Source organism: Eumetopias jubatus, unplaced genomic scaffold (genome assembly GCF_037043125.1).
Source record: "Eumetopias jubatus isolate StellerSeaLion01/CBP00866 unplaced genomic scaffold, mEumJub1_p1.0 scaffold_7, whole genome shotgun sequence".
Classification (NCBI taxonomy): domain Eukaryota; kingdom Metazoa; phylum Chordata; class Mammalia; order Carnivora; family Otariidae; genus Eumetopias; species Eumetopias jubatus.
The window spans coordinates 5,506,967-5,647,279 of record NW_028274813.1 but is presented as its reverse complement, the minus strand read 5'-3'; the positions used below and the strand labels follow the sequence as shown (position 1 = coordinate 5,647,279).

The 140,313-nt window shown below is 56.7% G+C and overlaps 3 protein-coding genes across 4 annotated transcripts in view; 2 read left to right on the top strand and 1 right to left on the bottom strand.

The window, feature by feature from the left end:
- CCDC85C (coiled-coil domain containing 85C) overlaps positions 1-54,164 on the bottom strand; it is a 70,646-nt gene extending 16,482 nt beyond the window's left edge. For both annotated transcript variants that reach the window (XM_088025003.1, XM_028101803.2), the window contains exon 1: positions 53,357-54,164. In XM_088025003.1, the coding sequence (XP_087881129.1) occupies positions 53,357-54,164 (808 nt within the window). The remainder of the gene's footprint in view (positions 1-53,356) is intronic.
- Positions 54,165-81,876: 27,712 nt separating this feature from the next.
- On the top strand, positions 81,877-107,453 carry HHIPL1 (HHIP like 1). The gene is made up of 9 exons (XM_028101961.2): positions 81,877-82,146; positions 88,379-89,025; positions 91,705-91,848; positions 94,030-94,358; positions 94,724-94,850; positions 97,981-98,126; positions 101,064-101,145; positions 104,543-104,625; positions 106,918-107,453. Exons 1-9 carry the CDS (start codon positions 81,877-81,879, stop codon positions 107,451-107,453), a joined length of 2,364 nt encoding a protein of 787 aa, XP_027957762.1.
- Positions 107,454-114,170: 6,717 nt separating this feature from the next.
- On the top strand, positions 114,171-139,825 carry CYP46A1 (cytochrome P450 family 46 subfamily A member 1). Its single transcript, XM_028101112.1, has 15 exons — positions 114,171-114,292; positions 120,879-120,959; positions 121,472-121,553; positions 127,297-127,370; positions 128,285-128,371; positions 129,082-129,220; positions 129,968-130,078; positions 130,918-131,068; positions 131,279-131,341; positions 132,149-132,221; positions 134,702-134,786; positions 135,404-135,514; positions 138,624-138,712; positions 139,394-139,460; positions 139,658-139,825. Exons 1-15 carry the CDS (start codon positions 114,171-114,173, stop codon positions 139,823-139,825), a joined length of 1,503 nt encoding a protein of 500 aa, XP_027956913.1.
- Positions 139,826-140,313: the final 488 nt, after the last annotated feature.

The following is a 140,313-nucleotide window of genomic DNA, read 5'->3' as shown; positions in this document are numbered from 1 at the left end:
ACAGGGAAACTGAGTCTCCTGAGCATACCAAGTCAGCATCCAGGGTTCCTCTGCTCCCCCCTGCCTAACACACAGGAACTTCTAAAACAATTCACAGCTGGTGAGGTGGGGGGAGGGGGTACATAATGCAGGTGAGACACCATCATTCTGGAAGGACTCTACTGACGAGAGCAGCCGGGAGCTGGGTACTGGGCCAAGCCAGTAACACACTCCCCAGCCATGCAGCCCCAGTTTCGGAATGCAGCAGGGTTTCTGAAATCCACCCCCCCTCACCACACTGACCTGTTTTACAATCACATCAGAAAGGCAGGCAAAATTCCACCACCCGGACTCCCAGAGCCCTGGTCCTGCCTCCCCAGCAGGCTAGAGATCAGCTGGGCCAGCAGAGGGGAAAAGCAAGGACTAAGTCACTGCAGGCCAGGCTGGGATGAGGGAGACTACCGAGGTGGGAGCCAAGGGCAACAGAGCAGAGGGGCCAGGAGACGATGTGGACCACAGGGCAGGGAAGGCAAGGGGACCAAACCATCTTGGCAGGTGCAGTCGTGCAGGTGGGCAGTCAGGTCCCAACTGGATGCACGGGGCACCTCCCTGCCTGGTCTGCAGCCACCCAGTAAGGGACAGGCTAGCGCCTCTCGTCCACATGAGCACCTCGCCAGAGTTCACATGGCCCAGACACCGGCCTACATGCCATCCACTGGGCCAGTCACTGCTCCCCCTACTGCACCCACCTGCCCCCGACAGGACAGAGTCTCCACTGGTTACACCACCAGCCTTTTAGTTCAGAAGTCACCACACCTCTGACCAAAGCCACCTCTCGAAACTGCAGCCTTGGGAGACGGACCCCACAGGACTTTTAACACACCGGGGCGGGCTAAAGGGGATTGGGTGCTGTCAGAGAACAAGCTGGACCATCATGGACCGGTGGGAAGATGAAGATCTGCCCACCCCAGCACACAGCTGGCATAGCCCATGAGCCCGGCCCCCTGCGGACACGGATGTGGTGCCCCTCCCCCACTGGTGCTCAGCGGGAGGCCCCCTCCCCAGAATGCCCTGCCCTCCCTCCCCTGGGGCTCGGCCTGGGCCTGCCCATTGGCAAGGCCATTCTCTGAGGCTACCCCAGCTTTCACACACAGGTGCCCCTCTGCCCCCTGAGCTGCCCGCCGTGGGGTGCTTTGTTCTCCAAGCACAGGGGAAGGACCCTCAGAGCTCCACCCACCCAGCCCTGGACCAGGCCCAGGAGCATCAGCCCAGCCCGTGGCGGGAATGGGGGGCGGCCAGGCCCACCCACTAGCTGTTGGGGAATTACACAACCAGCTCCTCCTGCCCGAGACAGCAGCAGTCAGCTCTCAGGAATGCCGGCCTTCTGGAGAGGGAGAAGGGCCACTCCCCGCCAGGCCTGCCGCCCTCAGCCTTGGGGATGGCACTGGTAACTACCAGGCAGCTGGGGGGGGGGCTCCTGCTGCTCCCCACGCCACCTCACCGAGCCCCCAGCTCTGCAGAGCTCCCTTTGACAGCCAGGAAATCAAGGTTCTGAGACGTGAAGGGGCTTGTTCGCGGCACAACTCAGGGCAGCAGCGACGGGGGGGCTGGACCCCAGGAGGGTGACCCCAAGGGCCTCCCCACTGGGACCCCGCGTGCGTGCCCGGCGCTGGGCAGATCCCACCTGCCCAGGCAGGGGACCCTGGCCAGCCCGGTGGCCGCAGCTGTACAAAGGCCTTCCTCACACCCTTCTTCAGCCGGTGGTCACTAGAGCCCATGCCCTGTGCCTGCCCCCTGCCCTCCTGCCTCAGTTCATTCTCAACCAGCCGGGACTGACAGACACTCCCCACATCCCTTCCCACATCACTCCCATGCCAACAGGACTGATGGCTCAGGATGTGCCAGGCCCCTCTGGGCATTGGGACGGAGCTGGGGTGCAGCCTGGGTTCCCCACCTCTCTGGGGCCTCATGCTGTCAGCAGGAAGGGTTCCCCGGAACACCGACTGGGAAACAGTGGGCAAAAACTACAAAGATCCTTCCAGCTCTCTCATCCTCACACGTTAAGACGAGGAGACCCAAATAACTAGCGGACCCCTGCGTGGTCTGACCCTGGGTGGGGTCAGTGGAGGGCGGGGGAGACCCGCCACCCACCTGGGGAGGGTCCAGTAGGCAACCTCCCCACTTTCCAGATGAGGAGGCCGAGAGGACCAGTGTCCCCCACCTGCTGGTGGGTGAGCTGGGCCCCGCCAGACCCTCTCCCCACCATCCCGCTCCCCCTGCGGGTCAGTGCTCAGGACCCCAAGTGCCTGGTTGCTCTGAGCAGAGCTGACAGCGCCATGCGGTTGAAAGAAGCTGGCACGGGTCCCAGAAAGAAGACATGGCTCCTGTGCAAGCCTCTCTCTCCGGGACGCTCGACTGCCCAGTCCTCGGCTCCACGACAAGCCGCCCCCACCGCCACTCACCGCAGCCCCCACCGTGGGCCCGCGCTGCCAGGCACAGCCCCGAACTCAGGAGAGGACCTCTCACCTATGCACAGCCAGGCCATCAGCTCACTCACTGTCAGAGGAAGGGGGGCCCCTGCCCCCACACCCAGTTTCCCGGTATGGGGACAGTTCTAGCTCCCTCTGCCAATTTCTCTGGGGTCAACCGGGAGCTCCCGGCGTTTCCTTTCTTGGTCAGACTGCAGTCAGAGTCGTGGAGCAGGATGGAGTCAGCAGATGTGCCCGCCAGCCTCAGCGTCCTCGGCCCCAGCGGGGTCTGCCACACTCCCTAGGACGGCAGAGAGGAGAACAGAGTGGGGCCAGGGCCAGGGCCAGAGGCAATGCTATGGGCGACAAATGACCCAACAGCAGCCCACCTGCCCACCCACTGCCGTCAGGACCAGACCTCAGGGCCCACGGGCCGGCTGTCCTCCCTCAGAGGCCACGCGTGGACACCGGCCAAGGTGCTGTCCTCGCTTAACCCGCCAGTTTCCGTTTGCCCCAAACTCCAAGCAGCTACAGAGAACAAAGTCCACTTCACACCACCAGGCTTCGGTGGACTTTTCTTTCTAATCTCCAAACAAGAGAGGAGGCCTTGAAATATTTTAAATCACCCGGTACTTCCAATGGAATCTATCCTAAAGAATGAATTCTAATTATAAAGATGGTGTAGCAGCGGCGGCCAGAAATGGAAATAACTATTTGTCCAGGAGAAGCAGAGGGGTATACCCTGTCATTCAAAGGATGTTTAGGAAGGGTTTCTCTTCTCGACAATAAGGAAAAACCTTCACACGCCAGTGGAAAGCACCGGACACAAAATGAGAAGTAGAACTGCTCTCAACGTTTAAAAATATCTGTGTTGAAGTGAATTCCAGAAGGAGGCACGTGGAAATGTTGATGGTGGCGCTGTTCACATGAGAGAACAAGGGAGTTTTTATTCATTCACACCCCTTCTTGCTAATTTTCAAATAATCTACTTCCAAAATAGGGAAAAAAAATCTTTCGTTTATTTAAAAAAAAAAAAAAAGGAGAAAGGATTAAATTATTGCACTGGCACAGTGCCGAGCCACCCACTGACACCACAGAAGCAGAAGGGTGGCCCATCAGAGTTCTCCCAGCTCTGGTGCGGGGGCCTTTCCCGAGGCCTGGGGCCAGCCTGAGTCTGCCCATTCCAGTGGATCTGAAGAGGATTTGAGGCTGCCCCCCGCATGTCCTAGAGAAGCCTCCTCTTCTTCTGCTACATTCAACTCCCCAGACCAGGCTCTGCGCCCGCCAGGAGCCCAGGAGCCAGACATCATGTCGCCCGTGGGTCAGAGCAGGTGTCCTGCGGCAGGGCAGGGTGGCTGCAAGATGGGCCTTCTCGGGCAGGGGTGGGAGGCCCCGGAGGGCTTGGCTCCCTGGGAGGATGATCCTTCCCAGCAGCCTTGGGCAACTCGTGATCCCGCTGGGCGCCTCTGAGCCCCAGCCTCTCGGAGATGAGCGTGTAATTAAATTAATCCCAGGGTTTGCAGTGGTGAGGAACGGGGCCCCAAGGGAGGTATGCGTCATTTCCCGGCTTGGCTGCTTGCAGGGAAAATGAAGGAGGTGACTACAGAAGGGACCCCAGGATGGGCTGGCCAATGTGTCCCCTCAGACCTTCCCCAGCACCCCCCCCCCGGACCTATCCTGGAGGATTCACAATCCAGTTTCCATCTGGGGGGGGAGGGGGTGGCGGCAAGGGGTCAGGGCCTGCAACATTCTTGCTTCCGAGAGCCAGAACGTCAGCCCTAGCTTCGGCCTCCTTGAGGATCCTGTGTTCCCCAGGGATGGGGGAGGGCTCTCCAGCCCGCGGATGGAGAGACTCAACGGAGCCCGCGGGTCTGCAAGCTCCCCTCACGGGTGCAGACCATCAGTCTACCCTCCCTTCTCAGAGGCTGAGTCTGGGGCTGGGTCACATCTCCCCCAGCCTGACAGCCTCCCCAGGTAGGCAGTGTGGCCTCAGCCTCCCTGTTAGTCCAAGCGGTAAGAACATGGGAGCCACAGGAGGTCACATCCAATCAGCCCTGGAAACCCTCCTCACCAACTCTGCACTAGGCAAAAGGAGAAGCCTTTTCGCTCAGGAACAGCCTGAAGACCTAACAGGAACGCATCCTGCTGGCGGGTCAGTTCTCTATCCTACAAGCTCCCACCAGCAGCAGGTACTCCGCCTGAAACACAGCACCCACACCCCACACAGAACACCCCAACAAGGGACTGCCAAAGACACAGAAGGCAGAGCATCCCAGGTGCAAAGAGCAAGTGTTGCTCAGAATGTCCCTCAGCAGCAACGGCCGGCCACACCAGGGGCTCGCGTGTTAGTCGGGGTGAGGCAGGGGACTGAAGGGCAATGCACGGCGTAGGGGGGTGACCCTGGGAAGCCCAGGTAGGGGAGCGGGAGGTGAGGTGGGGAACAGAAGGCGCGGGCGAAAGCAATTTCAGTCTGCTGGGGGACTCCGGGGGTCTCGGAGTTACCCCTACCTGCCCCAGGGCTCACGAGGGGGGCTGCTTGTGGGGGGACAGAGGTGCTAAAGCCCCAGCACTGCCCCGCTGGAGAGTGCACAGGAAGGGCTCCCAGGCAGAGAGGCAGGTACCGGCAGGTGACGCGGGCAGTGGACACAGAAGCAGGAAGTGCCACAGGGATCTGGGCAGAGCTCCAGTCGTTGTCTGTCACCGCTTAGGAGAAAGTACGACCCCCTCCCCCCAGAGGAAGAAGTGGGGGCTGGAAGGCGGGGGTTGCATTATGACGCACAGTGACACATTGGGCCTGACCCACCGGCTGCGTCCCCTTCCAAGCCTCCAGCCTCCTCCCGCTGAGCGGGGCTGCCCACAAGGTCTTGGGGACGGGCAGCTTTGTGGCAGGTCATTAGCAGGAGACCCAGCAGCACCCCGCCTAGGGCCTCCTCTGTGGGGGTGGCTGACATTTCCACACTGCCACTCCAGTGATTCAATTCTCTCCTCCTTCCACTTCATTAAGAGGGGTCGGCGCCAGGGCCGGTGGCTCCATCGGGGCAGAAGGGCCTCATCAAACAGAAGCTCCCTCATCATTCCAGGCTTCCATCTCTGCCCCCAGCGGATGGACGTGGCTCCTGAGGGCATCTGCTTCCCCATAAGCTGGTTTCACCGCTTCTCTCTCCAGAGGCGTTGCCTTCCCTCTGGCTCAGTGGCTCAGTGCAGCCCTGGGCTCTAGAAAGCAGCAAAGACCACACTTCTTGCGGGACCCGGTCCTGCTAGCCCATGCTCAGTCCCCAAGTGGCTTCTGTCCCCCCACCCTGCCCACAAGCCAGGCTCAGCAGGTCTTGGAGCCGCCCGCTCAGCTGCCCTCACCCCTGACACAGGGCACTTTGGGGTGTCCCTCGACAAGGCCCCAGACACCGATCCAGTAGAAGCTGGAAATGGTCCGTCTCCTTAAAGGACTTGGAGCATGTTCTAACCCCAGGCCCACCTACACCCTGGACCCTGGGCCTCTGCTGGGCATCCTGTGCTGGATAGAAGCCCCTGGAATGCTGAAGGCTCCTGACATAGGTGAGGAGGCACGAGAAGCTGCTTCCGACCCCAGTGCAGTGCACTCACTCTGCCCCTCCCGGGGACTCCGCTAGGAGGGTGGCAGAAAGCCTGGCCTATAGAGGAGGGGAAGGATGCTCGGCAGAGTGAATGGGTCCGCCCAAGCTCACAGAGCCAGGCACCAGCAGGACCAGCAGCCACACCTGCTTGTCCAAGGGCATGGCCCCCCTCTGTTAGGGTCCCTCCGCCTAATGAAGGAGCTGCAGGAATAACAGCAGTTGCTGAAGGGGAAAGAGTGAAGAAGTACAGCCTGGGGGAGGGGGCAGAGGGCAAGGATGTGCTGACAGGGAGAAATCAAGGGCTCCTTCCTGCAGGAGGTGGCATCTGAGCTGAGCCTTGAAGAGCAAGCAGGACTCTGACAGGCCTATCAGTGCAGTGGGAATGGAAGGCAAGTCTGAGCAGGGTACAGCGTGAGCAAAGCCACGGAGGTGGGACGGTGGCAGGCAGGCTCAGGAGCATCCGAGCCGATCCCCACTAGCGTCTGCTTCCTGGCACACACTGCGGCTCCGGGAGGTGCGGGCTAAATGTGAGACACGTATTATTTATGGATGAGGACGAGAGGGCTGAGGGAGGCATATCAGGGGAACATCAGGTTCCCGTGAGGACACCTCCCAGGGGTGGCCACACTGAGCCAGGGAGGCTGGGAGGGCTGGGCACCTTGGCCCCTGCTGCCCCCTCCTCTGCTCGGCCTCCCACCTGAGCCTGTAGAGGGGCCCGGGCCAAGGCAGCCAGCCACAAGCTCAGCAAACGACTTCCAAGCCCTGGATGTAGGACAGAGTTCTCACGTCCACGCAGGGCACTGAGAAGGGAACCTGTTCTCCCACTGGCCACACAAATTTTACCGAGCATCTGCTAGGTGCCAGTAGGCATCTAGCAAAACCCCAGCCGTCACCCCCTGTAATCCTCACACCAAGCTGATGAGGGAGGCCCTGTTATTACTATCTCTGCTGAGTGAAGAGGAGCCTGAGCCTCAGAGAGGTTAAGTATCAAGCCCCATGTCATACAGTGAAAACACTCGCCCAGCAGCCTCTGGGCCAAGAGGCTGGCACCCGGCCACTCCCCTGATTCCACCTCCAAACCAAGGCAGGCGGGATCACGGAAACCTTAAATCCCGCCCCACCAACTCAAGAGATGAAATGGAATGGCCAAACAGGAGCCCCACCCTCTCCATCCACAGAAGAAAGAAAACTGGCACTGAGAAAACCAAACAGTTGCATTAATGAAAACCGGTATCTCTCCATGCTGGCCACTCAGCCTCTCCTGAGACCCATGGCCATCCCCTGGCTACCTATCTGCACCTTTGTGTGCTTCATGCAAAGCTCCGGGGATCCCAGTGGATCAGCACCCAGGGCCTCGGGGGTGCCTGGCATTTTAATTCCAGGGAAAACCACAAGGCCCCCCTACACTGAATCTCAGGGGGGCTGTGTCCAACTTAGCTGACTGAGAACGGGCCCAGTTTGGATCTGCCTGGTAGCCTCTGGTGTTCTCAGCCCAAACACTCAACCTCACTTCTCCGTCTGGCGCTTGAGAAACCTGGCAATTCCAACTGAAACTGTGCCATTGTTTCCAGCCAGAGGAGAAGAGGGGAAAAAGAATCTCCTTCCTGTTAATTTCATGCCCAGAAACAAACGGGGCACTTTCACAGTCTCCTCCCCCAGCAACCCAGATTTCACTCTGAATGATTGGAAATTACGGGTAGAGGCAAAGAACGGAAGTCTACCAGCCTGCCTGGCAGGGTCACTTAGCCACACCGAGGTCAAGTCACACCTGGCCCAGTGGCTCTCAGCATGGCTCCATCTATACTCCCTGGGGACTTTTTAACATCTGATCTCTTCCCCCATGAGACCAACAGTATTAGACTCCAGGGGAGGTGCCTGAATGTCCATATGCATTTTAGACGCCCTCCGGGAGACTCTAACACACACACACGCAAGGCTGGGAACACCATATTTACTGAGCCCCAAAATCTATGCACCAAGCCCCTCGGTAGCAAGAAGGGGAGACATAAACTAGTTTCAGGAAGGAGGGATTTTGTTTTTATCATTCGATGTCAAGCAGATGTCTACTGAGTGCCAGGCCCTGGTGTGATGGGGCCAACTGTCCTTCAGAGGAGGCAGGAACAGTGGGGAGGCATTGGTGGGGGCAGGACACCAGGGGACTCCAGCCACATGCAGAGGCGGCAATGTGTGGTCAGTGGGGCCAGCTCAGGAAACTGGGAAAATCTAGGTGTGGCAGGGTCATCAGACCCAGGGGACCCCTGTTCCCAGACACGGGGGAGCCGGAGGTGAGGCGGGAGTTCTGGTCTCGGCAAGCACTTCACCCTATACATGAGAAGCAACGGTGGGGCTCCAAGGCTCCAAGGAGCAAGAGAAGGTGCGGGGCTCCAGGCGGTTACCTCGGGTAGCAGCGTCACGTCTGGTCAGTGCTTCACTGATTCAGTGAAAACAAGAATTATCACGAGCCACGTGGTGGGATTGCAGGATGGTGGGAGTCCAGAGAGCTCCACGTGGAATGGACTCCATGGAAAGACACCAAAGCCACGTGGGGGGGGGGGGGAGAAGGGGGCAGACGGGAACCAGAGAAGCTTGCACACCTGCCATGTGGCCCACGTCGGGGAGAGACGGAGTGTTTCATGAGCAGATCTGCAGCAACTGCCTGGCCACTCTCTAGAACAAAATTTGATCCCAACCTCACACCACACATGGAAAGCAGTTCCAACAGGGTCAGAAGGGTTCTACGTGAAAGAACAAATTTAAAATTGGGGCCTTTCTGACACATGCTACAACATGTAGAATGAACCTTAACAACCTGACGCTACAGGAAAGAAGCCGATCGCAAAAGACCACATACTGTAGAACTCCATGTACATGAAATGTCCAGAAAAGACAAATGCACAGAAACAGAGGGTCGATCGGTGGTGCCAGGGGCCAAGGGGAAGGAGGATTGGGTAATGACAATGATCAGGCACAGCCTCTTTCTGGGGTGATGATAATGCTCTGGAATTAGTTTGTTTTTTTTTTTAAAGATTTTATTTACTTATTTGAGAGAGAGAATGAGATAGAGAGAGAGAGAGCGTGAGATCCAAGAGGGTCAGAGGGAGAAGCAGACTCCCCGCTGAGCAGGGAGCCCGATGCAGGACTCGATCCTGGGACTCCAGGATCATGACCTGAGCCGAAGGCAGTCGCTTAACCAACTGAGCCACCCAGGCGCCGGCTCTGGAATTAGTTTTGATGGCTGTGCAACTCTGTGAATAGACCCAACAACGCAGAGTTGTACACTGTCCTATATGCACATATAAAGCATGTGAATTTTGTCTCAGTGCAGCAGTTATTAAAAAGAACAACTTCTGCTTCCAGATAAAGAGGCTTTCTCAGTCAAGACACAAAAAGAACATACCATCAAGGGAAAGGCTGTCAAGGCTGTGTGAGCATTACAGCCCCGCCCGACAGTGGACGGCGGATCCGTGGGCACCGTTAGGAGAACGGCTGCCGTCCGGGAAGGGCTGTGCGCAAGTCCGGCCCACAGCGGACAGAGGGTCGCACGGAATGCACACTGAACTCCTACAAATCAATAAGGAAATACGTGAGGATGTGGAGCCAAGGCTCCACGGAGGTGAGTCACAGGCGGAAATCTGCCAGAGGATGCCTGACTGTGGGCGTCACCAGGGAAATGCAAATGAAGACAAGAAGACAGCAGAGTGTCACATGGGAACTTGGCGATGGCGAGCGCTGAAGAACCCAGGGACGCGGGGTGCCCACTGACGCAGCAGATCGGAGCGCAGCCTGGCGTGGCTCCCTGCTCTAGAAGATGCACGCGCCCCGGAGGAAGCCCAGCACAGGCGCGGGAGGAGACGATGCAAGAGCGCATCCCCAGCACCCGCTACAGCTGCTGCGGAACAACTGGAAACCCCCTAAATGTCTTCCTGGAAAACAGGATAAACTGGTTTCAACCAACAACAAAACAGTAGAGGCAGAAACAAAAGAGCTAGAGGTATGAATGAGGACAGGTCTCAAAAACACAGGGGGCAAGTAGCTGAGGGACACATGTAGAGAGGACATCGTTCCTGCAAAGTCTCATCATCACACATCCTTCATGGATCTGTGACCGACAAGAGAAGTAAAAAGCTCTGCAGGAGAATGATGGGCCCTGAATTCCAGGCTGAGCGTCTCTCGGGGTTGGGGGGTGGGCGGAGAGGACACACACGGGCACCTCGTCTCCACCCGTAACACTTTATTTCTTGAAAAGAAAAGGCTCTGGAACTAACATGCATTCTTGCTGACAATCTGACAAAGGTAGGCAGTGGAATAAACAGCTGTCTCATTATTGTCCAAGCTTGTTGTTTTTTATAGAATGCCTAACAAAAAAAAAATAATGCTTTTTAAGTAAAAGGAAAAAAGTCAGGGCGCCACAACAGACCCTCCAGGAAAGACACTGCAAACCCCTGATGTCAGCACACCCCCTCCCTGGCTCCCGGTGACCAGGCTGCTTCCGGAAGACCCCCACACACCCCTGGCCACGGGCTCCTTGAGTGCCACCCTCACCCCTTGGGAGCAGTCCAACCTCGGCAGGTCAGGAGCCCACAGGGAGGGGAGAGGTCCACAGGATGGAGAGGCTGACAGGCGGAAGTCGCCCTCCTGCACACAGTTAGGGGACAAGAGCAGGCCCCTTTGCCCCACCTGCTCTGTGGCCTTGGATAAGCCCCTTCCTTTTAGGCCCCTGAGAAATGGGGGCGAGAGTCCCAAATGACCCAGGGGGCTCTCAGGGCAGGACGGGGGCGACACGACTCAGAACCCCTGCAAGACAGCGTCCCTGCAATTAGGTGGGGCAGTGAGGACCCACCCAGTTAGAAATGACACACACTTGGCATGGGGACAGCAAGCCGCATTTCCCATTGCACATAAAACCCCAGCAGGATGAAGACTGACCAAAGGATCACCCGCTTAAAGGTGCCACCACTCCCCCCACCAAGTCCTGGGGAGGTAGGTGGTGCTCCTCCAGCAGCTGGAGGGCCCCACCCCTTCCAAGCCTTTTTGCTTGTCGCAAAGGGAAAGAACTAGGCCAGCCGTGTGCACATGGCCGCCGCCGCCCAGGGTCCTGCAGGGAGAGGCAGAGTGGTGTGCGGGAGGACAGGGGTCAAGGGTCCCAGCCCCGGCAGCACCGCCCACGTGGCCTCGACTTCCCCATGTGACGTCACAGGGGACTCGTTGGGGATGAAGATCGAAGCCTGGGCTAGTGACATGTACTCAGCAGACGACCGTCCCCCCCTCCCCAAAGGTGCCCACACCTGAACCCCGGTCCCGGAGCCTGGGAGGGCGTTCCCCGCTGCAGTCACAGGGCGGTATGACCACGCAGAGAGGGAAAGCTGGCTGTTGGCTCGGAAGATGGGGAAGGGGCCGCTAGCGAGCAGTGCCTCCTGGAGAAGGCAGGAGAGCAGAGCCTCCCCTCAGGCGCCCGGGGAAGAGCGTAGCCCACTGACGCCTGGACTTAGCACTGCTCACCTCGGGAACCGAAGACAAGACGCCAATGTGCGGCAGCCACAGGAACCAAGAGGCAGGCCGTGACCTTAGCTGACCCGCCTAGGCCCGCAGAGCCTGCGTGTCACTTAAAGATGGGATAAAAACCGAGCTTGGGAGGCTGCCGTGAGGTCTGACCGAGGCAGCAGGTCCGAAAGCTCCTGGCACAGGGCTGGGCGTTCAGTGGGCGCTCAGCAAAACCAGCCCGTCGGCTCCACTGCCCACACGCGGACGGCACGACCTTGACGGGAAGGAGTGGCGAGCCGGGGCTTCCAGGCCGCCAGGATGGCCTGCAGGGCAGGCCACGCCCACCTCGCTCACCCAGGCCCGCAACACCTGCCTCGCTGTCAGATCCAGCGAAGGCTGGCTATCACCACAGACCTTGGGAAGTGGAGCATGAATCCGACTGAGTCACGGCACACTGGTAGGGTATTCGAAGCAAACACGGAGTCCCCTTTGGTTGTAAAGCCAACTGTCCTGCGGGCCAGGCACTTGGTTACCCCTGGCCACTGAGGACGGGCCGGGGCAGGGACCCTCAGTGGAAGAGTGACCTCCCCTGGCAGAGCCGGAGTCAAAGGTCAGGAGAGGAGGGGGCTCAGTTGGGCCTCTGCGTGTTCACAGCTGTGTGACCTCGCACTAGGGAATCAACGTCTCTGAGCCTCTGCATCGCCATCTGTAAAGGAAGGAGCGATGCCCCCTCACGGGCTGCCAGGAGGATTCCGGAATACCCAGGCCATGCCACGGCAGCTCAGGAATTTGGAGGGCAGTTGACAATTCTCACCAGCCCCCCACAGCCTTTCTAATCACAAGCTTGGAGTTCGAATCCCCTCCTAACACTTGAGCAAGGGACTTCCCCTGGGGTCTGGGCATCACCATCTCAGACGGAGGCCTCATTCTCAGAGCTATCCTTTGGAGGAAGCCCACACTGGGCGCCCCTCCAGGTGGCACCTGGCAACTCTGTGACTGCGTGCTGAGCACCTGTAGGCAGACCCCACCTCCCCCGCCATCTGGGACCACGGAGCAGTCTTGTTCCCGTTGCTCCATGAACCTGTCCCTACTGTCTTCCTGCCTGAACGCCCCAGCAGTGCCCTCGCCAGTGTTGCTCCTCCTGCACCCCTCTGCTGAAGGAGTGCTGGTTGGCCCCACACAAAAGCTCTCCCATGGCGCCTCTGGCGGAGACCGAGCTGCTGGAGAGACCCCCAGCCCCCGCCAGCCTCGGCAGCCCAGAACCCAGGCCGAGTCCAGTTACAGGGCACCGAGCACACCCCTTAGCCGTTGCTGCAGGGGTGCGGCACTCACCAAGCCTCCTGATGCCCGGGGAAAGTTAGCAACCTTCACACCCTTGCACCTTGCTGTTGATCCTCGAAGCCCCCCGCCTTGAGACACAGCAGGAATCGTTAGCCCTTTCCACAGGGTCAAACACCCACGTGGGGCTGGGAGACGTGACCGGGGAAGCTGGTCACTGTAAGAAGGCCTCCCGGACACCCAGGCACCTGCCGTCAGGGACGCACTCGGAGCACCGAGGGCCTGAGCTCCAGTTCTGGCTGTGTCACCTCTTGCCCCTGCCTTCTCTGGGACTGGAACACTACTCTGTACAACAAGGAAGTTGAAAGCCTCCAAGGGTCCTTCCGGCACAGGTAGGCATGGGTGGGCGTGGTGGGCGTGGTGGGCGTGGGCCACTGCTGCATGCACATGCCCACGCAGCTGTGTTTCTTGAAGGAAGATAGGAACGAGAACAGACCCGAAGGTCAGGAGACTTGGTGCCAGGGTGAGCTCAGCGTTTGGTTACTAACTAGAATAAACAAACAGGCCTCCGTCTTGCAGAGAAAACCCCACCCCCCCAGCCTCCCTCCCCCCAGCTGGTGAAGAGCCATGAGGAAGGGAGGGAGCGGGGTGAGGTGGGGCACTAAGGAATGTGTCATCACTCCCACGGGTGACAGGTGACTGCCAGCCACCAGGGACTGCCCCACAGCCAACTCCAGGTCTCAGGAGAACAGCACAAGGCCTGGAGGGGGACCCCGAGGGGAGCTCGAAGGGGGGTCAGGACAAAGAGGGCTTCAAGCTCAGCCTGTCCAACCTCCCCTTCTGACATCGGGGTGAACCAGGGACCCCAGAGTATCTGCCCCAACCCGTGGCCTGGCCAGGACGAGAGTGGGCGCCCCGGGCCCCACACTGACCCTATGAGGACACGTCAAATTCCAACTCCCTCTCCTCTCTGGCCTGCAGCCAGCAGTCTGTCCCAGGCAAGGTGACCATGACGATCCTAATGAGAGCTGGGGACTACAACCACGTTGGATAAAATAAGAATCCCTGTGTCCACACTGATAAAAACGACATGCACACACGCCCGCCGTGGAGCGGGGGGGAGGCCCTCCTGGCAGAACGCCAACTGCTAAGTGTGGAAGGAAGAGGGAGCCAGAAGTTCCCACTTCGCAGGCCAGAGTGACAACCAGCAGATGCCAGCCCGGCACACGAGGGTTCAGCGAGGACCGGGACACCGCCGCCTCAACGTGCCCCCACGGGTTATCTATTAGCCACAAAGATCTACTGCTCTCGCCTCACAGTGGGGAGGGGGGGTCCTTCCGGAAACCTCAGAACCCAACAGATCCAAGTCTGCTGGGACCAGCCAGGTGCCTCCAGACCAGACGTGTGACCCCTCGGCGTCCCCACCCGTGGTCCCTGCCCCAAACGCACACACCGACTCCAATCCTGAGGCAACGTGAGACAGAGCCAAACACCTGGCAGGTCCCCACTCCTCAAAAACTCTGATGAAATGTCACAGGACGGCTCTGCAGGAAAGAGGCTGAAGAGGGCGAGCAGTGTGTGGCCGGGACCGGGGCCAGATCGGCAGAGCTCCGCGTCCAGACAAGCAGGTCGGCACTCCACCTGCTCGCACTGACCCCCAGGGCGGTCCCCACGTGAGTGAGCCCAAGTGTTCGGTTCAGGAAAAACAGCAGACACGAAGAAGCGAACGCACCCGGCAAGAACGATAAAGGAATGAGGCGGCCCCGGGAAACCAACGCACCTTCTCTTGGAGATGTTTTCAAGACGGGAAAGGGCTGAGCAAAGGCCAGTCCCACTGTATCACCGCCAACACGGCCATCCCAAGCACCATGCAGCACATCCCCCAGAGTGACTTCCACGGAAGTAACTCGGAGCCCCAGCCACAGCCCCACACCAGCTGCACCTGTGCCCGCCGAAACCAGCGCCGGGGACACGAGGCTGCCCGTACCATCAGGAGACCGTCTGTGTTTGTCCCGCAACAGGCGAAGGGTACGTAACTTCTGGTTGGCCCACCCGAAGGGATGTTTTATCAACACTAACAAGGTTTGCGAAGACCAAGAGAGGAAAGCATCTGATGCAGCACTGAGCGAGAAAAGCCAGATTCCACATTAAACCCGTGGCGAGACAACCAGCAGCCCAAACACTCATGCAACGGCGGAGAAAACCAACAGCTCAACCAGAAAGGAAAAGTCTTCAGAGCAGGATCTGGGGGACTGGGTTAGACGTGTGTTTTTGTTTTCTTGCTACTTTTCCAAATCCTCCTGTCTCTAACAAATGCATGTCCCTCTCAGAAGTAAATGCCTCAGCCCTCCTGTGCACACAGCATGGAGCTTCTCTTCTCCCCTTGCAGGAGCCGCTCAAGCCAGCTGCCTCCTCCATACCGGGGATGGGGCCCCAGGAGCTCTGGGTGAAGAGCTGCCTCTCTGTGGATGCAGCTGAACGCTGCCCTCCTGTCCTGGCGAGCAGACCGGCGCACGTGGGTAGCCGGCACACACGGTCCTCACCCCTGCCCACGCGTGCAGTGTGGGAAGGATCTTAGTTCAAACTTGTGGCAGCTGGGGTCAGGCCCGGGGCTGGGCTGAGAGATCCTAGGACGGCCCGTGAACCCACTGAGTCTCAGCTTTCCCATCTGTGAAACAGTGATGATCACACACACACACACACACACACACACACGGCAGGATCGCTGTAAGGAACTACGGCCTCATTTGGCAATTCCAGGGTCTTCCATCACACCAGCTGCCAGAAAGGCCCTCAGCACTCCTAATTCTGACCCCCAGGGACATCCAGGGAGTCCTGCCCAAGCCCCTTCCACATGGACATTTAAACCCATCAGAAGAGGGTACAGGGAAAAGCATTCTCAGAAGGGCCCTAGAGGAAGCTCTGTGATTCACAGCATGTCCTGCCCCGCCACCCGGCCCCATGGCCTGGAGAAAGAAAGGGCCATGCTGGTCACACACCCCACAAGGGCACAGTTTGGTTAATCAGTAGCCACGGCCCGGCTCTGCCACAATGCTGGAGCCTATGGGAACCTGAGAAATCCCTTCTACAGAAAGAAACCAAGGTCCAGAGAGGAGCTGAGCCTCCCTGTGAGTCACAGCCAGGATGAGAAATCAAGCCCCAACCCAGGGGGATTCTAGCTGCACTGAGCAGGCCAAACAGCTATCCCCAGCCCCAGGGCCAAAGAGCTTACAAGGGAGACAGCCATGCTCTGGCAGAGCTACCCCCCGGCTTAGCCAGGACCACATCCTACTGCAGCCACAGACCAGAGCCCTCCGTCCAGCTAGGACAACTCACAAGCATGCAGCATCAGCTGACACGCCCCGGGACAGTACCATGTAGGAGCATCAGCAACGTCTCGGGGCTAGGCCAGCTGAGTGCTGGCCTGCCGCCCCTCGCCATGTGGCCCCAGCCTGGACAGTGGGCTGGGCCGGGTGACCTCTGGTACAGTTCTCCGCTCGTGGCGAGATCCTCCCACTACAAGGCCCAAGCAGCCTGGCCAAGGTAGGGCTGCCTACACCTGCGCTGGGCACCAGGACACAGCCTGGAGCTTTCCCCAAGAACAGGCTGCCTTCGAGAAGGGGGCTCTGCTGCTCTTTTCAACGGAGCCTATGAGCCACTGCCCACCAAGTCCCCCTCTTGGTGCTAAAGTTCTGTTCCATCCATGCAACAAATGATGAGGATGACCTCCGCCACGACGCCAAGGTGGAAGCCAGAAATGGGCAGCTACTTCCCGGCCAGAAGAGCCTCTGAAAGGGCAGATGTGAAAAGACCCACCCCAGACCTAAAGTTGAGGCAGGGAGACCCATGTTTCCTGACCCACAGAGGCCGTAGGGAGACTAACAGGCACCTCATCCCTCCCCGGGACAAGCCAGTGGCCTCAGTGTGGCTCGGCCCGTGGCCAGTGGCTCAGGGGGTGGCCGGGGCCCTCCCATTACAAAAATCAGGGCAGGACTAAGCTTCGCTATCTACCCTGGACACGGGGGCTGGGCACCTCGGCTGCTACCCAATGAGCCGTCACCACAAGCAGGCAGATCCCACGCTCCTCGGTTGGTAGAGAAGGAAATAGTCCCCATGAGCGTGGGGTCCCGTCTGCCTGCCCAGCCGCTCCAGTCAAGAGGATCCTGACCCTCAGGCCTCCCCACCTCAGCTTCAGGGGCTCCAGAGGCAGCCCCGCTATGGTGTCCTCAGTGGGTCACTTGGAGATGTGGCCCATATTCACTGCATAGAAGCTAGCGGTAACATGTTTGATAGGCGTAGCTCCCAGGGTCCCCTCTCTGGTGACCAGAAGCACAAGGCCTGAGGGAGCTGAGGGAGCTCCCGGAGGGGGAGCCAGGGAGAGGCTCGCGTGAGGGGGCGGGGTCCCCCGTGGTCACAGACCCATAGCCCTGAGAGTGCCCCAACCTCTGCCCTGCCCCCTCTCACCACACTAAGACCACCCAGGGGCTTCTGGGGGCCCACCCCCCGCCAATTGCTCACCCCCAAACCCTGCCTGGGCCCGAGCCCACCGAACCACGGGAGAGAAGCTCAGGCAGTACAGGTGCTTCTCCTGGACTCAGAGGGGAGAGAAGAGAAGGCTTAGTACACACTTCCTGGCACTGGACATCCTCCTAGATCCTCAGGGCAATCCATGGGGGCCCAGCCCCCACCGCCCACCTCTACCTCCAGCCTCTCAGCTTCGGAGATCACACAGATGGGGCAGAGGGGAACAGGCGGCAAGCAGCAAGTCCACAGGAAGCCACAGTGGGAGGCGGCCCTGGCCGAGTCAGCCCTATACCCCAACCTCCCTCCCGGGCCTGCAGATGCCTCCCTTCCTCCCACGGGAAGCAGGACCCAAGCCTGCAACTCTATGGGGAGCGGCGCTCACCAGGCAGCATCAGGAGGCTGTGTCTGCCCAGAGTCCGTCCCCAGGAGCCCCGGGGGCCCACAGTAAACAGGAACGCCCGAGGGTAACTATCTCTCGGCTGCCACTAATGTGTTAGGCAAAATGAGGCCTCTGCGTGTCTGGATCTGAGCACTGGGACAGCATGAGCTTGGGCAAGTTACTCTGGCAACCGATCCACACTGGCATGACTCCATTTACCCAGCCTGGAAAGACACTTGCTGGGGGAAAAATGCGCTGGGGGCCAGCCGGGGCACCCTAGAAAGGCAGGGTCAGAGGGAGGAGCCTGGGGACCCACAGCTATCTCACGGGTGGGCAGACCCAGGCAGAGATGCTCATGGCTGCCTCCTCCCTGTGGGGCCTGGCATCACAGACTCCCAAGACAAGGGCCTGTCCCAGGAGCTCACAGCAGCAAGGCCGGCGGGGGGGGGGGGGGGTAGGACCAGGTTGAGGCCCCCACAGGCAGGGGTGGCCCCCACAGAGAGAAGCAGCACACAGCCTCCAAAGCCCGGGGAGGGGGCCGTCACGTGCCACGTCCCTCCACACGGCACAGCATGGCCGTGGCTGGGCACGACAAAGGCGAGAAGCTGCCTCAGACACTCCCGGGGGGCTTCGGAAGGCACAGCCGAGGCCTGGGAGGCGGGAGGTGCGTGTCCGGTCACGCAGGCACAGCTCGGGGAACGGCAGCCCAGGGCTGCAAGCTCACCGTTGGGGCTCTCGGCTGAGCGGGGGGCGTGAGGGGATGACGCAGAGTCAGCCCAGCCTGGAGAAGCCACAAGCTCCCGGCCCCGGGCCTAGCCCAGGTTGGGGCCTAGGAAGCATCAGCAGTAAGGAGGATGGGGGAGGCACGGGTGGGGGATCCCAGCCTCGCCTCGTGACTTTGGCACCTGAAGGTCCCTGAGTTACCACTTTCTCGGCTATGAAAGAAATACCTCTCCGCTGCAGGGCTGGTGAGATTCCGTGAAATGTGAAGAGCCTAGTACCGGGCCTGAGCCCCAGCAATCTGTGCGTCCCCCTCCTTCCTCCCTCCACTTCCCGGGGCCCCCGGCGTGCTCACCTCGGTGCAGAGCCACCAACTGGGTCTCCAGCATTCTTCAACTGCATCCTTCCCCAGAAATGCCCAACCAGCCCAGGGTCAGCCCCACAGGGTGACGACACACTGTGCCACGGTCCACATCGTCTGAGGAAGGCCACCCTTCCTCCAAACAAAAGGACAGTCTGGACCAGAAGATAAGGACATTTTCCCGCAGGCTGGTCCACGCAGCCCTGAGGTGGCAGCAGATGTCCAGAGGCACAGGCGTGCTGGCTGGCTGGGGGCAAGACTGCCCCCACCCCCAGGCCTCAGGTCCTGCTCCCCATTTTATCTCTGCTGCCCATGACCCCCATGACCTTGTCCCACCATGGCACCCCTCCTGGTCACTCGGGCCTCAAGGGCAGTGGGGGACCAGGGTCATCACTCTGCCCCCACAGAGTTGGAGTCCCCATGCCTCTCAATCAGCGAAGGAGAGCTGACGTGCCCCGGGTACCTAGCACCCAGTGGGACAGGCGCGGTTACCTCTTCACGCAGGTGCTGAGACTGTGCCCGGCCACAGCCACACGGCACCAGGACTGAGGTTTGAATCAGGGCTGCCCCCCACACAGGAGACCACGTCCAAAGCCCAACCAGTGTCCGCCTGCCTTGCAGGTGGAAGGAAGGTTTCTTCAGGATGGGGCACTGCCTGCCCTGGGTTATGTGTGTGTCACAAGAGCTGTCCTGGAAAGCAGCAACCCCCTCCACATCTCACACTCACGTAGGCACACATGCACACACCTCTCACACATTCATTCACACCCACGTGCACACATGTATGTGGACACGCCTGAATACATACACACACACGCTCACACCCGTGCACGTATACACACTCAGGGATGCACACACACACGAGCACATACATATGAGCAACTCACACCCACGTGTGCATGCACACGGCTATGCACAATCACACTCCTGCACACCATGTACGCACATCGCGGTTATGCATGTGCACAGGTATGCACAACCATACACACACCCACATGTGCACATACACACAGGTGTGCACACACGTGCACTCAACACCCACATATGCACATACACACAGGTGTGCACACTCTCATGCAGTCATGCCCTGTCTCTCTCTGGGGTCTCGACACGAGGGAAAACACTACCGAGCTGGGAGCAGTCAAGGGGTCATTTATTTTAATTATTAAAACAGCAGCTACTATAATGCCACTTAATTACCTAGTACATAAAACTGCCTCCACATCTTAGCAGAGCAGTAAATCAGCTCAGAACCAGAGCTGTTTTAAGCATTCTCGCTGAAGATTCAGGGGGGCACAGAGTCATCTGTCACCCCCCCCCCCAGGAAGCAATAACCCAGATCTCGGCTCCGCAGCGGGGGCCTCGGCTGGCTCCCGCGGCCGGCCGGTGTGTGCAGGGAGGCTGGCGTCCTCCCCGCTGCGGCTCGTCCGCTCCGGCCCCTGCCCCGCCGCACTCCCTCCTTTGTGCGGTCCACAATAGCCCCGCCAGATGGCGCGGCGTGGCGAGCGGCCTCTTCAAGCCAATCGCTCATCCTGTCGGGACCCAGCAGGGCTGCGGGCAGGACACCCGGGCACGGGCCCAAGCCACGGCCCACACCGGGCCCAAGCCGCAGCCCACACCGCATACGCCCTGCCCTGACCGCCTCCCGGGCCCCCGCCCACAGGCACTGGTGGCTTAGGGCACAGCTGGGCCATCGACGTCCCGCAGGTAGGTGCACCCCCACCAGGGGAGCGGGCAGGAGCACCAGGTGATTCAGCGGTCCCTCTGGCCCTGTGCGACACCAGGATGAAGTGGGAGGGCAAGAGAGCAGGCGGGGACGTGCCAGGCACCGTTCTCCCCCAGTGTTCGCAGAAGGCACGGTGCCGAGCTTGCCAACAGGCAGACATAAATCACTCCCTCCCGTGGGCTGCCCAGCCTCCAGGGGCCAGCATCCCCCTCGCACATCTCCGCGGTTAAGGGGTCCTGTGAAGGGCACACGAGACAGCAGGTGGGCTGTGCAGCTCCTGGGCATGAGCCAGACCAGGCTGGGAGAGCCCCCTGCACCCCCCGACGATGTCCCCTGGAGCACTTGGTGGGTGGCGGGCACCGGCTCTCGCCAGGGACCCCGGGGCTGTCTCTAGACTTGTTGCAGTGTGTGGCCGGTGCACGAGCCATTTGCACACATACCAGTTCACCTGTAGGATAAATTCCCAGCAGCAGGAGTGCTGGGCCAAAGGGGACAAGCCTTTGCAATTTTCTAAAAATTACTGAATTCACACTCCCATTAGCGTGAATGAGAACATCCGTCTCCCATTAGCATGTAATGAGAAAAGTTTTCTGTGTTGTTCTTTGTTCTTTGTAGAGAAGGCCCTAGCCAGTTGGAGGTCTTTGAGCTCTGCATGCTGCCTCTCAATGCCCTCTGGTCCTTTAACCCAGGAAATGCCTCTTATCTGTCCCTTGTTCTCCCACCACTCACAGTGTGGCTGGGGTGGCTGGACAGGGGAAGTGGGACCGGCTGCCACCCGAACATACCCACCTCCCTGGGCCCACCCTGTGGCTGGGGCAGGTGCATCCCAGGGTCAGGCTCAGCAGGAAAGAATCAGTGCTCCTCTGAGGCCCCCTCCTCCACGGAGCCTTCCAGGATTGCCTGGAGAGGCTGTGTGCTCTCCTACCTGCCCTCTGCAATGCCCTAAGCTTTTTTTGATTCTTACCTCCTCCCGTAATGTTTTCCCACCCCAAATCAGCCTCCTCCCCAACTTGAGTTCCCTGAGGGCAGGGACTCTTCTGAGGCATGTTGCATTCCCCAGGTCTGGCGTGGTGCCTGGCATGGGTCCCGAGGGTGGGAAGTGCCTGGTTAAGACCGTTAGGAAGCTAAAGCGGGGGCTGGTTGCTGGCTCACCCAGGCCCATGTCACGACACCAGGAACAATGTCCAGCCTGTTAAGTCCCCCCGGGGACTGTCCAAACTAAATCATCCTTACAGAAAGATGGGCATCCAGCCAATCTGAGACCTTCTGGACAGATTGGGCTGGCTTAGGGGAAACCAGTGGGGAGTGGGGGAGGGGGGCAGATGCAGGAGAAAACAGTCAGTGAGGAACGTGCACTCGTCCACGGAATGCTCTGGAACTGCCAGGAATCTGGGTGGCAGCGGCAGCCACTGGGGACAACCAGTCCCTTTAAAAAAGGGGAAACAGACCCACCCCGGGCGGCCTCCGGCCTCTGAACATGCAGTCAAGTGGCTGTGCTTGGGCTTAGTCACAGGCCACTGATCACACTGTCCCCCAGCTGACTTTGCCAATGAGAGCCAGCTCAAACTAAAGTGCAGCCACTTGGGGACCCTATTCCCGGGTCCCTGGTCCCCTCACGCTCCATGAACCACCGCCACCTGGCCCTCTTCCTACAGCCCAGCCACTCAGGCTGAGATGCTGCGTGCTGTCTGGTGGGAAGGAACTAGCTCCCCAGGGTCACCGTGCAGGAAGGTGGCAGTTGCAGGACCAGACCAGGTCCCCGAGACACAGAGCATGCGGGTACATCACCGAGCTGACTCGTGACGCAGCTCACAAGGGGCCTCCCTGCATTGCACAGCCCCCACAGCGCAGGGAAGTCAAGGTACAGGGCAGGTCTGGGCCGGCAGTGAGAAGGGATGTCATGGAGGGGACTGGGGGGTCCTGAGACGAGCATGCACCCCCCGCCACTTTCCCTGCGCCTCACTTGGGAATGAAATGCCATGGCTCCGCCCTTGGCAGCTCACTGTCACAGGGACCAGGAGTGTGTGCCCGCTGACAAAATGAAAGCCCAGCTGGAATGTTCTATGGCTCTTTAAAGTGTGAAGATTTACAGACAGAAGGCTCATTTACCCCCACCACGAAGCTTGAGCCTTACAACAACTCCACTGACGGGCTTCTATTACCTTCTCCCCTCTTCCAGATGAAGAAACTGATGTTCAGAGAGAGTCCATGACTCACCAAGTTTACTCCACAAATGAGAGCACCAGCATATGTGCCCAGATTGTCTGCCTAGAGGCCCAGAGCAGCAACACGCCCCGTCGAGAGTACCACCCGGCCTGGTACAGACACCTGCCTGCCAACTGGGGTGAACACCACCATAAAACGGGGGACAGGGCCACCTGAGCACCACAAGCCCACACGGCGCAGCAGAGCATGGCTTCAGGACACCCCTCTGTCCTCACTGCACACCCGTGAGTTAAAAACAGGGGTGGTCACAAGCAAACCCCGGACACCGGCTACCGGGCCAGGGTCCCTGCCACTTGGGGACAGAGCAGCCCAGCGGGTTATGGGACTATGGGCAGCCCAGGGTTTCCTCCTGGAAACTGAGGGTGAAAAGGCAGCTGAGTCCTGCTATCGGGCTGAGCCGGGGCTCCCTCTGTATTCCCCAGACCTTCTGGTGAGTGGGCAGCGACTGCTTTCAAATATCAGCTGAGAAGGGCCGCGCCAGGCACCAAGGGCCTCCAGGAGCCTCGGGAAGAAGCGTAAGCAACCATCCCTCCCCACACCAGCCACCCAGCGAGATGGCCTCCATGCTCATTCGTGTGCCTTGACATGCTGGCCCCTTCCTCGTGGTGGCCCTCTCCTTCACTGCCACCGTAGCCCAGGACGCAGGCTCTAAGATGACCTCCCAGGTCATGGAGCACTGGTGTGCCGGGAAGCTCTGACCCCGGGTGGGGCAGGGGGTGGGTACTGGGGGCACCCTCCCTGGCACACAATGCCCCGCACTGAGCTGAGAGCAGAAACGTGCAGAAGGGATTTCAATCCCTCCATAAAAGTCAGACAACCCAGGACCCCTACGAGGGATGATCCAAAACCCGAGTAACACTAACCTGGGACAAATGCAAGTTCTAGCATAACTGAAGGCCTCAAATTCAGACTGGTAGCACACTCCACACTCACAGAACAAGGGCACCGTGTGGCCCGGGGCTCAGGGGGCCATGGGAGAGGGTCGTGCGTGCGCAGGCCCAGGCTGTAGCAGGCACTGGGGACATGGGAGCCCGCCCGCCCGCTAGCCCGCCCCTGATGATTAATAACCCATTGTCTGGCTCTTCCATTAACAGAGGACTCTACTCTGGGCATTCCAACTCAAGTAGAAAAGAGACAAGAACAGCCACAAACTTAAACAAGCATCCGACAGGCCAGGGGGGGGCAGGGCAGGGTGAACCCCAAAGTAAAGGCAGAAGGATGCATAAGGGGCACGCTTGGCAGTCCCACCGCAGGGCAAGGGAAGGCAGTTGGACTCGGCCAAGGAAGACTGGTAGAGACAGCTCCAACAGCAGACAGGCAGCTCTGTCCAGGGACACAGAAGAGCAAGACAGGAGGCTGCAAACACTCTCCCAGCTGGGCATCTGTGCGGCATGCAGCTTTAAAAGGAAACTGGTCTTTCCTGAGCACCAAGCTTGCCCACACCCATCACCACTACCAAAGTCCACACGACACTACTAGGTGCCAAGCACTCTGCCAACCAACTATCTCAGACCTCTGAGGTATGCACTCTTGGTGCCCCATTTCACAGATGTGAAAACTGAGGCTCTGGACAGTGGTGCAACCTGCTCACATCACCCAGAATGGTAGCTGGCAGAGCCCTCCTTCTTACAGCAGAAGGGACCCCTGGCCCGGGACACGAAGACACAAGCTCATTTAGGATGGGGGCAGGTAGCCTCAAGGTCTTGAGTCTGTGACCCCTCACTCCCACACCAGCCACCCAGCCAGATGGCCTCCATGCATGAGCCTGGGACTAAGTCTGTGCAGAACCACTGGACCACATCGGGGCACTGAGCTGCCTCCGGAGGAGGGCCAGCCCGGGCCCAGGGAGCCGAAGCCCTAGCACCTAGTCCTGCTTCTGCCACTTGGGTGCCTTTAGCCATTTCCTGCTGGGAAAGGAGGGCCGGTCTCATGTACCTGGGAATGTCCACAGCTGTTCAACTGAGCAGCTGCAGGAAGGGCCCATGACCTTGCTGAGTGACCCGGGTCTCTGGCCCCAAGGCAGGGGACTGCTGGCCAGGTGTGCACACGTCCAAGGGGCCGCACCCGGGCCTGCTAAACCTCCTCCGAGCTCCACCAACCTCCTCTGCACCTCCTGGCACTAGAGCCTCTGCCTGAGGCATCTCAAGGCACATCCCTCCTCCCCAGCTTCCTTGTGGGGTGGGGGAAAGTCCCAGGGGCATCCTCCATGAACCCCTGGACACATGCAAACATTCGGAAGGCAGCGCCCTGCTGATGGGCTGGCAGGCGCACCAACAAGGACCTGAGGACACTGTCCGGGAGACAAGTGGCCGCTGGACCCTGTGCCAACACCAAGGGGGGACAGAGCAGCGGAAGAGGGCGCAGGGCAGGGCCCTCTGGGAGGATGAAACTGGGCCTTCCTGGGGCCGGGGACAGGGCAGGCCAGGCCACACACCCCACAAATGGGAAGGATTACTGTGTGGTGCGTTATTAGTGGTTTGGCCAAAATCCAGACACAGGCTCCAAGAAAAGGGCAGATAAAACATGACTTGAGTCAGGCTGTCAACAACAGGGAGGATTACCCCGTCATCGACAGAACTGGAAATTATGTAGGGGTGGGGGAGGGTTCCTGTCGGGCTTCTGCAGAGTTCCCGCCCTTGCTCCAGCCTGAACGTGGTCCTAGAAGGCAGGCAGGATCCTGGGGAGGCCGGTGCCTGGCACAGAAGCAGGAACACGGGCCTCAGAAACACAGGTGGGCTGACCGAGGGGATCGGGGCGGGGGGGCTCCCAGGGATTCCACGAGGGGGCGGCTGCAGAGAGGCGGTCACAGGGAGGCAGGGCGCAGATACAGGTCAGATCCCAATGCTCGGCCTGGCCGTCCGGACCCTGTCCCCAAACCCAGCCACGCAATCAAGCCCCGTGCAAGCCCATGCCTCAGCCATGAAGGAAGACCCAAATTCTAACTGGGAGGACCCTATGCAAGGAGGCTGAAACCGGGAACCTGGGAATCACACAACACAGGGTTCTGGTTTCTGGAGTGCTCCCGTCCTTGAGCAAACGGGCCGCCCAGCCGGCAGGGAGGCGCCGAGCAGAACCAGGAGGTCTTCCAAAATGGCACACGTGTCCCAGGGCACCGCACACCCGCTACTGCCCAGTGCCTGCGAGCGATGACAGGCTGGCCCCCGGTGCTGGCACAAACCTGCAGCCGTGAAGACCAACACTGCCTATCCAGAGGGGCTCCAAGAAAATAAGAGACAGGGACCCAGCCATCCAAGGCCAGAAAGCCAGGACACGCCAGAGCCCATGCCTGAACACAGACACAACCGGCCTCACATCGGGATCCCGCAGCATCCCGGGCAGCCTCCTTAGAGCCTGAGACATCCGTCCATTCTCCATACCTCCGAGGCGGCACGCGGAGAGTGCCGAGCATGGTGTCTGCACACAGAAGATGGGTCGACCGTTGCCATTAAGGTCACTGTCCCAGGGCAGGCAGGGCTCCGAACCCACAAGCAGACTCGGTTAGGACATCTGTTAATGCTGGAGCCAGTGAGAGCAATCCTGAGCTAATGGCTGGCCTCAACAAGGTGAATAGGATGTGGGGCCAGAGATGGCTCCAAAGGGGAAATTTCTGATGTAAAGCTGGAAATGTGCCTTCCTGAGACCCGGTCACCCCTGCAGTGACATCCACGTACAGACATCATGGCCGTACTCCTTACACACCTGAGTATCTTACACACTTCATCCCATCCAGCCTAACTACAACCCTGCCATAAGGAAGGTTCTAGCATCCCCCCACTTAATGCATGAGGAAAGAGGCACAGAGAGGTTAACCCGCAAGCCCAACGCCACACAGCAACCAACACTGGAGCCTGCTGAGAACCTTGGGCCCCTGGACAGAGTTTCCTCCCACCAGGATCAAGAATAGTGAGAAAAGTGGGGGCTTCTGCGTGCCTGGCCCCTTCCTGCACACAGACCCTGTGATATTGGTCTCCTACCGATTCCACTTCATAGATAAGGAACCACAGCAGGAACTAGATCGGCCCAGGCAGAGCCCAGGGCAGCAGGGGTTGGGGGCTGGGGGTGGTCATACCAGCCTGAAGCTTCTCAGGGGATGACTCGCCAGGAGGGGAGGGTCAGAGGACTGCATTGGGCTATAACCTACCGAGCCAGTCAGGAGACACACAATGCATTCCAGGACCTGAGGATACAGCCTGCAGGCCCCCGGGGAACAAGGAGTGCTCCCAGGGCCAGAGGCACCTTATCTTAATCCCAGGCACCAAGCGAGCAGGCGCGGGAAACACAGACCTTATGGGTGTATGCAGCTTTGGAGGAGCAGGAAGACCCAGGCCCTGAATACAACTGGAGGGACAAAAGCCAAAAACAAGAGGAGGGCCGGACCCAGAGGCCCAGCTGGGTGGGCACACGCCCCTAGGCTAGGATGGCAAGCCGTCTGGGTGGTCCCAGAAGGACAAACGGGGCCTCCTCCCCTCCCATCTCCCAGACTCCAAGCAGCAAGGCCCGCCTGCAAGGTTCCCACCAGCACCCTGCCTACTATCCACCCAACCGGCTGTCCCCACCCGTGCCCTGGCGGCCCCACCTGCCCGACCTGCCCCCCTGGAGACCCACTCCACCAAGATGGAGGAAGGAGGGATGAAGACAAAGGAAGCCCAGGCACGGAGGCCACCAGAGATGTGGCCCCAGGGAGGGGGCTCGGGGACACCGAAGACCAGCCTTTCCAGAACTACTATGTCAGAATCCGACCTGCCCCACCCCACGGACATCTCACGAGGTCTGCGGCCAGGGGCTACTATGGCAACCGGTCACAGCAGCAGCAACAAAACCCCAAACCCCATAATAATCACGGCTACTAATTTATAATAAACACCCCAGCTCCAACTGCTGGGATGACCAAGTGCCTTTGCCACACACGTGGCGCCAGATGTGTACAAGAAAGCAGCACCCTCGGCCCATCGGGGCCGCGGCAGCTGAGAGCCGCAGAGACCAAGGCAGCGGTCGGGGCAGGGAAGTCCGAAGGGGAGCAGGCGGGGGCCTCCACCTCCGGGCGGGTCGGGCCCCCTCCCGGCTGTTAGAATACCCTGCAGCCCCTCGAATTCTTTTCCTCCCTGCTGCCGCACTTGCGGCAAGATTGATGATGCCAGGAACTCCTTGGAGAGAAAAGGTGAACGGGAAATTGAATCAGAGCTCAGGGTAATTTGTGGCCTGTCTGGGGCCCGACGGATGTAAGTATCTCAGGCTGGTGGAGGCCTGGTTCCAAGCCCCATGACTGTGTTTGTGAGCACAGCTCCACCAGGCTGATTAGAACAACAGATCCCACCCACCCCCTCGGTCCTACCTTTTGGACGCGGGGCGCATCACACCTGCCCAGCCTCCTGCCCCTTTATCTTGGCCCGGAGCCACAAGAAGAGGGGTTGAGGGGGACAGGGGGAAGGGGCGCGGGCAACAGAACTAGAAACTGCTTGGCCTGAGCATCCTACCCTCACAAGGGTGTCTCCAGGAGCAAGAGGTCCAGAGCCTCCCCACACAGTGTCCTAGAGCCCTAACCCTAACCCAGCCCTGGAAGTCTCTGGAAGTCAGCAGCATGGGGTCAGATTCCCCACATCCCGTCCTCAGCCCACTCGCTCATGGTCGCAGGGTGGTAGGTCCCACAGGCGTCGGAGGACGGGCTCCTGTGATGCCTGGCCCCACCGTGGGCAGCCTGCACGAGCCCCGGGACCGTCTGTGAATGGCCGCACCGCAGCCTGCCCTGGGCATGCCTCCGGTCCCGGGGGACAGCTGCACCTCCTTCGAAAATGAGGTTTTTTTCCAAGAAATAACATGAAAGTCCAAAGGCCGGAACGTGGGGGTGTTCACGCCACCACGGCCATCTCCTCCCCGCAGCTTGTCAGAAGGGCTGACGGCTGTGCCTTCGCCACCAGGATACCACAGGGCCTCCAATCAGGCCCCGCACGCCCCACACCACGCCCATGCTCCACTGGGAAACCAGAGAGCCCCGAAAAGTGTAAACGGGGTGGTGTCCCCTCCGCCCAGCTCCGGATAGGATCCTAACTCCAACAGCTCCATCCACTCCATCCCTCGGTCACCAGAGTCCAGCCAGGATGGCTTTCAGCCGGCTCATCCCTCCCCCGCTTCCAGACACTTCCACGGACGCGTCCCCACCAGCACTCACCAGTGTCCGAAGCCGTCCCTCCGCTGATTCAGTGCTAGTTCATCCATCTCCCCAGCAAGACCACTGTCTGTCTCACTCCTGGAAGGATCCCAGGCGCGTGGAGTGGAAATGGGCCCACCCCGACCAGGCTCCTGGACCTCTGAGCCACGCTGTCCCTGTGTGTGGGATGGGACGATGGTGACCTCAGAGCCAGGACGTCATGGTGACCAGAGGAGACACGACATGGAAAGGCCAAGGATGCAGCCTGGTGCCGAAGGGGACAAGTAAAGCCGCCACCATTTCCGGGGGCGCCCAGCGCCCAGACCGCGCCGGCCACCACCCACACACCACTTCAGGTCTCTGGGAGCCCCCAGCGTCGCCGTCCCGGCCCTGCTGCTGCCGCCGTCCAACACGTCCCCAGTGCCGTCCAGCAGCCAGAGCGACCACCAGAGGTGCAGAGACAAGGGCAGAGGACAGGACACCCTGGGGGCTCCCTGCAGGGTAAGGAGGCGAGGGAGGCCAAGACTCCCTAAAGAGAAGAAGCGCACAGGATCGGGCCTCTGCCTGGCTTGTGGGCTGGCGTCCCGATGGTCTGAATGTGTGTGTTTCCACGAAATTCATGTTGAAATCCCGACCCGCAGAGGTGATGGGCCTCTGCGAGGTGCTCAGGCCAGAAGGGTGGAGCCCCATGTGTGGGATCGCACTCTTATAAAAGAGGATCCAGAATGCTCCCAGCCCCGTCCACCGTGTGGACGCCTCGGGAAGGCGCCGGCGAGGCACCGGGAAGCGGGTCCTCGTTGGAAGTCAACCATGCTGGAGCCTTGATCTTGGGACTCCCGGCCTCCAGAGCCGTGAGCAGTACATTTCTGTTCCTCATAAGCCTGCCGGTCTCTGCTGTTTTGTCACCATAGCCCAAACAGACTAGGAAGGGGGTGCTGCCTCCAAGACCCCACCTTAGGGAAGTTTGTTTTCAGTGCCAGTGAAGGTCACTGAAGTCCCCCACAAAGAAGCGCAGGACCCTCAGCTGTCACAGATGACAGCACTGAATCCTAACCACTAGACCACCAGGGAGCGTCAGCTGTCGACGACATGCCAGCACCAGCCGAGGCCACCGCCTCAAGGTCAGCCGCCCCGCCCCAGAGCCAGGCCCGTTTCCCCACAGAGGACAGGGCTACGCAGGGCCTGGCTGGCAGCAGGTGGCCAGGGATGAGGCCGCGTGGCCTGGCTGCTCGGGGCGGGGACCAATGGCAGCCTCCCGGGGGAGCTCGGTTCTTACACTCACCGCTCCCCGAATGCACCCCTCACCACAGCCCCACCCAAGACCCTCAGCAGCCCCTGGGCCTCCCCCACAGAAGGGTACGGGGGGAGACAGGTGCGCCCGGCCGGGCCCACTGCACCTGTTGGTGACTGAGCAGGACCCCCTGTGTCTCTGAGCCTCAGACTTCTGGAAATGCGAATGCCTGCCTCGGACCTGACCTGCATAATATCCCAGGCTGCCACAAGCTCTCTGCAGCGGCTATGCACTGAGGGGCTGCCCCAGGGTGTCGCCCAGATCCTGCCTCGCTGGAATTAGGCTCCTCACTCATCCTGGTATCTGAAGGACAGAGGGGGATGGTCACACGCAGGAGTCGTCACATGGAACCCCAGATCCTGACCGGACAACCTCACTGAAAAAGGGCACCCCTGGCTGCCGGCTTTGTGCGAGGGTTAAATTCTCAGTGAAACCCTGCTCTGTCTTCCCGGCCCAGCCGCGCTCTCTGACTTCCCACCACACTGCGGCCACCGCAGAAGACTAGGGGGCCCTGCTCCCGGGCGGCTTGATGAAGTGAATGCGCTCCGGGGATTTCTCTGTGTACTCGGCCATAGAAACAGGCAGCTCTCGGTGGGAATCCTGCCTGGACCGGGGAGGCAGAGATGCTGGCTGGGCAGCATCCCACCCCCGGCTCGTTTTCTCCCCACCAGGACCTGACGCACGCCTGGCATGCTCTCCCTGCCCATCCCCCCCCCCCCGGCCCAGGCCAAGACACAGAGAACCCTGCAAAGCTCAATCCAGACCCAGGGCAGTGGGGAGACGAAGCTGAAGGAGCCCCGGGGGACTCACTTGTAGAGCATGAGGGAGGTGAGCAGGGAATACATGGAGATGAGAGCCAGGAAAGGAGGCAGCCGGTGTGCCAAGCTCAGGGTGGGGGGCCTCCGTGACATGAAGTGATCTGGTTACTCCTCATGCAAGCCCCAAGGACTGTATCAGCTGACAGGCAGGGCTCAGTCGGCCTGCTGGCCCTACCGCTCCCGGCTCTGTGACCTGGGCTCGTTCCTAAGCCCGTTCCCACTCCCACTTCTGCAAAGCAGGGCCAACGGAGGGCCTGCGGCAGGGGAATCCGGAGGGTAACAGGATCACAGGTCAGGTCCTCCCCCAGGGACGGGCCATGGGAGCCGTTCAGTCGGGCACTGGCCACCCTGTAGGTCACCCCATTTTTACCCCTGGAGCCCCCTGAGAAGTGGGTGCCTGCCAAGGGCACTTAGCAAATGGCTTCATCTAACAACAGGGAGGAAAGGCTTCCTGGAGGGTGGGGCCTGCAGACAGAGGGTGGCCCTTCAGATCTCACCCGGAATGGGGCCAGGTCCCAGCCTCTGCAGGGACGGTCAATGCCTCCTCCTTCCTGTTTAACTGGCACCACCCCAGGATCCCGCCTGTTCTGCCCAAGTTCCCTGACTCAGGAGCTGTAGGGTGGGGCCCGCTTCCTGACCCACGGCCAGCACTCAGGGATTAGGATGCTCAGCGGGCATGAGTCGGCCAAGCCTGTGCCAGGGGAGTGGCAAAGACCTCAGGAGACACGGAGGCCCCGTGACTCAGGAGCACAGATCCTGGGCCCCTCTCTGCTATCAGGGCCCCACTGTTCAGCACGCCAGGCCCCAGCCACTCCTTTCCGTCATGGGAGTGCCCACCGTGCAGGGCCCGACTCAGAAGAGCTCAAAGCACTGCAAACATGCATGCTGGCAATATTAGAGGAAATCACTCACAAACGTTTGTACGGCAGGCTTTCTTCCCCTTAAATTGGACAACAAAGCAGCAGAACCCACCTGCTTCCCCACTGAGCACATCTGAAACCCAGGGACAGCAGCCCCAAGACAGAAAACATGGTCCCAGGGTCACTGCAAGTCAGGTGAGCCAGCCAGACAGCACATGGCATCCCTTCCTGCTCTGAGCAGGACCAAACTGGCCCAGGAGAAGGAGCCCCCAGGAGGCTCACCCCACCTCTGCCTGGTAACGCTCGGTCCCTGAGACAGGATGGTGCCATCCACACACATGCCACGAACCTCCCCTGGGGGACCTGCCTCTCCGGCCCGACAGCCTCACCCCCAAGAACCTGTGGGATCCAGGACTATTAAAAGGAAGCCAAGTCCACATCTACATGGGATGCTAAGACAGGTGGGGTGCAAAGGTTACCGAGCTTCCCATTTACCCCAGAGCCTCCTATTCACCCCACACCTATTCCCACCCATTCCGATGAGGTTCTGATGAGGGCTGCTCGGAAATCACCAAACATTTATTTGCATGGCCTCTACCTGGGGCCTCAGGGGTGGGGACCCTGTCAGTCACTCTGCAGGAAATCAGGGCTCAGAGAGGGTAGGCCACATGCCCAAGGTAACACAGCAAGTCAGCAACTCTTTCCATGCCCCTTCCCCACCCCACCACCCCAGATGCCTTCATCAGAGCACCTACCCACACCCACGGACGTGCTCTCCCACCCCACCTGGGCCACCTGGGCGCACAGGGGGCACCAAGGACCAGACACCCCAGGGACTTCGCTCCCCAGTCAGCCCTGCGGCTGGAGGCCTCACGTGTCAGAGGAAGACATTGGCCGGCTGCACCTGCACCCAGCTGGGCCGGATCCCACCTCCCCAGGAACAACACTCCCAGCCTGTCTTCTACGTGGTTTCAAGTCTGCATCTTGCCGGTCACTCCTGCGCAGGGCACTCAATAAACACAATACACAACAGCATCACCACCATTTGTGAACCTACTGGGTGCAGGTGTGCATCCCCGATCTGCACAGCACAGCCTGAGCGTCCCTCAGCCCACGTGACTGCTGAGCAGACTGAGGCTAGCCGCTGAGACTATCGTCCCAGAGAGTGGGCGGCAGGAGCAGAAGTCCCCCTGGCCTCCCCCACGCACCCCCAAGGGCACCTCCTCCTCCACTGGCCAAGGGGTCCAGACTTGTGCCCCAGGGACACTGTGGCAAGGATGCTGCCCACCACAGTGGGGACCCACACCCTCCGTGTCTCCATCTTGTGGGCCCGGCACCCCCTGGGCACCATCTCACAGGGGAAACACACATGCTGGAACCCAGGAGCACCTCAAGGCTCCCTAGGCATGACCTGAGCAGCTCCCTCCATGCTCTGTGCCTCAGTTTCCTCACCTGCAATGAGGCTTTGTAAGCACAAGGGAGGAAGGGGCTGCATGTTTTTGGTGCCGCTCCCAACACCTGCCTGGGCACTGGGCAGGGGGTCGCCCTCCACGCACTTGGTGGGAACTCTGGACAGGGGGGTGCCGTGAACACCACATGTCACCTAGAACCTTCCATGGGTGCTGTCATACTGCCCAGCGGGGAAAGAGCTTAGGGAAGTCAGCTCTGCTCTGGGGAGGAGCTGAGGGAAGCAGTGTTAATATGAAAAGAAATGAAATTGTCCTCTCTCCCAATTACACGTGCTAAATGCCATGCTGCACCAGCAGCCCAGCGGTGGTGAGCCGGCCACTGAAGGGCGAAGCAAAAATAGAAGCCAGAGGGGGGGAGGCTTCTGAGCCAGGGAATGTGGCCAAAGGGAGTGGGCACAGGCTGCAGAGACACCCACACACACACTCATGCGGACATACACGTTACACACTCATGCAGACATGCTCTCACATGCAGACCTGCATGCACACTCCTGTGGACACACTCACTCATACACACTAATACACTCACTCACGTAGATGCGCTCTCACACTCGTGCAGACGCACACACACTCATGCATTCACACTTACGTAAACACACACTCACATAGTCTCTCTCTCTCTCTCTCTCTCTCTCTCTCACACACACACACACACACACACACACACACACACACACACCTTGCCCCACCCCTTGCCTTCCCCAAACCAACCTCCTGGGCTCCCCTCCAACCCAGGGACCCGTTCCTCGTTCCTGCCCCATGCCGGGCACTGGGCACAGGGCAGGCCAGAGAGAAGCTGGGGCCTTGTTCTCAGGGACCCTGGTCAAAGGGAACACTGAGAGAGGACACGCACCCCTCGCCTCGGCTTCCTGGGTCATTGTTGGCAGTTCCATTCATCTGAGAAGCTGGCGGCTGACTCCACGGTTGAGGAGAACCGGGGCTTGGGACAGGCAGGGGAGCCCCCAACCCCAGGCTCCTGCCAGCTCACACCACAGGACCCACAGGGCACTCATGAAGTCTTCCCGACGCCTAGGGGCAGCAAGCCACCCCCTGTATCTTCTGAGCCTTCCCAGAACCTAGCCCCAACAGCCCAGGCAAGAAACACAGGATGGTGTCGGCCCAAAAGGCAAGGATGTGGGTTTGGGATCACTGAGGGGCCGTGAGTACAGGGCAGCCGGGGAGAGGCTCACACACCAGCCTCTACCTGCCATCACCTCTCCTGATGTCACCATCTTCATCTGACTGATGAAGGCACAGAGGGCCGTCAGGCTGTCTGCCCCAAAGTGGCCTGAGGCCTGACCCCCCTGTGCACCTGGGGCGAGTCACTGGGGTGGGGTGGGCCCGCCCCTCATCTCTCATCCTCACATTCCGGGGGCCACCACTGGACAGCCACACTTCCAGGAACTCCGCCATCCAGGTGGCCAGAGCCCCTGGGTCGGGAAGCAGCAGGCCCGGCCTGCTGGGTCCCCAGGGAAGTGAATGGCCACCAGGTGCCGGACCGGCACTGACCCAGGAATCCATGGCAGGGGCCTGTGTTGAAACAGTCACAGCCCAGACAGAGTGAAAGACATCTCAGAGATCCATACTGAGCAGGGAGGGTGAAGGCAAGAGGGGCCGTTTGGACACTGGGGGAGGGGAAATGTGGACGGCGAGATGGCATTTCAGCCAGAGCTGGAAAACAAGCAGGATTTTCCAGGGGAGGCGAGAGCAGCCAGGAAGGGGGAAGGAACTGGAGGTCGGGAAGAAGAGAGCCAGGGCCAGGCCAAGCCCAGGGTATGGAAATGCCTGGACGGTATTCAGGGACCGCTACCGGCCTGGGGTCCCAGAAGCTTCAGGAAGAGACAGGAGAGGGTGTGGAAAATGAGTCCGGGTCAGAGGCCAGAGCGCCTCCCAGGAGCCTGAACTCGATGCCGAGCAGAGGGTCCCTGCAGGGTTGGGGGCAGGGCAGGGGCTATGTTTCAAGAAGAACATTCCAGAAGGGCAGAGTGAGGGCTGGACGGGACAATCCTGGAGGTAGGGAGGCCAGCTGGGAGGCTGGCTCCAGGAACCTGGAGCAAAGGGTGGGCATGGGAGGGTGAAGCGCCAGCACCAAGAGGGACAGAGAGAGGCAAGTCAGCCCAACAACCAGGAGACCCAGAGTCACACTGCACAGGTCCACATACACCACCATTCTCAGCAGAGTGAAGATCTGGGCAAGGTGGGGTGCACCGAGCCCTGTGAGCAGGCCGCCCATTATGCCACGCCAAGCAGGTCTGGACCCCGCCTGCAAAGGACACAGCCCCAGAAGTTACATGCCAAGCCCCATGTCAAAGGAGGGTGCTGCCAGGCAGGACGGGGCATGGCACCTCGAGCCCGGGGTCTGGCCTCAATCTGGTCTTCCCCTCCTTCAGAGCACGTTCGTGGCCACACCACTGGTGGGCAGAAATCCAACGACCTGCCCAGTGGGTCTGCCTGCCCTGGCCCAGGGCATCCACTGACCCTGCCCAGACGGCCCCAACAATTGTGCCTTTTGTTTCGTGGTCCCCATTGTGTCCAATTCTCTCGCCTGCCTGCACCAGAGCCAAAGGAGGATTTCCAGAGGGATTTCTCAATGGGCTTGCAGAGAAACATCCTGTCGGCGGGACCTGCTGTTCACGGCCTGGCCCTGAAAGGCCACAAAGGGGTGGGGTTAACGACCCCTTGGAAATGGCCCCAGATTGGAGTCACTGGTCTAAACCAAGCAATCTCTGGGCTGTGTGGTGCTACAAGGAGCAGGTCAGAGAAGAGGCGGCTCAGTCTCCAAGTCTTAAAATCTGTGGTGTTGTTACTCCGTCTCGGCAAGTCACTGCACTTGGCAGACAAACCATCATTTGCTTCTCTCCACAGGCTGTGAAGGACATCTGAGTGCGCCCGGCTTCCCCAGGGGAAACTGAGGCTCGCAGAGGTGATGGGTCTTACCCAAGATCACGGGGTCGGTGCGGGCAGAGCCGTGCGCTAACCGCTTCCTCCACCCTACCCCACCCCACTGCCACACTCTGCGCCACACTCTGTGTGACCTGATTCAGTCTGTCACAGACGCATGCCCTTGCGTTCACACAGGTTCAGCTGTCCCAGGCGATGCCCCTCCAGGAGGGCGACCAGGGGGCTACTGGGGGAGGCTTGTGTGCCTCCAAAGCCGTCCCCTCCTCACATGGAAGGCTGTGCCAGACCTGCCCCTAGGACCGCCGTGTCAGGACCGGCTATCATGACCAAAGAAGCCAAGATGCAGCACGGCCCCCCTTGCGACACTCCCCCGCTGGGGAGGTTTGTGCACGCGATGGAAGAAGCAAGCAAAGACGTGTTCAAAGAACACTCAATGATGCAATAAGATATTCTCAACATCTCATGAAAAAAAGGTGAGATTACCAACTGCAGGGATGTTATGTGGCGAACTGTTTTTTAAAAAAGTGTGTCTTGGGGGCACCTGGGTGGTTCAGTTGGTGAAGTGTCTGCCTTGGGCTCAGGTCATGACCCCAGGGTCCTGGGCTCAAGCCCTGCAGTGGGCTCCCAGCTCAGGGGAGTCCGCTTCTCTCTCTCCCTCTGCCCCTCCCCCTACTTATTCTCTCTCTCTCTCTCAAATAAATCTTTAAAAAAAATAAAAAATAAAAAGCGTGTCTTGGATCAGATGCTAAAAAGAAGAAGGACATTAGGTAAAAGCTAAGGAAAGCTGAATGAAACGTGGATTCCCACTAATACTAATGTATCGCTATCAGTTCATTCATTGCAACAAAGGTGCAAAGCTCTGCAGGAAGTTCCCAGTGGGGAGACGGCGCGTGCAGGCATTATGGAACTCCATCTATCTTCTCAATGATTCTGTAAATCTAAAAATAGTTCCAAAGAGCAAAGTTTATTTTTAAAAGAGCAAGACAACTCATGTGATAAAAATCTTATACAACTCTATACACTCTACACGCAGGGAAAACTCAGTGCCATCGAAGATCTGTGTCCGGTCATCGTGTTGTACCGATGCCCCGGTCCTGGTTCGATCACACACTAAGATGTCACCACCGGGGAATGCGGGGTGAAAGGTACATGGGAGCCCTCTCTACAACTCTGCAACTTCTTGAGAGGCTGTAATGATTTCAAAACAAAAAGTTAAAGAAAGATGTGTATAGAGCTCCCTTTGGACCCAGCGTTTCCTGATCTAGGAACAGAGCAAAATGCTAACATCAGTTCTCTCCAGAGGAGAGGATCACAGACGATTTTTAAATTTCCATTTTCAGACTCCCAGTGTCTTCCGAGCTCTCCACAATGAGCAATGGGGAGAAGGGATACTCTGCCTCTCCACCGGTGATAAATCACGGGGTGGGGGCAGGAGGGCTGGAGCCTGCAGGGTGGAAGGACCAGGTGAGCGAGCCGCGGCAGGAGGCACCCCCCCACGCGCCCCCAGCCGGACAGATGTTGGTCCGCAGAGATGCCTGGAGCCTGCGAGCAACCTCGTCCTCCCTCCCACCCCCAGTGGGGTTCCCACGTCAGCAGACATTCTGGCCTTGCGGAGCCCCTGTCAGGGGATCCCCGGACCAGTCAGCAGCGCTGTGCATCTCAGATCAAACCGAAGGCACAGACAACACCTAGGATGCGTGACGCGCCAGGAGAAATCTGTCATGTGGCAAGAGGAAATCCTGCGCAGCTCTGGAGCCAAGAAATTCCACAGTGAGTGCTCGCCGGTACTCAACTTCCAAGTCCACGCAACTGCCCCCCTGCCCACGGAGAGGAGAAAAGTGGCACCAGAAACGACGATGTCCCCAATCATCTCCTTAATACGCACATTTCAACAGCCCGTCCTCCGGGGGAAAGTGAGGAAACAGCAATTACTGATTCTCTCCCCACTGGCCATAGCTACGCGGTTCGCAGAGGCCGCCTGCGGGCTGGGGGTCCAAGGTGACTATTTTTCTAAGTTCTCTATAATAAATGGGTCGTAGTTTGGGAAGAAGGAAAGTTATGGCCGGGAAAATGCCACTGCCGCACCAAGAGGCAGTACGGGCTCGTGGTGGGGAATGGGTCCAATCCCAGCTCTGCCCCTTTCTGCACTGGACCCCAGGCTGCTTCAGCCCGCTGCGCCTCAGTTTCCTCTTTTGGTCACATGGAGAAACCTTAGTGCCCTGGCTCCGTGGGGATTAAGCGAGTGAATGTGTGGAAGGCAAAGAGTCCCTGTTACCTGCTGCAGCTGTGTCTGCAGGCCTCGGGGGCCATTCTCGACTGCCCGTGGACACAACAGACGGGTCACCCCACCCAACAGAAGCGGGGAGCTGAGGCACGGGGGTTTGCCTTGTCTAGGATCGTGGCGGTCGACCCACGACCAGAGCTCAGGTGTGAGGACCCTTCCTCGGGACCCACTCAGGAGCTGGCCAGGTTACCAGACCATCACCTCACCTGGGACCCGCTGGTGAGTGAGACTTGGCCAAGCACAGCAAGATGTGGACCTGAGGCCTGCTGGAGGCCTCCTACAACCGGCGGGACCAGAAGGATATGATCTAGGAACGGGAGTAAAGGGCACTGGGTCATGTCATTGCCCAACTATGGTGGGTCACTCCCTTCCAAGACCTTCTTCCCCCTCATCCTCTACAAATCATGACCAAAAATAGCTTCAGTGCATGATGTTCATGGTCAGAACTAGGTCCCATTCAAGGCCTCCGATGGAGACTGTGTTTGTTTCCTTATGTGTTAGAAAAACAAACTGGATTTATTCTGACCCTGTGAGGTGGCCCTTAGGGGTCCCTAACCTAAGGGTCCGCTTCACAGGTGACAAAGGAGATCTAGCCAGGGGGGGGAGGGGGGAGGAGAGGAAGGAGAGGAGGGCCCATCCCCTCCGAGTGCCTCAACAAAGCACACTGCCACTCACCACTGCTTTGAGGGTCTCCCCAGCCAAACTGGACCAGTTGTGGGCCTGGCGTGGCGGGGAGCCACTGGCCGGAGTGCACCTTGCTTGGTGGGAGCTGGTCTTGGCCGAGCAAGTGCACCCGTACCAGAACTACCCCTCCGTGTGGCCTGAGGATCTCCCTGCCCATCCCCATTCCCTGCCATTGCGGTGGGCTGATCCCACCTCCCCCGAAAGCTCATTCCCAGGTGCAGAAGGACATGGCAGCAGGCGGTGACTCCAGCCTGGAGCCCCACACCTTAGGCTGACTCGGAAATGTCTGCCACACAAATAAGCAAAGCCCCATCTCACTCGTGGCGAGCCTCAGCTTCCTCATCTGCAGGGAGAACCCAGCAAGCCCAGTCCAGCACCCTTTCCATCTCCCCTCGGCCCTCCCCGCTCCCCTGGCCACCCTTCACCTGAAGCCTCCCTGCACACCCTGAGACCACCCAGGCTTCCTAGCTGCATACGCTCATGGGGACCCTCCTTCCTGCTTCTTCCAGCTTACAATCAGCAAACCACCAAGGGGCAAATGGAGATGAGGCTGGGGAGACAGGCATCTCAGATGGATACAGGACTCCTTCCTCCCCGCAGAGCCAGCCCGCCCACCCCGCCAGTGCCCAGGATACAGAAAACACCAGCCAGCATGGGAGTAAATTAGCACCTTTCAAAGTCAAACATCCTTGGCTGGGTCAGTCCGGCGCCCAAATCACCTCCTCCTCACTCCTGGGCCTCCCTTGGATGCTCCCAAGCCTGCCATTTTCATTAAGGCAAACAAGACACCAATGCATGTATATTTAGCCAGAGAAAAGGGAGCCTGCAGGACTATTCAAAAGTCACCAGAGGCCTGGTCTGTAGGAGTAGGGAGGAGGGATCAAGGTTACAATTGAAAAGAAGAAAATTAGAAGACTTTCCCATTTTTATTCTGCTCCTGCCGGCAATGGCAATGACTGCTGTACCCGGCAGCCTTGGGGACAGGGCATGTGAGACCTATGGGGGATGCGCTGGGAAAGAGAAGCCTTGGTGGGTGGGCTGGGGGGAGGGTGGCAAATGATCCCTCCCTCCTGGCTGCCGCCTCCTGATTCTGGGTCAGATCATTCCCCCACCCGGCCAAGCACTTGCATGGTGAGGGCCCGAGGTTAGAAACTGGGCCACTCTGGGGCCTGAAAGCTCCAGAGCAGCAGGTGTTTGCGGGGAGCAGAAAGGAAAAAAAAAAAAAAAAAACACACACAACCCAAGTGATACTGGTTTGGCCTCATGGGAAGGGGCCAGGCTGGGAGCAGCCTCATGGACGAGGCTGATGACAGGGGACGGCCCAGGCATCTAGAACGTGAAGTTCTAGACTCCAGAGTCTCTGAGTCGCCAAGGACCCAGTCCAACGGCCTCATCTCACAGATGGGCAAACTGAGGCTCTGGGAAAATGGCGTAGGAATCAAGGCAGAAAGGAAACAAGGAGAGAAGAGTCCAGGAAGCAAAGGTTTACACAAAGACATCAGCACAACCCTCAAACCCTCACAGAAACACAAACCACTTCGGAGAAGGGGCGCAAAAGTGGTGGGCCCTCTAAAGACGGACGGTGGCCAGGGGTGGGGACAGAGCTCGTTGTCCAAACCTGCCAGATGACAGGCACCGGCCAAGACTGTCGGTGTCCAGGATGCCCGGTGAGCTGAAGGAAGAAGACCTGTGTCCCTCACCCTCTGCCTCAGTGTCCTGAGGGGTTTCCTGACCATGAGCAGGTGAGGAGGAAAGGCTTCCGGGAGGAACCCCACCAACCCTCCTACTGTGGCTACTGGTCTTTCCTGGGCCATGGAGCACTCGGAAGCCCCGATGAAAGCTAGTGGGTGATGCATGAGTCCACAGTCATCTCAGGGGCCCAGGGGTTTCCTGAACCCTGTCACGGAAGCTGGTGAATGCACCGCTGACAGATCAGCACAGAAGGGAGGGCAAAGCGGACCCTGAAGGCAGCGGGGACTGTTGAGGGGCAAGAAGAGGCACCGAGCTGGCCCAGGCATCTCCCTAACATAAAACCCCAGGCCAGGCCGTTCCAGTGCCCCCGTCTGTGCCCAAGAGGTGGAGGACAGGAAGGCAGAGCGGGGGGAGGGGGGGGCTGGCTACTCCGCTCTCTGCCCTCCCTCATGCTCAAGACTTCGGGTTGCCCCCAAAACAAGGGGTCTTTTCATCAGCATTTCCCACGGAATGTCAGCACCACACGCTTGGGAGTGGATCACGTTGCCCACAGCCAGGCTGGCAGTCACAGGAACAAGGTCTTAACTCCGCAGAAGGGGATTAAAGACTCTGCAGGGGGAAAGGCAGGATGAAAGCAGCGCCAGGCTCAGACCACCCTCCGGGTGGGGACCTGGGTGGCAGGAGGGCAGGGAGCATCCCCAGGGCATCCTGACCACACTCGGGGAGCTGCCCTCTGCCCCTGGTCAGCAGGAGGAATTCTGAGCATGGGCGGCAGAGGCAGGCTCACGGGGATCGCCCTTGGGGTGAGGGAAGGAAGCAGCAGGAGGAGAATGCCCCCCAACCCAGGCTGTAGGGGGGACCTCCAGGGCATGACATCAAGGATCCTCCACCCACCATAACTCCCACCACCATCAACACTGTCTGCATTACCAGAATAAGACAGTTTAATAGGGGCTCTCCTCAGACCCTCCCGGCGCCCAAGGTCATCAAAGCCAGAACGTTACCCCTCTTCCCAGGCTCCCACAGGAGACGAGGGAGAAAGCTCCATCTCACTGTGATCTCACCGATATACCCCTGACCACCCCCCCGCCACACACACACACCAGCGGCCTCAGTGGCTAGGGCACAAGGAGGCACAGCGAGCCATGGGGCCACATGCGCAGAGCCCCAGGTGTGGCATCTCCCTGCCAGGCACTGGCTGCAGGGACGGCCCACGGCTGGGCACAGGAAGCTCAGGTAAACCTAAGAGGCCCTGGTGGTGAGGCTGCCCACTACCTGCCACAGTCACAGCCGTGGGAATCGACAGCTCGAAAGGCAGGGGGGGAGGGGCGCCTGGGGGGCTCAGTGGGTTGAGCGCCTGACTCTCGATTTCGGCTCAGCTCATGATCTCAGGGTCATGGGATCAAGCCCCACGTTGGGCTCCAGGCTCGGCAGGGAGCCTGCATGAAGTTCTCTCTCTCCCTCTGCCCCTCCACCTGCTCACACTCTCTAAATAAATAAATAAAACCTTAAAAAAAAAAAAAAAAAAAAAGGCAGGAGGGGAGCCATGCTCAAATTTGGTCATAACCGGGCCAGGGCAGGCGTGCAGCCTCTCCAGAACGCTCCCCACTTGGAGCAGAGGGAGAGAAGGGAGCGTGGCTGGCCTGTGTCCATTCCCCTGCCCTGCCCATCCCACTCTACTGTTTTAAAAGCCATTTTCTTTGTTTTCTGATTCTGCAGGCCTCCTGGCCTCCTTTGGAGAATAAGGAGCTGGTGGCTAGGCTCTGCAGGGGAGGCCTCGAGAGCCTCCCGAAGGCGTGTGGCCTCTCTGGGCTTGGGTTTCCCGCGCATACATGTGGACCCCCCCCCCCGACAACAAGGCCACCAGCAGAGAAGCGGCACCTGTGGCTGCAGGGCGACCACCAAGAGCCTGGCTCGAGGCTTCCGAGTGGACAAGAGCAATAGTCACACATCCCATGACTGCCCACCTCCAGGGGTTGACCCAAGCCTCAAAGGAGGCATGAGATGCTGGTGGTGGTGGGAGGGAGGAAATATCAGGCCTAAGGGCCTGCTGTGTGCCTGAGGCCCACAGAAGGGGACCACAGGAACCCGACCCCATGCTCAGGCATCAGAGCTTCCTTCCGGGGGCAGGTGAACGTTCCACCACCCAGCAAGGAGTTATCTGAATCAGCACTGCCCCAAGGACTCTCTGGAATGACAGAAATATTCCGCTCGTGCACTGTCAACAGGTGCAAAGCACTTGCAAGGGGCTTAGTGTGACTCAGAAACTGAAACTTTGTGTTACTTGATCTTAAATAAATGGAATTGAAGCAGCTACTCGTGGCTCGTGGACGGCTCAAGCCGGGAAACCTCGACGCAGAGTGGCCTCCAGTGAGGCAGAGGGTATGGACACACAGGTGAGAGAGGAAGGGACCCAAATTCAAAGAACAGAGTTGACAGGATGGTGACTGGGAGGCCACTGGAAGCCTGGGCTCAAGGTCAGCAGCAACAAGGGAGAGAGACTGGGGGCTCAGCACAAGGCTGGAGGGGGGGCCAGAGAGCCAGAAGCTCCTATCGGAGAAAGACAGAAGTAACCAGCACGCACGCCGCCCTGTTCTAGAAGACAAGCCCAGAGTGAGCCCCAGCCACCACCCAGAGGTCAGGACAAGAGGCCACTGGGCCTTTCCCAGGCCAGGCCTGCCCAGCAGCAAGAAGCAACGGGTGGGAAGGAGGCGGGCTGGCCTGGGGATGGGGGCAGGAGAGCAGAAGGGAGAGGATTTTGTTTACTGCTCTGGACGAGGAAACATGAGCCTGTTTGCAGGGGAAGGAGCACAAGAGGAAGGAGACAATGGTGCAGGGAGGTCCCACAGGAGGGCTTGGGGAAGGAGGGAGTGGGGCCCGCCAGAACAGAAGGCGCTGAGAGAGGGAGAAACTCGCTGCTTCATTCTCGGTCCAGGTGTAAAAGTGGGGCGTGTGCATTCCAGAAAACATGGAAAACAGAGAAAGGAGAAAGGGCAGGCCACCAGCTCGGAGGGACAGCGGGCAGCAGGGAAATGGAGCCTTCTGAGAGCCCGGAACCCACCACAAAGGGCCACTCCCAGAGCCGGCTCCTCACACAGAGGAGCCGGTGCCGCGCTCGCTCGGCTCAGGGACAGGCGGGCACATTCAGGGCCCGCACACAATCGCGCCCTTGTTGGGGGGCGGGGGGCGGGTGCTCCGGGAGCCTCTGATTCCAAGACAAGAGCATGCCTCCTTACTGCCTTACCAGCCGGGAGACGGGAGACGGAAAGACTGATTTGGGGAGACAAAGAGACGCTTCCCCTGACAGTGGATGGGCTATTTTTGGAAATGGGTCGGCTCTTCTCAGTAGCTGCCGTCTCGGTGCCACCGGCCTTGCCTGCATCTGTCCCCTCGAATGCAGCCTGAAAAGGCTCCCACCCCGTCTGGGGCGGGCCAGCACCCCGCCAAGGGGGTGGGGAAGATAGCGCCTGGCAGTCTGACAGCGGCCAGGGTGTGGAGGTGGGGAGCAAGCTGGGGGACGGGGGGGGGGGGGGGGGGGTGTCCAGGGCTGGGCTCAAGCCCTACTTTCCACGCCTGCCAGGCAGCCCCCCTGGGCGCCCATGCAGCAGAGGTGAGCAAGGGGAAACACAAACAGGCCCCTTTCTCTCTTACTGCTCACAGGAGCTGACACCAGCCTCAGCCTCCCCCCACCCCACTGGCCGGGCTCTGCGATGCCCCAGATGCCCCAGACGCCCCAGCGTGGGGCGGCGTCCGCCTCCCGCCCACCTGCTGACGGGTCAGCTTAAGCTTGGGCGGCCACAGCAGGCTCGGTGGCTTTTCTCCTTTTTCTCCCGAGCTTCCCACCGAGGCTCCGGCTGCCCAGCAGAACCCCTGGGGAGCTTCTAAAACCACCGAAGCCTCCAGAACCAATTGGGCCCGTCCCCGGGGGCCCATCCAGGCACTGGCATTGTTTAAAGTTCCCCGAGTGATACCTAATATGCAGCCATGGTTAGGAACCACTGGTAAAAGCAAGTGTGTACTTTGCAGTAATTGTTAAGGGAAACAGGCAAGGGGAAATAGGCAAGCCCCCACCCTCAGTGGGGAGGTTTGATTTCCTTTTTCTAAAGGAACTGCAGGCCATTTGGCACCAAATGGAGCAAATGGGGAAAAGGGCAGGGGGACGGGTCAGGTGGCCAAAGTGGGTTGACCACTGTCAGGTTTAAAGCGACAAGAGGGAGCACATCGGGCAGTGCCTCCCACCTCCCCGTTCCCCTCCCCGATCTTCACCGAGCACCTACTGCACGCCAGGAAGACCGCCCTGAGAAGTTTATGAACCAGGCAGAGACGGGACTGCACATAGAGGAACCCCAAGTCCAAGACCGGCGGCTTTGTCCCGGGCAGACCCCACACCAGGGCACCGGAACCCCACATACTCTCCAAGTGCCAAACCCGTTACCGAGTCCCATAAGAGCAGATCAAATGGCAGAGCTAGGTAATTCCATCAGCCCCTCGGGAGGACAGGCTGGACAGGCAGGAGCCTCAGCCTGCGCTGGACAGGTCACCTCCATCACCCCAGAAGCTCAACTGGGAGACCTGCCCCAAGCTGAGGACCAACCACCGGGCAAGACACAAAACCACAAATGTGACCGATGACCGAAGAGAAGCAGGAGGGGAGGGCGGGAGGCTCTTTCCTTGTGGCTCTGTGCATCGCAGGAACTCTGAGTCAAGGGGTCACAGAAAGCTAGGGTCTCTGGGAGCCTCGGCACAGGCCCCCCAAACCGCCCATCTTATGGACGAGAACATGAGGGCCTGGAGAGAGGAAGGCACTTGCACACGGTAGGGTTCAGGAGTGGGCTGAAGCCACTGGTTCTGCCTGTGTTGTCCAAAGCACAGAACATCGCCGGGCCCCCAAAACCCAGATGTGGGGAGCACATCAGGTGACGAGGCCAGTGTCAGGGCCAGCAGATAACCCCGGCGGCCCTGGGAGTAAACGAGGGTCTGTTTCCCTTCTTTCTGGCGTCCCCATCAAACAGAGGCCTTTGTCCTTTGCCATTTGTTATTTCCTGCATTCAAAGATGAGCATCTTCCCTTCAGTTACAATGTGGGGTGCCGCTCAGACTCCATGCGTGCACTTACTGTAGGGTCTTCCCCTCCCAGCAGGAGCTGTTGTTAAGTACACAGGGCATCTGTGGCTGATGGTATCTCAGGGTGGAGGAAATGCCGTGCCTGGGAAAGCCGGAAACCCCTGAGCAAACTGCCCAGAGTCCTAAGGCACTGGCGAGAGCTGGAAGGGAAGGGGGCCCGCCCCCAGGCTCAGCCACACGGGAACTGGAGCCCTCCCTGGCCACCCAGCCGGGGGCCCTCAGTCCATCATCTATCTCTGAGCTTGCGTGCCCGGGGCCCTGGTCCTCTTGACTCACAGCCTCGGTACAGAGGGGCAGGTTCCAGAAAAGTCTTTTGACAGGCACCAAACGTGCCTGGCATGGTGCTACGAGCTTCCTGGCTCCCACAGCAGGGAAAAGTCCTGCTGGGCCCCACTGGGACCCCAGCTTTGCTGGGGAAAAGGCTCAGAGCGGTGAGGCAAGTCACACTAGGTCGTGGGGGTGGGGGTGGGGGTGAGGGTGGGGCCAAGAGCTCCAGTCCCCGAGACCCTGGAACCTTCCTGGCCACACACGCCCAGGTGGACCTCTTGACCTGGTGTGATTATTTGTCATGCCCCTTTCACTCCTGTAACCGCCCTGCTTTGGCTTTCAACCTCTTCGGGGTGCTCGGAGCTCAGCTAGGAGGGGGTGGCTAAAACCAGGAGCTGAGATGAGCCTCAGAGGTGCAGCAGGTTGGTACAAGCAGAACTGACCCGGGAGGAGGCCAGGCACGGCAGAAAGAACAGCTGGAGCCCAGGCACATCTGGTTCAGGGGGGAATGAAGGGCCGGGGGTTGGGTCATGGACAGGCTGGGGCAGGTGGGATCTGTGAAGCCCCTCCCACTGCACCTGCACCCTGCCCCCCAAGCCCCTGGGTTGGGCTTTTTCCTCAGGCTGTAGGCAGTTCCAGCTGTGACCTTTTTCTGATGGGCTTTCCCTAGGGGATCCAGAGTTCTCTGTTAGTGGTCCACCTTCAAACCTTTACATAGCAACATCCCCTCCCTTTCCTCTGCTCCCCACTTGATGAATATACCTCTGTTTAAACATCACACACCGGGTGAGCCCAAGGACACTTAGAGGCGAATCAATAAAGCTCCTGAGCTTTCTGCCCTGCTCCCCGGAGAGCTGGAGACCATTACAGTGACTCGTTCAAGAGCAGGCATCCACCACCGGGTGGCCCAGCTCCAAATCTGCCCAAGAACCCTGCGGGGGCAGGGGACAGTAGCAGGGCAATGTGTGACAGTGACAAGCTCTGGGTGCTTGCTAGGATTCCTGACTTTTCAGGATCAAAGGAGCAGCTCGTCCCTTTACAGGCAAGCTTGCTCCTGTCACCAAACCTCTGGGGACGCCACCTAGGTCGCCTCATCATCCTGCTCCAGGGAGATGGCACTGCCTACTAGCTCAGAAATCCCAGAGTCACCCCTGCACGGATCCGGGGCACCCAGATTGTAGGCGGGGACAGAAAGTGGCAGCAGGACCGGGGCACCCAGGTTGTAGGCAGGGACAGAGAGTGGCAGCAGGATCGGGAATGAAGCCGTGGCCAGAGAGCACAAGCCCCCAACAGCGGACAGCCTGACCCCTGCGCTCAGAAGTGAGGAGGAGGCCAAGAGGGGCTGGGGGCATGGCTTTGGAGCCACCCCGCCGGGTCTGAGAACCTGCAGAGATGGTTCTCTCCTGTGACCACAATCACCATGGCCACCTGGGAACTCCAAGCTTCCTCCCCTGCTGCCCCCAGCCCAGCCTACACCCCGACAGCCACGGACAAACGCTTCTGAATGGCCACTCCCCAAGCCGGGCCACATGAATCACTGTGTGCATGGCACCCACAACTCAGACTGAGTAACCGCTCGATAAACGTGTGCTGATGCGGTCCTTCCGGCTTGAAGGGCCAGCTCCCAACAATCCGGCAACGCCCTGTCGCCTCCTGACTCGCCCTGTCCTCGGCTCACCCAACCACCTTCCCAGCACTGTCTGGGGTGTCCCACCGCTGTGGGTGCAGGAAAGCCCATCCCCAGCTCCCTGGGCTGCTGCTGGCCTCCAGAGGCGACACAGTCCTTCTGGACCCCTCTTCTGGGTGGCCCCCTGAAGGAAAGTCTCTGCCACTCCGGGGCTCCACCCCCAGGGGCTGGACACAACCCCCCTGGGCTGACAGCCTCGCAGCAGTTCCCTGGCCCCAAGGCTTTTCTCCTCTGGGCTCCACATTCCAGTTCTTTCTGTTCACAGGAGGAGGCGTCCAGGCCCAGGGCCCACCCCAGCTCCCGGCACAGACCCTGGGCTCTCAGCAACCGCGGTCAGACCCACTTGCAGACCTGCTTCTGCCTTATTCCTGTTGAAATGCTGTCTCCCTTCTCTGCTCAGCTAGACAAGGGCTCACTTGGCTCTGACACAGGGCAGGCACAAGGCTGTCCTCGCAAACATGTGACAGGGGATCCCCCATCCCCACCAGGAGGCGGCAAATCTGCAGGGGGTCCAGGTGACAGTGGAGGGTCACCGAGCCTACCCCTGGAGGCCCAGATCTAGGACTGGGGTGTTGTTATCCCCAGGACAGGTGCAGAAACTGAGGTTTATAGGTTTAGTAAGCTGCCCACTCACACAGCAGGTGCAAGGTCAGGCTTCACCCAAGGCTCCTTATTCCTAAGCATACCCAGCACCGAGTTATTCCTGCTGGGAGGAGCATTGCCGTGTGGGAGACAGTCCCTGCTTCCCTCCCTCAACCCACGGGCTGGTAGTAGTCTCCCACTTTGCAGAGGAGAAAACAGAGGCCCACAAAGGTTCTGGAACTCACCGAAGGTCCCAGGCTTCCAATTCTCTGTGCTCATATCATCGACAAGCATGGGGTGGAAAATCCCCACGGGTGGAAAACACAGATTATGAGCAGCAGAGGATTTCCTTGCTAATCGTGCTGCTCTGGGGACAAGGTTATAAACCAAGTCGTGCCCTGGGAGCTCAGAGGCCAGGCCATGGTGAGGGGTTGGGTGGGGTCACCACGGCAGAGGGAAGCCGGCCTGGGGCAGGAGTGAGGGAATGAAAATACAAGAAGGAAGGACGCCCTGCCCTGAGCCCACGTTCCCCATTTTATGGATGGGCCATGCTGGCTCGTGCAGGAACACAGGAGCTCAGAAATGAAGCACAGGTCTGGCTTCCCCAGAAGAAATGCCATCCCTTTGCTACACAGGTCCAGCCTCTGGAGCTCCCCCGAGCCCCAACTGTCCCCATGTCCATCTGCAGGTCACCGGGGCCCTGCCAAGGACCAAGGTCTGGGAGGCCTTCCATTGCTGGTGGGGCCTCCCATGGGAATCTCTCTGAGCCCGACAGAGCCAGACTATCTGGGCCCAGAGGGGCAAGCAGGCAGAGTGGCAGGCCCAGACTCTGACACAGGAGACCCAACACTGAGCCCAGGTCCCCACGGGACCCAGAGCAAGTCACTGCTCTCTCCAAGCCTCAGTTTCCCCATCTACAATATGGGACCATTTGGGAGCTCTGACCATAATGGAGTGGGGACTGGGAGGCTCTGTATGGTAAACTGTGAAGTGCTGGGGATTGCCCTGGTCCTCCCCAGGCTTACCTGCCAGTGAGTCCCTCTGGCCTGTCTTCCCTCTGTGCAAGGCCCTGGGGGCCCAACACCCGGGGCCCCGGATGGAAGGTCAGGGTCAGGTTGGGGAGGGAGGGGGAAAGGCTTATCTAAACCACCCCATTGTCTTCACTGACCTTTGCTCCCAGGCCTGGCTGGGTTTAGGAAAAGCCGCCTTATTAGTGATCCTGCCCAGGAGGCGCTGAGCTGGGAGGCCCCTAATAAAAGACCTATTCAGGGCCAGCATGCCGACTCACGCCGTCTTTTTTTAAAGGTCCAGACCACCCTCACTCCACATCCATCCTTTAAACCAACAAACACACAAGCAGGAGAACAAAACCATCTTATTTTGAGAAGCTCAAATTTTTAATCCAAACTTTTAAAAAGTAAACAGGGCCTGTACAAAGGCTTGCTGGAGGTCCTGGTTTCTCTGGGTTAGCTAAGAGGGAACGGGCCGCGGTGATGGGGGAGGACAGGATGCAAACACAGGGACTTGGGGGGAGGGGGAGTGAGAGGTGGGGGAGGGGAAGGAGAGACCTTGTTGAAAATGCTTTTGTTTGAAAACCGTCAGTTCAAGGGGGCAAACCTGACTTTCTAGAGTTTGGGGTTCGCCTGCCCGCTGCAGTACAGCAAAGAGCATTCTAGCCCGGACTTCGGTCAGCACAACCCAGAGCTCGATCAAAAACAACCCGGAGGGAAAAAGGTCATTTGCATATGCATTCTCGGCGGCCAGGCCCAGCCCAGCCCAGGACAGCCTGGAATACAGATGGGCCACCTCCCACCAAAGCCGCAGGGGCCTTCCCCGGGCACCCCGCGGGGCTGCAGGCCCACCCCAGCCGCTTACAAGAGAACTACAGGGCCACAGGCCCCCAGCTCGTCAGCAGGTGCTGTGGTCGCAAACATTGAGGCGAGCTGTCTAAACAGCAGAGTTTTGAAGACAACACCAAAGTCTGTCTGGCAAGCCCCCAAAGGGGTCCCTCTTGCTTTTTCACGAGGAGCCTGGGAAGAAACAAGCATGACAAGGATTCTGACAACTATTGAGACTTACTGTGCGCAGACCCTGACCGCCCTCAGCCTCAGCGGCTGAAGGGGGCATTCTGGGTTTTGCCCCACTTTGCAGAAGAGCAGAGGGAGGCGCAGAGAAGTAACTTGCCCCCGGAGAAAAGGAGGAGGCAGATTCCACCGCAAGACGGTGAGACCCCGCCGGGTGACAGGGTTATCAAGCATCTGCTCAGTGGTCACCGATAAGGAAGTGACATTTCCCAGAATGGGCGAACGAGAGCAAACCTGGGTCAGGAATCAAGAATAGAGAGTCACCGGTGCTGTCTGCTGACTAAGAGTACTGGACAGTGACAGAGGCCAGAGATGCAAGCCAGCCGTCAGCCGGAGCCATGAAGGAACGCCCCAATTCCCAGCAGTCCCACCCGGGGGAACCCCCACCCCCAACCCCACAGCCTCACCTCGGCAGCCCCACCCAGGCAAGGGAGCGGAGACACCGCCAGTCTCCACGGCTTTCCCAGGCGAGGCTCAGAACCTCCCTCAGCCTCCACTTGCTTATCTGAAAATAGGGATACTACTACCTCCAGGGTTCCTGGAAGGACGAACCGAGACCAAATACAGAGGGCAGAAGCCCAGCATCTAACCCCACTTTCTCCCCCACCCCACCACTGGGACTGAAGTGCATTATCTTTCCTACCACCAGCTCCCTCCTCCCTCCACTCAAAACTAGCCAAAAGTCATTTTTAAGAGAAGGGCCTTGCCCTGCTTCTGGCCATCCTATTCACATTGCTGGGAGAATAGTTCAAGGCTGCACATGACTTTAAGAGACAAGGCTAAACCCCAAGCTGCCTGTAACTGAAATTGGTGATAGCAGTGCTCATTTGTATTTCACCCAACACAGAGCTTGGCCACCACCAGACCGGTGGCAGGCCTGTTCCAAGTGAGCACGGGACTTGGGGGGTTGGGGGGTGGGCACGGACTCTGCGGGGAAACTGTACACCTCAAGTCCCAGCCACCCCCTGGTCCCCTGCCCTGACATCATCCACTGCTGCGGCTGATACACTGAGCCAGACAGAGGCCGCGTCTCCTTGTCCAAAGCATGACAGAACTTCCCTGCAAATATGCTACGACGCTGGGCACTCCAGTCCTGTGCCGACAACCGCTCTCGGCAAGTGTCACTGATGACGCAGCCGAAAACCAGCAACATTTCCCAGCCACAGGACTGCAGCAATCCCTCCTCGCACTTGGGAGAAACTGAGGCCCAGAAGTCGGGCCCCTCCCGAGGCCCCCAAGAAGGCAAGGCCAGAGAGGCTGGGACTGGGACTTCCTGACTCCCCAGCCCCGGAAACCCCCACAAATGAAAGCCCCTAACTCTGAGCTGCTCCCCTTGGCCTCCAGCAGCCTGTGGTGAGAGGTGGGGGGTGAATACAGAGTTACAATGGGAAACCCGAGTGGTAGTGGTAGATTGCTAATCAGTAACAAAATATCCCTCTCAACCCAGTCCTGCTCTGAACTCAGAGGATGGGAAGGTAAATACAGGAAAAATTGTGATGGGTGAGCACACCACCTGCGTGGGTCCTGTTCCCATCCCAACACCCCGCAGAGGCCACTCGGCCACCAAACCAGAGAGAGTGCGCGTCCCTCCTCTGCTCAGGCGTCACTCTGGGGAAGAACAGTCATTTAAAGCCTAGACACATTTTCTCTGAACCAGGAAAGCCTTTAAAGAGAACCAGAAAGGGCTGTTTAATCTCCACCTTCAGGCAAATAGTTCAGGCAGCAGCAACTACCACCAGAACTGGGAGCCAAGCCACCAAAAATGTGGAAGAACAGGGAGGCAGGGAGAGGCACGAGTGGCCGAGAGCCACGGATCAGGGCGCTGGGAATGGCGGACCCAAGTGGGGGGCCCACAGGTCACATGGGCGTGGAAGACAGTAGCCCAGCTTTCCGAGGCCAAAGGTCCTCCACCCACACCCAGGCCACCTACCACCGGCGCACTTCCTGTAAGGCGACCAGCAGTTTACAAATCCCTTGCGAGACTTTATCTCTGCCCCAAATCCACAAGGCAGGGATCATAAACTCCATTCTACAGATTAAAGAAACTGAGGCAGGCAGAGGCGAAAAGCCAGGATCCATTCCAAGCACATATCCCTCTGGAAAGTCTTAGAGCCTCGGTTGAGAAAGGTCCATCCACCCTGAGAAGTTCAGGACTGACAGCAAACCAGAAAGGCTCTTCGCCCGGGGTCTTCTGGCCCAGGGGCCTGGGAGTCTCAAGGGCTACCTGCGCTCCCTCTGAGCCCGCAGGCAGCCCCGAGAAGCCCAGGTGGAATTCCAGCCCCAGCCCCCCACACACGTGGACGCTACTCAGGTTTGGGGTTGCCTGTTGCTCCAAATAAGGGGAAATTCACCTGTACTCAAAGGGCCTTTCTTTTCCCCCTTCCACGCATCCCCCCCCCCCCCAAGAACTTCTCTCTCCTGGACAAGGCATTTCCAGGTTGGGATGTACCCAGCCGGCCTTGCAGTGCCCTACACGAATACTGGTAATTCCGCAGGAGAGAAACTTTTTTGGGGTCCAGTGGGTCCCCGGCCCGGCTGCGGATTCGCATCTGGGCAGGATCACGCCTCCATCACTTGACCAGAAACACATAACCCAAACGCCACTGCGGGTAGGTACGGGATCCCCCAGCCCTGAGTCTGGATACCAGCTGGAGGAGGGGTCTGGAGTGGCGGCCGCCCCCGGCGGGAAGAGGCCGTGGGCCTGAGACCCGCGCTGCCCGACCGGTGCCGTCCTTACCGTGCAGGCCGTTGGGGATGCTTCGGTGGTGCGGTGGCGCGGACAAGTCGTCCAGGGACCGGCGCGTGGCCACTGCCTTGCCGTCGGGGGCCTTGTGCGGCCCGGGGGGCAGCAGGGGGGGCGGGACGTGGTGGTGGTGGTCCGGGCTGCCTCCGCTACCCGCGCTCGACGTGCTGCTGCCGTCGCCCACGTCGCGGGCCCCAGCGCCCGCCGCGCCGCCGGCCAGCGGCCCGCTCAGGCTAGCCTGGCTGTCGATGGAGCTGCGGGAGCCCGCGCCGCCGCCGCCGCCGCCGCCGCCGCCACTGCCGCCGCCCGCGCCGCCCCCACCCCCCGCCAGCGCCGCGCGCTCCTCGTCCAGCATCAGCACCAGCTCCTTGAGCTCCAGGTTCTCGCGCAGCAGGGCCTCCTGGCGCGCCTCGAGCTCGCGCAATTTCTGCTGCGAGCGGGCCACCTCGTGCCACACGGCGCCGGCCGCGTGGCGCCCGAAGCGCTGCCACTCGCGCGCCAGCTTGCGCCCCTTCTGCCGGTCGTCGTCGAGGAAGCAGCAGAGCTCGCGTAGCTCCTGGTTGTCGTCCTGCAGCCGCTGGTTCACGTCCTTGAGGCCGCGGATCTCCAGCAGGTGCTGCTGCAGCCGCCGGTTCACGTCGCGCATCAGGCCGCCGTGCTCCAGCATGAGGCCCACCTTCTCGCCCTCTGCGCGCCGCAGCCGCCGCGCCAGCTCCTCCTTGCTCCAGCGCAGCAGCTCCTCGTCCGGCACCTGGCTCAGCTCCTCCGACGCCGCCGCCGCCGCCGCCGGGGGCTTCGCCATGGCGGGGCCGTCACCGCGGCATCGCCCGCGCCCTCGCCCGGCCGGCGCTCCCCGCGCCGGGGCGGCGCTGGGCCGGTCCGCTCACGGGCAGGGGGCGGCCGGGGGCGCGTGCGGGCCGCCCCGCGCCGCCTCGCGCGCCCTCACGCCGCGTCCGCCCGGGGCTGCCGGTGAACCGCGGGTCTCGGGGCTCGGCGAGCTGGGACCGCTCCTGCGTCGGCGTCCGCCGTGCCGGGCGCTCTCGGGTTCGGGCGAAGCAGGCGGAGGCCCGCCCCCGGCCCAGCTCCCGGAGCCCCGGCCGCCCCGCCCACTCCGGGCGGGGAGGGGGCGGGGCGCCTCGGCCGGCTCCGCCTTCGGGGGGAGCGAGGGGACGGGCAGAGGCGCGGCCGGCCCTCGACGTCCCCCAGCGCCGTGCGCCCGCCCGCCCGGCGCCCTGCCAGAGGCGCATTTGAGCCGCGGTCCCGCCCTCCCGCCCATCCGATTGGGCCTCTCTGGGGGTGTGTGGGAGGGGCGGGGCGCACGCGGGGGACGCCGAGGAGATGGTACAGTCCAGCCACCCGGCTTCCAACCCCCCTCCCGGCGGTTCAAGTTTCTGCGCCCGGAGGACGCGGCCTTGGCCAATCCCTGGGCTACAGGGCGCTTTTAAAATGCAGGTACGGCTGCGGGGAGGGGGACGGTGGGAAAGGTAGGGCAGGGCTTTCCTTAAAGGAGACGCGCGGAAATGGACGCCGAGCCCCCTCCCAGGCCTGCGTCCCCCGCTCCCCCTCCCCCGCCCCAAATAAACAAATACCCGCGAGCGGGAGGACAGCTCTGCTTCTCCCTCCCGGGGGCACCAGAGTCCGGCGTAGTCTGAGATAAGACGAACAATGGGACTCTGACTCGGGGGTCGCTCTCCCCGGAGGCAGGGCGGCTCTTTGTCCCCTTCCTTGCCCCCGACTCCTCCGCCCCATCTCCACTCCCGTCCCCTGCGGGAGCTTGCGGAGGGGCGGCGTTTCCAACTCCAGCCCAGGGCTGTGGCTCCTGCGCCCCGGAGGACCAGGGCCTCGCCAGCCGTGTCTCTGAGCACGGTCTGTACCCTCTCCCCTGCCCCAAGGTGGGGCGAGGGCACCGGGAACTTGCCCCCCGCCCGGAGCCGCGCTCAGAGCACTGCTCCCCTGCCCACCCGACCGCTAGTCCCTGGGCTTCGAGGGAGAGTCAGGGGTTCCTGAGGTGGAGACCACTGGAGGGGATGGAGGAAGGTCTCCCACGGGGGCCTAAACGCCAGGGTCGGGGGTCGCTGAGCCGGCCACAGAACCCCCGCCCCATCGGCAGCCTCGTCGGGCACCCGGGGTGTGGTTCCCCCAGCCTGTGAGTCCGTCTCGTTATCCTCGCTTCCCCAAAGCGTGTTCACGGCGCGCCTGCGGCTAGCTGGTCCGAGGGGGGCGTCCCTCCCCCGAGACCCGCAATAAGATAAAACCCGCGCGCCCGACTGTGAGCCGCCACGGCCTGGAGCGCGCGCCCGCGCAGTAGCTGATGTCCCCATTTCCAGTTGCTCAACCATTCGTTGGACAGCTGCGCACCCAGCATCTTCTCTAGCTAGCTAGTCCTGTTCCAGACCCCCGGGGGATTTCGCGGGGCAGGACAGCAGAGGTCACTGCCCTCTGGGGCGACGTTGCCGTTGTGGGGAGGAGGAGAGAGCGGATGATAAACACTCGATAACCACGAGGCTGTAGTAAGTGCTGTGCAGGGGATTAAGACAGGCTGCTGTCACAGAAAGTGATAAGCAGTTACTTTAGATCCCGTGGTCAAGGAGGACCTCTCAGGAGGTGCATCTAAGCTGAGACCTGAGCAGAAAGGACAAAGATGAGGGGGGAAGGGCATTGCAGGTGGAGGGAACTAGCTAGTGCAGAGGCCCTAGGGTTGGCCTGTTAGCCGCCTATTCAAAGAAGGCCAGTGGGGCTGGGAATGGGCCAGGGAAGGGGTGAGAGATGAGGTCAGAGGGGCCGGATCCTGCATGATTCTAAGGCAGCTGGGAAAGCAGTAGGGGGGTTAACACCAAGCAACCTGACCTGATTTGCCTTTTAAGAGGCTCACTCTAGCCTGCCTGCAGAGGGATGGGGGAGGTGCATAGAGAGGTCCAGATTCAGCACCTCATTCCGCACCCATTTGCCCCTCTCCCCAGGTAGACGTTCAGGAGGGGGTGGTAGGGAGAGGATGAGTGGAGGAACAGAGCTTTGAGGGTGAAGTCCCAGAGGAGCTCAGGGTTCCCAGGACTTGGCCCAGGTGAGCCACTGTTCTCCATGGGCCCCGCCCAGCCCAGATGAATCCGGGTTTGGAGAGGGTTTCGGCTCACACCTGGGAAGCCGCAAGCCTGTCTTACCCCAGGAAGCCAGATTAAACAGCTCCCTGAAGGCTGTGCACAGAGCTGCTTCTGGGAGAGGTGCTAAGAGGATGGGTAGACTAGGGAAGTGGTGGGGGTGGGTAACGCTGCATTCGTGGGGACTCCCTTCCCATTTGTGCGTGGCCCCAGACGGTTCCTGTGCCTGCCTCTCAGTCCTGTGTCTCTCCGGGGCCGGCAGCTTCAGCTGAACTTTCCAAGAGAAAAATGAAGCCTGCATCTACATAGGGTTTGTTTGCAGCGTCTACAGACTGTAGGACCAAGAGTCCCCCAGCCAGGACCCACGTAAGCGTCCCTAACATCCCCCCCTGGTGCAGCAAAGGCAGACCACTAGAGATGATTCTACCAGGTGACCTGACGGAGACTCTCTGCTCGCCGCACCGCAACGTGGCTGCACAGGCTTGTGCACAATGAAATAGGACGGCAGGAGGTTGAAAGGGTCCTGAAGCAAGAGGGACTGGCTAAACCAAAGCTCCCCCCCTAAGGGCCGATGTCCCTCAGGGTCCAGCAAAAGGTGCCAAGATCCCTAGAACATTCTCAGTCCAACAGACCTTGTACCCCAAGCCATGAGCTCAGAAATGTCATGTGTCTTGGTTTCCAGCTCCCCAGTCATGACAAGCTCAGCTTTGTCATGAAAACAATAAAACCGAATCATGGCTCTTTAGCACAGTGACTCTCTAGATGTCCAGGAAAAGTAGTCAGGGGTCTTTTCAATAATACAGATACACTCCCAACTCTCCAATTTTTTTTTTTTCCCTTCAGAATCTCCCAGTTTGTGTCCATTTAAAAGCACACAAATGTTTTTAAGGGCCAGGTGGAGTGAGAGCCAGTATACGGACACATAATAGACAAACTATTTCAAAACACAGGGTCTGTGACCCTGGGAACTGATAATAAGACCACACTGGTGGTAAGCAGCCTGTCTCCCCACTGAGAAGGGAGTACAGAGCCCAGGGCAGATACCATTTGATGTTTGCAGGGTGAATGCACGACCCTTCAGCACATGACCAATTGAATCTGAGCCCCTCATTTTGAAGATGAGGCAGCTGAGCCCCAGGAGGGAAATGACTTGCCCAAGGTCACTTTCGTTCATTGGTTTACTGAACACACAAACATAATTAGGTAAGTATATATACATAAAAGCATGTATACGCATAATCATATGCACAAGCATATCTATAAAACACATGTAGATGCATTGTGGTGAGTACCCCAAAGAGATGAGTAGAATATATCATCAAGGGAGCATCCTGAAGCTCTGGGCTGGGCTTCCTGGAGGGACGTGATGTCTGAGTTGAATCTTTTTTGTTTTTAAGTAATCTCTACTCCCAACATGGGGCTCAAACTCACGATCCCAAGACCAAGAGTCGAATGCTGTACTGACTGAGCCAGCCGGGCGCCCCCTGAGTTGAATCTTGAAGAGTGAGTAGGAGTTTGTCAGATTCTGGAGGAGGAAGGAGGGCTTTGGGATAGTCCAAATGGAGGGAACCACACAAGCCAAGACCCCAAAGGTAGGTGACAGTGATCTGGGTGGGGGGTGTCGGAGTGAGGTGAGGCAATAGAGTGGGGGTGCGGAGGGCTCTGTGAGCTGCAGGGACAAGCATGTGTGGCCTCTCCCTGGGGCCAGTAGTTAACAGCAATACTAACCACCACCACCACCTACTGCTTACCCAGCACCCAGTATGAGCCGGGGACTCCAGGCCGGCCCTCATGTGATCATAACAACCCGATAAGACGGTCATTAGTCTTTCTAGGATCCTACGTTGATTCTCTTGGCTTGCTTGTTTGTCTCCACAAAGCTCAGGTGACCATGGGAACTTATGGGTGATGTTCAGAAGCGTGTGGACATGAAAGGACTCTGGTACAGACAGCCAGGGGAAGGTTGCCCAATGGCTGAATGTGTCTGCAGGCCAGCACAGTGATGGTGGCTGACCGGGACTGGGGCCGGATTCTGGGGTTTCTTCTCTGCCCACCCTGGGGGACCCTGTAAGAGGGGAGTCACCATGTAGGGCTGAAAGGCCTCCATGCCTAAGAAATCAGGGCCCATGGAAAAGCGGCCATAATTGTTTTTTTATGAAAAGATTATATATTTATTTGAGAGAGAGCATGGGGAGGGGAGGGGCAGCGGGAGAGGGAGAAGCAGACTTCTGGCAGATTGAGCCCCTTTGGTTCCTAGGGTGGAAGGCCCCATTAGGGACCAATTGGGAGATGTCTGCATCTGCACCACTCACTCCCTTCCCAGCTAGAGCCACTGAATTTCCCTCCTCCCCCTTCAGCTGCTGACATCCCCTCATTCCATTGCCCTGAGGAGCAAGGTAGGAAGGAGGCTCAACCACAAGGGAAACTGAGTCAGGGAGCTCTTTGCAGGACTACCTCTTACCTTATCACACTTAAAAACATTATTCTTGGGGCACCTGGGTGGCGCAGTCAGTTAAGGGGCTGCCTTTGGCTCAGGACATAGTCCCGGAGTCCCAGGATTGAGCCCTGCATCAGACTCCTTACTCAGCAGGGAGCCTGCTTCTCCCTCTTCCTCTGCACCCCTGCTCATGCTCTCTCTCTCTCTCTCTCTCTCTCAAATAAATAAATAAAATGTTTAAAAAACACACATTATTCTTATTAGGAACTATTTTAGGGGCACCTCACTGGCTCAGTCGGTTTGAGCTCCATGTTGGGTGTAGAGATTACTTAAAAATAAAATCTTGAAAAAAATAAATGAGAATTTTTAAAAATAAAATCTTAAAAATAAAGTTAAAAAAAGGAACTGTTTTATATTACAACAAACAGGGACACAGCAGGTGCCTGGCAGGCACTGCCCAGCGTAGGAAGTCACTGCCACTTTTGAAGGCCCCTGGGGCTCCTTTTGGTCACATGCCCCAGCCCACCTGATCCCATGATTCTGAATATTGCATTAATTATTCCATCAGCATACTATATTTCCCCCTTATAATAGACCGCTTGATGTTCATGCTCTTGAACCTTATTTAAACTGTATTGTGCTTCCTGTGTTCTTTGGCAACATGCTTCTCCCTCATTATTTCCCTGATACACAGAAGCTATAGTTCGCTCACTTGCTTGGCTGTGTAGCAAGGTTGACATCTTGGACTTTATGTCTTTGGCGTGGGGACAGAGAAGGACTGTCTTGTGCATCGTAGGATGTTTACCAGCATCCCTGGCCTCTATCCATTGGAGGGAAGTAGCACCCCCACCCCTAGTTGCAAGAGTTGAAATTATCTCCAGACCTTGCCAAATGGCTCCCAGGGGCAAGATCACCCCCAGTTGAGAATCTCTTCTAATATCCATTGCATGTATATGTCACTTTTACTTTCCTCTTGAAGGACATTGGTTTCTCATGTTTTGCAGTAAACAGCAATGTCACCATAGACATTCTGGTACAGTCCTGATGTACATGAGCCTGAACTTTGAATCTAGACCAAGACACAGAGTGGCTGGGTCATAGGGCTCACATGGCTTCGGGTCGACTGGATGAGGCCAAACCGCTTCCCAAAGAGGTGGTGCTAACTCACAATCCAGCCAGCAGGGTATAGAATGCTGTCACTCTGGTGGGTGAACCTCCATGTGCTTTCCACACCCACTCTGCCTCCCTCAGGCTGTCAGAGCACAAGAGAAGCCCAGGCCAAATTTCATACTGGAGGTGCCCACTCTATTAGGAAACAAAACAAACAAAAAACAGAAGCGGAAACAGTGGAGCAGGTTTAAACACTTGTAACTTGAAATGTTTATATTTATGGAACTGAAGCAGGTACAATGCAACACTGTGGGATAATTAGAGGACTTACTGCTGGTGATAAGTTCCAGGTTCCAGACACTGTGTCTCTGAGCCTGGCTGTGTATCCCTATCACCTCCGTTCTGAGAAAGGTGAAATGTCCCCACCTGTGCTGGGTGGTTTCTGCCTGCCTCTCCCAACTCCCCAGCTGTACGTTCCTTGAGGACAAACCTGGCTCTTCTCTGAGACCCTCAGGGCATGGCCCCGTTGGTGGTGTCTGGGTGTCTGCAGGCGCGCCATCTGTGTCAGAGACCTCTGGGCCACACCTGCCCGGCCCCCGCATCCCCCCAAGTGCCCTGCATGCCAGGCATGGGTGCTGCCTTCACCCCGGGTCTACAAGCAGCAATGCTCCCCGCTGCAAAGATCAAAGACCAATCTTCTCCGGTGCCTGAATATTTCATGGGCTGAGTATGGAATAAAAATCGGCAAAGACCTTAATTGTCAATGCGGCTTCTGTCCTGCAGGCCCAGCCTCCCAGCCCCCTCCAGGTTGCCTCCCGCTCTGATACAATCCCAGCAATAACAGTAATTTCCCCCACCCCCAGCTCCAGTTGAGCCCACCGCTGGGCAGAAAGAAGATGGGACAGAAGTCATTCTAACAACCATGCCGTTGGGACCACCATTTTGATCACCGCTCTTATCAGGGCCCTCTCAGCATAGAGCCTGGGAACTCAGTGAGTGTTCGTCGAGTGAGTGAATGATGACGGGGGGGGGGGGGGGGGCGGGGGGGGGAAGCTGGGTTAAGTAGAAAAACCCAGACTCAGAGTCTGGTCTCTGGTCTGATACTTGCTGGCAGGTAGCCCTGGGCAAGTCACACCCCTCTCTGAGCCTCTGGATCTCACCTGGAGATGGAATCATTTCAAATGCACAAGAAGAGGCCGGCTGGAACCCTAAGGCACACCGTGAGGCAGATGGGATGCTGCTTTGCTGGGGAAGTTGCTGACAGGCCTGGGAATACCCCAGAGTCCACATGGAATGAGCATCTTGAGACTCTGAAAAACTAACAGAAGAGCTGCTCCCTCTCTCAAGAAAGGCTCAGCCCGGCTCAGACCCAACACCGGACACAGCTTTGCAGTGAAGAATTGCCATCTTAGCCCATCCTGCGTGTCCAGAGCCCCTGCAAGCAAGTCAGGGTCCTAATGAGGCAGCTGGTCAGGTTCTGTAAACAAGGCCAGTGGGTCAGCCCAGTGGTTCTTGGTCCTGGGTACTTGTTACATAAAAACTGGTAAAATGCAGATGCTCAGACCCTACCTCACACGAGTTCAATCAGAATATCTGGAAGGTAAGCCTGGTGGGCAGGGCTGTGAAGCACTGGGTTAGATCAAGGTCTTGTTCATTGGCATCAAGCTGCACCAGAAGAAGACATCCCCGTTTCTGGGGGGAGGGGCATACCCTCCCCAAGTATCTGGATTTAGAGATAGTTCTCTAAGATTATCCAAATTCCCCCACATAATCCTCAAATGTGCTGCCTATGATAGGAAAGGGGGCTAGGGATCCTGGAGTCTGTGGTGTTCACTTAACACCCCTACTCTTTGTCCCATATCTAAGGGGAGAAAATGGAGGGAAGGAAAGTGTTAAAGATATAATAGCAAACAGTTATCTGGAACTGCCGGATAGAAAAGCCCAGCATAGAATTGGGGGTAAAAAAATGGCCATACTGGACAATCCTTGTGAAATTTCAGAACACCAAGATTGAGGAGATCCTAAGAGCATCCAGAAAGAGAGAGAGAGAGAGGAGGCCACACACAGAAGATAGGATGCATAATAACACTGACATTCTCAAGGCAACTCCAGGAGCTAGAAGACCATGGAGCAATGCCTTCAGTGTTCAGAAGGGAAATACTCCAGTACCTAAGCCATCAAGTGTGGGGGTAGGATAAGAAATTTTCAGATTAAAAAAGAAAAGAAAAGGGGTGCCTGGGTGGCTCAGTTGGTTAGGTGTATGCCTTCGGCGCAGGTCACGATCCCAGGTCCTGGGATTGAGCCCCATGTCAGGTTCCCAGCTCAGCGGGGAGTGTGCTTCTCCCTCTCCCTCTGCCTTGCTCATGCTCTCTCTCTCGCTCACTCACTCTCAAATAAATAAAATCTTTAAAAAAGAGAAAAGACAAAATTTCCCAGACAACCTTTCTCTAAAATTAGGACTGAAACCAAGAAATAAGAAGACTCGAAGACATGAAATGCAGGAAACAGGTAATCCCCAAAGCAATGGTGCAGGAGAAGTCGGAGGGTGAGGGTGTGGGAGCCAGGAGCAATCAATGCAGAGTGGGACAGGGAGAGAGGACTCCAGGAGGAGCTGGCCAAGCCAGGGAGCACAACTCATGGGTTCCCCCCCAGGAGCTTGGCTTTCTTACAAGGAATATTAGAGCTCTGCCAGAGTTTGGCGGTTGTATTAGTGATAAGCACAAAAGCAAACCAAGCAAGTCAAACAAGGAGGCAATTATTAATCCCCAGGGAAACCCAAAAGTCCAACAAGGAAGGAAATTTAGTCATAGGACATATGGTGGCTCCATTGGCCATAATGTTTATACACATGGTATATTACAAAGACAATATTGGCTAATCAAAAACTGTGATATCGCTGTCCTGGGAGGACAGGGGAGGGGACGGCAAGTGCCTACATTGTCTAAACCCTCCTGGTCCGTAAGAGAAAGGCTGCGCTAACACCTATACCGGAGAGCCAGCGAAGGGCAAGGTGTGTTGTTTGCAAATATGCAGATAAGTCACGGAAGAATCTAGTTGCCTCCGGAAAGCACAAATCAGGGGTGGAGACAGGAGGCAGGGGACTAGGTTATCTCAGTTTTTTCCTTTAAAGCCTTATAATTTTATTTGATTTTTGAAACTCTGTGCGTATGTTTTTAAATTAATAAAATATTTAAAAAGCCCAGCATCGGACTTCTCATTAGAAACTCTGAAAGCTAGAAGACCCCGGAGCAATCAGTTGCCTTAAAAGTCTGACGGAAAAGGATTTTCTGCCTGGATTCTATGCCCATGGAGAGAATCAGCCAAGTATGAGACTGGAATATAAACTTTTTTGGAAATGCAAGGTCGCAAAAAAATAATAAATAAATAAATAAATAAATAACTGCTGTGCATCTCCCAAGAAGCTTTTGTAGCACATGCCCTCATAAGGCCATGAGAACAGAACCTGGAACAGGACAGCCTCCCCAGGAGTGGGGGGGGGGGGGGGGCTTCCCAAGTCTGGCTGGGCTCCAGCCTCCAGCTCTCAGAGGCCCCAGAGCAGAGAAAGGAGCCCTCAGCCTGGATGGGCCCCTGGTGAAGACCAGATAAAATAGCCACATGCCTGAGCTTTTGACACGACTGTCTCTAGGAGCAGGGTGAATCAGCTGGAAAAATTAAATACCTTGCAAGGTTTTGTTTTTGTTTTTTGTTTTTTTAATGCATTAACTCCAGGGCACACACAAACAAAACTATAAGAAAAGGAACTGTCCGGCGCCTGGTGGCTCAGTTGGTTAAGCGACTGCCTTCGGCTCAAGTCATGATCCTGGGGTCCCGGGATCGAGTCCTGAATTGGGCTCCCTGCTTGGCGGGGAGTCTGCTTCTCCCTCTGACCTTCCCCCCCTCTCATGTACTCTCTCTCTCCCTATCTCATTCTCTCTCTCAAATAAATAAATAAAATCTTAAAAAAAAAGAAAGAAAGAAAGAAAAGGAACTGTCATTGACCACTAGGTGACTTTTCCTGGAGTAATATTTACTAATCCTAATAAAACCCTTGACCTGCAGTTAAGGAAGAAGTGGATAGAGCCCTCCGGGGGATTCGAGGGAGGGGAGGAGAATGGAATGGCTGAAGAGAGCTAAGCCTCATTTGTCCTGACCAGAAGGCGACAGAAACGTCTAGAATTGAAAAATCAAGAAGCAGCAACGGAAACGTCTTACTGAGAAACGTCAGGCCAAAACCAGAAGGAACAAGTCCGCGTGGAAACTGTTGTTCCTGGGAGAAAGAAAGGAGAGGAAGGGGGAGCGCCTAGGTCACTCGGTTGATCTTCGCACTCTTGGCTTCAACTCAGGTCTTGATCTCAGGGTTGTGGAATCCAGCCCCCAGGGGTTGGGCTCCATGCTGGGGGTAGAGCTCTCTGAGGATTCTCTCTCCCTCTCCCTCCACTCCTCCCCCTGCTCATGCTCTCTCTCTCTCAAATAAATAAATACATAAATAAATCTTTTTTTAAAAAGATTTTATTTATTCATTTGACACAGAGAGACACAGCGAGAGAGGGAAAACAAGCAGGTGGAGTGGGAGACGGAGAAGCAGGCTTCCTGCGGAACAGAGAGCCTGACTCGACTCGGGGCTCAATCCCAGGACCCTGGGATCAAGACCTGAGCCGAAGGCAGACGCTTAACGACTGAGCCACCCAGGCGCCCCAATAAATAAATAAATCTTAAAAAAAAAAGGAACCTTAAAAAAAAAAAAGAAAGAAAGGGGAGGAAGGGCTAGGGAGACGTTTCATTTCCTTTTGAACATTTTGGTGTTATCCAATTTATTTTTTAACCTAAGTGCATGCATTATTTTGTTTACAAAATAAAGATTCTCTAAATAATCATAAAAATGTGCCTCCAGACAGTGGCACGTGAACCAAGGGCGGGGAGAGGCAGGAGCGCTCCCGGATGGGAGGCCCCAGACCTGACCCTCCTCAGCGGCCCCCCAGGCCACAGGGCCTCACCTGCTGGAGGGCCCCTGCCCAGCCCCACGTGACCCAGGCTCTGTCCAGTCACAAAGCATTCTCTGGGCCGTTTTCTCCTCCTGTTAGGCAGGCAGGAGTCATCATGCCCATTTGACCCACAGAAGCTGAGGTTCAGGCGTGTATTTGGGGGTCCATAGTAGGTCGACCTCCCATGGCAGGTGCACCCTCCTATGGAGGCAGTGCAGAACCTGCCCAAGAGCCAGGGAGAGGCGGCACACAAGGAATTTCAGAGGCGGAATCACCTCTCCTGGTCCAGGGGTTCTCAGCCAGAGGGAGAGTCATAGAGACCCCTAAAGAAACATTCCCACAGCTCCGGGGCATTGGATGTCCTCAGACCAGGCTGTGTGGCCCGGATGGAGTGTGCAGATGTGAATTCCTTGGCAGTCATAGGACAGGGAGAGAGGTAGACGGGGCCCCAGGAGTGGGAGAGGGAGACACAGGCTGTGTGAGGGGTGACAGAAGCTCACAAAGCCGAGCCCCCACGGGGGCCATCACTAACCCTGTCACCACCCCAGGGGCAGGCCGTGGAGCTAGGCCCATGTCACAGAGGCAACCACCACGGCTCACAGGACTGGGGGTTTTCATACTACCTGGTGATAAGAACCATGTGGGACGCTTGTCAGCCAGATTCCTTTTCTGGAGATTCTGACGCACCACCTCTGGGTGAATCCTGGGATGGGTCTCTTTAAGGAGTGCCGGGGTGGGGGGTGGGGGAGGGGTGGGGGTGGGGGAGGGGCGGGGCGGGGCTTCAGGAATCACAGGGGGGCTGACTCAGGGCCTCCAAGAACCCCTGCCCCGCTCACCCTATTTCATAACCCTGTGATATTTAGCCAGCTGAGGCGCTTGGCGGCTCCCCCACCACTGGACACGGGGTTATTTCCGGGGCTGGACCATTATAAATAACTCCTGTGTGGGACATGTTTGTGCACAGCGTGGTTTTCCTGTTGGATTGTTTCCCTGGGATAAGTTCCCAGAAGTGGGATTCCTGAGTGGGAAGCATGGCCGTTTTCCCGCTCCTAAGCCCCAAAGCTAACCTAGGCCGGCCCCAGGATGGGGATCCGGCCTTTCAATGGTTCCAAGGAGGGGCCGCCAGCGAGTGCCACCTGGCACTTCCAGAGGAGAACGACAGATCTGACGCTCTCCTGGAAGAGTTCATTACCCCTCCGCGCCCGAGGTCATGGCCCTCAGAGCGGGAGGGCCCAGGTGACTCGGTGTTTCTGGGGCAGCCCAGGCCACTCCAGCAGCCGGGGTGGTTCTCCCTGTGGAGGTCACAGGAAGGGAAGAAAGGGTGCCTCGCTCCCTGGGGAAGCAGGTCTGTCAGCAGCGCTGAGAAAGGCCAGAAAGGAGGTCTGGAGATGGTCACCACTGGGGAGAGGGGTCCCCAGAGTCTCCGCTCTCCTGAGGGAGCAGCAGATGAAGGTGGGGTAGGGTGAGCTGTGGAACAGTCCTGGGGTGGGGGGGGCACTAGCCTCCTGGCTCCCCACAGGAGGGCTGGGGTTCCAGCCTTTGCAAGCTCTGGGCAATTGCCCCAGCACAGAGGGTCACTCCTCCCTGCAGAAAACCAGTGAGCCAGGCCTCTGGGCAGGGCCTGCGGTGGGGGTCACTCCTCCAGGGCCCATCTATGGAAGACTGGCCCTTCTACTGGGAGCACCCTCTAACGGGACCAGGGGAGTCAGCCCTGTGAGGTCAGCCTCTCAGTGTCCAGGGGTCACTCTGTGCTTCCCCCACAAGATTGTGAATGCTTAAAGGCAGGACCCGTGTCTGCTGTGTTGTAGACTCAAGGTAGTGAGCTCTCCGTCTCTGGAGGTAAAACAACTAAGGCAGCGTGAACATGTCTCAGAGGCAGGGAGGACTTGCTGGCTGGGCGGGGAGTTCTGTGGGCTGAGTGCCCACCCTATGCCACCATTTGGCGAATACTTATGCCCACCTTACTGCTGAGCAAACAGACACAGGAGCTAAAAAGGCCTGGAGACCTAAAGATAGCTGACTCTTCATGAATCATCAACTATTTATTGAGTGCCTGCTGTGTGCCAGGCCTCCTGAATCTCCCCTTGACCGGTCTGCCTAGCCACCATCCACAGCTCATCACAGGCAAAAGTGGCTGCCCTCTGTCCACTCCCACAGGAAGGGAGTTACGCCCCGCTGCCGCACCCCGAAGCTGCTGCTCGCCTGGCTGAGGCGCTGCCTGGTCTCTGGGCAGCTCGAATGAACGACTTCCTGGCTGGGACTGGGGGCTTGTATGTGGGCGAGGCCAGCCCCGGCTATGGTGAGCAGCAGGAGCGCCTCACCAGCACTGCTGGGCTGAGCCCCTGCTGGTGCCACAGTGCTGGCCGCCTCCTCGCAGGACTCTCCCAAGGCCGGGACACCCAGTGGTGCAGAGCACTGGGTGCCACTGACCACAGAGCTTATTCAAAGAGATTTTATTTATTTATTTGAGAGAGACAGCGAGAGAATGAGCAAGAGAACACAAGCAGGGGGAGCGGCAGAGGGAGACAGAGAATCAGACTCCCAGCTGAGCAGGGAGCCTGACGTGGGGCTCCATCCCAGGATCCTGGGATCAAGACCCGAGCCAAAGGCAGACACTGAACCGACTGAGCCAACCAGGTGCCCCGTGACTGCAGAATTTTTAAAGAAGACCTTCGGTGCACAGGGCCAGGAAACATCCCAGCCTTGGGAGATGCACTTTTTAAAGACAACTGGGGACAGAAAGAAGTCTGGCCAAGAACTTGTCAGTCTGTGCAATTGACCTTTTGCACCCAAATGCAGGTTATTCTGGTTTTCCCTATTCAGCTCCATTGTGTCGGTTTCAGTCCCTTGTTCCATCTGCTGAGGTTCCTGGAAATGCCATGTTTTCACGAGCTGTGGCCATTGGCACATCCGCACAGCAAGCCTCCCACAGCCCCATCCAGATGCTTGATTGAAACAGGCAGGGCCGAAGCCTGAGACCTTCGGCCCACCCTTAGAGACTCTCTTATTTCAGCTTGCACTGATTTACAAAGTATCATCTCTGGGCTGTTCTGTCCAGGGAGTCGACCTCCTCCTAACTGCCCCGCTCTCCAGCCCACATTTTCCACTCTGCCAAAAGGACAACCTAAAGAGCTTGTTCCCCAGATACACTATTGTCTGTCTCACCTCCACACCTTCGCCCACAGTGCTCGCTTTGTCCGGGACCTCCTGTCCCTCTCCCTCACCTGGCTGACTCCCACACCAGGACAAAGCTTTGTCAAGTTCTTCTCCATGGCCCCCTGGCAGCCCATCAGGCTCGTGCAGGCCCCCAGGCTCTCCGATTGTGGTACTGCAGTGCCGTGCGGGCGCCATCTGCCTACCTGCCCTGCCCCTCTCTACACCCTGGGATCCCGGGGTCTCCTGAGTCCACCCAGGCCCCTACAGAGACGGCACTGTGCTCGGGGTGGGGGACCAGCCAGGCTTGGGCAAATCACCCTTGGTTTCTTTATTTGTCACAGGATCCTCGCCACGTGAAGGCTTGTGGGAAGGACCCCCGACCACGTGTATGAAGTGCTCAGCACACAACCTCAATGTCAACTGGCCGAATGAATGGCTGAGAGTGGCTGGAGTAGAGGAGGAGGCAGAGAGACAGACCAATGTCCTCTGGGAACCTCCAGGAGGGCGCAATGATTCTGACAGGGGGCTAGGAGGGCTTCGCTGTCGGGGAGAATTGTGGCTAAGCCTGAAAAGGGGCTACCCTGTTCTATAGGCCGCGGAGTTGGGGAAGAAGATCCAAGGAAGAGATCCTTGGGGGTGTGGTGTTTCCTACAGACCCACCAGGCTGGCTTTTATCATTTAATGGTGCGCGCGTGCGTGTGTGTGTGTGTGTGTGTGTGTGTGTGTGTGTCTGATTTCAGAGGGATATAAGGGTGTTGGAGCACCTTACTGCCTTTCTTTGAGTGTCTGTTTCCCTTTAAGCCTCGCTCTGAGAACCGTAATCCCTTAAGGTCGGAGTGAAGAGAAGTCCTCCATTAGCTCAAAATTGTGACATGAGCTCAGCCCAGGAGAATTTGGGTGATTTGGGGGAAGTGGTGCTTCTGAGATTGAGGGGAGGAGGGGCAGAGGACCCCACATGCCTCCCTGGGCCTGCCGCTCTTGGGATCTGAGGAGCAGGGAGCGCTTTTCCCAGCTGCCGCCTGGCCAGACACACTGCCCCAAATCCCACCAGCACTCCCGCCCCTTCTTAGGACAGGCACTTCTGTGAAAATGTAAATATTTTGTCTGGGAGTGGGAGCACTTTGCTCGACCACTGAGGGAAAGAAAGATGGAAACTGATTCATCGTGTGCCCACTGCAGGAGTGGGCACACCACATCGTGGTCGGATCCACGGGGCAACCTGGTGAGGGCGGTTACCCACCCCTGCAGGTGGGAGAATGGGACGCCAAGGGGGGCAGAGCCAGAGTTCAGGCTCTCCGCCTCCGGTCAGCCAGACACTCCTCCGCCTTCTTGGCATGCGGCTCCCTGCAGGAGGAGATGAGACGGTGCCAGGGTTGCGGGGGTGCCCAGCCCTGGGCTCCTGGGTGGCTGTGTGCCTGAATAAACCTTCACCTCCTGGATTTCTCCCCACCTGGGGATGGCGTAGCCAGAGCACCTACACTGCGCCCCAGCCCCAGGGCTGTTGTGAGGACAGAGGAGATATGCAGAGTTGGTGACGCCATGTCTGGGCTGGGGCTCCGTAAAGGGCAGTCTGCATATTCTTATCAACGCACACAGGTTGAGGAATGTACAGCCCCAGCTCCCAACCCGGGGATACCCCTGCCCCTTCTCCGACTCGGGCAGCAGCAGGAGTGGGGGCCAGCTCCTTGTCCCCTGTGTGCCCATCATGGGATCTGTGGAGAGAAGGCGGGTGGTGGGTGGGACCTACTGGCCTGTAGTGGGAGTTTGTTCATGGGGTGGGTGGCTTCTGGAAGCTCCCTGCCCCCGTATAGCCACCCATGATCGTGTGTGCGAGCACTCTCTGTATCCCATTCTCTTTCTCTGGGAGCCTAATTCAGGAACTACACCGGGGAAGCCAAGTTCAGAATCCTTACTTGAACCCTGACCTTGGTGCCCCTTGGGGTGTGTCTGACACCCCAAGGCCAAGAAGGCCAGAAGCAAGGCACTGGCCCTCCTGTGTGCCTCGGGCACCCTATCTCTAACGGGGGCAGCCCGTCGAATTCCCATCTTCTTGAAGGAGAGGAATCTGGAGAAATAACTAGTCCTGACCTAATATAAATTGCAAGGTGCCTTGAGGATAAAGTATGTAAGCCACCGGCCTGAGGGCTGTCATCTCAGGACCCAAAGTTGCTCATCCGGTGATGACAGCAGGGGGGAAGCTGTGGGAACTCTTGAGACTACAGTTTCCCTGGGTTCTGGGGGGCTCACTCTAAAAGCACAAGGCGGTGGTGCAGGGCCTCCCTTGCTGTGGCTACAGCTCAGGCTCTGTCCCTGACAGGCTGGCCAGGAGCCCCAGGTGGCCCGCAGAACCTGACACCTTCATCAGGTTCTTCATCATCACCTGGCAACTTCATCCCACTTTGCAGAGGACGAACTGAGGCACAGGGAGGCCCAATCACAGGATCCTGCAGCCAAAGGTGTGCCACGTCTGCCTGACACAGTCTGGTCTCCTGACCACGACGCCAAACTCCACAGACCACGCCTCTGTGGTTACTACCATCATCACAATAGAATGTTAATAATAGTCATAATTAGTATTATTATTGAGGGCAGTGCCCCAGGCAGGCAAATCTGAGTGACTGCCTCACTGGGGTTGAGTCCGTGGCCAATGCCCAGCATTGGGCGGCGTCCCGTCCCAGCCAGCCCCAGGACGATGCTGAAGATCAGAGGCCCCGTCAGGCAGCCTGGGTCACGGCATGGGGTTCTCCCCACCCTTCATTGGATCCTGGACTCAGGCAGCCACTCCTACCCATCTGCCCCTGGATGCATCTGGTGACGGACCCGGGGGAGATTCGTGAGTGGGAAGACTGAAAAGTCAAGCAGAGGCAATCACTGTTTTTATAAAACACAGATCCTGGGGCACCTGGGTGGCTCAGTCGGTTGAGTGTCTGCCTTCGGCTCAGGTCAGAGTGCCGGGGTACTGGGATCGAGCCCCATGTCAGGCTCTCATGTCAGTGGGAGTCTGCTTCTCTCTCTGCCTCTCCCCCACCCACCCCAGCTCGTGCTCTCTCTCTCATTCTCTCTTAAATAAATAAATAAATACAATCATTAAAAAATATATATATATTATATATATATATGTATATATAAAGCACAGCTCCCTGCCTCCACACAAGCCTAGCACCCCTGCTCCAAAAGGCGGTGCATCCTGCTGGTTAAGAGCATGGACCAGGGCCCAGTTGGCCTGGCCTCCAATCCTGGGGCTTCTGCCCGCTCCCTGTGTGGCCCTGGACCAGTGATCCACTTTGCTCCCTCTCGCCATCTGCACAACGGTGCACACCCCAAGGCCACTGGGAGGACTGAGTGAGCTCGCACTGTGCCTGCCCCACCCTGGCTGGTGCCCGGTAAGTGTCTGCGTCTGGAGCCCTTCAGGTGGGTACCCCTGGAGCAGCTGTCTGGCCTGTTGCTGGAGGGAAGGGGCGCTCCCTGTTTATAGATCCACCTCGCGGCTGAGTTTGACTCTGGAATGGCTGGCTGGCTTCAAGCGTGTTGAATGTGTGCCTGGTGTGGCTGTGACAGTGCCAGGTCCCCAGCAGGTGTCGGCTCTGGGTAGGTGAAGCCAGGGGGCTTGCTGGCCGTGGGGATCTAGGCGCAGGCTTTTGCAGTCCCCGGAGGCCATAGTAGAGCCTGAGAGACAGGTTCCCAGCTTCCCTGCTCCAGTCAGCGTTCCAGCTTGATCTTGTTCGGGTCTATCCTGCCGCCTGGGGCTGAGGGAAAGAGATGCAAGCAGCGCACGACCCAATTCGGGCCTCTGGGACACGGCCCGCCCACCGGCCTCAGCTCTGGGCTTGGAGGCTGAGTCTGCAGCCTCAAGATGGGGGCATCTAGTGCCTACAGCAGCCCAGAGCTCCTAACGGCCTGCGGGCTGCCCCAGAGGGATGGCTCTGCAGGCATGGGGCTGGGAGGCGCAGGGGTGCCCCGGGCAGAGGCACCAGCACGAGCAGGTGCAGGAGAGGTAGACTTGCAGGGAGCCTTCGGAAACAGGCAAATGGACTGAGCCGAGGCCATGAGGTCCCCCAGGGAGTGTTGCTACGTCTGGGGCCTGGTGTCCAGGTGTCTCAGAGGGGATGGGACAGGGCGGGGCGGCGGCTCTGGCTGTGTGTGCAAGACCACCTCTTCCTCTTTGCCTCCTCCGAATGAAAGCAACAACAAAAACGATGGCTTGAAAACTTCTCTTCTTTTCCAGAGGAGTGAGGTCACAGGTGACCCCAGTTCCTTGTCCCCAAACTCCTGGACGAGGAAGATGGCAGGAGGATGGAGGAGGGTAAGGCAATGCTTCTGGGAATTCAAGATGCCACGTCGCAGCCCAGGAGCCTCCCTCCCTCCGAGGAATCTCCTATGCTGTCCCGGTCACCTCTGGAGGTGGTATGGCCACCAGCAGGACCAGGTAGCTGCTCCAAGGAGCCCCCTGGTGGCCCAAGCAGTTGCTGCGGCCCCATGGGCCAGGGCGCGCTCGTTCCTGGACATCCACTGAGGTAGACCTCTCCCAGCACCCAGACCTTGTGCCAGACACTTTGCTGGGTGCCACCAGGGAAACATCATCTTCCAACAGCCCTGTGAGATGGGTGTTACCCCACGTTATAGATGTGGACCCCTGGAGGAGACTGTCCTGGATCAGCAGGCTGCTGCTGAAAATGCATTGTCAGTGAAAAAAGCAGGAGGCTGCCCATGAACAACCATGACGTGGAAGTGTGTTTATTTTTTTTTTTTAAGATTTTATTTATTTACTTGAGAAAGAGAGCATGAGCGGGAGAGAGCACAAGCAGGGGGAGTGGCAGAGGGAGAAGCAGGCTTCTCGCAGAGCAGGGAGCCCTCAGTTACAGCAGCACGGACAGGAGGACTGCTCAGCAACTACTTGCATGCCTCCAGTGATGGGGCGCTTACCCCTTAATTGGCCAACTCCCCATCTGGAGAGACCCTCTCTCTATGGGCTGAAACATATCTCCCTGGTCAAAACTCCCTCTTCTGGAATGACCTGCTGGGTATCTATAAGATGTCTGGTATTAGCTGAACACTCCCTGGCTACCAGGGGCCATGGTTTCAGCCCTCAACAACCTCAGAGCACAGTTTCTGGAATTTTAGGAATGGACAGGACTCTGAAGCCAAAGCAGGACTCACCCTCCACACATGGGACAGGCCGCTGTTGGTAACGATGGAGGGGAAGCCTTGTTGCCCAAAGCCCCCGTCCCCTCATTTTGTGGTGTCACATCACCTGGCGCTGCAGGGTTGGGAGGGATGAGCCAGATCTGAGACCAGCCAGGGGCTCTCTGAAGCTGGAATTAGGATGCGAACTGCATTTGGGCAGCCCCATGTAGTGCTGTGGAAGGGTTCTGCACAGAGGCGTGACAATTTGATGAGACTTGACAAGTGTCGTAGAATAGGTTTCCCTATCCCACTTACCGAATCTGGGGTCATCAGGTGAGGGGCGCTGTCTCCATGGACTCAGGGACCTGCCTTCATTTTAGGGGCTCCCCCTGTCCTTGTGGGAGACAGAGAGAAGGCAGAGGAAAACAGGCAGCCTCAGCTTTCCTGTTTTTAAAATAATAGCCCAGGGGCAACTGGGGGGCGCAGTCCGTTAAGTGTCCAACGCTTGGTTTGGGCTCAGGTTGTGATCTCAGGGTCGTGATCTCAGGGTGGTGAGATCGAGCCCCACGTTGGGCTCTGCGTTCAGTGCGGAGTCTGCTCAAAACTGTCTCTGCTCCTCCCCCCATGCTCGCTCACTGTCTCTCTCAAATAAATAAATGAACCTTAAAAAAAAAAGTGTAAAATGATAGCCCATTTTCCTGCTCTGACGTCCACGGATTTTCCCTGGAACTTTGGTTTTGAAACAAGTGTTCTGATATTTTTTGGTTGGAATCCCCCCCCGCCCCCGCCCCCCCGCATGCCCAGGACAGGATTGAGCAGCCCATGCATGGTGTGTGAGAAGAGCACTGGGCACAAAGTTAGGGCGGGGCTGTAGCTCCCACGTCTGGGACTCTGCCAGGAGAAGAGCAAAGCAGCTGGGGATGAGGAAGGGCAGGCTGCACTGGGCTTCCCAGGAGGCAGGAGCTCTCACAGTGGGCTCCAGAAAAATCTCCCAGCCCCAGGCCCGTTGGGGCCGCATGCACAGGGTGTGCGACTGGGTCTCCCCTGGGACTTCTGAGCAGGAGCGAGGGTGGGGCTCTGTCAGGGGCGGGGGGTGGAGGACCCTCTACCCTCAAGATGCCAGGAGCAGGCAGCACCAGCCAGCCCCCTCTGGAGCCCCTCCCATGGCATCTTCCACCTGACTTTTCTCTGCCCCTGCCAGGCCAGGGTGCCATTCCTTTTTACAGAGAGGAAACATAACTTGGAGAGTTCTGACTTTGATGTGTATTAAGGCAATGGAGAAGAATAGTGTTAATAGGTGTGCTGGGAATCAGATGTCTTACTTGAACAAATAAAAGAAACAGGCTTTGGCTGCAGGACTTTTCAGAGCCTTTAGCATGCAGAGGTACGTCTTGAATCTCTAGGAGGGGCTTGGAATGGGATATTTCCAAACTTACCTAGCCGTGTACCCTATGCAGCCCCAGCCCCTGATAAGAACACCCAGAACCCATGGTCTGCAGAACAGAGCATGGGAAACGTCAAAGGAGAACACTGGAAATCTGAATTCCCCAGAATAGCTGGGCTGTCCGGTGGTGGTGCGGATGTGGACACTGAGGTTCAGGGTGGGTTAAGCCAGAAAGAGAGTACAGATTTAAGCTCAGGGCTATCTGGTGTCCAGGCCACTTTCCTGGGGGGAGCCAAGGTCCTGGAGAATCAGCAGACAGTGCCCATTCCAGAAGAAGACCAGAGAGTGCCGGTGCCAAGACCTGCCACGTGCTCACAATTAAACCAGATGCTTTGTCAAAGCCACAGGGCGCAGTGAACAAGCAGCGGATGAGCAGTACAACAGAGTGCTGGAGCCATGAGGCCCCACAGCTGGTGGCGAGGGGGAAGACCCGGCAGGCCCAAGTGACAGCCTGCTGCTGACTCCACCTGGGCTTTCACCTTCGGGGGGCCTCAGGGGAGGTGTCCTCCACTGAGCCCTGGGTTCAGATGCTGACCCCTCCACTTCCTGACCCCACTACGATTCCTTGTTGTCAGTAAGCTGTGCCTCAGTTTCCCCATCTGCACGTGGTGAAGAAAACAGGGCAACGAAGGCTGGCGTGGGCAGGGCAGGGAGGGAGATGGTGGGGCCGCAGCACATCAGCAAAGGTGCCCCTGAGTTCATGTGAGACCCCCGGAAACTCAGAAGAACAGGGGAGGCCCGGGGGGTCCTGCCAGCCCAGGGGTGGGGGTGGAGCAGCATCTGGGGGGAGGACGTCCCCATTCCCGTGGCCCCGGCTGGGACCTGAGGGCTGACCTGTGTGCCCGGCAGCTGCCGCGTGCCGTGGTGCGGGTGCGAGGATGGTGGGAGGTGGCACGGGCAGAGCCCCCGGCAAGCCGCAGTCTGCGCTAAACACTAGTTCTGTCTCCTGCTTTTCTTTTTTCTTTTTCCAGGTTTAAACTTAAAAATAGAGGTTCCAAGAGACCAGCAGATTGGCAAGCAGGCCGGTCTTCAGGGACGGTCTGAGCTGCCTTTTTGGGGATCTGTGTCCTCTGCAGAAGGTGGAAGGTACATACAGCGGCATTGTAGACAGCAGTTAGGGAGAATGCCCTGATTAGTGTGGACGGATCCCAAACACGGGATTGAGGGGAAGGAAGCAAGTCACAAAGGGAAAAGCGCAGCAAGAGATCATTTATACAAAGTTTAAGAACATAGCAGGGGATCTTCAGCAGAACCTTCCCTTGCGGGCAGAGGGACAGGCCATGAGGCTGGTGTGAGGCCACGGGGCATGGGTCTGTAATCGCTCCCACTTACTGAGCACATACTCCATGCCAGGCTCTCTTCTTACAGCCTCTCCCATCATCCCCATTTAACAGATGAATAAACCGAGTCACAGAGAGGGTAAGTAGCCTGTCCAAGGTCGCCCAGTTAGCAGGTCGCTGAGCCAGGGCTCAAGCCCAGGGCTCTTGGTTACTAAGGCCGTGTGGATGGCCTCTCGCCTGTGTCTCACAGTTCCTCATGTCTTAAAGTGATTGAAGACCTCTGGAGCAAATGCGGTCAAATATTCACTTTGGCAAAGTCCAGTGGTGTGTTCTTGGGTTTTCTTTCTTCTCTCCTTTATAATTTTCTGTAGGTGTGAAATGTTTACAAAAGCCCTTGGGCTCTGGCCTGAGGCCTCTGCTGGCCCCAGGCCTTGTCCAGCGATAGTCCACATCACACAGGCTAGTCCGTCCCGCTGCCAGGGTGGCAATGACCAATTCATTTCCAGGGTTCACGAGATGACTCCTAGCGTATGCTTTTGCTGTAGCTGATGGCCACAGGAGGCCTGGGACCTGGGAGAAAGGACCATCTCCAACACTTGGGCTTGAGACCGGGAGGGCAGGTAGCCCAGTGGGCAAACAGGCTGCCCATGGCCTTCCCGTCATTCTGGAGAAGGAACTAATGACCATGTAATTTACGGATGTCTGGTCTCCAGGAGCCAACGGCATGGCTGCCCCGACTGACCCAGTCTGGGCAGAAGTGGGGGTCCTGCTGGCCTGTGTGTCCTGGTTTGGGCAGCCGACGGTGCCCACTGGGCTTCTGGAAAAGCTCCTGGACCCTCATGCAGCCCTCAGGATCAAAGGGCTGGGACTCAGAGTGGCTGTAGCCGTGGCTTGGTCTCACTCAAGAGGTAGGGAAACCGGGGCTGAAAGTGGAGGCTGGTCTTGCATGGGGTCACTGGGGGAGTCCACAGCAGAACCTTCATGCCAGGCTCAGCCTGCATGGACAGCAAGGGGCCCTGAATCATCTGTTGACCGCATAAAGCCTATATCTGGGGAAGAAAATCCAGAGGTTTTTCTCAGCCACGGGGCTGGCTTCCGTGGCTGTTTCCATGGGGTTTGTGGTCGGGGGGGACCTTGAAGACACACAGGCTCAAAAGACCAGCTTTGTCCCTGCTCCCAGGCAGTGTCCGCGCCCTGTGTTCCCATAAACATCCTTGACTCCCAGGAGGCATTTGGTGAAATTGCCCAGTCTATTTTTTTTTAAGATTTTATTTATTCATTTGAGACAAAGAGATGGAGAGAGAGAGAGCACGAGCAGGGAGAGAGGCAGAGGGAGAGGGAGAAGCAGGCTCCCCACTGAGCCAGGAGCCCGATGTGGGGCCCCACCCCAGGACCCTGGGACCATGACCTGGGCCGAAGGCAGACGCTCAACCATCTGAGCCACCCAGGCGCCCCATTGTCCAGCCTATCTGACCCAAGCCTGTGGCAGGAGCTCAAGCCTCATGGAAACAGCAAAGTCTGAGCATTCATTCATGCATTCGCTCCCTCACTCATTCCTTCATCCCAATCATGTGCTGATTAGTTCATACAAATAATGGAATGCCCAGCACATGTCAGATGCTGTACCCTGGGGGTTCAACAGCCAGGACCCCTGCCCTCAGGGAGGTGAGTCTGGTAGGGACTAGAGGATCCAGTTCTTTTTATTTTTTTTAAGATTTTATTTATTTATTTGAGAGAGCGAGCATGAGGGGTGGTGGGGGAGGGCCGAGAGAGAGAGGGAGAAACAGACTCTCTGCTGAGCGTGGAGTCTGACTTGGACTCGATCCCAGGACCTTGAGACAGACGGTTAACCGACTGAGCCACCCAGGTGTCCCTAGAGGACCCAGTTGTTTTTTTTTTTTTTTTTAAGATTTTATTTATTTGAGGGAGAGAGAGAGAGTGAGAGAGAGAATAAGCAGGGAGAGCAGCAGAGGGAGAGGGAGAAGCAGACTCCCCACTGAGCAGGGAGCCCGATGCCGGGCTCGATCCCAGGACCCCAGGATCATGACCTGAGCCGAAGGCAGACGCCTAACGACTGAGCCACCCAGGCATCCCTAGGACCCAGTTCTAATACTGATGTTTACTTTGTCGAAAACTAACATAGCTACTTGGGTTTCTTTTGATCAATAATGGTGTGTAGTATCTTTCTCCACCCCTTTATTTGCAACCTTTCTGAGTCTCTACATTTAAATGGGCTTTCTTGTACATAACCTATAGCTGGGCCTCATTTTTTTGTTTGTTTAGATTTATTTATTATTTATTTTGAGAGAGAGAAAGAGAGACGGAGCAGGAGTGGGAGGAGTGGCAAAGGGGACCGAGAGGGAGAGGGAATCCTCAGCAGACTCCCTGCTGAATGGGAAGCCTGACTCAGGGCTTGATCTGAAGACCCTGAAATCATGACCCGAGCTGCAGTCAGACACTTAATGAGTGAGCCACCCAGGGGTGCCTGGACCTCGTTTTTTATCCACTCGGACAATCTATGAACTTAAATCGGTTTATTTCAATCATTCACATTTAAAGTGATTAATATCTTAAAACTTAGGATCTGCTGTTCATAACTGTTCTTTATTGATTACACATGTTCTTGGTTTTCCCCTTTTTATCTGCCTTCTCCGATTTCTATTGAGCATCTACCACTATCATTTCATTTTACTTCCTTTCGAAGCATATCAGTTATACTTCTTTTTAAAAAATGACCTTAGTGGGTGTTATAGAGTATGCAATATACGTTTTATTTATGACTTTATTTTAGAACAATTTTAGGTTTACAGAAAAATTCCAGCAGATAGTACAGAGGAAACATACATTTTTAATGAATGCAAGTCCACCTTCAGTGAATACTGTTCTGTCCCCTGTGTGGCGCAGGTACCTTATAACGGGGTATTCCCACTTCTCCCTCCCTCCGACCCAGCGGCCCCGCTCTTATGCATTCACCCATCCATATGCTCTCATTATCCGACACATTGAGTTTCTGACCTTTATCATTTTCCTTCTCCATGAAGAACTTCTTTTAACATTTTTTTGTAGGGCAGGTCTGCTGCTGCTGAATTCCCTCAGCTTTTGTTTTTCTGAAAAAGTATTTCTCTTTCACATTGAAGGATGGTTTTGCTGAGTCTAGAATTCTAGGTGGATTTTTTTTTTTTCTTTTTTCTGCTGCTTCTGTAAACCCTCCACTCTGGGCACTTCTTGCTTGCATGAGCAATGTGCTGTGGTTCTTCTTTGTTCCTCTGCAGGCAAGGTGGGTTTTTTCCCCCCCTTCTGGCTTCTTTCAAGCTTTTCTTGTCATCGGTTCTGAATATGATACGCCTAGGTGTCGATTTGTTTGGTGTTCATCCTGCGTTATATTTTCTTGGATTTCCAGATCAGCTGTTTGTTATTTGTCATTAACTTTAGAAAATTTTCAGCCTGGGGCGCCTGGGTGGCTCAGTCGTTAAGTGTCTGCCTTCGGCTCGGGTCATGGTACCAGGGTCCTGGGATCGAGCCCTGCATCAGCTCCCTGCTCGGCGGGAAGCCTGCTTCTCCCTCTCCCACTCCCCCTGCTTGGGTTCCCTCTCTTGCTGTCTCTCTCTCTGTCAAATAAATAAATAAAATCTTTAAAAAATAAAAGAAAGAAAATTTTCAGCCCTTGCTACTTCAAATTTTTCTTCTGCTACATTGTCTCTTTCTTCACTTCCTGGTTTTCCAATCGCACCTGTGTTGGCCGTTTTGAAATGGTCCCATAGATCTTGGATGTTCTGTTCTGTTTGCTTTTTTAACATTTTTTTTCTTCTTTGTATGTTAGGCTGGGAAGTCCCTACTGACGTATCTTCAAGCACACTGATTCTTCCCTTGGCAGGGTCCGGTCTCCTGATGAGCTCGTCAAAGGCGTTCTTCATTTCTGTTTCAGTGTTTTTGATTCCTACCATTTCTTTTCAATTTTTTTCATAAAGTTTTCATCTCTCCGCTTACATTTCCCATCTGTTCCTGCATGCTGTCAACGTTTTCCATTAGAGCCACAACATTAACCATACTTATTTTAAATTCTCTGATGATTCCAAAATCGGTGTCTTACCTGAGCCTGGTTCTGAATGCTTTTTCTCTTCAGACTGTGTCTTCTCTTGTCACTTATCACACTGTGTCATTTTTTCTTGAAAGCCAGACATGTTGCACTGGGTAACAGGAACAGAGGCAAATGGGCTTTTAGTGTGAGGATTTATGTTGATCTGGCTGGGATTGCACTTCGGGCTTATGTCTGCCGTACCCGTACCCGTAGGAGCTCTGGGCTTCAAATTCCTCTGCTGGCTCCTGTTGTCTTTGAGATTCCCTAAGATCCTGAGATCCTAAGACTCCCTTAGATCGAGCGTGTGACCACTGTTATTACACGGGAGGCCTGTACGGTGGCCGTAAGGAGTCAGGGAGGAGAAATGTTCTATAATCTTACGTCCTTGGGCTGTGACATTCACTAGTGTTTCTTAGTAAGCCTCGAAGTTTAGAGGGGGTTGGAGTTGGGGAAATGCCACCCCCCACGGTGGGTAAGGCTCTGGTACAGCTTTTTTCCCCCCCGGAGAGCAGGCCTTTGATATGGAGAATGCTGTGGATGTAGTTCACAGGGGTAACCTGTCCTCTGGGGAGATGTCTGGAGGTCAAATCACTAACCTGTGGCCTCTTCCTTTTGACTCTGGTCCTCTCCCCAGGAGCTTCTCAGCCTGGCACTAGTCCACACGCAGCCCCCAGCAGTTCCCCAAAATGATCATTTAAGCCATCCTAGCAGTTTATAGCTTCAAGGACTTCTGCTCCAGGTGAGCAGATCTCAGATGAGACTCTGCATTTCCTTGTCTCTCCAGGTCCGGGGAAGGCACTTGGCCCTGAGACCTCTGTTCTCTGATGGGTCTGAGAAAAGTCATCAATTTTCAGTTTGTTCAGCTTTTTTCTTGGCAGGCCAGAAGCCACAACTTGCAGGCTCCTCATGTGTCAGAGCAGAAACAGAGGGGCTTGGGTTCTCGGCCACAAGCGTGCGGTGGGAGGCTGGGTGAGCTCTCCACTCCCTTGGGGTCTGTGCTCCCTCTTCTGTATAGCCGGACCCATAACCCAGGAGGGTGATATAGGGGCAAGAAGCAGGGGCAGGGGCTGCAGGATGGAGAGCGGGATGCCCACCCAGGAGGTACGCAGGAGGGTTCCCCGAGGCCCAGCAGGCCCAGGCTGTAGGGCGATCTGCTGGCCCAGGAGGGGAGAAAGGGAAGAAGCCTGGGATGGGGAGCTGCCCCACTCTCCCTCCCCAACCCAGGCCTAGGTTTCACTTCTCCTTATGAGTCCCGGGCAGCACCGCCTGCCCCTTACCCTGTCGCATCCCCATTTTTAAGTGTTTCCGTGAGAATTCCCAGCCACTGGCTCCCTCGCGTCCCTCCCTGGCCCAGCCAGAGGCGGGACTGGAACCCCGGAGTCTCCGCACCTCCTGGACGAAATAGCGCGGGGGGGGGGGGAGGAAGGATCCGGGAAACCCAGTCGGCACCTGGCGCCCCAGGAGGCCAGGCCACCGCTATTGTATTAAGAAAGGCTCCCGGTCCAGAAGGGAGGGGCCGCTGGAACAGCGGGAACAGAGCTGGCGCCGGGCGTGGAGTTCCGCGCCGCGCCCCTCCTCCTTAAGCCCCGCCGGGGCGTCCCCCGGCCAGGGGTGGCCTCCCCGCAGGGCAGATCCCCAACCCCGAGGCCCCTTCCCCGCCGCCGCGGGCGCCCCGGGAGGGTGCGGGTTGGCGCGGGGCGGGCGCTCGGGGCGCGGCTCCCGGGGCGCGCGGGGCCGGGATGCCCGCCCCCCGCCTCCTCCCGCGCCGGCCGGGCCGGGCCGGGGCGGAGCGGGACGCCGGCGGCGGCATGGCGGGCGGGCGGGCCGGGCCCGGGGCGCTGCTGGCCCTGCTGGCGCTGCGGGCGCTCGGGGCGGCGGCGCACCCGCAGTGCCTGGACTTCAGGCCGCCCTTCCGGCCGCCGCAGCCGCTGCGCTTCTGCGCGCAGTACTCGGCCTTCGGCTGCTGCACCCCGGAGCAGGACGAGGCGCTGGCCCGCCGCTTCGGAGCCCTGGCGGCGCGCGTGGACGCCGCGGAGTGGGCCGCGTGCGCCGGCTACGCGCTCGACCTGCTGTGCCAGGTGAGCGGGAGCGCGTCGGGGCCTCGGTGGCCCGGCGGGAGGGCGGCGGGGGCAGCCCCGCCGGGTGGCGATCGAGGGCGGGCGGCGGACTTGGGACCCTGAGGCCCCGGGCGGGTTTCTCGGCGCGGGGCGGGGAGCCGGGCTTTGCCATTCATTAAGTTTCGTGACTTGGGCCTTCTCTGAGCCTCAGTTTCCCCTTGGGAACAAGAGGGGCGGACACACCGATGTCATCAGTCCCTTGGAGTTTGGGGGCCCCTGTGTCCCGGGACCTCCTGGAGTCAGCCCCCCAGTGTCCTGGCCTCGAGGAGCCCCGCCCTTATGGGGGTACCAGGATGGGAAGCCTTTGTCCCGCTCGCTCAGTGCTGCCCGTGCTGCCCCCAGGGGAGGTGGGAGCAGCCTGGACCTGCCAGGAGCAGGGAGCGTGGTTGATGCGCTGGACTTGGGTTTGCCGAGGGGTGTGGGGGACACTGCTCCCAATGAGGGCCCCTCCCCTGCCCTGAGGACACAGTCTCCGAGCTCCTGCCCCCTTCCTGGACCTAACTGCAGGGTGCTCACACCCTGGGTGAGCCGGGCCTGCCATGCGCCTACCGAGGTTCCTGCTGTGCCCTCTCTCTGGGGGCACCCCCACCAGGCAGAGGGGCTCTCGTCCTTTCAGACCACCTGAGTGACATCCCTTTGGTGTAACCTCTCTGTCCCATCTCCCCTCTGAGGACAGAGCCCCTACTTCTGCCGGCTCCGGATTGTGCCCTAGCTGTTTCTTTTTCTCCTGCATGGGTCTGATTCCCAAGTGACTGACCAAAATCCCTGGGGAAATGGAGTCAAGGCCAGGAAGCCCTTAGGCTGGCCCTGGCCCACCATGCAGGCAGTGAGAAGCCTGGGTGGAAGGGTGCTGCTGGCCAGCGTAGCTGACACCCTTCAGCCAGCCAGGGCAGGGGCAGGAGGGCTGGCTTGGAGTCAGACTTGCTGGGTTAATCCTGGCCCTGCCACTTCCTGGCTGTGTGACCCTGGGCAGGTCACCACTGTACATCATTGTGTCATCTTTAAAATGGGGGCACTCTTAGCCGTCCCTCGGAGTTGCCACACAGACGAAAGGGCACATACTTAGGGCTCAGTGGTTGATTCTGGTTAGATTTCTCTAGTGCCTCTTTGGCCCCCATTGGCTTCTCGGCCCTAGGCAGGGACGGAGTGGGGCCCAGAGGCCGATTCGGGGAAAGCCCAGAGAGACAGAGATTGCTCAGTGGTCACACAGCTCGGTTATGGCCATGGTGGGCACGTGGACCACACTTGGTGCCAGTGTGGGTGGGCCATCTGGGTCAGAAATAAGAGGCGCTGGGAGTGGATGAGGAAGGGGGCCCTGAGGAGCGCCAGAAAGCAAAGGTCGGGGGGGTGGTGGTAAGTTCTGCTCAGCCCCAGTGCTGTGCATCTCAGGGGAGCCAGAGTGGTATGGTCAAGCATCTGCCTCCTTCACTAGCCTGGGGGTTCCTTGGAACCCAGCCCCTCCCACCCCTGGTCACATAGGTGGGTTCGTGTAGCCACTCCACATTTGTTAATTGAACACCTACTATGTGCCAGGCTCAGCAGAGCAAATCAGGTGGGTGGGTCCTCAGAAGAGGAAGGGAAGGGTCAGTCCTGCTACCTTGGGAATCTTCCCAGCATGGCTTGGCCTTGAGCAACCAGGGGTGGAATGGCCACTAGCATTTTACCCCAGGCGTCTCTGAGAGTGACCTCATGTCTGGAGTGAACTTGGAGAGGAGTGGAGATTGGATCACACTTTCTCTGGCAGGGCCTCAAGGGAGGGCAGGAGAGCCTGGAGGGAGGACCGTGCTGTCTGTGAGCCAAGGCCGTGTCTGGATTCAGCACCTCCTGATTTCCACCCCAGGAGGTGGCCACGGTGCCTTATTTACAAGGTTCAGTCAATGACAGCCTTCAAGCATTTGCATCTGCTGTAGGGAGACTGGCTCCAGACAGGACAGACACCATGAAAACATGCTCACTCCCACAGTCCCCTCCAGAACCTGCCCCCATCTGGCACCCGCAACTCCTCCGGATGCCCAGATGGCTCCTTAGCTGGAGGGCAACTGTCCCTCCTGGTCCCTTCAGACTCTTTCCGAGGGCTTCGCCCTCATCCAATGGATGCCTGTGTCATCAAGAGGAGAAAAGGCAGCTTGTGACACATGGTACCCGGGTTCCTAGCATCCATACCACAACCTTCCAGGTTAACTGAGCTTTCCTCTCTGCATAACCTGAAGGCATCAAAGTCTGGTTTCTGATGGAAATCTACGTGGAACATGCTCTGCAGGTGCATGTACTGGACAGACGTTTCCCCAGAGCCTGTTAGGAGCTGGCCCTGTGCTGGGGCCTGGGCCCAGAGGCAGCTGGCAAGTCACAAGCCCAGCCTCAAAAGTCCCCTTGTTCAAGTCAGGAGACAGACACACTGATCTTAGCAGAATGCACAAAAGGCTTCCCAAGGGTGACTGAACACCATGGGGCATGGGGACAAAGGCTGCACTTTCCCTGGAAAAGTCAGGGAAGGCTTCCTGGAAGAGGAAACATTGCATTGCATCTTGATAGTTCATACTGTTTGAGCATTTACTGAACAACACATGCATCATCTCATTTATTCCTCCCAACAACTATGAGGTTGGAATTCCTTCCCCCTTTTACAGATGAAGACACAGGCACAGAGAGGTTAAGGGACTTGCCCAAGGTCACGCAGGGAACAGTAAACTCAGTCTCCAGGGCACTCTTAACTCCAAAGCCCTTCCCTTAATGACTTTGTCATATTGCCTGTTTTCAGGGCCCTGGGAGGATGGAGGAGTCAGAGAAGACTTCTCAGTTAGGCCTGGAGTCATGAATAGGAGTTTGGCAGATGTGGAAATGGGAGAGGAGGGAATACCCTCCCAAGAGAACACTGCGTACAAAGAGTCAGGCTTCCTAAGGAATAGGTGCTGGACATTAGAGACCTCCGGGACTCAGGCCCATGAGTCATGGATGTCAGCAACTCCACAGTGGCCATTTCAGGGCAGCAAGCTGTTTGCTCCCACGCTGGATGGCCCAGGCGGCTGAGCAGTGTGATACTAGATCGGTTTTTCTTGGCTTTTCTCCTGCCTCCTCCGCGGACTGCTGTGGGGCCAGTTGCTGAGCATCCTTGCCAGCAGCTATCATTACACCCCCCTGCCCCGTCCTGCTTTTGGGTTACTCAGGTCTGAGCACCAGGTTTGCACTGTGTGTAAGTAAGGGTGCCTAGGCCACGAGTAAGGGCTTGCCAGGCCCAGCGCTGGAAGCATGGATGCTCAAATTCCAGCCTGGCTCCCTGGCGGCCCTCTGGGCTCCCTCTCTAGCTCTGGGCTGGGCTTTGATGAGTGGAGGGCACTGAGACTGGCTTCCAGAAGTCTCTTCTGCTTCCCATTGTGTCTCTGGAGCTGAGGACGGTGTCTGGCTCACAGTCCGTGTCCAGTAAACACTTGCTGAATGAAACACTGCTGACTAATCTGGGAAGAGCCCCAGTCAGCACATCGAGAGGGCTGAGCCTGAGCCCTGGTGTGACCACTTCTTGGCACATGGCCTTCCTAGAGCCTCAGTTCCTCATCATGTAACGGGAGTCACAGTGACCCTACCTTGCAAAAATTAAGTGAGGCATGTGTGCACCCAGACCCTCCTGGCCCACCCACAGCTGCTGGCTGGACGCATAGGAGGCTCCCGAGGAACCGTGGGAGAGATGGTGCTGCACAGAGGCCTCATCGGCAAAGGGGGACATGTGAAACGTGGTCTCTTCGTCTGGGCCCGGGACAGTGACTGACCGGAGATGAGCCACACATCGCCAAGTGGCCCTCAGCCTCACAGTAGCACTAAGGAGGACAGGCCGTGGTGTGACCACAGTTGTTTACAGGGTGGAAGTCGCCCCTGGCCCAGAGCCTGAACGCACACGCAAGAGGGCAGTCTGCCACCTTCTGCCCCTCGAGGCCTCCTGCTGGAACCCAGCCTGGCCCTGCCAGTGAGGAGGCGAGTGTGTGGCTGCGAGGGCCTCCCCTAGTGCGGGACGAGCATCCCCCGAGGCCTCTCGGGGTCCAGACCTTGGCCTGCTGAGCTCATGGTGGGGCAGGGGGGCTAGAGGGTGCCAGGCACAGACATAAATAATGACCTCAGCTCAGGTCAGAGGCTCTAACCGAGGGAGGTGCTTATAGAGCCTGCAGAGCTGAGGCCCCTACTCTGGGCAGGGGTGGGGCACACTTAACTAGGCTTTGGAGGTGGTATTAGGAGCCAGCCAGTAGACTGGGCAAATGCCCCGGCTTTTCCCTTTCTCCCACCCAACAACCCCACTAAGTTCAGTCTGTCCTGTGACCTTCATTAGGGGCTCCCTTCTCAGCTTCTTCTTCCCCGTCTGTACAATGGGACTAAGAATATACCTCCTGGCGGCAGTCAGTTGCCTTGGGGGGAAAATGTAGATTCACTGGAGCACCCAGCAAGGCCCTGGCCCATGATCTGCCCAAGTGCCCAGGGTTGTTATTATTGTTAGTACTGTTTCTCCGGGCTGGCCCTGGTTATTATTCAAGGACAGATAGAGCACTGTGTTTGAGGGAAGGGCATGCTTATGAGGGGAACAGTGTGTGCTGAGGCTCAGAGGTGAAACTGGCCGGGAGGGTCAGGAAACAGAAGGTGGGCCCGAGGCGGGAGCGGACGGCAGAGCTGTGGGCAGAGCTGGATCAGCGGGTGCTGGTACCTGTGTTAGCTCTCAGGCTGGAGGGGGGAGTGATTGGGGCATCCTCTCAGTTCTGGGGGGTGGGTGCAGGAGGCTAGAAGCTGGGGAGAGGTCTGGTCAGGTTTGTCACCTCTACCTGGGTTCCCAGAAAGCAGAACCTGGGGCAAAGTTCGTGGGTCATTTCCTTCTTGGGGTGAGAGGACCCAGAAGCACGAGTGATGGGGTCCAGGGAAAGCCGAGCCAAGGAGGCAGCTCTGGGCTGGCGACTGCTCAGAGCAACGCACGCTTGAACTGGTGGGAGCGTGGCTCCAAGAAGCCATCCCACCTGCAGATCAGGACCGTCTGCTGGGTGGGGAGGAGCGCAGAACACTTTATCCAACAGCTCCCTCCTCTCAGGGCTCAAAGTTTTGCCCCAGGAGACGTGAACCGCTCTGCATCCCAGATCGTGCCCATATGGGTACCGGGTGGCGTCCCCAGTGTCTCATCAGAGGGGGAGCCCTCAGTGGGAGGCTGGGGAGACCGAGGGCGGCTGTTCCATCTGCCCCAGAGCAGAGGACAGCCCAGGACCCTGCCTGAGGTGCCTGAGCAATGGAGGAAGAGGGGTCTGGGGCCAGGGGGACATGTGGGCATGGGTGTTACCACCTTGCCCGTGTACATGAGCCAGCCTCCATGGTACAGGGGAGAGCGGAGTCGACCCCAGACCAAACCCCGACTCCTCCATGCTGACCCAATGGCACTGAATGACATTGGCCTGTGCCTCGGTCTCCCCATCTGTAACACTCTCCCCTTCATGGGCCCTTGTGAAGATTGAGTAACAGAGATAGGAGCACCATTCACCGTTAAGGGCAGGACGGGTAAGTTAGTATCCAGCACATTCCCTAAGCATTCACTCTGGGCCTGCGATGTGCTAGACACTGTCTTAGGTTCTGGGACACACAGTGACCAGACAGGCCAAACTCCTGCCCTCGTGGGATTTAGGTTCCAAGGAAGACAGACAGTAAACACGCAAACATGTTAATTTTTATTATGATACCGGGTCATGGTAAGCTTTTGGGTTTGGGGTTTCTTGGGGGGGGGGTTGTTGTTGTTTTCAAGCAGAGTCAGAGGCTGGGAGGTAGCGGGGGTGATGGATGTGTGGTCTCCGAGGTGGTGTCCCTTGTGTGGGGAGCTAGGTAAAGCGAAGGAGTAAGTCACGCAGATATAGGGCAGACATAGGGCATCGTATATAAAACTGCCTCCAACCTTTTCTGGCACACAGTAGGTGCTCCAGGGCAGTTGCTGCCGCCAGTATTAATAGTAATAGTTGTGGTTATTTGTGCTAGTAGGAACATTAAGGCAAGAGGAAGAAGGTGAGGAGATAGGAAGCTGAGGGTTGCTGCCCGCAGTGAGACTTCCCGTGTTGCTGGACAGATGGCGTTGCCCCCATTTTATAGACCAGCAGCCTGAGGCTCTAGGAGGTGGGTACCCAGCCAGCGGTCACACAGCTGGTGTGCACCTGCACACAGCATCCCTGGGCCGGCCCTGTCTCTGCAGGAATGCTCGCCGTACGCGGCCCACCTCTACGACGCTGAGGACCCGTCGACGCCCCTGCGGACCGTGCCCGGGCTCTGCGAGGACTACTGTCTGGACACGTGGCAGACGTGTCGGGGCCTGTTCCGCCACCTGTCACCGGACCGAGAGCTCTGGGCCCTGGAGGGCAACCAGGCCAAGTTCTGCCGCTACCTGTCGCTGGACGACACGGACTACTGCTTCCCCCACCTGCTGGTCAATGAGAACCTCAACGCCAATCTGGGCCGCGTGGTGGCCGACGCCAAGGGCTGCCTGCAGCTGTGCCTGGAGGAGGTGGCCAACGGGCTGCGCAACCCCGTGGCCATGGTGCACGCCCGGGATGGCACCCACCGCTTCTTCGTGGCCGAGCAGGTGGGGCTGGTGTGGGCCTACCTGCCGGACCGCTCCCGGCTGGAGAAGCCCTTCCTGAACATCAGCCGGGCCGTGCTCACCTCGCCCTGGGAGGGTGACGAGCGGGGCTTCCTGGGCATGGCCTTCCACCCCAGCTTCCGGCACAACGGCAAGCTCTACGTCTACTACTCGGTGGGGTTTGGCTTCGACGAGTGGATCCGCATCAGCGAGTTCCAGGTCTCCGCAGATGACATGAACACCGTGGACCACAGCTCTGAGAGGTGCTTTCCCCCGGGGGGGGTGATAGGGGGCTGGGCAGGGCTGATATTTGGCTGGCCGGCACCAGTTCGCACCAGTGGGACCGGACCAATCTACGGGGTGTGCCTGCACCCGTCTTAAATCCTTGATCACCTCCAGTGAGGGGGCTAAGCCGTGTTGTGGGCTCAGGGGAAGAACAGTCGCAAAACAGCATCCCAGGATCATGTCTAGACTCCTGGATCAGCCACTGTAAGTGGTTCATTCCGTTCGATTCTCCTCACGCCCAATGGGGGGAGTAGTATACTCCCCATTTCCCAGGTGAGGACATGGAGGCTTGGAGAGGTAAAATGACCTGCCAGACCACGCAGCTGGGAAACAGCAGAGCTGGAATCCCCGGGTGTGTCTGTCTTCTGAGCCCCACATTCCACGTCTCCTCCCCTGGACCCTCTGCCCGCCCTGCCCCCAGCAGGCTTATCCACTCCTCTCAACACAGGCCTCCTCTCTGTGTGTTATCTGCGCCCCCCACTGTTCTCAAAACCGCTTTGACCTACCCTGGCAGGAAGGGCGTATGCGTCAGTCTGGGTCCAACAGGAAAGTAAACCCTGTGCCAGGTAGATAGGTCAACAGGCAGGACTGGATACTGGGAATTAGCTACTCAGGCCTTAGAAATGAAAGAGCATCTTGGGGAGGAAGTAAGGTAACCCTGAATTTCCCAACGGGAGGAAGCTGCCTCCACCTTTTAGGCTGGAGGGACAAGGTGAGAAGATGGGGTTGCTAGAGCCCCAGAGCTGGGGCCACTCAGTGGCCGCTGGAACCACAGTGGGCCTGGGCAGGGGACCTGGGGCCATGGAGGAGGGGCAAGACATCTATGGCCAAGACATTGGCCAAGCAGAGAGAGAGAGAGATGGGGAGAAATACCCTGTCTTCTCCCTTCCTCCCACCTTCCAGTCTCCTGCCAGTGCCTTCCATTGGCTGACCCTAGCTGGAGGCCAGCCAGCAAAGGAGCATGGGAAATGTAGTTTGCAGGATCTGAGTCTCTGAAGTAGAGAGCAGGTAGGGGCCGAACCGGGACTAATCTGAGGCAAATAAGCAAACAATGGCACACTGGGCATTTAACAAAACTGTAAAATCTTGACATTGAAAGTATAAAAAGGAGAAGGAATCACATAGGCTGGTTAACATGAGGGCTAATACAGGTCTTGTCATACAGCATTAATTTTGACTATGAGCATCCTGGCAGCCAGAGCAAAAGGAGTAAACTTAATTCTCATTATCTGACACGTGGCTGTACAACCCGTTCTCCAAGAAACACCAAGTTTATCACACGGCTCTCACAGAGGAGAAGCAAAGGGACAGAATGGATGTGCTTCACTCGTGACTTTTAAAAAGTGATTCCTGATAAAAACTGAAGGTGGGACACACAGTATACAGAGGAGCCTATTTCAGAGTGAGTGTTCAGTGAGGGTCCTCTGGGGACCTGTCAAGTACAAGCCTCGAACTTGACTCACACGGGAAGAGTTAGGGGCTCCGGGAGGGGCCAGGACTGAGTGGTCATCCTTGCCTGAGTCAGCGGTCAGTCCCTGTTCCCAGGGCTGAGATCCCCATGGTAGGTGGACACCTCACAATCTGAGCTGTCCTCTCCAGGGAGGACTTGGAGTTTGGGGGTCTGTTTCACCCCCCAAGTCTTGTGTGTTAGCCTCAACGGAAAGGCTTCCAGTCTTGGTTCTGGAGCCCTCAAGTCCTGGGTTCAATTTACTTGACCTTTCTGTGCCTTGGTTTTTCTTATCTGTATTAATAAGGGATTAGTAAGTCAATGACCAATCCTGGAAAACCTCACAAACAGGGAGTTGGCTACAAAGGTATTGGGAGGATCTGGAGAAGGAAAAGGGAAAGGTCAAAGTTACCAGAAGATTAGTAATTGCAAGAAGCCAGGGGAACAGAAGGGAAAAGATCTTTGCATTGCTAAGTTTGCTGCTCCTGGTTCCAAGATGTCTGGGTGGAACCCAAGAGTCCATCTTCGAGAGCCACTGTTCCCATTCCTGCGTCGACCACTTCCGGAGACAGCACCAGAAGCCAACGAAGCGTGACTTCTCCCTTCCCTCGTGCCCTTCCACTCTCCACTGGCAAACCCTAACCAGAAGCCAGCTTGGGGGCCGGCCATGTAGCGGAAGGCCACGGCAGTAAAGGAGATGGCTGAGGGGTTGAGTGTGTAGCTGAGCACAACCCACACCATGCAGCGCACCTCCTTAGAAATTAACAGTACACAAGGAACGACAGGGGTGTGTAGAAATTGCTCATCTTAAGTGGCTGGTATGTGGGTAGCTACAATTATGAAGAAACCAGTTGTGCCAGTGACTGGGTCAACAGTTTTGCATGATCATAACCGGGGAGATAGTGGTGGGGAGCAGTAGGAAGACCTGAGTTCTAGTCCCAGCTCTGCTACCTATGGGCTGTGTGACCTCGGGCAAGTTGCCCAACCTCTCTGAGCCTCTGGTTACTCAGCACAATGGAGTGAATTATCCCTGCCCAGCCTACTTGATCCTTATAAAAAATCACTTGCTATTAAATATATGAAAAGTCTTTTCAACTGTGAAATGGCATCCGAGAGAGAGGAGGTTTTATTGCTGTGATCTTGTTTTGTGTTTTTGGCTGAGGTTGCTGTTTGTTTGTTTGTTTGGTGGGGGTGGCTCATCTTCTTTTAGGATAATCCTGGAGATTGAAGAACCAGCCTCGAACCACAACGGGGGCCAGCTGCTGTTTGGGGACGATGCGTACCTCTACATCTTTACTGGTGATGGCGGGATGGCTGGAGACCCCTTTGGAAAGTTTGGAAATGCCCAAAACAAGTATGTGCTGCTTTCGGCTGGCCGGTGGGTTGGTTTACATACTCTTCTGGAGGGGGAGTTCCTTCCTCAGCCATGCAGCGCAGGGCAGTAGAAAGGGTTTTGGGCCCCAGCTCAGTCTGCCGCTAGCCAGTGGGGGACCCCCATCAAGTCACTTCCACTCACCAGTTAGAGAGAAGAATATAATCTCCAGGGGGAGGCTTGTCGTGAGCAGTGAAGGTGATCTTGTTTATGGAGGGCCAGGCCCAGAACCCACTTGTCACAAGTGCCTGATAAGGGATATCACAGAGCTGGAAGTCAGTCCAGCCCTGCTTGAACCAGAGGAAGGAAAGGGAGCCTTCCCAGACCAAATGGGGAGCGTGAGCTGGCCGGAGCGGGGCTGTATGAGCCTGAGGGTCTTCTGCCCCAAGGGTCACCAGCAATGGCCCAGAAACTGAGGCATAGTCTTGCTGTCATTACTTCTTGGCTTGAGCAGATGGCCTGCCAATATTCTACTCCACACACACACACACACACACACACACACACACACACACACACACAGTCAATGAGGATATCTAGGGCAGCCTCCTCCATTCTCTTAGCTAAAATGACAAAACCTTCCTTAGCCCAGAAAGTAAAAATAGCGAGGATGATGTTGATTACAGTAATTAAAGTGTTCACAATCTGTGATGCACCCGTTCATACGTGACAGTGTAAGAATCACTGCAGCCTTCTCATGTTTGGGATGTGTTTAGCGATGTAGTGGGGAAAACAGAAATTAAGGATTTGTGGGTAATTGGACAGAACTTAAAACATTATTTTGCTGCTATGAGTTTTGCCCACTTCCATCGTGAAGCCGGCTGCACAGCGTGTGGGCTCAGGGGTGTGATCTGCGGCTTGGTGCCGAGCAGGCTGGAGCGTGTCAGGGGGACTCCTTGGGGCAAGACCTAAAAGACCACAATGGGGGATTAACCGTGGGGCATCTTTGGGTGGGAGCCTCTTACACGGTTAGAGAAGACACTGGTGAGATGTCTGATGGTGAGCTGGAGGCTTGGGTGCGGACGCTAGGCTGGAATGAGGGTACACAGCTGCAGCAAATGTGCACGCAAGCAGCCGGGGTGGGGAGGGGGGTGCTCCCAGCGAGGAGAAGAGCCGGGTGGTAAGGAGGTGCTCTGGAGCACGAGTCCTGAGGTCTCCTCGCTCCCGGGGCCCCAGAAGCAGATGTCGCCTGGTACCATGGGAGTGGCCTAGGTTCCAGCCCAGAGCTGCCTGGGGGAGAGGGCAAGTTGTCCCCCTCTGCAGGCTGGGTGGCCTCATCTTTGAGGTAGGGGTGGTGGGTGTAGAGTATAGGGTGAAGGGCTTCTGAGGCCTGTCTGGCTCACTCACATGGGGTGGTTCTTTCCCCGATGCCCTTGATGGTGAGAGAGAAAGCAAGAACCTCAGCCTCCCATTTCCTGCTGAGCTCTGCCGTGTTTTCTCTCCCCGCCCCCGAGCCCTACCCTGTACTTCTGTACGGTGCACTTGACTGGTTGCAAGCCATTCACTCGCCAAACACTGAATGAGCACCTATTACATGCCGGTCACTGTCCTGGGTGTTGGAAGAAAACAGTACATCTGAGTCATTTTTAGGAGTGTTTTCATTCCCTGGGACAACCCTGTAAGGAGGCAGGAGGGAGAGGGAGCTCCCTAACACGACAGAGAGGAGACAGGCATGGGGAAGTTGGAAAGAGTGTTGTGGCCAAGAGCTTGGGTTTCTGTGGTCCCGCCGTCTGGGCTGGGTCCCAGCCTGCTGTTTACTAGCGGTATGACAACAGGGCACATTATGTGACCTTTCTGAGGTCAGCTGCCCCATCTCTAAGGGGGGATCACAGTAGTACTCACCGACCTAAAAGTTTGGTGGTGAGGATTAGATGGGACAATAGAGGGTATGTATGTCCAACCCTTCCCTTCCCGCAGCCTGGCACATAAGAAGGTGCCCAGTAAATGCTGAATGAATGAATGAATGAATGAATGCGGGTACCCAGCTGGTAAGCAGCTAGGGAGGACCTGAACCAGGGTCTCCGGCCCCACAGCGCAGGCTGGCCTTGACCTGGCCTGGCACTTGCTGCGGGCCGCCCTGGTGCCCTGGGGCGAGCCCTGGCACTGGGCGAGCCTGAGCCGCGCCCTGTTCCCCCCCCCCCCCGCCCCCACCCCGGCCCGCAGGTCGGCGCTGCTGGGCAAGGTGCTGCGCATCGACGTGGACCGCAACGAGCGCGGCCCGCTCTACCGCATCCCGCGCGACAACCCGTTCGTGGGCGACCCCGCCGCGCGGCCCGAAGTCTACGCCCTGGGCGTGCGCAACATGTGGCGCTGCTCGTTCGACCGCGGCGACCCGACGAGCGGCGCGGGCCGCGGGCGCCTCTTCTGCGGAGACGTGGGCCAGAACAAGTTCGAGGAGGTGGACCTGGTGGAGCGCGGCCGCAACTACGGCTGGCGCGCCCGCGAAGGCTTCGAGTGCTACGACCGCAAGCTGTGCGCCAACACCTCCCTCGGTGACCGCCACCCCCGACCCTCTCCGCGCCCCCGGGGGCCCACCACCCCGGATCTGCATCCCCCCCATGGTTGTGCCCAGCGCCTCCCTCTGCCCCCCCACGCCCCTGGATCCGTCCCCCACCCCGTGGATCGCCCATCCTGGATCTCCCCACCCACCCCCATACTCGCAAACGCATGCTCCCTCTGCCCTGCTTTACCCAAACTGTAAGCACCTTCCTCCCTCCGTGACACTCTGGGGCCCCCAACTCGGGCCCTCCCGGTGACCTCACCTCCCCTTGCCCCTCCAGACTCAGACCACCTGCCAAGCTCCTTGTGGGGGAGGGGCTGACCCTCAAGCTCATCCCAGCTTCTCCCCCCTGTGCAGATGACGTGCTGCCGATTTTCGCCTACCCGCACAAACTGGGCAAGTCGGTCACGGGAGGCTATGTGTACCGGGGCTGTGAGTACCCCAACCTGAACGGCCTCTACATTTTCGGTGATTTTATGAGTGGGTAAGTGGCCCCTGCGCTAAAGCGCTGCTGCCCCTGGCTTTCTGTAAAAAGCGGAGTACAGGTGCGCTGTGCGTGTGAGCATGCGCAGGTGCAAGCCCACCGTAGCTGCTCTCCGACCCGGACCGCCCAGCCGGAGCCAAGCAGGTGTCTTCCTCTGGGAAGAAGTCTGGAGTCACATCTCAGCAAACACCCAGCCCGCCCCCTCTTCTCCTGATACCTTTCCTGAGCCTTGCTGGCTGCCTCAGGCGGCACCATGAAGGCACGGCTCCCGACTAAGGACGGGATGCTTGTTTAAGTGCAGATCCGATGGTCTTCCCCTCCCACCCGAGGTTCATGGGCTCCGGGCCTGACTGAGGTTCCGAGGGGCAGGAAGGGCAGAGGTGGAAGGTGGGGGTGGGGGGAACATGAACGCCTTCCTCGACGGACTCTGGGCCACCTGGCTTCTGGGGAAATCCAGGACGTGTCTGTCACTGCACTGACTGACTGGGGTTCCAGGGAGCATTCGTCTGGAAGAGGCTGGAGAGGTCATTCTGCTTGGGAGGGGGTAGCTGGTGCTCCAGCCAGGGTCTGACCATGGGGGCCCCTGGCGCCTTGCTGCCCAATCCCCACACTCTATGGCAGTGCTTCCCCACCCACTGAGCCCCTAAAGGGTGTGTGTGTGTGTGTGTGTGTGTGTGTGTGTGTTTGGATGAGGTGGGGGTTGGGATGTGTCACACCCCAACAGATTTTGGAGGGAGAAAAGAGAACATATCTCCTAAGCCTGTGGGTCAGACTCTTCCCCAAAGAGAGCTGTGGAGCCTCATGACCACCTCATTCTCCCATTGTACAGAGGAGAAAACTGAGGGCCCTAGAGGCCCTAGGAAGACATACACTTGGCACAAGGCTTAAAAAGTGCTGCTGAGGGGCGCCTGGCTGGCTCAGTTGGTAGAGCATGTGGCTCTTGATCTTGTGGTCATGAGTTCGAGCCCCATGTGGGGTATAGAAATTGCTTCAAAAAATAAGTCAAGATTTTTAAAAAAATAATTAACTTTTTTCCTTTTATTTATTCATTTTTAATTTTATTTTATCTTGTTTTTAAGTAATCTCTACCCCCAACGTGGGGATTGAATTTATGACCCCGAGATCAAGAGTCACATACTCTACTGACTGAGCCAGCCAGGCGCCCCAAGTAAAGACTTTTTTTTTTTTTTTAAGTTCAGGGGGCTCCTGGCTGGCTCAGTCAGTAGAGTATGTGACTCTTGATTTCAGGGCCATAAATTCAATCCCCACGTTGGGGGTAGAGATTACTTAAAGATAAAATCTTAAAAAAAATGCAGCTGAGATTGCCTGGGTCTGATCCTGGCCCACTTATAAGCTGTGTGACCTTGGGTCAGGTATGTCACCTCTCTGTGCTTCAGTGTCCCCATCTGTAAAAGGGAGATGATAATAGTACTCGCTTCCTAGGGTTTGAGGACTGGGTCAGTTAGGACGCATACAGCACTTGGAATCTAGTATGTGTTCAATATCTGGTGACTCCTAATTATTCCTACCTGGGGCGCTTGGCAGGCTCAGCTGGTAGAGCATGAGACTCTTCATCTTATGGTTGTGAGTTCAAGCCCCACATTAGGCATGGAGCCTACTTAAAGAAAAACCAAAACAGAACAAAAAATTATTCCCACCCTTGCCTCTCCACATGAGGAAGCTGAACAGGGTTCCCCAGGAGTGAAAACAAGGAGGTAAGGAAGCTCGAGGCTGGCCAGAGAATCCCCATGTCTTGCAGGGTGCTGGCTCAAGGTTGGTTTGTGGCCAGCACATCTGCAGCTGGAGCTGAGGGAGAACCTGAGCTGGGCCTCTGATGCAGGGGCCTCTCCAAGCTCCGCCCTTCCCTTAGGGTCTGCCCCTGCTACTCAGCTTTTCCATCTGGAAATGGGTCTAGATGAAGCCTCTGTTTCTTTTCTTTTCTTTTTTTAAATTCATTTGACAGAGAGAGAGAGTGCACAAGCAAGGGGAGTGGCAAGCAGAGGGAGAGGGAGAAGCAGAAGCCCTGCTGGGCAGGGATCCTGTTGTGGGGCTTGATCCTGGGACCACTGGGAGCAGACCTGAGCCAAAGGCAGATGCTTAACCGACTGAGCCACCCAGGCGCTCTCTCTCTTTTTTTTTTTTTTTTTTTAAAGTAATCTCTACACCCAACGTGAGGATTGAGCTCACAACCCCAAGATCAAGAGTCACATGCTCCACTGACTGAGCCAGCAAGGCTTCCCGAAGCCTCTCTTTCAATGTCTGCTTCTCCCTTACCCCTCTGCTGTCCCCCAGGAGTGCTGAAGTCACCTGACCACAGAGATTCAACTAATTTTGCTAGCTTTTCCCAAGCCCTTCCGCTGGGCCAGGCTTTGTGCCAGGGTAAGGGCAACAGAGCTGAAAGCACCTCGGGCCCGAGTCAGGGAGACAGACCCATGCTTGGTCCACTCCAGTCCGGCCTCAGAGAGCCCATGCGTGGTGCTGGGGGTGCCCAGCGCAGGGGCAGTCAGGAGGGCTCCCCAGAGGAGGGTACATCCAAGCAGGACGTGGTGATTGACAGGTGGAGAAGGGAGTAAGGGCAAGATCAGCATATTCTGAAGATGCCCGAGCTCCACCTCATGCTCCGGAGCGGAGACAGCTCCAGAGTCTGCGCGAACTTCTGCTCACCAGCCTTGGCGGATTCTGCAGCTCCTGACTGCCTCCTGTGGGTCAGTGGCTGGGGCTGAGCAGAGGGGGCAGGGGACAAGCTGGTCTCCTTCCCTGGCCCTTTTCTGCTGCATTGGAGGTACCCATTGAAGATTGCACGCTGGGCCAGCTTTATGAGAGCACCGGATCCTGACCACTAGGCTACCAGGGAACCTCAAGGGCCAGCTTTACGGATGTGCAGCCCGTGTGGATGCACAGACCCCATGCTCAGAAGGGCCCACACTTGGTTTAATGTTCTGCTATCGCTGCCTTGAAATCCTTAGTACTTTTTGAACAAGGGGCCCTGCATGCATATTTTACCCTGGATCCTGCAAATGCTGTATGGTCCTGGATGCATGGATAATATATGAGTGGGTGGATGGATTGTGGGTGGGGTTCCCCTGGGCACCCTGCCAGGCATGACCCCACGGCTCACGCTTCTTTGCAGGCGTCTGATGTCCCTCCGAGAGAACATGGAGACAGGCCAGTGGCGGTACAGCGAGATCTGCATGGGTCGAGGCCAGACCTGTGCGTTCCCGGGCCTCATTAACAACTACTACCCTCATATCATCTCCTTTGCTGAGGATGAGGCTGGTGAGCACTCCTGAGGCCCCGAGGCCTCTCCATCCAGGCTGCATGCCTAGGACTGATGCCCCCACCCTGTGGGTCCTCTGGCCTGGGTGCGATTCCAGAGATGGAGTCTCAGGCCTGAAACCCCCTTCGGGCTGGGGAGCAAGTGTGCAGTAGCCTGAGACTTTGCTTGGGCATCGGTCCTCACCATCCTGGGCTTCTGTCTCCTCATCTGGAAGGTGGGAGCAATGTCGCAGCCCCCCACTCCCTGCAGGGCTGCTTCTAGGCCGTGGAGTGAGCCGACCAGGAAAGGGTTTGTAAGGGTGGAAATGCAGGTGGGTGGGGGAAGAATGTATCCCAGAACTCTACCTACCCTGGGTTCCTCATGACCAAGAAATCTGGCCTATAAAATTAAGCCACATTATCTTCAGAAATTGGGTAGACACCGCCTTCTTGAACACCCTTTGTCGACCCACTTGTTAGTGGGTTCCCATTCAGGCGCTTGTATTTTCAATGCAAGGAACAGGGAGGGAGGGGAGAGGATGGGGGGCCATGGAGGCTGGATCCTGCTCCAGCGTCCTGCCTTTGTCCTTGGCCCCAATTGTCCCTGGACAAAAGCTGAGGGGCCCCCAGTGGAGCCTGGGGAATGCTTGGCAGGGTTGCTAGGCAACGCCCACCCAGGGGCCTTTGGAGGGGTATCCCCTGCAGGGCCCAGTGCCCAGAGCCCCCAGGCCTAAGTCTGGGAAACCTTTGTTGGATGACACCCGTCACAATCTAAATTTTCAAAAGGGCAGCCCCAGCCCCCACTGCCCTCCCAAGCCCACTGGGCCTTGAAAGCCCTTTCTTTTGGTCAGTAGGGGGTTAATGTGTTTTGGAAGGAGGTGCACCCCCCACCCCCACCCCAGGGGCAGGGCCTGGAAGGTGCAGTTCCCAAGGGGCCCCTGTTCAGCCCTCTGAATGACATCAAGTAACCGATAGCCAGGAGGAGCCTGCTCGAAATCACACGGCCCAGGGACAGCGTGCTAGTGAGCTTGGGCAGGCCGCCCCTGGAAGGCACAGAGCCCTGGGGTCCAACACAAACAAACCTCCCCCAGCCACCGGCTCCAGCTCTCTAGTTGTTCTTCTGACACTTGCAAATTGCAAAACAAGGACCTCTGCTGGCCTGGTGTCCTCCAGAGACAGTCCACACCACAGAAGAGGGCAGTGTGGCCCTGGGTATTGCTGGGCAGTGCTGGTGGGCCCCCTCCCCCCACGCGTGGGGTTGGGGGCCAAGGAGTGTGCCTGGTGCAGGCCTGTCCCTTTACAGAGGTGGGGGTGGGGGGTACTGCACCCGACCTGGCGCCTGGAGGCTTCCCAGAGCAGGGCCCTAAGCTCGAGCTTGGTCAGCCAAAGGAAGGCCACGGAGAAGGGCATTCCAGGCAGAGGGAGCAGCACGTGCAGGGAGACTTGGGTCGCTCCAGGGGGCTGGAGAGTAGGTGTGAGGGCTGCACAGCTAGGTGGGGACAGCGGCTCCCAGAGGCCTCTCTTCAGAAAGAGGCCCAGAGAGGGAAGTGACAGCCCAAGACTGCACAGCAAATTCATGTCTGTACCTGTGGGTTCTCCAGCAGGGACTGTCTTGCCAGGGTATGGTTGTATCACCTTGGGGACCAATTAACCAACCCCAGCCCCCCACCAAAGCAGGGCTGGTGCCCCTGGAGGGGAGTCAGAGGTCACTGAGCACTCAGCATGCTGCCCTCCCCAGCCCCCAGCTCCCCATCAAAGCTGGGTCTACCCCAGTTACACCAGTTGGCCCCCCCAGCGTCTTTGCCTTTGTAGAGATCCCTGGGTTTCCTGGGCCTTGATTCTCAGACCCCACCCCCATGCAGCCCTCCTTGACTGCCCATCCCCACAAAGATGCCTTCCTCAGAGTTCTCACCTGTCTGTCTGTCTTAGTCTGTCCTTGGGGACCGCCCCCATCTTCGGGAGAACATTCACTGTCCTCTTGCAAAGGCAGATGTATAAGCATGGCTGAACCATCACACTGAATCACACATGGGAGGTGTCTGTGCCCCCCAGCTACCATGTGTCCTGCATGTGAGGGCTTGCGGGCAGCAGACATTCCTGAGTTCCAGGCCTGGCTCCACCACTCACCAGCTGTGTGACTTTGGAAAGTCACTTAACCTCTCTGAGCCTCTGTAAGATGGGAATAAAGAAGCCTATTTCCTGGGCAGCGAGAGCCAGGGGCTGGGATGAGGGTGAGGAGGGAGAGAACTCACGTTCACTGAGAGCATCCGTGGTGCCAGGGGCCCTGAGAGGTCGAGGAGACTCGACCGAGGCTCCAAGTGGGACTGTCCCAGAGCCACCGGTGCTCCCACAGGGCTACGTGCAGGGGCTGGGGTTCACACCAGGGACCCCCCAAGCATGTACTCTTGTGCCCGTCACCTGCCCAGGAGGTGCCTTCGGGTCAGTGGAGAGACTCTGGCCTCAAGGCCTTGGCGGGACCCGGATCCTGGAGGATGACCGTCATAGCAACGACAATAGCTAATATTGACTGAGCATTTACTCTGTGCTCCTCTAATCCTTCGTCCATGAGGCATCCCGTGTTAGGGATAAGGAAGCGGAAGCTCAAGGAGCCACATGTGCCTGGAGTCACCCAGTAGCAGTAGGCTGGGGAGCTGGGCTGTGGACCCTCACTTGTGCCCAGAGGTTGTGTGCGCTGGGCGTGAGGCCAAGCAGGGACCAGGGCGGAGCTGGGTCCCCAGCAGGAGGCAAGAACTTGGCTAAGTCCGAGCAGAGCGGCCGGCAGCTGGTTCTTTCTCGGCCTCTGGTTCCAGCTCTGGGCGCTGAAGGGCTACGCAGACCTCCCTGAGGTTGGGGTCCCTTTCAGAGCCTGAGGGGAGCTGGGGGGGCCCAGGGTCAGGGGCCTGGCCGGGACCATATCCCAGGCAGTGTTCTCACTCCTTGCCTGGTTTCTCGCCCAAGGGGAGCTGTACTTCATGTCAACAGGCGTGCCGAGTGCCACAGCGGCCCGTGGGGTTGTCTACAAGGTGATCGACCCTTCCAGGTGAGCCCCGCCCGCTGCACTGTCTGGACTCCTGCTGCCTGCCAGGCGCCCCCCCGGACCCCCGTCTCCATTGTCTTGTTGCCCTCTCCACCACCCCCTATGGGAGGGTATGACTCATAGCCCCATTTTTCAGAAGGGAAAACACCCAGGGAAGGGAAGTGACCGGCCAGGTCCATAGTGCTGGTGAGGGGCAGACCCGGGGCTCAAAACTAGATCTGCCGCCTCAAATCCAGTTCTACTCATGGTAGGAGGGGGCCAAGGATGCCTCCTGGGCCAGATAATCACGGGCTTGACCTGGCTTTCTGGCCCGCTCCCCACCCGACCCCATCCTTTCTCCTCTCTGACTTGCCACTCACTCCTCATTTCCTGGGCCACCCACCCTGTGCACCACCTCCCCCAGCCCTTAACTTGCCTGCGACACCCTGATCTCCACCTGTCCCCGCCATGAGGCTGCCCTCCTCCCCAGCAGTCCCACCTTCCCCTGGGGAAACCAGCTCACTGGCTCCTGTATGGAACATGCTGGGGCTTTCCGAACACCTCCCTGGCCCTCCCCATGCCCATCTCCATTTGCTTTGCTTCTACGTAGACCCACTAATTCAGTGCCAGGTGGTGTTCTGACTCTTTCCATGTACAACTCCTTCACTTCTCAGCCGCTTAGTTTACAGAGGTGGAAATCCTATAAAGGCGGACACCGCCCTCCCAGCCAGAGCCAGAACTGGGCTTGGGACAGGCAGCTGGCTCCAGAGCCCTGCTCTGACCCCATGACAGCATATCACCACCCCTTGACCCTTAGGCCTCACTGTCTCCGAGGGACCTCTCCCTCCAGGTCTTGTCCAGTGCTCCCCACGGCTCTCACCACTCAGACCCGTAATCTGTAATCTCCCCCTGGCTCGGGAGTCTCCAAGGGCTAAGACTGCCCTCTCCACCCCTTCAAAGTCAGTGCCGGCCCTGGCCCTGGCCCGGAGCACAGCGGAAACTCAGGTGTGTTTGACCAATGAATGGATGATCTGATTTCTCAAGCTCCTTCTCAGCCCTTCAGTTTTGCTTCTCAGCTGGCCTCCCACGGCTCTGTATCTCCTTTCAGCACCTGGGCGAGCTGCCCCACGTATGCACAGCTTGCGCCCACCCCCAGCACAACTCCCCCACCCCCACGCCGCCCCAGGCCCTCAAAGAATCCACTCACCTCCAGCAGCCCCTGATGCGGACAGTTATCCTCACCTTTGAAACATCCTGGATTGGGAGAAATCCCGAAACACCATCACTCTTTCAAAAAATCATTTTAAGAAATTAGAGTAGTTTTAGATTTGCGGATAATTTGCAAAGATAGTTCCGAATTTCCCATATACCCCTTGCCAATGTCCTCTGTCATTAGCCTCTTGCAACGTCATGGTACACTAGTCACAGTTAATGGACCGATGTTGGTACATTCCTATTAATTAATTAAAACATTCTCTAGTTTCCCCTACTGTCCTTTTTCTGCTCCAGGATCCTACCCAGAATCCTACATTCCCTTCAGTCATTGTGTCTCCTTAGCTTCCTCTGGTCTATGACAGATTCTCAGACATTCCTTATTGACCATGCTTTTTTTTTTTTTAAAGACAAATCTATTCATTATTGACATCGTTATTTATCAAGAAACATAAGGACTTCCTCCTTTCATCCCTCCTTCCCATTTCCCCAAGGTCCCCCCCCAAATCTGCTGGCGCCCAGATTTATGGCGATGCCGAGGAACACATGCAGAGGAACACATGCAAACTGCATTTTTCTTTGTTCGTTTTCCCTATTTTGTGTAAACATTTCCACGTTGTGACATCACTCTTGAAAGCATCATTTTGAATGGCTGTGTAATTGGCTATTGAGTCACTGGGCCACAATTATCTTATGCGTTCCATGGACATGAAGCTTATTCCCCCCCTCTTTTTTTTTAAAGAGTGCTTCTCTAAGGAAATATCACACATCTGAAGCACGTAATTTCATGTCAGAGGCCGCCTTAGACCCACCCTCTCCTTTTGCCACGAGGTACCTTTCTTTCGCTATTGGCTCATTCTCCCCATGCGATGGAGGGGACCCAAGGCTTAGGGAGTTCTGCTCAAGGTCCCCTGGAGGGAGGAGCCAGAAACAGGCTAGATTCCTTCCCTTCCCGCCCTCCCTCATCTCTTTTGTGCTTCTCTTTTGGAATGCATATCTTTCTTTGCACCCACAACATCCTGCATAGAGGCTGCATTACAGAACACAGGAATGAAGAACTCCGGAGTGGATGAGTGGGGTGGGGGCATCCATCACTGCCCAGACAAAACCACTGTGGCATTTAGGGGTGCATCTCCTACCTTTTGCCTAACAGATTTTTTTTTTTTATATCATTTCCTTAAGGAACAAAACCGTGCTGGGTCTGTCTGCAGCATGTGGATATTATCTGGGGTTCAGAGCAAAACCCACTTTTTCTGCAGCTTTGGGAAGCGTGGGTGACTGGCTGTGTTTCTTCAACCTCTGGGGGGAAAGACCCATACCCCTCCTCAGTTTCCCTCTTCGGCCAAGCCTCTCTGGAAGCCACCTCCTGTCACATGGCCACTTCACCCCTCGGGCTTTTCCATTGTGCCCGCTGGAACCTATTGAAGTCTGGACCCACGTGGGCCAGTCCCAGAACAGGGTCTGTCCCATTCAAAGACTCACAGATCGACAGCCAAAAGCTAATTAAAATGGAATTCCATGCCTTACTTGTGCCCCTCGGAGATGTCAAAGGAGACCCAATTCAGAGCCCTGGTAACCCTTCTCAGAAGCATCTCTCCCCAGCTCTCTGAAGCCCCGCCCTCCACCCCCCCATCCCTCATCTCCGCTGCCAGCCCTGCGGCTCTTTCCGACCCTTTATCTTTAGATTGACCTTACCTTTCCCTCCTATGCGGCATCACCAAAATCCAGGGCCAGAGGGGCAGAGACAGAGAGAGAGAGAGACTCTCAAAGGCCGTGGGGTGCAGGGGCCAGGGTGGGGTGCGGGGACCAGGGTGGGGTGCGGGGATCAGGCTGCAGTCACAGTTACAGCAGTGGGGCTGGTGGTGGAAGGAAAGGGGCTGTGACATTTGATCACATTTCCAAGACAGTTCATGCCCTGACTCAGAAGCTCAGCCTCTCCTGAGCCACCGGCCCTCAGGCTCTTGAAAAGCAGACACTGAGCGGACACCTGGCAGACCATCATACAAGATTTCTGCCCTGGGGTTGGGCTCCCTGAGCCCTGGGGGCAACACGGTAGGTGCCCCACCAATGGCCACCATTGTTGTTCGCGTCCCCCTCTGCCCAGGCCTGAATGCACAGGTGCCTGGCTGCCAGGGGAGAGCGGGTGTCAGAGGGACATGCTCAGGGCAGGCTCCCAGGGTGGCACTCATGACCTCCTGTGTGTTGGCAGACGGGCACCACCCGGCAAGTGTCGGATCCAGCCTGCCCAGGTGAAGGTGAGGAGCCGCCTCATCCAGTTTGTGCCCAAAGAAAGTAAGTGCCTGCCAACAAGGACGCAACGGGGGAGGGGAGCTCCTGTGACCCGGGGCCCAGCTGCTCCTCCCGCAGATATGGGTCCTTCTGGCTGACCCTGGATGCCCTTCCTGGGCCCCGATGCCTAGCACTGGGAATGGCACCCGTTAGATGTTCAGTTAACGTGGGTGGAGCTCCTTGAACCCAGGCGGGTAAGTGGCCCCAAGGGGCTGCAGACCTCAGAGGGGGTCAGGGGAAGGGGAGGGATGGCTGGTGCTAAGCCAGGTACACTCAGAGCCCTCGGGACAGACAGATAGTGGGTATATCTGTGTGGGAACAAGACTGGAAGGAGTCATTCTCGATGCAGGTGCCTCAGGGGAGGGGGGCATCTGCCTGGGGCTGCCATAAGCTGGTTCTGTTTGACAAGTTTGGTGGGGAGGGAGGTGGGCACAAACCCTCATGACCTGAGGGCCAAGCAAGGCCACAAATGATGACCCCTGGCATTTGGGGCCAACTGAAAGGGCAGGCGTGACAAGGGGTCTGTGAGGGGGTCTGTTCCCCTGGGCCCCGTGGGAGCATAGAGAGAGTGCTGTCAGACCATCCAGTTCTTAAGAGGTGGGAAATGGATCCATCTATCCATCCATCCATCCATCTGTCCATTCACTTACCACACACGCGTGCTTCCATGGGGACATACCACTGAGCAAGACAGACATGGTCCCCGCCTCCTTGGGTTGTGACAGTCTCTCCATTTGCAAATTTTGGCACCTTTGGCTCAAAATCTTAATCACCCTGCAGGCCAAAGGAAATCCTTCAGTGGGCCCAGTGGGCCCAACAGATCGAGGACCCATTGGTGGACTGAGGGGTGGGGGAACAGGAAGAGGGGGAGGCTGGGCACCTGGCAGCTGGGGGCGGGCAGCCCTGAGGAAGGGGAGCCCCCAGCAGAGGACAGTTGGGGGAAGGAATGAGCTCAGCGTTTGGGGAAGTTAATTCTAGCTGCAGTTGGTTTCAGGCCTGGGCCAGTTTTCCATTCATTCAGCAGTTTCTGGCACTTTCAATTGTCACCCCTTCCATGCTGGATGCTGGGGCCAGAGGAGGAGTCAGAGCAGGCCCTGTCCTGGCTGGGGCAGACCGAGAAGTCACTTATTGTCCCGGGGCTGTTACAGAAGTGTGTGGCAGCAGCCATGGGGCCCCAGAGCAGTGCAGGACTGGGGTGGGGGTGGGAGGTTCCCAGAGGCTGAGGGTTGAGACTGGAATGAAGAGGAAGGGTGCACTGTGGGGGGGCAGTCTGGGCAGCTGGACCAGCAAGAGCCAAAGCAGAAGGCTCCCCAGCAGTCTGGGGAGCTGGAAGTCCTACCCTGCGGGTGGAGTGGGGGCCAGGGTGCAGGGAGGGGGAGCGTCTGGCCCATGTCCCTGTGCTCAGGGAGGGGGAGCGTCTGGCCATGTCCCGCTGACCTGCTCCTGGCCTTGAATCAAGGCCCTTCATCAGCTTTCATCTCAGCTGAGGTGGGGGGTTAGAGGGCTTCGGACTGGTGACCCTGGGTTCCCTCCCCACAGTAAGGGAGTAGTCTGGGAGTTCGCCTCCCCGGACAGAGTGTCTCATGCAGGGTGAGGTTTATCTCTGGCTGACCAGGGCGGAGTGTGAGTGTTGGGGTGCTGCAGGGACAAAGGGAGTTATCCACCTCAGCTACCCATGCCTGTTGTATCCAGGCCTTGTGGTGCAGTAGAAGGTCGGGGTACCCTGCCCCCCTCTCTCTGGTCAGGGCGGGCCCCAGCCCCCAGCCAGCAGCCTTGGGAGCGTGAAGGGGAGACTTCACCCTGCCCTGACCGGCCCTGGGCAGGCCAGTTCCCATCCTGCCTGTCTGCCTTAGATCCTCAGCAGGTTTTCCCCATCAGTGGGCCTCAGCTTCCTCACCCCTGAACCAAAGACTGGAACCAGAAAGGGTCACTTGCTCTGAGAAGCCCTCCCAGACACTTCCCTTCCACTGGGCTCATGAGTTAACAGTGGGAGGGGCTGCCCTCCCCCATCCCTGCTCCCAGACTAGGGACTCCCAGGAGGGCAAGACTAGGGCCAGGGGGAGACCCCAGAAGCAGACTGGCACAAAGCAGCTGCCAACGAGTGTTTGCAGAATGACTGAAGAAGCACCCTGCACCAGCTCCAGGCTGGTATCCCCAAGAGGTACCCCAACCTCAGGGTCGGACTGGAGGGCAGAATGAGAACAACTTTCCCTAGGGGTCTGCATTCCGTGGTGGAGAGCTGGGGTGGGCTGGGCGGCTGGGGTCCCTCTGACCGCACGCTCTTCCTCCGCGCAGAGTTCATCCGGAGGGCAGAGAGCACCCCACGGCCCACAGCGCGTGTACCCACCCAGGCGCCCCGCCGCAGCCACCCCACAGTTGCTCTGCCCGCACCCACCCCGCGGCCCGCAAGGCCCACCCGGCGACCCGGGGGCCGGAGGGGTGGCGGGCGGCGGCGGGGTCGACCAGGCACTGCGGACCCCACGCCCTCGAACGGCGCCGTGCGCCTGGTGCGGCCCGCGGGCCTGAGTCCGGGCCGCGGGCGTGTGGAGGTGTTCGCGGGTGGACGCTGGGGCACCGTGTGTGACGACGCCTGGGACACCAAGGCTGCCGCCGTCGTGTGCCGCCAGCTGGGCTTTGCGCACGCCGTGCAGGCCACCAAGCGCGCCCAGTTTGGCGAGGGCCGCGCGCTGCCCATCCTGCTGGATGACGTGCGCTGCGCGGGCAGCGAGCGCAACCTGCTGGAGTGCACGCACGCAGGCGTGGGCACGCACAACTGCGGGCACGAGGAGGACGCGGGCGTCGTGTGCAGCCACGAGGACCCTGACCTGTAGGCGAGCACCATCCGGCCGGCCGCAGCCTGGCAGGGCCCCTCCGCCCTGAGCGCGCCTGGTGCGCGCACAAGCCTGCGGGCAGAGGGGGCCCATCTGTAATGCTGTCCTGTGGGCGCGTGTGAGGTGTGTGCAGTGCTCCCGTGCTCTGTGTCCCTGCCCACGTGCCTTCCGCAGACCAGAAGCCACAGTGTGTTGGGGTCTGTGTAGTCACCGGCCCCAGGTGTTCTTTTCTTACCTCCAAACATCTCCGGCACATGCAGGAACAGAGTCTGGCCATGGACCCTCAGCACTGAGGGCTACCACCCTTCAAGGGCAGACTTGGTCCTTGGCCGCATTAACAGAGGCATAGCTGGCAGATTGAGGGAGGGGACCAGGCCTGTCCTGCCCAGGGTTTGAGTGGAAGGCCCTGGACCATCTGGAGCGTGGCCTACAGAAGGTGACTCAGAGAGCATGGGCAGGTGGCCCGGCAGGTAGAGGTACTGAAAACAGGAAGGCGTCCAGTGGGGCAAAGGGAAGCTGTTAGACCGATGAGCCCAGAGTGAACTGTGGGCCATGGCCGTCTGAGCGAGGATCAGGCTGCCTGGGGGAAGTGAGCATCTGGTGAGGGCTGGCTGGGGGAGGGGGGTTCTGGATGACCTCTGGCAGAAGCCTCTTGGTCATCTTGGACTTCATTATCATCGTGGGTCCATGTGGATGCTCTGGGGACAGTGCTGGGGCCCTGGGCCCTGAGACTTGACTCTCCAGGGCTCACTGGGAGAGAAGCCACCCACCTGGCCACTCCAAGCACCATGGCCCCCCAGTGAATGGGGGGGGCATCAGGTTTCTCTGCTTTAAAGGCTGTGTTAGGGCCACTGGAACCACCTTGGTCCTCTCCATCCCCATGCTGCTCAGTGAAATCCCAGGGGACCCTCTGACTCCTCCAGCATCCCCCCCCTCCCAGGGGTCCAGAAAGACTACTGATGCTCTGTCACCTGAAGCTGTGCCAACAATGTGACTGTTTACAACCCCCTTCCTGCCTCTTCTCTCTGACCTGTACTGCCGGGGGGCTGGAGGTGGAGGTCAGGGGGGTGGCTAGGCCTGAAGCCTCCCTCCTGCTCACAGGTGGAAGTTCCTTTGCCCACTAAGGGCCTCCACACTGGCCCCGTGTGTCAAGTACAGTTGGGCATGGTCTCTCATAGAGAGGAGAAGCAGATGGTCACTGGGCAGTGGGAACAGGGTATAGCCCATGTCAGGGTCTGTCAGGGCTATGGGGGGCGTCATCCCAGCCCAACCTGTCCATTATTCTGAGAGCTGAGCCGGCACCTGGGGTGGTGCGCCCAACAGAGGCAATGGTGCAGGCAAGTCCGGGGGGGTGGGAGGGGGCGTCTCCTGGCTGCTCCCTGAAGCTGAGCGTGGAGTACGGGACTGCCGAAGAAAGCTCAGGGTGACCTCTCGGATTCCTCATACTTCTGCCTTGAGTGGGGTCGGCAAGGGCCCTGGGCCCTGGCCCCTTGCCTTCCCCGTTGAGCCCCGCCTGGAAACCATAGCCCTGCCATTGAGCACAGCCTGTCTTCGGGGCACCGTTGTAAGCACAGTATAGCACTCGTGAAATCATTTGAGCCTTTGAACAGCCCTCTTCTTTTACAGATGGGGCAACAGGTGCACAGCCAGGGAGGAGAGAAGCCAAATGAGAACCCACGCAGCCTGGCTCTCGCACTTGTTGGCATCCTCACCGTTCATTGCCCTGCCTGACCCTAGGGCTGCTAGGCCAGCAGAAAACGGGGCTTGGCCCAGGGAATCCCCCGGGGCTCCTGCCCACTGTGGGCTGGGAAGCAGCTGATGGAGACCCCTGCCTCCTCCCACTGCCCAGCAGTAGCTGACAGGCATCTTCCCTAGATACAGGGAAATTCTGAACAGTGTTAGGAGCTGGGAGGGTTGAACTCCTCACTGCTCCCGTGGAGAAAGGAGCCCGGGAAGCTGAGTGTCCTGAGCCTGTCCCAGATGGGGCTGAGCCGAGACTAGAGCCCAGGGAAGGGGGGTGGCCCTCCAGAGCAGGGTAGCACCATGGCCCTACCCAGTGGGGTAACCAAAGCTGTTGGTCCCCCTGGGCCCAGAATGGGGAGGTGGTGGTGGGGGGGTCATACAGCCTCTTCCTGGGGCTCCTCCATGCTCTTCCCTGCCCTTTCTCGCCCTGTCGAGCCCCCTCTTCATTTCAGAGCCTGATGGCAGTGGGGACAATGATGCCACCGGGTGTGGCCTGGGAAGTGGGACAGAAGCGATGGGGGGCATCTCCCACTGCTGCTCAGCATGATAGCCTGGAGCCACCATCTGGGTGGGGCTCCTGATACCTTCCCCCAAGTGCTGGGGTGGTCCAGCTCTCCGCTGGGCCCGGAGTGTCACTATTGTTTGGGGGGCAACTGGGAGCTGTCTCAGGCCCCTGCACTCCTCTTGGTGGGGTGCTCCCCGCTCCGGTCCCCTACCTCCTGACCCCTCAGGCTCCAAACAGGGCTTAGGCTTCAGGCTGACTCCTGACAAGGAGGTTGACACAGACTCACTGCCCCTTACATAGTAACAAGGGTGGACACCTGACATCTGCTGAGCACTTACTATGTGCTAGGCACTGTTCTAAAAGTTTTACTCAGTTTTCATTCACTTAATCCTCATATTAAGCCATATGAGGCAGGTGTTCTGCTCACCCTTCATCGTACAGATGTGGAAACTGAGGCCCAGGGAAGCTTCGTTACTTACCAGTTGTCAAATAGTCAATATTTGAAAGCCGGCAGTAGGGCCCCTGGAGCCCCAGCTTTGGATTGTCACCCTGCTGCCTGAAGAGCATTGAATTCAGTGTCCCCCCCCACTTCCCATCGGCCCCTGTCATTGTGCACATGGGGCACAAGCCCTAAGAGTGGCAGAGCTGGCTTCAGACTCCCTGTCCAGTGCTCCTTTCACTGCACTGCCTACAACTGGCTACTGAGGGAGCATTCACAAGTGATTCTGTCCCCAGGGACTTTGATCCTGCCGTGGAGTCCTCCAGGGTCTCTGGGGATAGGGGCTGACCCTGGCCAAGGCTCCCTCTGTTCCCTGTCAGCCTCTGCCATCACCCCCTGTAATCGGGCTTCCAGTCAGCAGGTAGAGTGATCTCTCAGAACCTGGCCCAGAGAGGGCCTGCCTCCACCCGGCATCACACGCTTAGTTCTTGTGCCCTTGGAGCCCGATGCTGCAGGGATGTCCCAGGTGCAGCTGGCACCCAGGACTGCATCCGTGGTGTCAGCCTCGGGGAACAACACTCCGGGTTCCTGACAGGGCCTTTTTTGTTCCTTGTGTGCCTGCATCCCCCTAACAAGCCTGAGCCAGGCCAGGGCCTTGGTCCCATGTTCAGAGGGGAGGCAGCTTTGCACCACTCCAGGGAGCAGCCCCTTCAGAGCAGGCAGCTTTTGGAGCCTGCAACCTCCCTCAGTGATTCCTGCTGGGAAACTGCTGCTGCTGCTTCTTTTTAAGATTTTATTTATTTATTTGACAGAGAGAGAGAGGGAGAGCATGCGCACGCACACAAGCAGGGGGAACACCAGAGAGAGAAGGAGAAGCAGACTCCCTGCTGAGCAGGGAGCCCAATGCGGTACTCGATCACCAGGACCCTAGGATCATGACCTGAGCCGAAGGCAGACGCTTAACCTACTGAGCTACCCAGGTGCCCCTGGGGAACCACTTCTTATATCATGCTCTCAAACTTGAGCAGAAACACTTGCAGGGCTAATTAAAACACAAGGGGTTGGGGGCCTATCAGAGTTTTTGTCTCAGTAAATCTCAGTGGGGCCGAGAATTTGCCTTGTGACACCGGATAATGCTGATGCTGTTGGCCTAGGTGCCACACTTTGAGAACCACTGTCTATACTAGTGCTGTCTGATAATATGAGCCACATAGGTCATTTAAAATTTTCTAGTAGCCGTGTTAAACAAGTAAAACGAAATAGGTGAAATTAATTTTGATAATATATTTTCTTGAACCCAGCATATTCAAAAATTACCATTTTAACAGTTAATCCATATAAAAATATTAAGGAGATTTTTATTTTTTATTTTTATTTTTTAAAAAAGATTTTATGCATTTATTTGACAGAGAGAGAGACAGTGAGAGAGGGAACACAAGCAGGGGGAGTGGGAGAGGGAGAAGCAGACTTCCTGCCGAGCAGGGAGCTCGATGCGGGACTCGATCCCAGGACTCTGGGATCATGACCCGAGCCGAAGGCAGACGCTTAACGACTGAGCCACCCAGGTGCCCCTATTAATGAAATTTTTTAAAACATTTTTTTATATCCAATCAGTGTAACCCAGTGTCTATTTTACACACACAGAACCTCTCAATTTGGACCGGCCATGTTTCAAGCGCTGGACTGGCATATCTGGCCAGTGGCTACCATATTGGATAGCGGTGTCTAGACCTTTCCGGGAAAGGGGGGGCGGGCAGCTTGTTGGCCACGTGCTTCCCGGCAGTGCCCTCTGCTGGCAGCTTGTAGTGCTGCCTGCCCAGGCAAGGGGCCTGGAGACCCACATGAGCATTTGGGTGCCCCCTCTCTCATCACTCCCCATCTGATCACAGGAGAGCTGGGAGAATCAGATGAAGTGGCAGTGGGCCAGCAGTAGGCTTGGTACATGGGGAGGGGACACTGGTCAGGGACAGGGGTGCTCTGTTGACAGAAATGCCAGTTGAGCCCTGGTCGCATTGAGCCAGAGGTTACTGGTGTTGAGTAATGCACCAGAGAATATTAATGCCCATTCCTCTCCTTAGCTCTCGTTGGACAGGCTTAGACTCACAAACGTACCCTGAGGCTCCCCCATGCCTGCCTCATGTGAGACCCCAGACTGTGCCCAGAGCAGTTTAGGATCTATCTTCAAAAAATAGTGGTTGAGGGGTCCTCCTTCCAAATTGTCCCCAGCCCCTGGAACTTTCACAGCCCAGGAGGGGCTGTCTAATCTGCCTACCACCATCAGCACCCCCAAGCAGGACCAGCCAGCCGCTGCTCCTCACCGCCACATGGGGGCGCCCCGACAAGCCAACGTCTCCCAGCCCCAGCGGTAGATGCATCCAGCTCCCCGCGCCGGGATGGACACCCAGGCTGCGGTGGTAGGGGACAGAAATCCTGTCTCTTCTGGGTCCAGTTCTTTTTTTTTTTTTTTTAAAGATTTGATTTATTTATTCATGAGAGACAGACAGAGAGAGAGAGAGAGAGAGAGGCAGAGGGAGAAGCAGGCTCCCAAGGAGCAGGGAGCCCAATGCGGGACCCGATCCCAGGACCCCGGGATCATGACCTGAGCCGAAGGCAGACGCTTAACCATCTGAGCCACCCAGGCGCCCTGGGTCCAGTTCTTAAAGCATGGCCTTCTCCGTCACCCTGAAGCCCACACACCCCTCACAGTCATGTCCCTCCTGGGGACTGTCCCTGGCTGCACCTGGGAAATAGGTACACAGACCTCAGTTTCCCAACACCCTAAACCTCTCCGGGGCTGCCCCACGAATGGGGCAGGGGCATGTCCCCTTCTCAGGAACCCGGCAGCATCTATCTTTGGGCGCCCCCCCCAGCCCGTTGGAATTGAGGGGGACTAGGAACATGCACACCCGGCCCTTCCCATCCACTGCTCCCACTCTGGGTGCTCCCACTCTGGGCGCCAAGTGTTGGGCTGAGAACTAAAAGTGCAGAGCTGGGCATCCTCTGTCACACCCGAACGGGTGAGGAGAAGGGGTTACATAAACGGGAGGGAAGTCTCAGTTATTACTTCACAAATACCCTCTGGCCACCGCGGGCACGTTTGTCGCCTTCCGTCGAGGGCGACCTTGCGCACCCAGACTTGCACGCCCTCTAACTGCGGCTCCTTTTGACCTGGGTCAACGCCTCCGACCCGACCTTTCCTGCGCCTGGGAGGCTCCGGAGGCGTCGAGACGCGAGGAGGGACGATTCCGGTCCAGCTGTGCGCTCTTCTTTCGCAGACACAGCCTCCCTGTGTCCTCGGGGTCCTCGCTACCTGGCCCGTGGGCCCCGCGGGAAGACAGTCGGCGCTCGGCGGGGACCGGCCAGGCAGGGGGAACCAGCTTTGGGGGTTGGGGGTTCCAGAGAGAGGCATGGGAACAGTCGGAGTAAGACGGGCTTTTGGAGGCTGGGATGGGGTTCCCAGGAAGATTTGAGAGAGAAGGGAAGGGGCCTAGGTCCGCGCGCGGAGAACGGCGTTATTTGAAGGCGCGCAAGATAGCGGAACCAGCCAGCAGGACTTAACGCTGTCGCCGGGGCAGGAAGCGCGGAGGAATCGGGGTTGCCAAGGACAACGCGTTCTGGGCGGAGCTGCTGTTGGGATACGGCTTGAGGGGCCGAGGGCCGGGCCTGGGGAGGCGGGGAGGGGGCGGAGCATGGGGGGGGGGTTCCGAGCCAGAAGCGGCGTTGTGACTGGCGGAAATCCCATGCTCTGGGCGGGGCCTGAGCGTGAGCGGGGTTGAAGTTGGGGCGGGGCTTGGGGCGGGGCGGGGACGGGCCCCGAGAGCAGGAACCGGAGGCGGAGACGTGGTTGGCGGGGACGGAGCGCCCGGGGAGGGGTCGAAACGGCGGGGGCGGAGCCGGGCGGGAGTGGGCGGTGCTGGGTCGCGCCGGGCCTGGGGCCGAGGCGGCGCGCGGCGCTGACAGCAGAGTCGGCTCGCGGCCTCCCGCCCCCTCGGTGCCCGGCCCCGACCCTGGCCTGGCCTGCCCGGGAGCCATGAGCCCCGGGCTGCTGCTGCTGCTCGGCAGCGCCGTCCTGGTCGCCTTCGGCCTCTGCTGCACCTTCGTGCACCGCGCTCGCAGCCGCTACGAGCACATCCCCGGGCCGCCGCGGCCCAGGTGAGCGGGGGGTGGGGGCGGGGGCCTGGATGGGGCGCTCGAATGGGGGGCCGGGGGACCGCGTCCAAGCCGGCGTCGGGGCCGGGGGTCCAGCCTCGCCATTGCGCGTGGCCGCTTGGAGACGGCGGCCTGGAGAGGGGCGCTAACTATTCTTAGTAACAAATTACTCACAGCCGCAGCAGCTGCTCGGCGCCCACCGCGCTCTGCTGGGCCCCACAAACGTGATGGCAGCGACAACCCTGTTAGGTAGGCGCTATTGTTACCCCATCGTTCAGACGAGGAGACTGAGGCGCGCAGAGGCAAAGTCACCTGCCCAAGGTCACACAGTTGGTAAGCCTAGATTTAAGCCCGGGTCAGCCTTGGCTCTAAAGTGGGCACTCTGAACTTTGAGACTTGGAACGGGGTCACTCAAACTGGATTGCAATACACTCTACTTTGGTCACATTCCCCTTTGTATTTCTGTCCTGGTATATCCTTTTTGTCTTCTCCTTAGTACTTCCATTCCATCCTTGCCCCCCACCCCCACCCAACTTACCTCCCCCCCACACCAGAAGCTTACCTTTCTGAAGCTAAATCAAATGTGTCATTTCTCTGCTCCAATAGCTCTCCGTCACTTTAGAAGGAAATCTAATTCTAGATTAAGTCCACTCTGTGGCCAGCAAGGCCCCTGCTGAGCTCTCAAAACCCACTCTGTACTGTTCTCATCCCCCCCTTGCTTGCTCACTGCTGCCCCCAGTCTTTCTGCAACCCCTCTTCCTGCAGCTCCAGGGTCTTGCTGTTCCCCATCTACCCTGTGTAAAGCCCACCTAGTCCCAGACTCCTAAGGGGCCATCACCCCCGAAGTTACCTTCTGTTCACTTGTTGACTGTCTGTTCACCTGTTGACTGTGTCTGTCTCCCCCCTTTAGAATGTGAGCCCCGGGAGGGCAGGGATGCTGTGTGTTCGCTCGTGTATCCCCAGCACCTGGCACATTGCAGATGCTCAATAAATATTTGTTGAATGAATGAATAAACAATGGTATTAGACACACTTTTTAAAACCTCAGGACATGAACATTCTGGAAGGTGCCCACCTCCAGCCCAAGCCAGATGACCTGGCATTGGAAGCCTGAATCCCTGTTTGGTGGATTTGGGAAAGATCTCTGTGGCTGGTGACACGGGGAGGCGATTGTTCTCCCTGCTGGCTCCCTGTCTTCCCAGGTGCCCTTGCCCACCTTGGGGTCTTCCTTTTCCCGTGCTTAGCCAGCCCTGTCTTCCACGCCACCTAGGTGGTTCTTCCCCTCACCTTCTAGGCTTGGATTCAATGCTAACTCCTCAGGGAGGTCCCACCTGCTTCCATGCCCGAATATATCATGTTCATTTTGTAAACTCTATGTCATTGTAAGAGTTGGGTAATTATTTGTGCAACCTCTTGTTAAATGTCTGTCTTTCCCATAGGCCTGTGTCTGTCTTGTTCACTGCTGCGTCCCTGACATCTGGCACATGCAGCTGGTACATGCAGAGTAGACACTCGATAAACAGTGATTCAAAGTGGATGGTGGAAATCGCCTACCAGCTCTGTTAGGTACACTGTCACCCTTCCAACTTTTCAAATCAGCCATCAACAGCTTGGGGTTGAATGAGCTTTGGGCTCGTTCTGCTGGGTCTCATCATGACTTGGTCTAAACCCACGTGCTTCAAGCACTGCAGACCTGGTCTAGTCTCTTTGTCTTGAGAAGGCAGACCTTAAATCAAGCCCCTTTCTGCCCCTCGCCCATCTCTCTCTTTTTTTAAGTTGCATTTTAAAAATAAAATTATGCCATAAAATTTACCCTTTTAAAGTGTACAATCAGTGCTTTTTAGTATAGTGACAGAGTTGTTCAATCTTAACTGCTGGTTCCAGAACATTTCCATCACTCCAAATACCCAGTGCCCATTAGTTGTCACTCCTCATCTCCCCTTACCCCTCACCCACCCCCAGCCCTAGGCAACCACTAATCTGTTTTCTGTCCCTAGATTTGTCTGTTTTGCACGTTACATATAAATGGAATCATACACTATGTGGCCTTTTGTGGCTGGCTTCTTTCACTGAGCATCATGTTTTCCAGGTTCATCATGTAGTAGTATGTGTCTGTATTTCTTTCCTTTTATGCCTGACTTCTCCCCCAAATCCTACACTGCAGAATCTACGTGTGACCTACAGGTGCATGTGGGTGGGTGGGGGAGTGGGAGGAGGTTAATTATATAATACTTAATTATATAATTAAATATAATTCTAGTTGGGCTCTTTATTCTAAGGAGGTGAACTGAACGATGCATATGCAGAAAGATTTGGGATTAACAGTTGTTTTGGTGGTCACATATAAAACTGCACTAAATGAAAGTTCTGGAACCTCTTCTAGCACGGATCAGATGCTTTGGTATTCAAAGCCTGGATCCTCAAACCATGATCGGCAACACCATGGTTGGCAAAGAAGTGTACATATCGAATCTCTAGTAGTAACATTTGCCCCTTGGTGCTTCCAGGCTTTGCCAACTTTCAGGCAAGGATCCCTCTGCCTTACAAAGGGCAGCTGCTGTGCTCCCCCTGCCCCCACCCATCTTCCCCCTTATTCATCGGGAGTCACCAGGATGCCCTCTCCTCCAGGATGTCTTCCTGGAGTTCCCCACAAACAACATCCTACTGCAGTCATCCTTGTCGCAGCTGAAAACTCAGACCCCACGTTTGGATCCCACGCAAACACTTGTGGTTTCTTCATTTTTCTCTCACTGCTCTCAACTTCCTCATCAGCCCCCACTCTCCTGGTAGCGTGGGATGAATGTAAACTTGACAACAAAAAAGCCTCTCTCTTCTAGTTTTTATTTATTTTGGAATGAGTTTTCAAGTGTGGCTCCTGGGTGGCACGGGCTCCCTCCTCCCATTCCTACTTGCCATGTTGCCCGAGGTGGGGTCTGTTCAACAAATTGCCCATTGGCTCCTGGCGATGGTGGCGACCCCTTGCTGGGTCCATTGGGTGGCGCATCCAAAGGACTTTGGGTGCCCAGCTGAGCACTCACCACCCCATTCCACTGGCACGAGGCACGGTCATGACCCCTCACCCTCACTCCTGGCAGCGACCCACCCCTCAGCCGTCGCGTGGGCTCCCTTCCTCCCTGTGGCTGGCCTCACAGTGGGCTCTCCAGATGACCTCTCCTTCTTTACCATCCAAGACTTTCTCTGCCCTCAAGAAACCTTGGATTGCCACTGTGCCAACCGCAGTGTTATAGGAAACGGCTTGGGCTACGGACCGGGCAGGGGAGGGGGATTTTCACCCTCCTCTCTCTCCCTGGGCTGCTCTGCCATATCCAGTCTACCAGCAGGGGCTTGCTTCTGTCAGCCCCGCAAGCCCAGTCCCAGTATTCTACGGTCCGGGAATTCTACCATCCCTTACCTGTTTATTTCCAGACACCTGGTCTTCCAGCTCTGCCTTTGCCTCCCCAGCGCCCCCTGCAGGAACTGGAAGGAATGGGTTTTAGTTCCCTTTCGGGCCTGGCCGTGGGGACTGCGCGCCACTCTGTCCCCTGGGCTTTCTTGAAGTGTCACTCACCTTCTTCCCCAAATGGCAGCGGGCCCCAGTGTTTATAAGGGGGCTCTCAGACAGGCCTGGGAGGGTGAGGAGGGTCTAGACTGTGTTCTCGCTCAGGTGATTCAAAAGAGAACATTCTCCCAAAACGTGCAGCAATGGGGAGTGACCACGGATGCTAGATTATTATGGAAATACAGCCAGTCGTATGTGATGTCCACGGTCCATCTTTCTGCAGTGGAGCAGTGTAAGTTCAAGGCCGCTCACCCTGAGCGGGCTTCGGCTGCCCGGGGGCCACGCTGCACTTCCTTCCTCCTGCATTTGCCCGCCCACTCCCCAAGTGTTCTTGCTTCTCTTCAGTCCCTGCCACCTCCCCCTCCATCCCCACTCTCAGCCTTTATTCTTGCCTCCTACTTCCCAGAGTAAATGGAACAGCCCGGGAGAACTTCCTTCCAGGGCTGTAGGACCACTCAGCCGCCCCCTCCCCTGCGCTGGGACCGCAGTGCTTGCGGCCAAGGAGAGCCGTCCCCTTAGTTCAGCAGCCCTGGCCCCGGCAGCGCGCCCCCCTCCTCTGCCACCAGTTTTCCTTGTCTCCTGCATCATTCCCATTTTTATATAACACATTGTAAAAAAAAACAACAACAACAACAAAAAACACCCGTCTCTTCCCTTCCCGTTCCCTCCAACTGCCACCCCCTGGCTCTGCACCCCCTCAGCAACCTTCTGAGAAGCCTGCCTATCTTTGGGCCCCCATTCCTCCTTCCCCTCCTCTCTTGGGCCCACCACCCCATCGGGCTCTGGCACCCACCTCTCCGCCCACCCTGCTTTGGCCGAGGTCCCAGGGACCTCCCTGCAGCCCCACGCGCCAGAGCGCTTCAGTCCTGGTCTTGCCCGGGCCCAGGGCAGCCTGGGCGAGTGCCCGCCCCTCCCCTGTCCGGCTCGCTCTGCAGGCGTCGCACGCCACTCCCCACTGCTCACCTCCGGCCGCCCCAGCGTCTCTTGCTCAGTCTCCCTGGCTGGCGGTCCTTTTGCTGCCTGACCTCCTGGCTCAGTCCTTGGGTCTCTTCTCTGTCTCCACTCACCCCCTTGTGGTCTGATCCAGTTGCTGGGCTGTAAGTGCTGCCTCTCTGATGAGGACTGTCACATTCACATCTCTAGCCTGGCTTCAAGTGTGTACTGGCCTGCTTCCCTTAGTAGCTTTCCTCTGCAAACCTGACAGGTTCAAAGCCAAATTCCTAATTCAATCCACTTGTCTCAGCTTGGTCCCCAGAGGCTGATCCTGAGACAAGAATGGAAATATGAGTGGCTTAATGGGGGGTGATCCCCGGGGGGAGTTGGGGATTAGATAGAGAGAAGAAGTCAGACAGCCAATAAAGCAAGTTACCTCTGGGAGCAACTGAGGTGCAACCTCCCTGGGAGCTCCGAGAGCTGACCCCCACCCAGGTGGAGGGCGCAGGGTCATTGGTGGAGGCTGCTCCGGGGGTGTTGAGCTGGAACTTCTGGCCCACGCTTCCTGCAGGCAGAGCCAGGAACCCCAGGCAGAGCCTCCGTGCTGCCCCTCAAATACTGCCTGCCTGGACAAGGGCCGAGGTGGGCACGATGGGGTCTGCTGTGCCCACCAGCTCCTTCTCAGTCCTCCTCACCTTAGTAAATGGCAGCCCCATTCATCCTTCCAGCACTCAGCCCAGGAGACTTGGGTCAGCCTTGACACCACTCTCACACCCACCCACACACAGCAAGTCCACTTGGCTCCTCCTAGAACGTACACCAGAAACCAGGCTTCTTGACTGCACTGGTCTGAGCCCTGTCCCCTTTCACAGCCCCTCGCTGGTGCCCCTGCCTCCATTCCTGCCCCCCCCCCGGCCCATCCCATTTACTCTCAGCACAGCAGCTGAGAGAGCAAGCCATTGAAAACCCATCAGACCCTTTCTCTGCTCTGCTCAAAACCCTCCAGTGGCCCCCATTTCGGGGTCAAAGCAAAAGTTTTGACAATAGTCCACAAGGCTATTGGGGATCTGCCCCCTGCCTCGGGGAACCTATCCCGTACCACACCTCCCTCAAGCACTCTACTCCAGCCTCAACACCTGCTCCCTGTTCCTTGAACTTACCAAGCACATTCCTATCTCAGGACCTTGAATGCTCTTCCCCCAGATGCCCGGGCAGCCAAGTCCTTCACTTATGGCAGCTCACGTGTTACCTTCTTAGAGGGACATTTCCTGACCTGCCTGTAGAAAATGGCAACCCCCCTCCTACCCCCACCTCTGATTACCTACCCCTCTGCTTTTTCTCCCATCACTCTCCAACTTAACATTTACTTACCTATTTGTTTATTTGCTCTCTATCTCCCTCCTGGAGTTCTCTGACCCAGAAAACCCCACCTGCAGTTTTGTCACCCATTCTAGATGGTGTAGTTAGTGAGCTTGTCTAGAATAAGTCATACAGGGGATAAGACATACCTTAAAAGGTGCCGCAACGTGACGCCAGACAGACTTGTTCACATTCTGAGGATCACACCAGACTTACACACACACACTTACACACACTTACTTACACAGACTTAGCATCACCAGACAATCCCCTGGTGAGAAGGACTTTGGGGTGACCTGGTCCCAGCCGTGCAGTGGTAGGCAGATGACCACCTCTCTGGCCCCCGCTGCCCCACCTATAAGACACGTTAACAACAGACCTACCTCCAGGTGGTGGGGGAGGGCAGATGGAGTGAGGCGTAGAATGGTGCCCGGTATGTAGCCAGTGTTCAGTGGATGTCTCAAGGTAATTGCACACAGTATTATTGGTCACCTTCCACGTGCCAGCCCCCAGCCTCTCCCCTCTATGGGGACTTCTGGAGCTGGTCAGACCCGGCTTCGCGTCCTGCCTGCTTTCTTGCCGCGGGGTGCCCCTGAGCCAGCACCATATCTACTCATGCTTCAGTCCTTCCATCTGCAAAGTGGGCCTAATAACGCCAACCTCACGGGGTCCTGTGGGGGAGGGGGCTCTCTTTAATGGTGACTTCTGGTGATCTTAAATGTTTCCTGTTTCTTCTAGTTTCCTTCTAGGACACCTCCCCTACTTTTGGAAAAAGGATGAGGTTTGTGGCCGCGTGCTCCAAGATGTGTTTTTGGATTGGTGGGTCCTAGTTGTCATTTGTTGCCCTTACTCCAGTCCAGGTCCCTCATGGGGCAGCCCCCCTCCATGTCCCAGGCCAGCACACACACTCCCCCCTCCCCGGCCAGGTCACTGCCACCCCCAAAGTTCCTCCTCTGAGTGGAGAGTCAGAAGAGACTGGCTCAGAGACAAGTTCTGCCTTTCTCCAGCTGTGTGACCTGAGACTAGCCATCAGAAACTCTGAGCCTCAGTTTCTTCATCTGTAAGCTCGGTGTGGGGTGTGACTCAGTAACAGTCAGTGTATGCGGTGTTTTACACTTGCCAAAGCATTTTCAAAGACACCATCTGGCTTGATTCCCAGAAAAGGGGTGTAGCAACCCTATTTCATGGATGTGGAAACTGAGACCCAGTGGGGGGTGTGATTCAGCACTGAGTCCTGGGGTGGGACACCCTGATCCTCCTGCTGGGTGGTGATGGTGATATTCACATCTTCCGAAGCTGACAGCCTCCTTTTGGGTCATTTTGGTTTCCAGGGCTAAGAAGTATGGCCCTGTCGTGCGGGTCAACGTCTTCCACAAAACCTCCGTCATTGTCACGAGCCCTGAATCGGTCAAGGTAGGAAGCAGAGTGGATTCCATGGGGAGGGACCTTCCCTTCCCTCGTTGGGGGCATGAAACTCAGCCCCAGGGACTGTAGGAGAGATGTCCCGGGGGCACCAGCATTTGGGCTGGTTTCCCAAGGATCCAGAAATGAATGGCATCTTTCTCTCTGACCACCCACCATTTGGGAGTGTGGCCCAGGCGGCGCACACACATTTAGCTCACTCACCTCTCAGCCTTGGTTCCTTCATCTTCAAGGTGGGATCATAACCCCTCTGTCCCCGGGCTATCATGAGAATAAAGATCAATTGATTTATCTCACAAATATTTATATAAACAAATATTTATTTACAAACAAAGGGACAAAAGATACTTAGACATGTACTTCTTTATGTACTTCACGATTATTAACCCATTTAATCCTCACAGGGGTAGAGACTCTCTTCAGCCCCGTGTCAGAGATGAGGAAACAGACAGGGAGCTCCAATCGGTCCGTACTAGGTACAGGATGGCACCTGCCATGTGGGTACTAAGAATGGCCATCAGATCATTTACCTTGGAGTTGGCTGAACAGGGCTCAAGTCTGGTGGCTATGCCATCACTCTGGGCCTCTGTTTCCTCATCTGTAAAATAGGGATGATGCCTCTGTGACAGGTGGTTGTCAGCATGAAGCTGAAATAACATGTGTGAGCCACCTAGCCCGTGCCTGGCACACAGCAATTGCTCAATGAATGATGGTGCTTCTGTTCTCACAGTGGGAACTCAGCAGATGTGCAGGGTGATTCTTGGCATGAGAAGGAGAAAATGCAACTTAGGGTCCATATCAGGAGAAAAGGCTGAACAACCAGGTGTCTCTAAGAAGATGCTAAAAATAATTTTTTTAATTCAATTTCAAATATAGACACAGTTTAAGATTTTTAAAGCATGCTACCAAAAACCATATACGAAGAACTTCATGACTCTCAACGAGAAAAGTTGAGCCATACATGTTAAATATGATGAATTGCATTGGTTGATAATATTCAAGTGTTAAAACCAACCTTGCATTCCTGGTCATGATACAATTTGCTCATCTTCTGCTAAGAATTTTTGTTTCTATATTTATTATTTTCTTATAACGCCTTTGTCTGGTTTGGGGATCAGTTTAATTGACCTTGTAGGATGAGTCAGGAAAGGTCCCCTCTCCTCTGTTTTCTGAGGGAGTTTGTATGGGGTAGTGTTATTTCTTCCTTGAATGTTTGGTAGGACTCACCAGTGAAGCCATCTGAGCCTGGCATTTTTTTTTGAAGGAAATGCTTTTTGTTTTGTTTTAATTACTCACTTTCTTTAATTGATTTATGACCACTCCAACTTTCTATTTTTCTTGGGTTTGGTAATTCATGTCTTTCAAGGCATTTTGTCCATTTTGTCTAATTGTTAAAATTATTGGTATAGAGTTGTCCATAATATTTATTGATTAACTTTTTCATGTCTACTGGCTCTGTGGTGATATCCCTTCTTTCATTCCTGCAAACAGTAATTTAGGTTTTCTCTTATTTTCTTAGTCAGGCTAGCAAAATGTCCATCAATTTTATGTATCTTTTCAAAGAACCAGCTTTTGGTTTTATGGATTTCTCCATTGTTTGTCCATTTTCTATTTTCTTCATTTCTGCTCTTTATTATTTCCTTCTCTACTCACTTTGGATTTAATTTGTTCTTGTGCAAATTTTGTAAGGTGGGAGTTTAAACACTTGATTTTATACCTTTCTTCCTTTCTAATATAAGCACGTACAGCCATATATCTCCATATATCTCATATATCTCCAGATATCTCTGTATAATCTTCATATATCTCATATATAGCACAGATGTAACATACATTTCAATATGTTGTGCTTTTATTTTCATTTGGTTCAAAACAGTTTCTAACTTCCCTTGTGATTTCCTCTTTGATTCATGGATTATTTAGATGTATGTTATTAAATTTCTAAATATTATGGTATTTCCAAATATCTTTTGTTATTGATTTCTAGTTTAATTCCGTGAAGTCAGAGAAAATACTCTTCATGATTTCAATCCACCTAAACAAATTGAAGCTTGTTTTATGACCTACTATATGGTCTATCTTGGTAAATGTTTATGAGCACTTAAAAAGAATGTATATTCGGTGATTGTTGAATGGAATGTTTTAGAAATGTCAGTTAGGAGTTGGTTGATAGTGTTAGCTGAATCTTCTAAGTCCTCATCTAATTTTCTGTATAGTTGTTCTAGCAATTACTTGGAGAGGAATGTCAAACTCTGACCACAATCATGGGTTTTTCTTTCCTTTTTTTTTTAGAGACTTTATTTATTTATTTGACAGAGAGAGAGAGAGCGAGAGAGGGAACACAAGCAGGCGGAGTGGGAGAGGGAGAAACAGGGCTCCCGCCGAGCGGGGAGCCCGATGCGGGGCTTGATCCCAGGACCCTGGGATCATGACCTGAGCTGAAGGCAGACGCTTAATGACTGAGCCACCCAGGCGCCCCAATCATGGGTTTTTCTATTTCTGCTTTTGTTTCTATCAATTTTGATTCATATATTTTGAAGTTCTATTATTAGGCGTGCACACATTTAGGACTGATATGTCTTTGTGAGGAATTGACCCCTTTATCTTTAGAAATGTCCCCCTTTATCCTTGGTCATATTCCATTTCTTGAAGGACATTTTGTCTAGTATTAATGTAGCCTCTTCAGCTGTCTTCTGCTTAGTGTTGAATGGTATGTCTTTTGCCATCCTTTTACTTTTGACCCATTTGGGTTTTTATATTTAAAGTGGGTTTTGTATAGATAACATATAGTTGGGTCTTGCTGTTTTACAGTCTGACAATCTCTGCCTTTTAATTGAAGGGCTTAGGTTATTTACATTTAATGTAATTATTGATATGGTGAGGTTTAAATCTCACTGTTCTTTGTTCTCTGTCCTGTCTGTTGTTTGTCCCCCTCTCCTCCTTTCTTGCCTTCTTTTGGATGGAGTATGTTTTAGTATTCCATTTTATCTCCACCACGTGCTTAGTGGTCGTCCTAGGAATTATAGTACAATCTTTACCTCATATTAGTCTATCTTCAAATAATATACTACTTCATCGCTGTCTACTTTCAAGATTTTCTCTTTATCACTGGTGTCAGAAATTTGATTATGATCTGCCTTGGCATACTTTTCTTTTTGTTAATGCTCTGTAGGAGTCCTTGAACTTCTTGGATACGTGGGTTCCTTGAGCATGTTTGCAATATTTGTAATAAATGTGTTAAAGTTCCTGTCTGCAAATTCCATCCTCTCTGTTATTTCTGGGCCTGGTTATCGGTAGAATTTTCTGCTCTTTGGTATGTCTAGTGATTGCATGTTGGACCCTGGGCATTGTGAGTTGTATATTGTTGAGTGCTCACTCTTGTTTCATTCCTTTAAAGGGTGCTGGAATTCATTCTGGAAGATGGTAAAGTTGCCTGTGGATAAGTTTGATCCTTTCCAGGTTTGCTTTAAGGCTTTTATAGGGTTGGTCTTGGGTCAACTTTTACTCTAGAGCTAGTTTAGCCCCACTACTAAGGAGTGACCCTTCTGGGGACCACATAAAGGCCTTATGTTTGAGGTTTAACTCGGGCCAGTGGGAATTTGAACAGTTCTTGGCCTGCGTAAGCTCTGAGAATTGTTCAGCCTGTAGTTACTCAGTGATTCTCCTTTTCCTAGAAGTTTTTAACTCGGTCTTGTGTTCACTGTACGCATGCACAGGTTGGTATTCATCCAAAGATGTAGGGGATCCCTATGCAGAGTTCTGCACAGGAGCTCTTTATATGCATAACCCCCTCCCCTCAGGTTCTCTGCCTTACAAATTCTAGCCTCCTCTGGCCTGTCTGGACGCTGATTTCTGTCTCATCAACTTGGAAAGCCTGCTGGGATGTACCTGAGTTTTATCTTCTAGTGCCTTTATCCTGAAATTGTAGAAAGCTGGAGTAATCTTTGGTCGTAGGGCTCACATCTTTTTTTTTTTTTCTTTTCCTTCGCTTAGGATTCATAATCCAGCACCTCCTCTTGTCTAGTGTCTGAAAACGGACATTTCATGCATTTTGCCTTTTTTTTTTTTTTTATTGCTTATGGCAAGAGGGCAAGTCCCCAGCAGTTATCCCTTAATGCGCAGAAGAGTGCTGTCAGTGTGGACAACCAGAGAAGGCAGCGAAGGTGCTGAGGGTGTCCCATGTACCCCTCATGTCCCAGAACCTAGTTCACTGGGCCTTCGAAGGATCCCCATTCCCAGGGACAGCAGGCATGGGGACCCCCAACTATGCGGACACCTGATTGGAGCCTCTTGTGCCTCAGTGTGGGGGACTCCTGGGTTTAGGTTGGGAGGGTTGGCACAGACCTTGGACTATTTAGGGATGTTTGAGAGGGACCTGGGAGGTGGGCCTTTATTGTCATAGGGACAGGAAGTGGGTAGTAACGGAAGTTGGTTTATAAATGACAGTAGGTGGGGTGGGTTCTTAGGATGTGGCTCATGATCCAAAGTCAGCCATTTTGGGGGTTTCCTTTCAGCTGAAAAATTGATATTAGAGCCCCAGGCTCAGATCCCAGATACCAGCAGCCCCCGGATTAATGTACAGTAGAGATATCATCTTGCTGCTTCCCAGCGTCCACAGGGTAAAGCTCACTGTACTATAAGGCAGACCTCTGGGATCCAGCCCCCTTGCTGCCCCTCCCCACTTCTCACTCTGCCTGAAGGCAGCATGTGGCCTGGGCTTCTCCTGCCTGGATCACAGCCTTCCCTTTCCTCTGTCCCACGGCAAATTGCCCGGATTCAAATCCTATGTCCACCATTCACCGTGTGTGTGACCTTGGACATTTTAAATCTCAGTTTCTTCATCATATGTAAGATGAGCATAAAAATAGCACCCCCAGCTTAGGGCTGACTGGGCACTAAGTGAGCTAGAGGATGCAGATGTGCACCTGACATTTATGGAGCACCTGCTGTGTCTCAGTGTTCTTAGACTTTTCACGTAGAACAAATTTACTCTTCACAGCAACCTGCCCAGGCAGGCACTCTTCTTAACCCCATCATGTGAGATGAGGAAGCTGAAGGCAGAGGAGATGAGTAACTTGCCTATGGTCATAAAGTTAGCAAGTGGTGGAGCGAAGATGCTGAGCCTGGATCAAGCCAGCTGACTCCACAGCCTGAGCTGTTAACCCCTCGGCTATACTGGCTCAAGAGCTGTCAGCTAATGTTACTATTGCTACCATCCAGCTTGTGGTGAGGCAAGTTGACCCTTCCTCCAGGAAGCCTTCCTTGACTTCCATGCCTGGGTTGGCACTAACAATACTGAATCTGTGCCGAGTGTCTCTCCTGTGTCCCAGAAGCCCTCCCTCTGGGCTTCTCCTCTTCCCTACTCTGGTTTCAGAGCAGCACCTGCCTTTCCTCGTTCTTGCTGCTTTGGAAGGTGGTGGGTGTGCTGTGAGGTCCGTGCGTGGGCATTGAAGTGAGGATCCCCCACTGCACCACTCCAGCTGTGTGGCCACAGGATATCACTGTGCCCCTCTGTGCCCTGCTTTCCTCATCCCCAAACGAGATGCTGTTGCTTGAAGACAGGGTTTCTGGAGGGTTAGGTGAGATTGTGCTGGATGAAGTACTCACGCCACAGCTGGGACTCAGTTAATGGTGACTGTCAGGGCATTGTTTCACAAGAGTCCAGAAAACTGCTGAGTCCTTTGCAGCCTCTCACGGGTGCACGAGCTCATGTTGGCTTTTTGGGGATGTTTAGAAGTTCCTGATGTCCACCAAGTACAACAAGGACTCCAAGATGTACCACGCAATCCAGACTGTGTTTGGTGAGAGGTAAGGCATGAGGCGAGGCTGGGGGTAGAGGACGGGAAAGCCTCTGGCGGCAGGCAGAGGGCCGCAGGGCCCAGGGCATTGGGCGTAGCATGAAGGCCCGGGCCCAGGCTACCAGGCACACAACAGGTGCCCCATAAATGGTGGCCACTGCTGTTGTCATTGTCACCTTCTTCTCCTCCTTCCCCTCTGGATAGTAGGGGGCGGGTGAGGGGTTGCAGGGGTGGGGGACATGATCACCCCATTTTTTTTTTCTTTTAAGGATTATTTTTTTTTCATTTTAATTTTTTTAATTTTTATTGTTATGTTAATCACCATATATTACATCATTAGTTTTTGGTGCAGTGTTCCATGATTCATTGTTTGTGCATAACACCCAGTGCTCCATGCAGAACGTGCCCTCCTCAATACCCATCGCCAGGCTAACCCATCCCCCCACCCCCCTCCCCTCTAGAACCCTCAGTTTGTTTTTCAGAGTCCATCATCTCTCATGGTTCGTCTCCCCCTCCGACTTACTCCCCTTTTCTTCCTCTCCTGTTATCTTCTTCTTTTTCTTTTTTCTTAAAATATGTTGCGTTATTTGTTTCAGAAGTACAGATCTGTGATTCAACAGTCTTGCACAATTCACAGCGCTCACCGTAGCACAGACCCTCCCCAATGTCTATCACCCAGCCACCCCAGATCACCCCATTTCTTATTTATTTCTTTTTTATCATGGTCAAATTCACAAAAGTCACCATTTTAACCGTGTTGGAATTACAGCTCAGTGACATTTTGTCCGTTCACAATATGGTGTAATCGTCAGCACTGTGTAGTTCCAGAACATTTCCACCATCCCAAAAGGTGACCCTGTCCCCATCAAGCCATCAGTCCCCCTTCCCTCCCTGTTTCTCACATCAGACACGTGTCTCCCGCAGACTGTTTGGCCAAGGCTTGGTGTCCGAATGTGACTATGAGCGCTGGCACAAACAGCGCAGGGTCATGGACCTGGCCTTCAGCCGCAGGTGAGTGTATCCAAGATGGCGGGCCTTGGGAAGGGGGCCGAGTTTCACGGGAGGGGGCCTCACCCCAGCTGAAGGGTGAGCGGTGAGGGCATCAGTAGTCCGAGACAGCAAGGCAGGCTGCCAGGGACACGGGCCTGAACGTCAGGGACTGAGTGACAGTGATAAATGGGGGTGGGGGTCTCCCCTCATCACTCCTCCTCTGGGCTTTTCATTTTCCTTATTATAGTTTTCGCTTTTGGTTACATTTTATGCTTTAAATAACTTTTATTGAGGTATGGTTTCCATACCATACAATTCATCACTTACAACTGAATGGGTTTTAGTATATTCAGAAGATTGTACAACCATCACCATAATCCATTTTAGAATACTTTCATCACCCCAAAAAGCAAGCACTCCCTGTTTCCCCTCAGTGGCCTCAGCACCTGGCAACCACTAATCTACTTTCTGTCTCTATGGATTTTCGTATTCTAGACATTTCTTATAAATGGAATCATACAACATTTCTTTTTGCGCCTGACTTCTTTCACTTAGCATAAGATTTTTGAGGTTCATCCATGCCAAAGCATGTTTCAGAATTTCCTTTTTTATTTATCAAATGAAATTCCATTGTATTGGACATACCACATTTTGCTTACCAATTCATCAGTTGATAGACATTTGAATTGTTTCCAATTTCTTGGCTCTTTCAACGGATGCTGTTTCCCCAGCTCCTTGGTCAGCTTGATGGAAACGTTCAACGAGAAAGCCGAGCAGCTGGTGGAGATTCTGGAGGCCAAGGCAGATGGGCAGACCCCGGTGTCCATGCAGGATATGCTGACCTGCACCACCATGGACATCCTGGCCAAGGTGATGGGAGGCTGGTGGGCCGTGGGCGCGGGGTCTGACAGGGGTCAGAGGGCTGCTCTTCTCTCTCTCTTCCCTTCCCTTGCGTTCCCCCCCCTCCTCCTCATCCTCCACACATCAACCCCTTCTTCTGCATGGGGAACTTCATATCTCCTTGAATATTCAGCAGAAACTTGTACGAGATGATGGCTACTAACTCATTCTCTGGGAATGGACCCTGAGAGGTGTGGGGGCTGGCCTGTGTCTAGTCAGTGGCCGAAGCTGGACTGGATCTCAGGTCTCCTTGCCTCCCAGCCCAAAACCTACCTCCCTTCAGCACCTGCCCTGGGTCTGGCTTGGCTCTGCACCCTGGCAGGCTCAGCAGTGGCCCAATAACCACCCCCCCACCGGCCTGGATAAGGGCGGTTCAGGCGGCTGGAGTGCAGACACAGTGAAGGGTCATTGTCACCCAGTAATTCATTGGGGGGCTGGGTATAGAAGGGACACCAAGGAAGGCTGCATTTCTGGGGAAATGCATCTTGTCAAGGAAGGAAGCCAAGGTTTGTGGAGTGGCTACTATGTGCTACGTAGTCCTCACCATATCCCATGAGGTTGGAATCATCATGGGTCATTATAAGGAGTCAATGACACAATGCATATAAACCCTTAGCCCAGGGCCTGGGTCTCTACCTGAGCAGCGCCAGGTTCTGCCCTGGGTCTTCAAGTCTTCCCATTCCCCCAGGGAAGACCTTGCCCTTCTCTCTCCCCCAGGCAGCTTTTGGGATGGAGACAGGCATGCTGCTGGGTGCCCAGAAGCCTCTGTCCCGGAAGGTGAAACTCATCCTGGAGGGGATTACTGCATCTCGCAACACTCTGGCGAAGGTACTGCCCCCACACCCCTCCGGTGATCAGAGCTGGCATTGTCCTAATTTGCTGCAGCACCTCCTCTAGTGACCTTTTTTCAGAATGGGTTTTGAGCTCTGGTTATGACTGAAGTGACTTCTGAATCAGTTAGGATTTGCATACATCACCTAGTGTAGAGAATCAAAATCAAAGTGGTTTAAGTAAATTAGGAGTTAATCTTCCTCTCATGTAAAATCATCCTGAAGCTGGCAGTCTAGGAGGGCTGTGCTAGGGCCACAATGTCAGATGTTCCTGGAATTTTTTGTCTTTCTGTTCTGCTGTCTCCAGTGTATCACCTCATTGTTATAAGATAGCTGCTGCAGCTCCAGCTATCACCTCCTTGTTCCAGGCATGAAGGAAGAAGGGGGAGAGGTGGTACTTGAGTTGATCCTCAGACGCCCAGGGCCTCTTCCTGTTCCCTGGGACTTCGGCCTCTGAGCTTGGGATCCCCTAATGCCACCCCGTCTTTTCTGCAGTTGATTCTACCTCCCTTCCCTCTGGCTGGGGTTTCCTCCTTCCTTGCAGTCCCTAGCCACCTCCAACCTTCAGGGATCCCTTCTAATTTTCCAAGCACCTTTCCCATCATATCTAGGGATTTGGTACAGGAAAGGGAAGCCAATGCTTGGGCTCAGCCTGCCATGTTGGTCAAATCTTGGCTGCTTTATCTTTTCTATATATTTCTAGAATTTTCTCACAGTCTTCCCACCTCCCAGCTTGCCAGTGCTGCTGTAGGTTTCTAAAGTCGTTTCGGAGCTGGGGGAGAGGGAGAGGTTGACGCGCGTGCCCGGTTGGCGTCCTGAGCGGGAGTTCTTGTTCAGTTTATGCCAGGGAAGTGGAAGCAGGTCCGCGAGATCCGGGAGAGCATCCGCTTTCTGCGTCAGGTTGGCAAGGACTGGGTCCAGCGCCGCCGGGAGGCCCTGAAGAGGGGGGAGGACGTCCCTGCCGACATCCTCACACAGATCCTCAAAGGTTTGAGGGCTCGCACGTGGGCCTTGGGAGGGCCGGGCGGCAGGGGTGCCCCCTGTCATGGTGGCTGATCACACTTGACTCCGGGTGTCTCTATCTGGCTTCCGGGGAGAAGGGCGTTTGCTTCTTCGCTGGGCCGTGGGGCAAGGGAACAAGGGGTATGAGTGTAGCAGGTGTCTGCTGCTGGGCCCTGAGACCCTCCTTGTCTTTCAGCTGAAGAGGGGGCCCAGGACGATGAGATCCTGCTGGACAACTTCGTCACCTTCTTCATTGCTGGTTTGTGGCTCCAGGGGTGGCCAAGGGCTCAAGGCTTTGCAGAAATGGTGGGAACCAGGCATCCCCTCAGACCTGACTCTGGGCGAGGTTTCAAGTTGTCTGCGTGGAGTTCTGCTGCAGAAGTGAGGGGCTGGAATGGAGGAGCAGAAGGCCTGCCTCTGCTCAGGGAGGTCTGGGAGGTCTTCTCGGTGGCTGCTGACCCGGTGATGGAGCTGGCCACTGTGAGGGGGCGTGAAGCTGCCTTTTTGGGCTCAGGAGAGCTTGGCCATGTAAAGTCAAGGCCCCACCCCCTCAGCATTTATGAGGAGGCCTGCATTAGACCAGCACAAAAAGATGTGCCAGGCAACTTCATTCCTTTGCTCATCAAATTTTTTTTTTTTAAGATTTTACTTATTTATTTGAGAGAGAGAGCACAAGCAGGGGGAGCAGCAGAGGGAGAGGAAGAAGCAGACTCCCCACTGAGCAGGGAGCCCAACTCGGGGCTTGATCCCAGGACCCTAGGATCATGACCCAAGCTGAAGGCAGACGCTTAACTGACTAAGCCACCCAGGCGCCCCAGAAGGAGCTTTTAGGGTGTAAAAACCAGATGCCTGGGGGCAAATGCCATTTATTGGGCTACAGTGGCTGGCACAGGGGATCTATGGGGGGGCAGCCTATCTCCTTCCTATCTGGACACCCAGCTCAGTTGCAGGGGGCAGAAGTGAGGACCTGAACTGCCACCATGGGATCAGAGTCTCAGAGGCAGGTGGGCCGGACCAGCAGCAGCCTGGTAGCCCCATGTAGAACTGCTGCTGTCCTTTCCCGCAGGCCATGAGACCTCTGCCAATCATTTGGCATTCACGGTGATGGAGCTGTCCCGCCAGCCTGAGATCTTGGCAAGGTACAGAAGGGGGAGACTTGGTGGGGGGGGTAGTGGCTCCCCTTGACGCTGGTGAAGGGATTGTCTGCTGTCTTGTGCCTCCCACGGCTGAGCCTCCTCCAGGGTGTCCTGCTTCTCTTCACCCCAGGGCCTTTGCACATGCCAATCTCTCTTCTGGAAGCTCCTCTCCCTGCTTTTCTCTTGGAGAACTCCTTGTCCAGCCCTGCAGAAGCCTTCTCACACTCCTAAAGTAGCTATTCTGTGTTTTCCCCTCCTAGGCTCTTCCCAACTCATGAATGCATTTTTCTCCAGGGCCGGTTTGCTTTGAGTCTATTTCAGTCATGAAACTAGAAGCTCCAAAAAAGCAGGGACCGTGGCTCTTTCCCTCCCCACGCTGTGCTCAGTGCCTGGCCAGGGGCTGGCACTGAGAACTGAACAGAACTCCAACTCAGCATTGAGGAAGGGCTTATCCTCGGCCGGCGAGACAAAGGAGGGTACCCAGGAGACGGCGTTTGAGCTGGGCCATTGGTTTCCTTAAATACAAACGGTTCCCTCGACGACCATTGCACAGACTGACTGCGCCAATGTGAAAGCACTCTGAAAACCCCGACAGGCGTGGGGGCGGGAGGCCCAGAGGCGGGAAAAGCCTTGACTACAGTTGTTAATCAGCAGCGTCCACGGGCAGACATGAATGATTGCTTGCGAGGATAAGATGGTTGGTTGGGGTTTTAAATATATCTATAATACTAATATGCTCTTTATAAAAATTTGGAAAAAGCAGAAAAGTTATAATAATAACAGTAAGTAATAATAATAATAATTCCACCCACGGTGCCCCACCCCTGGAGGCAGTTCACGATTAACTACTGAATTTCACCGTGTGTTTTATCACATTGCCCCACATTATTTATTGTAAACTCTTCTTCCAAATCCCCTTTTTTATACTGTGGATATATACACACACATACATGCATAAAATTTGCCCCCCCCTTTTTAAAAGATTTTATTTATTTGACAGAGAGAGACACAGCGAGAGAGGGAACACAAGCAGGGGGAGCGGGAGAGGGAGAAGCAGGCTTCCTGCTGAGCAGGGAGCCCGATGCGGGGCTCGATCCCAGGACCCTGGGATTGTGACCTGAACCAAAGGCAGACGCTTAATGACTGAGCCACCCAGGCGCCCCTAAAATTTGCCATTTTAACCATTTTTGAGGGCATAGTTCAGTGGCATTAAGCACATTCCCATGGCTGTGCAAACACCACCACCATTTCCAGAACTTTCTCATCATTGCGACGGACATTGTCCCCAGTAAACACTAGCTTCCCAACCCCCTCAGCCCCTGGGCCCCCCTCAGCCCCCATTCTACTCTCTGTCTTTATGACTTTAACTCCTCTAGGGACCTCATATAGGAATCACACAGTAATTGACCTTTTTGTCTGGCTTACCTCACTTAGTATAATGCCTTTAAGTTCCATCCATGTTTTAGCAGGTGTCAAGACTTCCCTCCTTTTTAAGACTGAATAATATTCTATCGTATGGTTAGGCCACATTTTTTTTAAAGATTTTATTTATTTATTTGAGAGTAAGAGTGAATGAGAGAGAGAAGGAGCAGGGGGAGAGGCAGAGAGAGAGGGAGAAGCAGACTCCTCACTGAGCAGGGAGCCTGACATGGGGCTCAACCCTGGGACCCCAGGATCAAGACCTGAGCCGAAGGCAGATGCTTAGACCGCTGAGCCACCCAGGCGCCCCATGGAGAGACCACATTTTGTTGATCTATTCATGTGGTGATGCACACTGGGGTTGCTTCTGGCCTTCGGCTACTGTGAATGCTGCTGCTGTGAACTTGGGTGTACAGGTATCTAGCTACGAGACCCTACTTTCAATGTGGGGGCGCACACACCCAGAGTGGAATTGCTGGAGCATATGGTAATTCTACATCTCATGTTTTGAGGAACTGCCATCCCATTTTCCATATACACCTGCACCAGGTTCCATTCCCACGGACAATGCACAAGGGTTCCGCTTGCTCCACACCCTTGCTAACGCTTGGTGTGACATTCCTCGTGGGCGTGATGTGGTCCAAATCCACTTTCCGTGCTGCATATTCTTCTAACGGTGCCTGTCTTAAGGTTTACTCAGCCGGCATCCCTATGCTCTTTCTGTTTCCCGCTGTCGGCTGCTGTGAGCCAGGCTGAGCCAGGCTGCTCAGCGCAGAGCGCTTGTTTGGTGGTGCGTTTATTTTCTGCAGCCGGTTCCAAGCAGCAAGCACGGAGGGGGAATATTGTAAGGCCCCGGAACATAATTGCCAACTGCTCAGACATCTCGGCTGCGACGTGGGTTCCTGGATGTCTTCAACAATGGGGCGGGGCGGGCCGTGCGTGCGTGCGTGCGACCGATGGGGTGCCCCAGGCAGCTCTCCACACTCCCCTCCATCCCTCCTTCCTAAAAGTAGTAGGGGGTGACCTCTCCTTGGGGACGAGCTTGTCTTTATCTGCCCCGACAGGCTGCAGGCGGAGGTGGACGAGGTCATCGGTTCTAAGAGGCACCTGGACTGTGACGACCTGGGGAGACTGCAGTACCTGTCCCAGGTGGGGGGGCGGGAGAGAAGCTTCTGGGCGCTTGTGGGTGGTTCGTCAAGCCAGGCCTGCCGCCCCCCTGAACTCTTTCCTATGGGTGTTCTCTAACTTCACTGCACGTGAGAATGTCCCAGGATATTAAAACAAAACAAAACAAAACAAAACAAAACAAAACGAAAAAAACTCCCCAGACCAGCAGACCTTGATCCTTGATCGAATGACCGATGGCGCTGTTTGCATTTCCAGGGGAGGCCAGGCGCTTCCAGGAGCCTCAAGCTGGCCACCAGGGGCCAGACTCAGCGGCCCCCTCCCGTCCCTGACAAAGCACAGCAGGAGGCCTGGCTTGAGCTGGGGAAGGGCTCCTCCGGGGTGGTGGTGCCCTGGTTCAGAGGGAGGCCTGGGTCCTGGTCCGGGCTCCACCATGGTGGTTTCTGCACAACCCCCTTCTTTTGGGCCTCAGTTTCTCCTTCTGTGACAGGAGGGGTTGGACAAGAAGGTGAGGCTAACTTGGCGGGGGTCTGGGACCCGGTCCTGGATGTGGGAGCAAAGTTGGGTCTGGGGCACACCACTGGCACGTTCTGGGGGCGTCTCCTGACTTCGCTCCTTGTCTCCCCGTGTGGCTTCTGTAGGTTCTCAAAGAGTCGCTGAGGCTGTACCCGCCAGCGTGGGGCACCTTTCGCCTGCTGGAGGAGGAGACCTTGATTGACGGGGTCAGAGTGCCCGGAAACACCCCGCTCCTGGTGTGTGGGGGCCCTCCCTGCCTGCCCCCAGGGTGACCGAGCTCTGAGGTCGGGACGTCCGTGGCCCCGTTGTCACCACTGGGGTTTCTCATTCAAGTTGCACTATGACACTGTGAGGTCTTTCTTCCCTTTCACACTGGTGTAAGGTTACAGTGGATGACTCTGGAAGGGAGGCACCCTGTTTACATCTGAGGACACTGAGGCTCAGAGAGGTTAGGTCACTTTCCTGAGGTCACATAGCTGGCTGGGGGCAGATACAAGATATGCCCAGTTTCACAGCTGGCCCCAGGCTGTTCAATTCCTTTTGTCTCCCCTCCACAGCCCCTTCTCCCACGGAGGGTGACTTCCCCCACCCCTTTACTTGTTTCTTTCTCTCTCTCTCTCTCTTTTTTTTTTTTTTTGAGAGCGCGAGCAGAGGGGTGGGGAGGGGCAGAGGCAGAGGGAGAGAAGAATCTTAAGCAGGCTCCATGCTGAGCACAGAGCCCAAGCGGGGCTCGATCTCACGACCCTGAGATCATGACCTGAGCCAAAATCAAGATTCAGACTCTCAACCGACTGAGCCACTTGGGCGCCCCTACTTGTTTCTTTGTTTACACATGCATTCATGTATTCCCTCATCGGGCATCCCTTCATGCACAGTGACTCCTGGAAAGCCACCCCCAAACTAGAAATGTGTCCCTGTCCAGCTTCCCTCCAGAAGCAATCACTGTCCTGAATTTTGTGCTTGCCATTGCCTCGCCTTTTTGTGCGTGCGTGCGTGCGTGCGTGTGTGTATGTCCACGAGGTAATATGTCCCAGGATTGCTTTGTGACTGCAGGCCCTCGGTTCACTGCTGTATCATATTCTGCTGTGTGGGGACCACCACCCCGTTTTCGATTCTGGGTCAGTGGGCATCCGAGAGGTGCCCCGTTTCCTGCTCTCCTGAGTGCTGCTGCCACTGTTCCTGTCTGCGTGACCGGTGGACGGTGCAGACAGGCAGGAGGGCTGGGGTGTGGGATAGCTGAATGATTAGTGTGGTGATTTGGTAGCACCAAAATGTTTTCCAGAGCACCTGTGCCAACCTGGACTCCCACCAACGGGGTTCCTTATCCTCCCCAACACCTAATATGGCCCAGCTTCTTATTTTTTGCAATTGAACAAGTGCAAGGAAGGTACTTCTCTGTGGTCTTGATTTGCACTTTCCTGGTTAGTTCCCAGTGGGGCTCATGCCCCTGTGCTACTTTTCTCCTTCTGGGCTGCCTCCTCGCTCTGCAGTGCTTCTTTAAAAATTCGTGTGTTAATCCTTTGTCAGGTATGTGGGTTGCAAATGTCGTCTTTAGGTTTGTGGATTCTCTTTGTTAAAGCCTTTTCAATGATCTGCAGTTCTTAAGTTTGTAATGGTCCCTTCTCTTGTCTTAGGGAACCCACCCCCCCCCCCCGCCCCCATCCTGAGGTCAGCATTGTCGCTTACATTGTCTTCTAACAATTTCACACTTTTCTTTTGCAAGTTAAGTTCGAATCCACCTGGAGTTGACTTTGTGTATAGTGTGAGGTAGGGGTCTGGTTTTGTTTCCTGGGGCTGCCAGAACAAAGCACCACAGATGGGGCGCTTAGCAGTGGAAATGTACTTTCTTACAGTTCTAGAGGCTGCGGTTCCAAGATCGAGGTGCTGGCAGGGTCAGTTTCTCCTGAGGCCTCTCTCCTTGGTTTGCAGATGCCACCTTCTGGCCGTGCCCTCCCAAGACCTCTTCTGTGTGGGTCTGTGCTAATCTCCTCTTCTTCTAAGGACACGAGCCAGACTGGAGTAGGGTCCACCCTAATGACCTCATTATGACTTTATTATCTCTTTAAGGAGACTGTCTTGGAATGCAGTCCCATTCTGAGGTTAGGACTTTAACATAAGAATTTTAGGGGGACACAGTTCAGCCCATGGCATGACCCATTTTTATCCACAAAGGAAAGCGACATGCTTCTGGTTCTATCAGGCAGCCCCCTCCCCCATCCTGCCCCACCTGGGCTTCCCAGGACTCTGCTACGCCCTCTCCAGCTTATATCAGGGTGTGTTCTTTATTCTGTTTATCTGCTCCCCTTTTTTTCTTATTAACACTCCTGCACCAGTTCCACCTGCCTGAGTGACCGAGGTGGTGGTTTAGAATGCCCTTACGTCTGGCTGGGCAGGTGTACAGCTGTGTGGGCCATGAGTGGGCAGACCTCGGTTCCAGTGCCAGCTCTGGCAGGCTGGGTCATCTCTGGGTCTCAGTGCCCTCCTTGTAAGATGATGCCCGAGTCACAGTTGACTGAGAAGAGTCGAAGAATAATGTAGTCACGTGTCTGGCAAAGTTCCCTAGCACACAGTAGGTGCCCTTCGCTGATCTCAGACACCTCTCCACCTTATGCTCCCACCCACTTTTCAGAGCCTCATTCCAGGCCCTCCCTTCACCCTGCCTGCCCTGGACTCTCAGCACAGAGAACCAGGGGCAGAGGGGGCTCAGGGAGCTCTTTTGTGCAGGAGTAATGAGGCAGAGGTTGAGACCCAGGGCCCGAGTTATGGGGGGCATGTATGGCCCATGGAGGCCGGGGGCACGGAACATTAACCCCAGTAGGGAGGTGACGTGGCATGCATCGAAAGGCTAGTGCGCCCCTGGGCTCCTCTGCCTCACCCCCTCTCCAGCCCCCGCCCCCCCTCCACACCCCGGATGTAAGCCTTGTGTCAAATAACAGCTCTCAGAGATCTTGAGAAAGATGCTCTTGAAGCAGACCTGAGTTTGAATCTCAGTTTGGCCACTTACTTGCCGGCTGACTTTAGGCAAGTCATGAACCTCTCTCTGAGCCTCAGTTTTCTCATCTGTAAAATAGGGATAGTTGTAGTCCCCCCACTGCACGGGACCAAGCATGGGATGATGCAGCAGCCAGATGCCCTTGTTGGCACACTGGGCTGTCCCCTTCCTTCCTCTCAGGCACTTTCCAGGAGCCAGTGGAGTCCCACACTGGCCCAGATGGGTGGGTGGAGTAGAGTAGGGGGTGGGCCTCCTCTGCTCCTGGTCACTCCACTGGGTGGCCGCAGCGGGTCGGGGAGGTGTGAGGGTGACCATCTTGGGAACCAGAGACAAGTGGATCCTCCGCCCCGCAGTTCAGCACCTACGTCATGGGGCGTATGGACACGTACTTTGAGGACCCACTGACTTTCAACCCCGATCGCTTCAGCCCCAAAGCACCCAAGTAAGTCTCTCTTCAAGCTGTGCATGTGGGAGAAGGATGTCCAGTGATCTCTGGTCTGAACGGCCTGTGACCCCTGAGCCCACAGAGCCTTTAGATCACTGTGAGGGAGTTGTTATCTGCACTCTGCCCCCTTTTATGGAGACGAAATCACAGCTCAGAGAGGTTAGGTAACTTGTCCAAGGGCACGCAGCCAGGAGCCGCAGAGCTGGGGTTGAAGCCCTGTGACTCCCTGGAGGAGCCAGGGACAGCTCCTCCCCCTGCTAGGACGGTCCTCTCTGAGAAATGGGAATCTTGATGGCTCCCTCTGGAGCTCGCTATGGGGGTGAATGCCTGAAAGTACGGGGGGTGGGGTGGCCGGCTCCAGGGACAGGCCACCTGCATCCAGACTCTGCCCAGAACTGGACATGTGATCAGCTGAACATAGAAGTGCCATAGGATCGTGAGCTCCTTAGTTCCTCCTTCTGTGAACTGGGGATAATAACAGCTCCTTCTGGAAGGCTCCAGAGGAGGATAACGGGAGAAAATGCTGATGCAGAGCCTGATGGAGCCAGCTGTTGATGTTTTCAGTGTGTGCAAAACCCAGCCCTGGTGCACGGCCGTACATCAGCGAGGGATGGGTTTGTCACCGCTGGGGTGGAACTGTGACAGGACTGCCACCTCCTGACTCCTCTCTCCCTGCAGGCCGAGGTTCACCTACTTCCCCTTCTCTCTGGGACCGCGCTCCTGCATCGGGCAGCAGTTTGCTCAGGTAGGAGGCCAGGGCTGGGGCTTCTGCCCGGAGCTGACTTCAGGGGTGGTGTTTCGTCTTGGGCCAGGAGGCATTTCAGAGCCCTGCTCTGGGACCCCTGGCTGGGAGCCGGGGGCCAGGGGCTGGGCCAGCCGGCTGCAGGGTTTGCTGCACATTCACACCCCGTGCCTCCTGCCCTTCCTCACTTCTGCACACAGATGGAGGTGAAGGTGGTCATGGCCAAGCTGCTGCAGAGGCTCGAGTTCCGGCTGGTGCCCGGGCAGCGTTATGGGCTGCAGGAGCAGGCCACGCTCAAGCCGCTGGACCCTGTGCTGTGTACTCTGCTGCCCCGGGGCTGGCAGCCCGCACCCCCACCGCCCTGCTGAGCAGGCCTGGGCTGGATGGGACTCCTCGGGCAAAGGCGTCACGCCCACACTCCTCTGCAACCCCACTGCCACCCACCCTGCTCCCTTGCCCCCTTCCTCAGGGGCACCCTCCACGCTGGCTCCCAATGGGCCCCCTGCCAACCGCCACCTGCTTCATACCTCCCCCTCCCCTCCAGAGCTCCGTGTCCCCTGCTAATTCCATGCCCTTCCTGGACTGGCCCCTGCCTGACTCCCAGCTGCCGCCCAGATGTGCCGTCTCTTACCCCGAACCTCTTCGCATAGGCCGCTCCCTCTGCCACACACCCTAACTCTTGCTCACTTCCTAAAACCCTCTTCAGGTGTCACCTCCTCCAGGAAGCCCTCCCTGCCACCCCCGGCCGGGCCAGGGGCCCCTCCTCTGTGCTCCCTTGGTCACCTGTGCTACCTCTAACACCACACTGACCACACTGTATCGTGAGTGTCCTTTGATGTGACCGACTGCCCTGCCA

Coding starts and splice junctions, on each gene's coding strand:
- HHIPL1 (XM_028101961.2), top strand. CDS start 81,877: ATGGCGGGCGGGCGGGCCGGGCCCGGGGCGCTGCTGGCCCTGCTGGCG. Junction 91,849..94,029: donor TTTGGAAATGCCCAAAACAA/GTATGTGCTGCT, acceptor CCCGGCCCGCAG/GTCGGCGCTGCTGGGCAAGG. Junction 104,626..106,917: donor CCAGTTTGTGCCCAAAGAAA/GTAAGTGCCTGC, acceptor TCCTCCGCGCAG/AGTTCATCCGGAGGGCAGAG.
- CYP46A1 (XM_028101112.1), top strand. CDS start 114,171: ATGAGCCCCGGGCTGCTGCTGCTGCTCGGCAGCGCCGTCCTGGTCGCC. Junction 135,515..138,623: donor CCGGAAACACCCCGCTCCTG/GTGTGTGGGGGC, acceptor TCCGCCCCGCAG/TTCAGCACCTACGTCATGGG. Junction 138,713..139,393: donor TTCAGCCCCAAAGCACCCAA/GTAAGTCTCTCT, acceptor CTCTCCCTGCAG/GCCGAGGTTCACCTACTTCC.